The 144,179-nt window shown below is 36.2% G+C and overlaps 2 protein-coding genes across 4 annotated transcripts in view; one reads left to right on the top strand and one right to left on the bottom strand.

Annotated features, from left to right (window-relative positions):
* The window catches only part of LOC132557152 (uncharacterized), a 7,819-nt gene extending 2,493 nt beyond the window's left edge, over window positions 1–5,326 (top strand). The window contains exons 3-4 of the mRNA XM_060221644.1: window positions 1,893–2,022; window positions 3,350–5,326. Of these exons, the coding sequence (XP_060077627.1) occupies window positions 1,893–2,022; window positions 3,350–3,481 (262 nt within the window). The 3' untranslated portion in view covers window positions 3,482–5,326. The remainder of the gene's footprint in view (window positions 1–1,892; window positions 2,023–3,349) is intronic.
* Window positions 5,327–26,534: 21,208 nt separating this feature from the next.
* LOC132557160 (uncharacterized) lies at window positions 26,535–87,787 on the bottom strand. Of its 3 annotated transcripts, XM_060221651.1 has the most exons (9): window positions 87,599–87,787; window positions 53,873–53,929; window positions 38,021–38,156; window positions 37,365–37,625; window positions 35,754–35,960; window positions 33,404–33,501; window positions 31,088–31,139; window positions 27,492–27,659; window positions 26,535–27,053 (listed from the first exon to the last, which is right to left on the bottom strand). In XM_060221651.1, the coding sequence occupies exons 1-9, from the start codon at window positions 87,665–87,667 to the stop codon at window positions 26,890–26,892; spliced, it is 1,212 nt and encodes a 403-aa protein (XP_060077634.1). In that variant the 5' UTR covers window positions 87,668–87,787; the 3' UTR covers window positions 26,535–26,889. The 3 variants fall into 3 exon arrangements, with proteins under 3 accessions (XP_060077634.1, XP_060077635.1, XP_060077636.1); XM_060221652.1 differs by lacking the exon at window positions 53,873–53,929; XM_060221653.1 differs by lacking the exons at window positions 31,088–31,139; window positions 33,404–33,501.
* Between the last annotated feature and the right edge of the window lie 56,392 nt (window positions 87,788–144,179).

Genomic DNA, 144,179 nt, shown 5'->3' on the forward strand with positions numbered 1-144,179 from the left:
TCATCATCATCATATCGTCTGATTAAGGCAGGAAACAATTTATATAGATGTAGATTTAAACTGATATTCCCTGGTTAACAAAAAAAATTTAAGAATCTAACAATGTGCCAAACATTTGATTTTGTGTTTCTTTGAAGTTTATTTGGAATTTGAAATTTGTCATTCTAGTTTTACCGTCTTACCTTTTTAAGGAACCATTAATTTATGGACAATTTTAAGAAGGTGAAAATATAAACTTTTTTCTTTCAAGATTCTTATTCCAATGTTGACCACACCCACTTGTCTGTAATTACGATATTGTAGTGTTACATAGATCTTATTCCAATGTTGACCACACCCACTTGTCTGTAATCACAGTATTGTAGTGTTACATAGATCTTATTCCAATGTTGACCACACCCACTTGTCTGTAATCACAGTATTGTAGTGTTACATAGATCTTATTCCAATGTTGACCACACCCACTTGTCTGTAATTACGATATTGTAGTGTTACATAGGTCTTATTTCAATGTTGACCACACCCACTTCTCTGTAATTACGATATTGTAGTGTTACATAGGTCTAATTCCAATGTTGACCACACCCACTTGTCTGTAATCACAATATTGTAGTGTTACATAGGTCTTATTTCAATGTTGACCACACCCACTTGTCTGTAATCATATTGTAGTGTTACATAGGTATAATTCCAATGTTGACTACACCCACTTGTCTTTAAAATCAGTATTGTAGTGTTACATAGATCTTATTCCAATGTTGACCACACCCACTTGTCTGTAATTACGATATTGTAGTGTTACATAGATCTTATTCCAATGTTGACCACACCCACTTGTCTTTAATCACAGTATTGTAGTGTTACATAGATCTTATTCCAATGTTGACCACACCCACTTGTCTGTAATCACAGTATTGTAGTGTTACATAGATCTTATTCCAATGTTGACCACACCCACTTGTCTGTAATCACAGTATTGTAGTGTTACATAGATCTTATTCCAATGTTGACCACACACTTGTCTGTAATCACTTCTCTGTGTTACCACACCCATCATCTTATTCCAATATTGTAGTGTTACATAGATGTTTATTCCAATGTTGACCACACCCACTTGTCTGTAATCACAGTATTGTAGTGTTACATAGATCTTATTCCAATGTTGACCACACCCACTTGTCTGTAATCACAGTATTGTAGTGTTACATAGATCTTATTTCAATGTTGACCACACCCACTTGTCTGTAATCACAGTATTGTAGTGTTATATAGATCTTATTCCAATGTTGACCACACCCACTTGTCTGTAATCACAGTATTGTAGTGTTACATAGATCTTATTCCAATGTTGACCACACCCACTTGTCTGTAATTACGATATTGATATTGTAGTGTTACATAGATCTTATTTCAATGTTGACCACACCCACTTGTCTGTAATCACAGTATTGTAGTGTTACATAGGTCTTATTTCAATGTTGACCACACCCACTTGTCTGTAATCACAGTATTGTAGTGTTATATAGATCTTATTCCAATGTTGACCACACCCACTTGTCTGTAATCACAGTATTGTAGTGTTACATAGATCTTATTCCAATGTTGACCACACCCACTTGTCTGTAATCACAGTATTGTAGTGTTACATAGATCTTATTCCAATGTTGACCACACCCACTTGTCTGTAATTACGATATTGTAGTGTTACATAGATCTTATTCCAATGTTGACCACACCCACTTGTCTGTAATCACAATATTGTAGTGTTACATAGGTCTAATTCCAATGTTGACCACACCCACTTGTCTGTAATCACAATATTGTATTGTTACATAGGTTTCATTTAACTCTTTTTGCTGACTCGGTACAATCATTAATTTTCCTCTGTTTAGATGTGGTCAATGCTGGTACGAGGGCAAGTACAGTAAGGATTGTCCAGAGTGTGATGGCCATCACATGACCCGACCCTGTGCTATATGTGGAGGGGAATGTAACCAGGTCTGGAACCGGGATGTCAAGATTGTAAGTTTGACGTAAAGAGTAAAATTCAGAGTGATGTATGAGGTTAAAAATATAATTTATCATTGTTGTTATTTACTTTTCTTGACAGTGTACAATGTAATTAAGAAATTTTTGTTAAAAAAAAGTGGCGTAACCATTGGTCAACTTATCAATGCATTGCAAAAACTTTGCTCTCAGTAGCAATAGATTGATAGCATATTTTCAAGTAGATAACTATTGGACCAAGGATTTTTTTTAAAGAAAGTATGTTATGTCTCAGTTGTCACTTCTTTAAGTTCAAGAGGTTGGTTGCCATATTTTCCAGTTTATAAACCGCAACTTTTTTCCTCGGTTGGTTGGGCATGCAGATTATATCCCAATGCAGCTTATATGTAGCTGAAAAAAATCACCAGCATAAAAAAAAAAGAAGCTTATTGTCTGGATATCGGCTTTGGAATGGTCATTTTGACAATGGATATCACATGCACTATTGACCTGCGTGACCTCTCACCCTGATCATTTTGATTGCTGTAACATGTCATGCTTCTATAAAAAAATAAAAATTAGTGATTTAATGAAGATGATTTTAAGATTGAAATAAAATTAACATTCTTGTGGATTTTATTAATCATACCTTTTCATATGAATCACAACATTTTTTAAATGTTCATAGTCACTTTCAAAACCAAAGTGGAAGTTGACAATAGCCTGTTGCATCATGGGATCGATAGGTCATGAGGTCAAATTCTAGAACAATCACTATGTTTGTTTACAATAAGAATGGCTTCATGTAACTTACAAGAAATAATATGGGACTAGAAGAATTTTGTCAGCATTCAGGGGTCTTCACTTAAATTTAACATTACAGACACAGATGGAGATATTGTTAAGTAAACAGTACATAACATCAAGCCCTATTTCTGTGTATAGACAATCTTTGAAAGTTTCCAAGCCAAACAGGTTCAATAATTGCTATTTTATATTTTTGAAACACATCAATGAAATAAAGAATTATCTGTGCATAATTAATTCATTTCCAAACTTACATTAAATGTTTAACTGACAATCGTGATAAGATGGATTTCGCTGTCTGTTTTATCAGCAAACTTTGGTCAAGATACTGTTACATAAGAAAGGATACAGCTTGTATTCTGGTGCGTCTTATCTGTGGATCAAATTGAAAAAAATCGTAAAAATCAGCCTTACAACTTACACTCTGGTGTGGTTTATAGACTGGAAAATACAGTACTTATTTGTGCTAGGTAATTTTTTCCTAAGGTTCAGTTACTTTAAAGACTTTTTCTTACTATGCATTGGTAAATGTACTAAGAAACCATTTTGTTTTCAGTCACATTCTTTCCACAAGGCTCATTGGGATGGGAAGTGCATGCTTCCCATAGAAGCCCAGAATGCATACAAGAAACGAAATTCCTCACCAAGGTCACTGACGGAGGGCATGCAGGACTTGTCAACGAGATAACACAGTGGTGCCCTCTGTAGAAGTAAATCAGAGGTTTTCTGGAACAGGAGACTTAACTTTAAAAAATTGGAAACCTTTCACTTCTACAGTCCATCACTAATGAGATTTAGATATCTAGATGTACTTAACATTGTATTTTGGTTGAGTTCAATCAAAATCTAATGCGCTTTACAATACATGACCTATTTGTGCAGTTAATATCGCTTCATGATATGACTTATTTATGCATTTGAAATACTTACATACATACTTTGCACATTCACACATTAAATGATTTTTTTTTTAATTCCTAAGTATGATAAATTTGCTTTTTCTGCTCTGAATGTTTTATCAGTTAAGGTTCTCTATTACCAGGTAAATTTAAACCATCACTAATCTGGTTGTCACAAAATTCACCCTCATTCACCCAGCCACTCAGTTGTCCTGAAAATCAGCCACATTCACCAACCCTTCTCTTATCTAGTTGTCTAAATATGTAGTCTCATTCATGGAACCACTACTAATCTGGCTGTCTGAATATTCAGTCTCTTTCACCAAACTACCATTAATCTGGTTTTTCTGAACATTCAGTCTCTTTCACCTAGCCACAATTCATTGGGTTGTCCTAGTATTCAGCTTCGTTCACCACTAATCTTGTCGTCCCAATATTTAGCCTCATTTACCTAGCCACCACTTATCTGGAAGGTCTCAATATTTAATTGGGAAGAGTAATTTTGACACCTATGTCTGGACAAACTGTAAAATTAATTTCTCAAACTCTGCCTGTTCACTAGTATTTCAAATAATAAAATGTACACCTCTGTGTTAATGATGTCCATACTACAGGACCGATAAACAAGGAAATTTCTGACAAAACTCACGTTATACAGTTATTTGCAATTTGTAATCTACTGTAAGTTGGAATATTGTTAAATATGGCTATACACAACATTTTGACATTTTGTTCACCACTGGAAAATATCTAGTACAAAGTTTTACATTTCTTTGGAAAGCAGATTGTCAGATAATGAAATTACATTGTCAATGGAGAGTTATAGCCCTTTGTATAAGAAAGTTTGTCAATGTTAATCTCTTGATTATTTTGAGTGTTGGTCCTGCCTTGACATAGCACTCACACGTTGCTACAGAAATATATTAACTAATTCATTGACTCAACTGGTCAAAGTGTAACCTCCTGTTGTTTTTATTTGGTATGGAATAACAGAGAACACAAAACATATCATTAACAAGTAAACCATTGTCAGATTGATTTAACTGGAGCAATACTTGTGTACTCTGTTGGATTACATGTGTGTTTAAAATGAGACTTGATTACAAGTCCTGAACATGAATTTGAAGTGTTGCTAAACACAACTTTGTAACCAGGGTATGTATGTTTACTATTGTATGTTAAAATTTCTTATTGAACAAAATGTGGAATTCCAAAGTCTTGGGTTTGAATACTGGTGTGGCCATTTCATTTTCTTTTTTAATGCATCAATTAAGATCATTAGAGTACAGTAAATATCATGGCCTAATACCAAGTGTAAAAGACTTAATCTCATATATATATAACACTCATATATAAGCTTCCTTACCGATAGATACTGCTGACAGAATCATGGAAAAACTTTATATAGCATGATACTTTCATTTTCCATTTATGATGTATTGCATCAAATTGCATAATATATATGTATATTTCGCATAAATTGTTGACTTTTGTATCTCTAAGCTTGCATAGCTGAGGTAATTAACATTGTATATATTATATGTATATGGTAAAATGTTGTAATTTTTATTTTTTTATCAGTAGATTGAGTTCTTTATTTGTTGATGTGCTTTATGTCTCTAGCTTACCCCAACGATAACAAAATATTATATTCAGAATATATGATTTATCTTGCTTGTATGAAATCATTTCATGAAGTATATAGAACAGTCAAAGCAATATTCAACAGCTTTACCAGCCTGTCTAAAGACCACCTTTATACTAAGGTCACCTGTGTATAAAGGCCACTTTTCTCTGCTCCCTTGAGTGGCCTTTATAGACTAGTTCTTTATTCTGACAAGAATGACTGCTTTTGTTGATGCAACAAAACAGTTTTAACTCATCAAGCAAACTGGTGTCACAATTCTAAATGCAAAATTTCTAGTATGAATGTGATGGAACGGCAAATATTTGAATGGATTTTTTCCAGACTTAATAACTAGTGAAATAAGATCAGCAGAGGCGTCCTTATTTCATACAGGAGCAATTCTGTTCCAACATTTCAAATTTTCGCTGTTGAAGCAGCCTTAGGTAAAAGGAGAGCAGTTGTGTTCTCAGCAAATACCAAGAAGTTTTTTTCAACCTTCATCAGTTGATGAAAGTCTCATCTTTAGTCATTGTACAGTCATGTAATATTTTGATATTTTGCAATATAAGACCATGGCTGGCAATTAGTCTACCCATATTTATAACTATTCAGAAGACTTAAAAACCTGTATAAACCTATCGTCTAAATTTGAGCCAGAGTAATTTGTTGGCCCCTTGGGATTCTGAAATAAACCCACTCCATAACTTTGAGTCAAAAGTAGCCTTGGGTCCTGTAATAAACTCACTTCCTGAGTTTTAGTCAGAGGTAATGTGTTGGCCCTCTTGGGTCCTGTAATAAACTCACTTCCTGACTTTGAGTCAGAGGTAATGTGTTGGCCCACTGGGATCCAGTAATAAACCCACCCCATAACTTTGAATCCAAGGTAATGTGTTGGCTCCCTGGGATCCTGTAATAAACCCACCCCATAACTTTGAGTCAGAGGTAATGTGTTGGCTCCCTGGGATCCTGTAATAAACCCACCCCATAACTTTGAATTCAAGGTAATGTGTTGGCTCCCTGGGATCCTGTAATAAACTCACCCCATAACTTTGAGTCAGAGGTAATGTGTTGGCTCCCTGGGATCCTGTAATAAACCCCCCGCATAACTTTGAATTCAAGGTAATGTGTTGGCTCCCTGGGATCCTGTAATAAACCCACCCCATAACTTTGAGTCCAAGGTAATGTGTTGGCTCCCTGGGATCCTGTAATAAACCCACCCCATAACTTTGAGTCCAAGGTAATGTGTTGGCTCCGTGGGATCCTGTAATAAACCCACCCCATAACTTTGAGTCCAAGGTAATGTGTTGGCTCCCTGGGATCCTGTAATAAACCCACCCCATAACTTTGAGTCCAAGGTAATGTGTTGGCTCCCTGGGATCCTGTAATAAACCCACCCCATAACTTTGAGTCAGAGGTAATGTTTTGGTAGCTAGGGCTTTTGGCAGGGCAAACATTTTAAGACAATGAAGGGAGATAACTCTTGAAATTAAACCAAGAATCATAACTCTACAAATTGAAAATATTACATGAATTGCAGTATTTTCTGAAGGATCTGAGTGTATTCTTCATCTGTAAGTGCCAATACAAGCTGTATTTACTTGTAAGATTAGTGTAGTCTTTCTAATTTTCACTCTATGTTATCACATAACATGTGGTATGTATATGTATAGATAAATAGCAAAGAGAAGCTATGTAAGAACTCATCACATTCAATAAGATGGAATCAATTTTACCATGGAAAAAACATCTCTAGCATATAAATTATTTTTAAGGCAAACCTATGGAAGCAATAAACATTTCATGCATAATACTTGTCACAATATCCAGAATTCCTATTTATTAGTCAGAGCTATTTTCTATTGGTTGGGAACACATTTAAGATCTGTATGAAGAAAATGTGAAAACAGAAGTTCTTACAATACAACCAGTAGAAGATTGTAGTGTGATGTTACGATGACTACACAGTTTCCTTCATCAAACAGATTACTAGCGTGAAGCGTACTAACACTGACATACATAGTGTGTGAGATTATACGGAATCAACAACCTTTTCTTTACCATCTTGTATAATACATACGTCAGTGCTACTACGCTCCACATTAGTCATTTCTGTGATAAAGGTGACCGTGTAGTCATTGAAAAGTCACACTGAAATCTTCTACTGGTTGTGTTTAAAGAACTTTAATTCTATTGACATCACCAACCTGAAGAACATTTTCCAAAATAAATATGAAAACATCTTAACAGCTGTTACAGTAGACCTACCATATAGATATCAGTTACCATGGTTAAACCTATTATGTTCAAATCCTGCAGCATTTCATAGTTATTGTTATTATTATTCTCTAAATGGGTAGAGTAGACAAGTAAAATTTTGTATCAGGTTTAACTTTTAATAATGAGGAATATCTTCAACTTTTTCTGTATAGGACCAGTAAACTATATTTGCTATATTTCAGTAAATCTGGTTTTATTTATTTTACACCTGGTTGAAAAGTTTTGAATTTAGACACTATAGAATTGGCTTCTTTGCTGTGTCGCTCGAAGCTTTGTTGACAGTGATCCACTCCATCACAAATACAGTAGATAAATGTGTATGAGCGTTAAGAAACACACATTTGCCTTGAGTTTGATTTAACAATATTGACCTTGATTTTTCATCCTTGTACGTTGTAGGATGTTCGAAAAAATTTTTACCTTTATTCAGGTGATGGGACCAATTTCCCTGGCACAGCACAGAAAAGTGTGTCTAGTTTGGATTTACTATTGTAGTGATATTATGTGATGTGCTTATTACAAAGAGAAATACAGACTTTTGAAGATATTTTGGAATATAGACTTGTCCCACAGTTATTTATATCTGCAGTTTTTTTGCTGTATATGTCAATGAAGAAAACTTTTGTTTGATATTTTGGTTTAAATGTAATATATTGGTGTTTTGACAATCTGCCAAAAAATTCAGCTTAATAAATTTACATTTAAGTTTTGAGTTATTTTGTTTTTTTAGCTGACCTGCCAGAATGACAATTGGGTTTATGCCTTGAAGGGATGTCAGGTGTCTGCCCATTGTCCTGTTTTTCTTCAATTAGGCTTTCTTATGTGATTTGGTTTAGGGATATTCGGCCAGCAGCATCCTGAAATGAATCCTGTAAAAGTTTGTGTGAAATAAATTAACTTCTGTGTTTACATAGGTCTGATTTGTTTTTAAAAATCTCTAATGACTATTGCTGATTAATCAAAGGACCTAAAATTACAATGCTTTGATATTTAGCCCTTAGATGGCTAGCATGGAGTTCTCTGATGTTTACTGAAAGAAAAGGTCTTGATTGATGGAAATAATAATAATTAATAGAGGTCTGCTAAGTAGGGTCGTTTACATGTCTTGTGTTTACGAAAAACAGAATTTGTGTGAAAACCAATAAAACCCTCCAAATGATATAGTGAAACAAGGCCATCCCTCCAAATGATATAGTGTAACAAGGCCATCCCTCCAATTGATATAGTGAAGCAATGCCATCCCTCCTAATCATATAGTGTAACAATGCCATCCCTCCAAATGATATAGTGAAGCAAGGCCATCCCTCCAAATGATATAGTGAAGCAAGGCCATCCCTCCAAATGATATAGTGAAACAAGGCCATCCCTCCAAATGATATAGTGTAACAAGGCCATCCCTCCAATTGATATAGTGAAGCAAGGCCATCCCTCCAAATGATATAGTGAAACAAGGCCATCCCTCCAAATGATATAGTGAAACAAGGCCATCCCTCCAAATGATATACTGAAACAAGGCCATCCCTCCAAATGATATAGTGAAACAAGGCCATCCCTCCAAATGATATAGTGAAACAAGGCCATCCTTCCAAATGATATAGTGCAACAAGGCCTTCCCTCCAAATGATATAGTGAAACAAGGCCTTTCCTCCAAATGATATAATGAAACAAGGCCATTCTTCAAATTAAATAGTGAAACAAGGCCATCCCTACCAATGATATAGTGAAACAATGCCATCCTTCCAAATGATATCGTGAAACAAGGCCATCCTTCAAATGATATAGTGAAACAAGTCCATCCTCCAAATGATATAGTGAAACAAGTCCATCCTTCAAATGATATAGTGAAACCAGACCATTCTCCAAATGATATAGTGAAACAAGGCCTCCCCTCCAAATGATATATTGAAACAAAGCCATTCTTCAAATGATATAGTGAACCATCCTTCAAATGATATAGTGAAACAAGGCCATCCCTCCAAATGATATAGTGAAACAAGGCCATCCCTCCAAATGATATAGTAAAACAAGTCCATCCTTCAAATGATATAGTAAAACGAGGACATCCTCCAACTGATATAGTGAAACAAGGCCATTCCTCCAAATGTGAAACAAGGCCATCCCTCCAAATGATACAGTGAAACAAGGCCATCCTCCAAATGATATAGTGAAACAAGGCCATCCTCCAAATGATATAGTGAAACAAGGCCATCCTCCAAATGATATAGTGAAACAAGGCCATTCCTCCAAATGATAATACAGTGAAATAAAGCCAACCTCAAAATTATGATATAGTGAAACAAGTCCTTCCCTCCAAATGATATATTGGAAACAAGACCATCCTTCCAAATGATATAGTGAAACAAGGCTATCGTCCTAATGATATAGTGAAACAAGGCTATCGTCCTAATGATATAGTGAAACAAGGCCATCCTTCTTAAAATGATATTGTGAAACAAGACCATCCTTCAAATGATATAGTGAAACAAGGCCATTCCCTCCAAATGATGTAGTGAAACAAGGCCATGCCATCCTTCAAATGATATAGTGAAACAAGGCCTTCCTTCAAATGATATAGTGAAAAAAGACAATTGTTCAAATGATATAGTGAAACAAGGCTATCGTCCTAATGATATAGTGAAACAAGGCTATCGTCCTAATGATATAGTGAAACAATGCCATCCTTCCAAATGATATCGTGAAACAAGGCCATCCTTCAAATGATATAGTAAAACAAGTCCATCCTCCAAATGATATAGTGAAACAAGACCATCCTTCAAATGATATAGTGAAACAAGGCCTTTCCTCCAAATGATATAGTGAAACAAGGCCATCCCTCCAAATTATATAGTGAAACAAGGCCATCCTCCAAATGATATAGTGAAACAAGGCCATCCCTCTAAATGATATAGTGAAACAAGGCCATCCTGCCAAATGATAATATAATGAAACAAGGCTATCCCTCCAAATGATATAGTGAAACAATGCCATCCCTTTAAATAATATATCAAAACAAGGCCATTCCTCCAAATAATAATATAGTGAAATAAAGCCAGCCTCGAAAAGATGATGAAGTGAAACAAATCCTTCACTACAAATGATATAGTGAAGCAAGGCCACCCCTCCAAATGATATAGTGAAGCAAGGCCATCCTTCCAAATGATATAGTGCAACAAGGCCTTCCCTCCAAATGATATAGTGAAACAAGGCCATCCCTCCAAATGATATAGTGAAACAAGGCCATCCCTCCAAATGATATACTGAAACAAGGCCATCCCTCCAAATGATATAGTGAAACAAGGCCATCCCTCCAAATCATATAGCGAAGCAAGGCCATCCCTCCAAATGATATAGTGAAACAAGGCCATCCCTCCAAATGATATAGTAAACAAAGGCCATCCTCCAAATGATATAGTAAAACAAGTCCATCCTCCAAATGATATAGTGAAACAATTCAAATGATTTTAGGAAACAACGCCATCCCTCCAAATGATATAGTGAAACAAGTCCATCCTCCAAATGATATAGTGAAACAAGTCCATCCTTCAAATGATTTTAGGAAACAACGCCAATCTTTAAATGATATAGTGAAACAAGGCCATCCTCCAAATGATATAGTGAAACAAGGCCATCCTTCAAATGATATAGTGAAACAAGGCCATCCCTCCAAATGATTTAATGAAACAAGTCCATCCTCCAAATGATATAGTGAAACAAGGCCATCCTTCTAATGATTTTATGAAACAAGGCCATTCTTCAAATGATATAGTGAAACAAGGTCTTCCCTCCAAATGATATAGTGAAACAAGGCCATCCTAGTGAAAATGATATGATATAGTGAAACAAGGCCATCCTCCAAATGATATAGTGAAACAAGGCCATCCTCCAAATGATATAGTGAAACAAGGCCATTCTTTAAATGATATAGTGAAACAAGACCATCCTTCAAATGATATATTGAAACAACGCCATCCCTCCAATTGATATAGTGAAACAAGGCCATCCCTCCAAATGATATAGTGAAACAAGTCCATCCTCCAAATGATATAGTGAAACAAGCCATCCCTCAAAATGATATAGTGAAACAAGGCCTTCCTTCAAATGATATGGTGAAACAAGGTCATCCTCCAAATGATATAGTGAAACCAGGCTCTTCCCCAAATGATATAGTGAAACAAGGCCATTCCTCGAAATGATATAGTGAAACAAGGCCATTCCTCCACATGATGATAAAGTGAAACAAGTCCATCCTCCAAATGATATAGTGAAACAAGCCCATCCTCCAAATGATATAGTGAAACAAGCCCATCCTCCAAATGATATAGTGAAACAAGTCCATCCTTCAAATGATAGTGAAACAGGGCCATCCTTCTAAGGATTTAATGAAACAAGCCCATCCTCCAAATGATATAGTGAAACAAGGCCATCCTCCAAATGATATAGTGAAACAAGGCCATCCTCCAAATGATATAGTGAAACAAGGCCATCCTCCAAATGATATAGTGAAACAAGGCCATCCTCCAAATGATATAGTGAAACAAGGCCATTCCCTCAAATGATATAGTGAAACAAGGCCATTCCTCCAAATGATAAAGTGAAACTCCACATGATATAGTGAAACAAGCCCATCCTCCAAATGATATAGTGAAACAAGTCCATCCTTCAAATGATATAGTGAAACAAGGCCATTCCTCCACATGATATAGTGAAACAAGCCCATCCTCCAAATGATATAGTGAAACAAGCCCATCCTCCAAATGATATAGTGAAACAAGGCCATCCTCCAAATGATATAGTGAAACAAGTCCATCCTCCAAATGATATAGTGAAACAAGTCCATCCTCCAAATGATATAGTGAAACAAGGCCATTCCTCCACATGATGATAAAGTGAAACAAGTCCATCCTCCAAATGATATAGTGAAACAAGCCCATCCTCCAAATGATATAGTGAAACAAGGCCATTCCTCCAAATGATATAGTGAAACAAGGCCTTTCCTCCAAAAATGAAAAATGATATAGTGAAACAAGGCCATCCTCCAAATGATATAGTGAAACAAGGCCATCCTCCAAATGATAAAGTCAAACAAGACCATCCTTCTAATGATATAATGAAACAAGGCCTTTCCTCCAAATGATATAGTAAACAAAGGCCATCATCCAAATGATATAGTGAAACAAGTCCATCCTCCAAATGATATAGTGAAACAAGTCCATCCTCCAAATGATATAGTGAAACAAGGCCATCCCTCCAAATGATATAGTGAAACAAGGCCATCCCTCCAAATGATATAGTGTAACAAGGCCATCCTTCAAATGATATAGTAAAACAAGGACATCCTCCAACTGATATAGTGAAACAAGGCCATTCCTCCAAATGATATAGTGAAACAAGCCATCCTCCAAATGATATTGTGAAACAAGGCCATCCTTCCAAATGATATAGTGCAACAAGGCCATCCTCCAAATGATATAGTGAAACAAGGCCATCCTCCAAATGATATAGTGAAACAAGGCCTTCCTTCAAATGATATAATGAAACAAGGCCATTCTTCAAATGATATAGTGAAACAAGGCCTTCCCTCCAAATGATATAGTGAAACAAGGCCATTCCTCCAAATGATGATTAAGTGAAACAAGACCATCCTTCAAATGATATAGTGAAACAAGGCCTTTCCTCCAAATGATATAGTGAAACAAGGCCATCCCTCCAAATGATATAGTGAAACAAGGCCATCCTCCAAATAATATAGTGAAACAAGACCATCCTTCAAATGATATAGTGAAACAAGGCCATTCCTCCAAATGATGTAGTGAAACAAGGCCATTCCTCGAAATGATATAGTGAAACAAGTCCATCCTTCAAATGATATAGTAAAACGAGGACATCCTCCAACTGATATAGTGAAACAAGGCCATTCCTCCAAATGATGATAAAGTGAAACAAGACCATCCTTCAAATGATATAGTGAAACAAGGCCATCCTTCAAATGATATAGTGAAACAAGGCCTTTCCTCCAAATGATATAGTGAAGCAAGACCATTCCTCCAAATGATATAGTGAAACAAGGCCATCCTCCAAATGATATAGTGCCATCCTCCAAATGATATAGTGAAACAAGGCCATTCCTCCAAATGATATTGTGAAACAAGGCCATTCCTCGAAATGATATAGTGAAACAAGTCCATCCTCCAAATGATATAGTGAAACAAGCCATCCCTCAAAATGATATAGTGAAGCAAGGCCACCCCTCCAAATGATATAGTGAAGCAAGGCCATCCTTCCAAATGATATAGTGCAACAAGGCCTTCCCTCCAAATGATATAGTGAAACAAGGCCTTTCCTCCAAATGATATAATGAAACAAGGCCATTCTTCAAATGATATAGTCCAAATGATATAGTGAAACAAGGCCATCCTTCCAAATGATATAGTGAAACAAGGGCTTCGTTCAAATGATATAGTAAAACAAGTCCATCCTCCAAATGATATAGTGAAACAAGTCCTTCCCTCCAAATGATATAGTGAAACAAGGCTATTCTTTAAATGATATAGTGAAACAAGACCATCCTTCAAAGGATATAGTGAAACAAGCCATCCCTCAAAATGATATAGTGAAACAAGGCCTTCCTTCAAATGATATAGTGAAACAAGGCCATCCTCCAAATGATATAGTGAAAAAAGACAATCGTTCAAATGATATAATGAAACCAGGACATTCTTTAAATGATATAGTGAAACAATGCCATCCTCCAAATGATGATAGTGAAACAAGGCCATCCTTCCAAATGATATAGTGAAACAAGGCCATCCTCCAAATGATATAGTGAAACAAGGCCATCCTCCAAATGATATAGTGAAACAAGGCCATCCTCCAAATGATATAGTGAAACAAGGCCATCCTCCAAATGATATAGTGAAACAAGGCCATCCTCCAAAATGATAGTGAAACAAGGCCTTCAAATGATATAGTAAAACAAGTCCATCCCTCCACATGATATAGTGAAACAAGGCCATTCCTCCACATGATGATAAAGTGAAACAAGTCCATCCTCCAAATGATATAGTGAAAAAAGACAATCGTTCAAATGATATATTGAAACAAGTCCATCCTCCTAATGATATAGTGAAACAAGGCCATTCCTCCAAATGATGATATAGTGAAACAAGACCATCCTTCAAATGATATAGTGCTCCAATTGATATAGTGAAACAATGCCATCCCTCCAAATCATATAGTGTAACAATGCCATCCCTCCAAATGATGATAAAGTCAAACAAGACCATCCTTCAAATGATATAGTGAAACAAGGCCTTTCCTCCAAATGATATAGTGAAACAAGGCCATCCCTCCAAATGATATAGTAAAACAAGGCCATCCTCCAAATGATATAGTGAAACAAGTCCATCCTCCAAATGATATAGTGAAACAAGTCCATCCTCCAAATGATATAGTGAAACAAGACCATCCTTCCAAATGATATAGTGAAACAAGGCCATCCTCCAAATGATATAGTGAAACAAGGCCATCCTCCAAATGAAAAACTTAAAAAAGGCCATTCCTCCAAATGATATAGTGAAACAAGGCCATCCCTCTAAATGATATAGTAAAACAAGTCCATCCTCCAAATGATATAGTGAAACAAGACCATCCTCCAAATGATATAGTGTAACAGGGCCTTTCCTCCAAATGATATAGTGAAGCAAGACCATTCCTCCAAATGATATAGTGAAACAAGGCCATCCCTCCAAATGATATAGTGTAACAACGCCATCCCTCCAATTGATATAGTGAAGCAATGCCATCCTCCAAATGATATAGTGAAACAAATCCTCCAAATGATATAGTGGCCATCCTCCAAATGATATAATGAAACAAGTTCATCCTCCAAATGATATAGTGAAACAAGGCCATTCTTCAAATGATATAGTGAAACAAGGTCTTCCCTCCAAATGATATAGTGAAACAAGGCCTTTCCTCCAAATGATATAATGAAACAAGGCCATCCCTCCAAATGATATAGTAAAACAAGTCCATCCTTCAAATGATAAATTAAAACAAGGACATCCACCAAATGATATCGTGAAACAAGGCCATCCTTCAAATGATATAGTGAAACAAGCCATCCCTCCAAATGATATCGTGAAACAAGGCCATCCTTCAAATGATATAATTAAACAAGTCCATCCTCCAAATGATATAGTGAAACAAGGCCATCCTCCAATTGATATAGTGAAACAAGGCCATTCCTCCAAATGATGATAAAGTAAAACAAGACCATCCTTCAAATGATATAGTGAAACAAGGCCTTTCCTCCAAATGATATAGTGAAACAAGGCCATCCCTCCAAATGATACAGTGAAACAAGGCCATCCTTCGAAGTGATATACTGAAAAAAGGCCATCCCTCCAAATGATATAGTGAAACAAGGCCATCCCTCCAAATCATATACCGAAGCAAGGCCATCCCTCCAAATGATATAGTGAAACAAGGCCATCCCTCCAAATGATATAGTGTAACAAGGCCATCCCTCCAAATGATATAGTGAAACAAGGCCATCCCTCCAAATGATATAGTGTAACAAGGCCATCCCTCCAATTGATATAGTGAAGCAATGCCATCCCTCCTAATCATATAGTGTAACAATGCCATCCCTCCAAATGATGATAAAGTCAAACAAGGCCTCCTCTCCAAATGATATATTGAAACAAAGCCATTCTTCAAATGATATAGTTAAACAAGGCCATCCTTCAAAGGATATAGTGAAACAAGACCATCCTTCAAATGATATAGTGAAACAAGGCCATTCTTTAAATGATATAGTGAAACAAGACCATCCTTCAAATGATATAGTGAAACAAGGCCATTCCTCCAAATGATATAGTAAAACAATGCCATCCTTCCAAATGATATCGTGAAACAAGGCCATCCTTCAAATGATATAGTAAAACAAGGACATCCTCCAACTGATATAGTGAAACAAGGCCATTCCTCCAAATGATATAGTGAAACAAGGCCTTTCCTCCAAATGATGATAAAGTGAAACAAGGCCCTTCTTTAAATGATAAAGTGAAACAAGACCATCCTTCAAATGATATAGTGAAACAAGGCCTTTCCTCCAAATGATATAGTGAAACAAGGCCATTCCTCCAAATGATGATAAAGTGAAACAAGGCCCTTCTTTAAATGATATAGTGAAACAAGACCATCCTTCAAATGATATAGTGTAACAAGGTCATCCCTCCAATTGATATAGTGAAGCAAGACCATCCCTCCACATGATATAGTGAAACAATGCCATCCTTGAAATGATATTGTGAAACAAGGCCATTCCTCCACATGATGATCAAGTGAAACAAGTCCATCCTTCAAATGATATAGTAAAACAAGTCCATCCTTCAAATGATATAGTGAAACAAGGCCATTCCTCCACATGATGATAAAGTGAAACAAGTCCATCCTCCAAATGATATAGTGAAACAAGCCCATCCTCCAAATGATATAGTGAAACAAGCCCATCCTCCAAATGATATAGTGAAACAAGTCCATCCTTCAAATGATAGTGAAACAGGGCCATCCTTCTAAGGATTTAATGAAACAATGCCAATCTTTAAATGATATAGTGAAACAAGACCATCCTTCAATTCATAAAGTGAAACAAGGTCATCCTTTAAAGGATATAGTGAAAAAAGACCATCCTTGAAAATCATTTAATGAAACAAGTCCATCCTCCAAATGATATAGTGAAACAAGGCCATTCTTTAAATGATATAGTGAAACAAGACCATCCTTCAAATGATATAGTGAAACAAGGCCATTCCTCCAAATGATGTAGTGAAACAAGGCCATTCCTCGAAATGATATAGTGAAACAAGTCCATCCTCCAAATGATATAGTGAAACAAGCCCATCCTCCAAATGATATAGTGAAACAAGGCCTTTCCTCCAAATGATGATAAAGTGAAACAAGGCCATTCCTCCAAATGATATAGTAAAACAAGGCCATTCCTCCAAATGATATAGTGAAACAAGGCCATTCCTCGAAATGATATAGTGAAACAAGTCCATCCTCCAAATGATATAGTGAAACAATACCATCCCTCTAAATGATATATCAAAATAAGGACATTCTTCCAAATGATATAGTGAAACAAGACCATCCTCCAAATGATATAGTGTAACAGGGCCTTTCCTCCAAATGATATAGTGAAGCAAGACCATTCCTCCAAATGATATAATGTAACAATGCCATCCTTCCAAATGATATTGTGAAGCAAGGCCATCCCTCCAAATGATATAGTGAAGCAAGGCCATCCCTCCAAATGATATAGTGAAACAAGGCCATCCTTCAAAGGATATAGTGAAACAAGACCATCCTTCAAATGATATAGTGAAACAAGGCCATTCTTTAAATGATATAGTGAAACAAGGCTATTCTCCAAATGATATAGTGAAACAAGGCCATCCTTCAAAGGATATAGTGAAACAAGCCATCCCTCAAAATGATATAGTGAAACAAGGCCTTCCTTCAAATGATATAGTGAAAAAAGACAATCGTTCAAATGATATAGTGAAACCAGGCTCTTCCCCAAATGATATAGTGAAACAAGTCCATCCTTCAAAGGATATAGTGAAACAAGACCATCCTTCAAATGATTTAATGAAACAAGTCCATCCTCCAAATGATATAGTGAAACAAGGCCATTCTTAAAATTAAATAGTGAAACAAGTCCTTCCCTACAAATGATATAGTGAAACAAGGCCATTCCCTCAAATGATATAGTGAAACAAGGCCATTCCTCCAAATGATGATAAAGTGAAACAAGACCATCCTTCAAATGATATAGTGAAACAAGGCCTTTCCTCCAAATGATATAGTGAAACAAGGCCATCCTCCAAATGATATAGTGAAACAAGGCCATCCTCCAAATGATATAGTGAAACAAGGCCATCCCTCCAAATGATATAGTGAAACAAGGCCATCCCTCCAAATGATATAGTAAAACAAGGCCATCCTTCCAAATGATATAGTGAAACAAGGCCATCCCTCCAAATGATATAGTGAAACAAGGCCATCCCTCCAAATGATATAGTGAAGCAAGGCCATCCCTCCAAATGATATAGTGAAACAAGGCCATCCTCCAAATGATATAGTGAAACAAGTCCATCCTTCAAATGATATAGTGAAACAAGGCCATCCTTCAAATGATATAGTGAAACAAGGCCATCCTCCAAATGATATAGTGAAACAAGGCCATCCTCCAAATGATATAGTGAAACAAGGCCATCCTCCAAATGATATAGTGAAACAAGGCCATCCTCCAAATGATATAGTGAAACAAGGCCATCCTCCAAATGATATGTGAAACAAGGCCATCCTCCAAATGATATCGTGAAACAAGGCCATCCTCCAAATGATATAGTGAAACAAAGCCATTCTTCAAATGATATAGTGAAACAAGGCCATCCTTCAAATGATATAGTGAAACAAGGCCATCCTCCAAATGATATAGTGAAACAAGCCATCCCTCAAAATGATATAGTGAAACAAGGCCTTCCTTCAAATGATATAGTGAAACAAGGCCTCCCCTCCAAATGATATATTGAAACACAAACATCCTTCAAAGGATATAGTGGAACAAGACCATCCTTCAAATGATTTAATGAAACAAGTCCATCCTCCTAATGATATAGTGAAACAAGGCTATCCTCCAAATGATATAGTGAAACAAGGCCATCCCTCCAAATGATATAGTAAACAAAGGCCATCCTCCAAATGATATAGTAAAACAAGTCCATCCTCCAAATGATATAGTGAAACAAGTCCATCCTTCAAATGATAGAGTGAAACCAGACCATCCTCCAAATGGTATAGTGAAACAAGGCCTCCCCTCCAAATGATATATTGAAACAAAGCCATTCTTCAAATGATATAGTTAAACAAGGCCATCCTTCAAAGGATATAGTGAAACAAGACCATCCTTCAAATGATATAGTGAAACAAGGCCATTCCTCCAAATGATATAGTGAAACAAGGCCATTCCTCCAAATGATGATAAAGTGAAACAAGGCCATTCCTCCACATGATGATATAGTGAAACAAGTCCATCCTTCAAATGATATAGTAAAACAAGTCCATCCTACAAATGATATAGTGAAACAAGGCCATTCCTCCACATGATGATAAAGTGAAACAAGGCCATCCTTCAAATGATATAGTAAAACAAGGACATCCTCCAACTGATATAGTGAAACAAGGCCATTCCTCCAAATGATATAGCCATTCCTCCAAAGGATATAGAAACAAGGCCATCCTCCAAATGATATATGAAACAAAACAATGATCCAAATGATATAGTGAAACAAGGCTATCCCTCCAAATGATATAGTAAAAGAAGTCCATCCTTCAAATGATATAGTGAAACAAGGCCATATCCCAAAATGATAATGATATAGTGAAACAAGGCCATCCCCAAATGATATAGTGAAACAAGGCCATCCTCCAAATGATACAGTGAAACAAGGCCATCCTTCGAAGTGATATACTGAAACAAGGCCATCCCTCCAAATGATATATTGAAACAAAGCCATTCTTCAAATGATATAGTGAAACAAGGCCATCCTTCAAAGGATATAGTGAAACAAGACCATCCTTCAAATGATTTAATGAAACAAGTCCATCCTCCTAATGATATAGTGAAACAAGGCTATTCTTTAAAAAATATAGTGAAACAAGACCATCCTTCAAATGATATAGTGAAACAAGGCCATTCCTCCAAATGATATAGTGAAACAAGTCCATCCTCCAAATGATATAGTGAAACAAGCCCATCCTCCAAATGATATAGTGAAACAAGGCCATTCCTCCAAATGATATAGTGAAACAAGGACATCCTCCAACTGATATAGTGAAACAAGACCATCCTTCAAATGATTTAATGAAACAAGTCCATCCTCCAAATGATATAGTGAAACAAGGCTATTCTTTAAATGATATAGTGAAACAATGCCATCCCTCTAAATGATATATCAAAACAAGGCCATTCTTCCAAATGATATAGTGAAACATGTCCATACTCCAAATGATATAGTGAAACAATGCCATCCCTCTAAATGATATGTTGAAACAAAGCCATTCCTCCAAATGATAATATAGTGAAATAAAGCCAACCTCAAAATTATGATATAGTGAAACAAGTCCTTCCCTCCAAATGATATATTGATACAAATCCATTCTTCAAATGATATAGTGAAACAAGGCCATCCTTCAAAGGATATAGTGAAACCAGACCATTCTCCAAATGATATAGTGAAACAAGGCCTCCCCTCCAAATGATATATTGAAACAAAGCCATTCTTCAAATGATATAGTGAAACAAGGCCATCCTTCCAAATGATATCGTGAAACAAGGCCATCCTTCAAATGATATAGTGAAACAAGCCATCCCTCAAAATGATATAGTGAAACAAGGCCTTCCAAATGATATAGTGAAGCAAGGCCATCCCTCCAAATGATATAGTGTAACAATGCCATTCCTCCACATGATGATAAAGTGAAACAAGCCCATCCTCCAAATGATATAGTGAAACAAGCCCATCCTCCAAATGATATAGTGAAACAAGTCCATCCTTCAAATGATAGTGAAACAGGGCCATCCTTCTAAGGATTTAATGAAACAATGCCAATCTTTAAATGATATAGTGAAACAAGACCATCCTTCAAATGATATATTGAAACAACGCCATTCCTCCAAATGATATTGTGAAACAAGGCCATTCCTCGAAATGATATAGTGAAACAAGTCCATCCTCCAAATGATATAGTGAAACAATGCCATCCCTCTAAATGATATATCAAAACAAGGCCATTCTTCCAAATGATATAGTGAAACATGTCCATACTCCAAATGATATAGTGAAACAATGCCATCCCTCTAAATGATATAGTGAAACAAGACCATCCTTCAAATGATATAGTGAAACAAGGCCATCCCTCCAAATGATATAGTGAAACAAGGCTATCGTCCTAATGATATAGTGAAACAAGGCTATCGTCCTAATGATATAGTGAAACAAGGCCATCCTTCGAAGTGATATACTGAAAAAAGGCCATCCCTCCAAATGATATAGTGAAACAAGGCCATCCCTCCAAATCATGATATAGTGAAACAAATGATAGGTGAAACAAGGCCATTATTTTCAAACAAGGCCATCCTCCAAATGATATAGTGAAGCAAGGCCATCCCTCCAAATGATATAGTGAAACAAGGCCATCCCTCCAAATGATATAGTGTAACAAGGCCATCCCTCCAAATGATATAGTGAAACAAGGCCATCCCTCCAAATGATATCGTGTAACAATGCCATCCCTCCAAATGATGATAAATTGAAACAAAACCATCCTTCAAATGATATAGTGAAACAAGGCCTTTCCTCCAAATGATATAGTGAAACAAGGCCATCCAAATCTGGGAAAACATTGCATAAAGTCAAGGTCTTAGCTTGTTGCTCTTCATAGGATTTTACAAAAATGAGTCAAAGCAATTCATTCTGCTCTGTAAATTTTTTTAAAACACAATATTGATAGATGACCTCAGTTCTTAGTGACAAGGGTCATGGTCATAGCCAATAGGCACCTGAGCTAACATATCCATTAAGGAATCGCATGCTTAAAACATCTTTTAATCTACACTCTGGCTTAAATTGTCTTGGACGGTTTTGGACAAAAAGCTTATTTTCAAAGAGAAAAAGAAAACAAATTGCTTTAATCCCAAATTCAGAAACAATTGTGTAGATAAACAAGCAGAAATGGGGGGGAAATCCTATTTTCATAGTTTTTTAATTTACTATATTTCATGAGAAAATTATCCACATTTCCAATACTTGGGCACCAAATTTTGCCAAAGTCTACCAAACAGACATAAACTTTGCAAGGGAGATAATCTATCCAGTAAACCAATACAATCCAGGCTACCAAAGGCACTGGTCTGTAGGATTACAATCATTGCAACTCATAAATTAACAGCAACTGCACATTGTGAATAATATCATCATCTGTATATCAAATTGAAAAGTAGAATATATCAGAAACTTGTCGTTGTAAAAAAGTACTTTTTCCTTTCTGAATCCACTCATGCAAGTTGTTGGATCTGATATACATAACTACTTAATTTGACTCGTGCAACTGAAGCTTTGAAAATTTTAAATATTAATTTCTTGTAAAAATGTTCAAAACTTACCCTTTGTCTATAATCTATCACAGAAAGATCTGGATTTGACAAGACTTCACCTAGACTTGTTTTCCCCTTCAAAATCTGTATTTATACTTATTAATAGAAAATCTTTGGCAATGTTTGAAGGATTACAAGTTTTTAAAATGACACAGGAATTGTATTAATTTTAACATTAAAATTTCAGCTTTGCATTAAAATCTACTCTTTGTTTAATGTTAATTTGAAAAAAAAAAACACTTAAAAATATTTTAATTTATTTATATATGTTTATGTATAAATGTTTCGCTGCTTCCTCCCCTTTCTCCAATCAAACTGTTTACCTTCCCCGCCCCCTTAATATCTGATTTACCTTCTGGATACCAGTAATTTCAACGAAACATCAAAATCATTTATACTTTTCAAAGAATAAATCAAATAAAAAAATCAATTTTTTTTTTTTTTTTTCAAAATAATGAAATTTAAAAGATGTGTACATATTTGAAATTTTAAAATGTCTAATGCTTTAGGAAGGCAATGTCATGTTTTTTATCATTGTCATCTCTTCTATCATAAATTTGGCTACCTGTCCAGTGATTGGACAAGCCAATGGTGATTGGAGGAATGACCGCGATAAATGTACTAGACACACAAGAAGAAACATATGATAGACAAGACAACATACAATGTTAATAATAAATAGACAATTATAGGAAGACTTTGCCCACCCTTATCTGCCTCAATGGCACACCCCAATCAAAAGTCTGGGATGTTCCATTGGAATACATAAGGGATGACTATGAATAGAAATGTTCAAAACCTTTCTTCCAATAACTGCAATTGTACTGGCACAAATTGAAAGGGCTTATCCAATGAGACACGATTAATTGGTAAAGGGAAAAAGGTTTGGTACAACCATACTAAGATCCTGTGTCATATTCTCCATATTACAACCTTACAAAGACCCAAAATCAAAACCTGCGAAGTTTCAAATTATTTCAGATTTCATCTATTTGGAGAGATATGGACTAACTGATATTCTAGGTCTTATTTTGATAATAATAAAAAAACAAATTCAGTCATAAATGTTGAAATAACAAGATTTGGCATATTAATTAAAGTGCTTCACTGATCTAGTGGGCATCTTTAAGCCAGGATTATCACAAACATCTTAATAACATTTAAATACAGTGATTTACAATCTTAGATTTAAAAAAAAGGAAAAGAAAAACACTTTCAATTCTGCACAAAAACATGCCAACCAAAATCAAAGTTCAAATTTGAAACCTCATAATATTTTGCATTCTCACATTAATAAATCTCGCACCTTGTACCTCAGGTGAAGGAAAAAATGTTTTAAAACCGAAACATATGAGGATTATGCATGTATTTATATCTCCCTACCAGTGATAAGATGAGAATAATTATGTGATGTTACATAAATACAGAAGATAATCTGGTACACTCACTCATATAAGGCCTGGTCGTGGCACCAGTATATGTTCTTATTTATAATTATGCAAATTTAGTTTTAAGGTATTTACTTCTAAGACAAAAAGTAATTCTAGACGATACAAAACCTATCCTCAATGCCAAGAAATACTGCCAATGCAGGTGAGTAAAATTTAAATATTCTGATTTATCACCATAGCTTGCTGTATGCTTAGAACAGAGCATTCTCCCATTAAGATATAATGGGATCTCCTAACTACAGGGTTTATTCTGCAGTCTGCTCTGCTAAATAAGGCTTCCAGATGACAAAACGCCATTTTTAGAACTTTACCAACCTCCACTAATAGCATGAATACAAGATCTTTTGTTAATTTAAATTAAGGTTTAACTGATGAAGTTCTCACCCTGTTTAAAAGATTTTGGGTAGATACTATTAAGGTCAATGGAATGTTCAAAAACCAAATAAAATTATACGTGACCATGTGCCTTTAAAATGACATAATATTTAGTTAGTTTGTCTGATGATGATTGTAAATCATACAACACTATCAATAATGTAATGATATGAATGAGATGCAAAAAAAACTACAACAAACATGTTCTATGGTTTTTCTGTACTTGTGTTATCTAGTTAAGTATTTACATTTGGTAGCATGTCGGCACACGGGGTAGAAAATACACAGCCTCACATGTAGTTGAAACAGCAGATCTACAGGGTCCCAAATACTGTAAAATCATTCATATTCATGAGGAATTAATGTTTGTTGAATTTGTGGGTAATTTAAATCCACCAATTCATATATCCACGAAATGATAAACAGCTTAATGTGTCCACATGTGTTTCGCGAGCAAGATAAAATATCGAAGAAATCAAGTGCCAACAGAAATGTACATTTTGAAAACCAAGAAATTTGAGCCCCATGGAAACATATGATTTCACAGTACTCACAAAGTCCGGGAAATTATACATGATATTTACATATGTCATACAATTATTCTTATTGTTCATCTAAAATTTGCAAACAAAAAATCATTAACACCTTTAATTTCAAATTCAACTTGTAGTTTATTATCCTTTTTTTCCATATACTTTAAGCAATTAAAAAATAAATTTTGACCGAGATCACATACTGGACACCTTGTAGAAATTGTCAACGACGTAGAATTGATGAAATGTCAAATTTGGACCAAATTATGAATAAAGGTGGTGACAACACATTTTAGAGTACCAAACCGGGGCTGAACATTTAGAGATAATCTTGCAGCCCTAAAAGCCTGAAGGCCAAACTTGTCATAAACAAATTATTTGGACTTGTCTGATGATATTAAATTTGCCTGTTGATTTGCATGCAACCTCGTCCGTGAAGTGTATTTAACGTTTTACTTTATCTAGCACTCGCTTACCGACATAATTACATACAAACAAATTGTGACATGTAACATAATAGATAATCACTTCTTCCCTGAATCAAAATGACAAATGACAGGACACTTCAGCAAAAATTGTGTGGTTCAACAATTTCTACATACGACATGTAAAAATGATTTTTAGCCATTACCTGCTGAAAATGAGTAACTCAAACACACCCAACAGGTCACAAGGAAAATAGTTTTATCAAATTCCTCAACCTGAATCTTCACAAAAAAGTTTTTAATTCAATTTCATTTCAAATAAATACTAAACTGAAACATTATCAATCCATCCAGCTTTCTCTGTTTTCAATTTCATTTCAAAATCATTTCTAGAATACAGTGCTTTACAAAGAAAATACTAAAATAAATGCCGATTAATTCAGACTAAAAAAAAGTTAAGATTGTTCAATTATATTAATATCAAAATAATCAATGTTACATGATTAAATAGCTTTCTACTTGAAGTGCAAAGTACAAAAAAAGAGACCTTTTTGCACTTACATGTACACTTCAGATCCAATATGTGTGCAGTTAATGAATTATACTTCCACACAAAAACCTTATAACAAAATCTGATCAGAATGAATTATATACAGAGTTACTGCAGTGTTGACTTCAGTGCTTCACTGCTAAGTAACGATAAAATCATAAACAATATTGATTTTTTTTTTTTTTTTGTTCTTTCCGGTGGATGTGAAAGTATCTAAGACAATGAAAGAACAACATCTGTCAAATCAACATTTAACTCTAGCTGGCTGTTCATGAATATTGTACTAATAATAAATATACAAATAAAAAGGTGTCAAAAATTGATTATAGTATAAAAAATAAAATCTTGTTCGAACAAGTTCACCCACCCATCCCGCCCTCAAACTGTTCCCATGGACACCATTACCCACAGATACAATCACTAATTCAATGGGGACTTTTTCCCACATACAAACCATTGCTGTTCCTAAGAATTTTTCACAAAAGAGGCACAGCACCTTTTCCTATACACAAGAATGCCCTAACAGCAACATTTCAATGGGTTTCACTATTGCATTGAAACAGGAAAGATTTATATTTCTACGAAATTTTCTTAAAAGTCGATGTGAAAATTGAAATGCTATGTGCCAGGAACTCGGTGGTTCTTCTTGTCGTAGTATCCATTATTTTTTCATCTATTAATTCTGCCAAGCTAGAGATGTAAGCTAAGTTTCATCTCCTCATTAACGTTCTGCTCACGCATAAAATTCCTTCTCTGGTGCCTTCATGTAGGAATAGTTTGTGAATTTCTGTTCCTCCAGGGCGTAGCTGCCTTCGTCTTTCTTTCGCATGCGATACACAATGAACATCACCAGTAGTATGGCCCCAAGCAATCCGACAACTGCCCCAGCGATCACAGCTGTAAAGAGAACACAAGCACTGCACTTAATAAGAAAAAACTCATATTTAGCTACAATCTGTGGTCTTTTATGGCTAACCTAGCTGGACCAAATGTCTGTTGGACATGAATGTCTCCTACACAAACAAGATGACCAGGTGATCATGATCAGGTGGAGAAGTTGGTGGTTTATTGTGTAAATATTAACCCAATCTGTTGAGAAGTTCTCAAGATATGATACAGATTGAAATGCAGGGGAAAGGGATGAGGGTGATTTCCTTCCTGAGAACACTACACCTGTATATATCTAAATAATGACTGAGTGATAACTTAATGATTATCTCAATATCATCATATTTTCAATTCACATTTTCATTAACAACAAACAGCTTATTTTTACATGAAATCTGAAATTTTCGAAAAACAATGAACAAAATTTAAACATGAAAAGGAACTCACCTCCCATAACGAATGGTTTTGCCAAAAACTTCATTTCACTTTCGCCATCACGTGCAAGATTGCTGGAAGAGAGGTTGTCCTCATCTTCTGTCTCCACTGGTTCAAATGGTTCCAACTCTACATTTTTCTTTTTTGTAGTTGCCTCCTGCTCTGGGACATGTGTAGAAACTGCAACAGCAAATTCTTCCCAACATCAACGAAAGTGAGTTCTAAATTCAGTATGTGATTTTATACTTTCATTATGCTGATACAAAGAATAAAACAAAATTCAAATCAATTTTAATAACCAATAATCATACAGCTCTTTTTTGTATCTATTTCAAGATAATAAAATATTGGTATATTGCACGGATTATTGTTTGGTACTTTGGCTGGCAATTCAAATATCGCCAATACTACAACACAAAATTGACATTGCCTTAAAATTTACATTAAATAGGAGGTAATAAGGTAGATAACTCCCATAGAATAAACCAAGAAAGACAACTCTAACAGATTTAAAACTATTCTGAGGAATGAACATACATCACCAGTATGGGAAAAACATAAAAGGATTCAAACATTGATAGAAACAGGAGAGCTAAAGAGTACACATGCAAGTGTTAAGTAAAAAAATATGATAGAAAAAAAAACACAACATGCTAAAAAAGTACAAAATGCAAGGTCAAAGAATTCCATTTGACTGTAGTCTAATGACTACTGTTGCTAGGTATACTTTGGACTTTTCTATAAAATTCTGCTCATCAGCAAGGAGTTAGTGAGTATTCCTCAATTGACCAGAGCTTGTTGTCCCGGTACACCAGTGTGCTTGAATCATTGAATTTCCTTGACCTTTGAATATGCAGTGAATGACTGATGTGATTTGAATTCTACTTATTCTCTATAACCTAAGTCAGATTCTGAAACATGTTAGTTTATATAGCTATCACTCATGTGTCTCAGCAAGTTCTCAATTAATATAAACAATTACTCAATGAATACTTAAACAGGCATTTTTTGTGAATATTCAGGTCATTACACTCTTAATCAAACTATTTCTCACTGAACATTCAGACAGACTGTCAATGAATATTCTGCACAATGTCTTTCCTGAACAATGCAAGTCAAACATTGTAGTGCAGAAAAAATCAATACTCTCTTTAAGTAATAACCAATGTCATTCCAACACTTTACCTCCAACATTTCAGCAACTACTTGATGCCATCATCTTAATTTCTCCAAAATAGCTGTCATCTCTAATCCTAATCCTCAAAAACCACCATCTGTGGTCATTCAACCCCTCAAAAACATCTGTCATCCCTACCCCACCCTAATCCCTTTAGAACAGCCACCATGTGTGCTCATTTAACCCCCCCAAAAGATCTGTCATTCCTTCCCCACCCTAATACCTCTAGAACAGCTACCATGTGTGCTCGTTCAACCCCTCAAAAACAGCTGATATCCATGTACCACCTTAAACCCTCCAGAACAGCAATGATCTCTGCTTGTTCACCTCTTAAGAACAATAATTATCACTCCCCCACACCAACCCCTCCTGAACGCAAACAATCATCTTCACCTCTTCATCCCTCAACAACAGCAGTTATTCCCTTCCCAACCCCTCCAGGAGAGTAACCATCTTCACCTCTTCATCCCTCAACAACAGCAGTTATTCCCTTCCCAACCCCTCCAGGAGAGCAACCATCTTCACCTCTTCATCCCTCAACAACAGCAGTTATTCCCTTCCCAACCCCTCCAGGAGAGCAAACAATCATCTTCACCTCTTCATCCCTCAACAACAGCAGTTATTCCCTTCCCAACCCCTCCAGGAGAGCAACCATCTTCACCTCTTCATCCCTCAACAACAGCAGTTATTCCCTTCCCAACCCCTCCAGGAGAGCAACCATCTTCACCTCTTCATCCCTCAACAACAGCAGTTATTCCCTTCCCAACCCCTCCAGGAGAGCAACCATCTTCACCTCTTCATCCCTCAACAACAGCAGTTATTCCCTTCCCAACCCCTCCAGGAGAGCAACCATCTTCACCTCTTCATCCCTCAACAACAGCAGTTATTCCCTTCCCAACCCCTCCAGGAGAGTAACCATCTTCACCTCCAGGAGAGTAACCATCTTCACCTCTTCATCCCTCAACAACAGCAGTTATTCCCTTCCCAACCCCTCCAGGAGAGCAACCATCTTCACCTCTTCATCCCTCAACAACAGCAGTTATTCTCTTCCCAACCCCTCCAGGAGAGCAACCATCTTCACCTCTTCATCCCTCAACAACAGCAGTTATTCCCTTCCCAACCCCTCCAGGAGAGCAACCATCTTCACCTCTTCATCCCTCAACAACAGCAGTTATTCCCTTCCCAACCCCTCCAGGAGAGCAACCATCTTCACCTCTTCATCCCTCAACAACAGCAGTTATTCCCTTCCCAACCCCTCCAGGAGAGCAACCATCTTCACCTCTTCATCCCTCAACAACAGCAGTTATTCCCTTCCCAACCCCTCCAGGAGAGCAACCATCTTCACCTCTTCATCCCTCAACAACAGCAGTTATTCCCTTCCCAACCCCTCCAGGAGAGCAACCAACATCCCTCAACAACAGCAGAGAGCAACCATCTTCACCTCTTCATCCCTCAACAACAGCAGTTATTCCCTTCCCAACCCCTCCAGGAGAGCAACCATCTTCACCTCTTCATCCCTCAACAACAGCAGTTATTCCCTTCCCAACCCCTCCAGGAGAGCAACCATCTTCACCTCTTCATCCCTCAACAACAGCAGTTATTCCCTTCCCAACCCCTCCAGGAGAGCAACCATCTTCACCTCTTCATCCCTCAACAACAGCAGTTATTCCCTTCCCAACCCCTCCAGGAGAGCAACCATCTTCACCTCTTCATCCCTCAACAACAGCAGTTATTCCCTTCCCAACCCCTCCAGGAGAGCAACCATCTTCACCTCTTCATCCCTCAACAACAGCAGTTATTCCCCCAACCCCTCCAGGAGAGCAACCATCTTCACCTCTTCATCCCTCAGTTATTCCCTTCCCAACCCCTATCAACCAAATATTCCCTTCCCAACCCCTCCAGGAGAGCAACCATCTTCACCTCTTCATCCCTCAACAACAGCAGTTATTCCATTCCCAACCCCTCCAGGAGAGCAACCATCTTCACCTCTTCATCCCTCAACAACAGCAGTTATTCCCTTCCCAACCCCTCCAGGAGAGCAACCATCTTCACCTCTTCATCGCTCAACAACAGCAGTTATTCCCTTCCCAACCCCTCCAGGAGAGCAACCATCTTCACCTCTTCATCCCTCAACAACAGCAGTTATTCCCTTCCCAACCCCTCCAGGAGAGCAACCATCTTCACCTCTTCATCCCTCAACAACAGCAGTTATTCCCTTCCCAACCCCTCCAGGAGAGCAACCATCTTCACCTCTTCATCCCTCAACAACAACAGTTATTCCCTTCCCAACCCCTCCAGGAGAGCAACCATCTTCACCTCTTCATCCCTCAACAACAGCAGTTATTCCCTTCCCAACCCCTCCAGGAGAGCAACCATCTTCACCTCAGTCAGTCAGTCGCCCTCCCTGGAACGTTGATGTTGCTGTACTTACATTCAGTATCAATAAAGTCAATGCCAGGTGAGATGTCTGTTTCAGTATCGTACTGAAAAATAAAACATGAAACAATGAGCTTGTAATTAAAATAAACATGTATTGACAACTTGCTGGCTTTGTATAGCGAACTCACTGGTCATTCTCAATTTGTTTGAGGCTGCTGGCAATGCATGGACCATTTGCTGGATGTGCATAGTTTGTGTGAGCATGTTGATTATGTATAGGTGTGACCTTGCTGACATTGTATAGTGAGCTCAATAGATAAGTATAGTTTGTTTGAGCTTGTTGACATTGTACAGTGAGCTTAGTATATAAGTATTGATTGTATGAGCTTGTGGGCTATGTATAGTGAGCTCAGTGATATGAGATTTTTTGGCAAAGTAATTTTGCAGACTCCAATTGATACATTTAAGAATTAACTATTTTGTTTAGGTTATCCCCTGATAAACTATTTCGTTTAGGTTATCCCCTGATAAACTATTTCGTTTAGGTTATCCCCTGATAAACTATTTCGTTTAGGTTATCCCCTGATAGACTAAACAAAATAGAAAATCAATAGTAATATATTTTCAGCCTTTCTTAAATACAGTTCCACTTTTATAGATTCAAACATACACAATAAAGATGAAAACATTCAAAGAAGAAAAGAAAAGTACTAATATTTCAGATATATTCATTATCATAAATACAAAAATTCCATGTTTATTCAATTGAGATCTCATAAAATAAAACTTCAACAAGAGATCCCAGAGGGAGCTTGGCGCCCACCATTGTTTAATCTTTATATGCTCATTGGAAGTTGGATCTTTTCCCTTCTTTTCTCTTCTCTGTTTGTGCTCTTAATGATAAAACATTTGAATATTCCTTTGCAGAAATAGCAATGATAATCTTTACCTGCCAAATACAAACTGACCCCCTGGAAGCCATTTTGTTTCTTCTGATCAATCCCAAAATCAAATGAGCATAAGGAGAGACCAAAGGAACATACATATGAAATTTGAGAGACATCCATTCAGTTTTTCTTAAGAAATAGTAATTACAATCTTTACTAGGCAAAATCCAAAATGGCTGCCTGTCGGCCATTTTGTTTTTTCTGATTAGTCCTTAACTCCAACAGGCACAACTAGGGACAGAAGGAACCTATATATTAAATTTGTGAAAAAGATTATAGAATGGTTCTCAAGAAATAGTGATATAAACTTTCAATGTCAAAATCCAAGATGGCCACATTTCAGCCATTTTGTTTTTGTGATCAGTCTCAAATTCAAACAGGCACAACAAGGGACCAAGGAGAATCTACAAATGCAATTTGAGAAAGATCCAATTTCTACTTTTAAAGAAATAGCAATAACAAAAATAGTTTACAGATGGTCAGACTACGGACGCAGGGCGATTTGAAAAGCCCACCATCATTAGATGGGAGGCTAATACCAAAGGTGATAGGGACAATTACAACAGTTACAGTAAATATTCTCTAACCTTATCAGGCCACTTACAATTATCCATAGTTTGAACGCAGCTAATAAGAATATTATTTTCCCTTAGATAGCATGTTTTCCCATAGGTGGCGTGACTGTATTTGCAGGTGCAGTTTATAGTAATAATTAGAATTTTGCCATTTAGCAAGTGTAGAACAAAGGCAACACAAAGCTACATACTGTAAGGAAGGCAATTTTTGATATTTGATGGGGGATTGTTTCTTTAGGTATTCGGTCAGAGTAATGTAAGTTAGGGAACAGATAATGGTTGTGATAGTGAGGTTACTGATGATAATAATGGAATGTGTCGACATTAACCTATCACTAGATGTCAATAGATACATGTTAATTTATTATACAAGTGTCAAGGTTTTTAAACCAAAATTATGCAGCAGCTAAGACAACAGTAAATTATCAAAGGAGGTCTGTATCTAGACCCCATCGCTCCTAACAGCATCTTCCTTATTGTGACTATTTGTCACACATGGCTGAGGAAGTATCTTTCATTTCACTCTAAATTTAAATTCACTATTTCAGAAAGCAGGACATTACTTTGAGAAACTGGTCATGCCCAGTGTCATCAGAAAAGTTCTGACAGCTTTTCTTCATTCAATTCAGAAAAGCCAAATTGGTAGCACACCTACCCCAAACAATCTATCATCATAAAACAGAAAAAAAGAGGACAACTCCTCTAGACAGGATCAGGAAATGTTTGTGGAAATGATAAAATAAAGGAATGAAAATCCAGAATTTCCTGCTTATAGAATGGCTGCTGGTGTCACATTAGATCTGGTGACTTTATTAGGTTAAAGACAGTACAGAAGGGTGTACTTACTCCTTTTCCCGGTTTCTTCTTATCTTTGCCTGGCTTGGCTGGCTCAGCAGTGACTGGTGCCCGTGTCCCCTTAGTTGTCAAAGCCTTTTCTGTTGTTGCTACACAGGCACAAAATATCACCATTATTTTCCCCCAATGTAAAAACAAAATGTGACCTTCTTGGGTTTCTTTGACATCAAAACCCAGTTCAGAACCCCTACCAAATCTTGCCAAATGGAATACTCAAGATTTCTTTTTCCTTTTTAAAATTAAAACACTGAAAATCTCATACCAATATTGCTGATTTAGCCTGAAGAAAATTCCACCTAAAAACAGAGCATTACCAAATGAGACATTGGTAAAATTCCAGACGTGATGAAAAGATACCATTGAAGTTTATAGCTTTAGCAAAAACTGTCAAAAGAATCTACCAAAAACATCTACTCTACATATACAATTAATGATCAAACATGCAGCTGTAGACCCCTATAACATGATATGTACACATGATCACATGACTGATCACGTGACATGATCATGTGACCTGAAGTGATGGATGATGTGGAAACATGCAACACTAACAAGAAATTGTTAATTACTACAATAACAAGGGAATCAATGTCATGATTCGTACCGAGTCAACTCAGAGCGCAACAAATTTTGACGCAAAATAACTAAATAATCATTCACCATGTGCTTCTAAAAATGAAAACTGTGAATGATGATGTTGAATAAAGATTTGAGGCGACAGACAATGTTATACAATAAAAGAGCAGTTTATGTCTGCATTCAAGGTTAGAGCCATAACTATGTCTACATCGAGCAGGACACACGAGGACCAACAATAAAACAAGGTCTGCGTTTTTCCATACCTAAGCAACATTTTGATACCTGTATATTCTATCCTATTCTTTCTATTTTCTTTTCAGTTAATTTTGCTTATGACCTTTATCAGAAATGACATCTCTACATAGTTTTTTTAACATATTTTTTAATTTTTCTTGCACAAGTGAGTTATATTTTGTTTTCTGGCAAATGTGTCCATCATTTTTAATGAACACAATTTTCTGTCTAATTGTTTAATTCTACTTTGTTTTTTTCATACTTTGCTGTAACTGCAGCCTTTAATTGAAGAGTAAGTTTTTAAATTAAGTATGAGTAGGCAAAGTGTGTATATAAAAAGTCAATCTACGAGCCAAGTATAAACTTGCAAAATTCTACAATATTTCATAGGACTTGTCTCTGTCTCATCAAAGTAGCAGTGTATCTTTAATGTATTGCCTCCAAATTCATCCTTACTTTACCTGACCTAGGAATAGTATTACCCATCTTGTCACTAACAGATCAATAGTGCACACACAAACTCCTCAACTCACTTTCACTTTGAGACCTTTTTTTCCTCATTTTTTTCCCTTTAATTTATACATCATAAACTATTGCCTACATTCACATCCTTCAGTGATACCTTCATCTTCCTTACATTTATACTTTTGACATGAAATGGAAAAGAAAGATTCCAATCAATATTGCGGACAATTATGATACAGGAATATATCTTGATAATCACAATCCGATTCAGGGAACTTATGTGTACATCTCATAAACCATACAAAACTTGTAAATATTCATGATCTAATGATGAGATAAATGACATTCAAATAAATTTTTAATCAAAATGAGACATCATTTACTGTGAAAACTTGTTAAAAATTCAACTACCGGTGCAGCTTACAATATCTGTGCAGTGCTGATAAAAAGATGAACCATCTACATACAAAAAGATGATAGAAGATCAATCTACTGATAGCAGAACATATAAACAAGGTTTAGAAGATAAAACCATCCACCTCTAAAATGGGGACAGAACACTAAGCTATATTTATAAACGTGACAGGGTTTCTTCAGTCAGAACTCCTTCACAGGGAGCGTGACGAGTGATTACAAGGAAGCCCAAAGTTATGGGAGCCCTCCCAGACACATTTCTATCACTAACACAATAAGTACTAATATTTTCTTTTATCATCTATGGCTTCCCTAACTATATGGCTGTGATTCTACACACTTTCTGTAACTGTTTTTAATATACCTCAATATTTCATTCGATTCTAAGATTTGTAACATCTTGATTTGGGTGAAACATGTTTAATCCATGTTTATTCTTCCTTCCAGTTTGTCAAGTTTATTTACTTTCATATTTCCTAGTGAACAGTAACAGTATTTTGGAAACATTTGAAGAAACTTTATATTTCCTATTTGGTAAGATGTTTATAATAGAGTTAGCAGAGTATTCTTATAGTAGAAATCAACATCAACCCTAAAGAATTTGAAGTAGACAAACAACTACACAGGTAAGTGAGGGGGGGATGAATACCTTCACAGACAGGCGTGTGTGAGGCGTGTGAGGTGTGCACACGTGTGTTGAAAACCTCATCGCCCATACTGTCCACACACCAACAGTCTCCCTCGAAACACTGTATGTCTTCAAACTCTCCATCAATGGTACAGCGAGGTCGGTACGTCCCTAGGAAACCCCAGCTGTTTTTTAGCAGTAAATGTACACATCTTTTTAATGTTGAACCTGGGAAAATGAAATAACTTAATACAATATATCATCAAAATACTGGATAATCTTGTATATCCCCCCCCCCTCCAAAAAAAAAAAACTGACACACAAATTTATCACCATATTGATCCTTTACTATGCACAGTGGGCTAACACTTTACTCTTCCTCAAAGGAAGGGTGTGGATTTATTTCTGATATTTATGGTAAACTCTCCAATGTAAATCACCAGTGTCTGTAGTCATTTTCATTTAAGAGATCACCTGTCTACAGCAACCACTTGTCAGAAACTTGTAAAGTGTTGTCACTTACCTAAACTATAATCACACTCACATTTTAAACTGACAGTCTAAATAAACTACCTCATCTGTAACAGAATTACATATAATAGTGACCATGATAGACTATTTATGTAACTACCACCTGTCTATAAGGACCATCTGGCTATAACTGCTGCCTGCCTATAAGGACCAAATGAGTTTAACTTCCACTTACCTTTAAGAACCACCTTGTATACCTACCACATGTCTATAAGGACCACCTGCCTGTAAAGACCAAATAAACTTCCACCTATGTTTAAGAACCACCCTGTATACCTACCACCTGTCTATAAGGACCACATGAGTGTACCTTTCACCTGTGTATTAATACCACCTGTCTATAAGGACAACTGTGTATAACTGCCATGTCTGTAAGGATCATTTATGTATTACTACAACCTGTCTATAAGAATAAGCTGTGCAAAACTGCTGTATATCTTCTATATGGTTCACCTGAATGTATCGAACACCTGTCTATAAAGAACATGTTTATAACTACCATCTGCCTCTTATAGCGCAACTTGTCAATATCTGTTCAAAGCTGTAGAATGAAAGAATGAGGAAATAGGGAATGATATTTACAATAAAGTGGAATTTTTGTTCATTTCTGTTGGGGAAAACTGCTGCTAAAGGACAGCATGATAAACAATGATCTAGAGAGTAACAGCAATGAATAAGAACTGAAGGAAAAACAGACATAAACTGTTTAGATATGAAAAAGGAGAAAATGAAAGTGGATGGTAACTTACAACATCCTCTTTTTGATGTTGTAGGCATTTTATTGTCCACGAAAATAAAAAGAAATGTCAGGGATTTGGGATTAGATACACTGAAGATGTAAAAATGTCTGTGTTGGGCATTTCCATTACTCCAGATCTCTAACATTTCTCGTTACGACACAATTACATGTTCCATATCATAGTCTCTGTTTTCACTATATGTCACTTAGTGATTGGAGTGTACAGTAGCACTCCATAAATTCTTACAACACTAAAGGAAGAACAAGTTATAAATCTGGACAATCAAAAAGGCCTTTTGAGACACTGAAACTGAGAAAATTTAATCATGTAGCAAGAAAATGCTCTTGTTATGCATACTCACCAAACTGACAGTCAGGTGTCTTTGGTCCATGCATGGTAGTGCCCTCAACACGGTTACCATTGGGGAACACGCACCAGCATTCATCGATGCCAGGCTCTCCTCGACACTGTAGACGTTCATAAGCACCATCCAATGTACATCTTGGTACATAAGATTTTGTTATCCTGACGTAATCTGTATCTTTTACAGAATTTCGCAATCGTTCACATTCTGAAAGTGGTCTAGTAGACTGTGGCTGTGTTGTATCCTTCCCTAAGAAATCTGAAAATAACATTTATGACATATTCAGAGTCTTGACAAGTTTTTTTTTTTGTTGTCCCTACACCGTAGATCTGACCATTAGACCATTCAACCAGTGATTTCAAGGACAAACATGGCTACGTCAAATATTACAGGAAACAAATTATATCACAGAGAAGAAAACATAAGGTTTTCCTACATTTTTCTTGTACACAAGATCAGTATATACATTTCTTCTCATACGTGATTAGAGAAATCTTCATTGCTAACAAGTGCTGAATATTTCTGTCCTGTCTATTCCAGGACAGGTCAAGACGGGACCGGACAAACAGACAGGACGGGACGGGACGGGATTGGACAGGACGGGATGGGACAAACAGGTGTAAAACTATATGGCATCCCTATGTGTTTCATACCTTTATTCAAACCAGATCCTGATATTCCAATGTCTTCTTCATCAACATCATCATCTGCAGATCCTTCCAATAGGTCCTCGTCATCTGATACTATTACTCCATTTCCACTTCCATTATGTTCTAGTTCTGCACCATCCTACAACACATCATCCGACAATGTAAATGATGAAGTCAACATGTGATTTCATTAACCCTAACCTATACAAACACAATACTTACCCTATCTCAAATACAGACAATATTAACCCTAACCCAAAGAAAATATTAATGAGGTCAACACATAATTTTGTTAACCCATACACAGACAATCATTCCCCCAAAATTGATGTAATCAGTGAGTTAATCAACCCTATAACCTACACAATCATATTGTTTTGTCACTTGTACTCTTGCCTTTTGATCATATAGACACTGCTGTAAAGTTTCATTGAATCCAACCTTTTATTTTTCTAGAAAACTTTTATTTCAAGAACATGAAAATTTGTAGGATCCATCCATTGTGAAACCAATTTTCATAAGCAAAATGAAACTTTTGAGATCTATGCACACAAATATATCTGATAGTTTCAAACAGGATGGGCCTAATTTATTATCAAATAAACTCAAAAAAAATAAAAGGATAGACATTAGGGACTGGTTGCATATTGTCAATACACCAAATCACAGCTGGAAACAATAATAAAAAGATGACTCAGAAAACGTAGGAAATGCTTGTGCAAACAAAATAATATCCGGTTAGTTAGAGTAATTTCATCGCAACAGGATATCAGTGACTGGTGATGTCTAGAAGTCAACAAGTATTAAAGTATCTTGGTAAATACAATATGACACCCCTAAATATACCAATTATGTCTTATTCACAGGTGAACGATAATATGTGCGTCTATTATATAAACATTACAAAAGAAGTTGCCCATTAAATGGTTGCACTTGGGTAAATACACTATACTGCACCCATGTCTTATACACAAGTACAAAATACAAAAGAAAAAGAAAAAAACAATCAAGATAAGATCTGCAGTAAACCTATTCAGCTCCTTCTTAATCTTCCACCAGCCCCCTTTTCTATTTTCTAGGTTAAGCTCCAGGTAAAGTCATACAAAATGCTACATCATGTTGGTGTAATAGATCAAGGTTAGATACATAACAATTGGAGCAAACATCCGTCTTCTACTGAGACATCTCTACACCATCGACATCTCTACACCATCGACATTTCCTTACAATGCCCCAGATGAATACTATAATAGACACACCAATGTACCCTGAAATTCCCCAGATGAATACTATAATAGACACACCAATGTACCCTTAAATTCCCCAGATGAATACTATAATAGACACACCAATGTACCCTTAAATTCCCCAGATGAATACCATAATAGGCACACCAATGTACCCTTAAATTCCCCAGATGATTACTGTAATAAAAAACACCAATGTACCCTTAAATTCCCCAGATGAATACTATAATAGACACACAAAGTACCCTTAAATTCCCCAGATGAATACTATAATAGACACACCAATGTACCCTTAAATTCCCCAGATGATTACTGTAATAAAAAACACCAATGTACCCTGAAATTCCCCAGATGAATACTATAATAGACACACCAATGTACCCTTAAATTCCCCAGATGATTACTGTAATAAAAAACACCAATGTACCCTTAAATTCCCCAGATGAATACTATAATAGACACACCAATGTACCCTTAAATTCCCCAGATGTTAACCACAATAAATACACCAGTCTCATGAACATAAAATGGAAACCTTACAAAAGCATCTTCTAGAACCATGTTGGTAAATCCATACTGGTTGTATTTAAAGGCAATTTCATTCTCCACATTTTGAAATAACAAACTTTAATTGCCAGATTTATTAAAACTACTGAAGCCTTATCTATAATAGCACAGATAAGACTATTAGTTAAATGACAGACTTCATGTAACAATTACAGATAATATGATGTTTAACAAATCAATATCTCTATGCACAGGCCTGTTAGTGTGCTATCAAATTTATATATTTTATTTGTTTATTTATTTCATTTTATTTACTTTGTGTTTTTTTCATTTCATGTAAATGAAATATTACTGACAAATTTTGCTGCCAGTAATTAAATAAAGCTATTGGTTGATTGCATGACACATGTCCATCAATTTAAGACCCGTTTCTTAAAAACCAACAGTAAAGCCTGGCTGTGACTTCCCTACATCTTTACTATTGACCAAAACCTAGCCATTTCTAACCTGACACCAGCATATACAGTTGTTATTTGTTAATGATGAATATAAAACATACACAGGTCAATTGTTCAGCAAGGACTCTACATACAAACTACTTTTCTCTACTTTCTTCCCAGACTCCTTACTTCCCCATTCAGTACATCAGTTAAGACTAAATGACAGCCATAGCTAAAATTGAACATTTGGGGAAGCCAGGCGCACATCTTCTCTATCTTGTCCCAGGAGATGGGACATAAGAATAAAATAACTCCATCCAGACAGGGCTGCATGCTATCTGGTTACAGAGTTTACATATGGTTAATGTAAGTATAATATCAAAAATAAAAACCAGAAACTTTTCAACTCTTCCATATTCTTCACATGATCTATTTAGTTAACAGTGATACATAAACCTTTTGAGATGAACCAACCAGTCCAATCAACCAATTGGATTTAAAGCATATCCATCAACCAATTACAGTTGTGCAATAACCAATTGAATTCCTAGGACAGCGATCAACTATGCAGTCACTACCTGATACTGATGTATGCTGGGTAATGTTGTCACTACCTGATAATGATGTATGCTGGGTAATGTTGTCACTACCCAATACTGATGAAAGCTGGGTAATGTTGTCACTACCCAATACTGATGAAAGCTGGGTAATGTTGTCACTACCCGATACTGATGTATGCTGGGTAATGTTGTCACTACCCGATACTGATGTATGCTGGGTAATGTTGTTACTACCCGATACTGATGTATGCTGGGTAATATTGTCACTACTTGATATGAACAACTCAAAGAACTCGCATGTACAATGTCTAACAAACATCAACTTACTTCAATGACCATCTGCAAGGTATTGGTTCAGCGAAGTACACATGGCTAAATTACATCCACACCAAACATGGCTTGAAGCGAAAAATCAATGTCCATGAAGACAACTATTGCCTTTTAACACCTAGCAGGAGTTATATTAATTAAAGTTGATTTAATAATGCCACAGTAATCTGGACACAAGGTACAGAGAACAGTATAGGTGCTGGATTAACAAAGCTTCACTGGCCACCAGGGAAGCAAAGAAAGTCATTGGGAATTTTCAGTGACATTTTAGAAAACCTTTTACACTTAGTAAAGAGCTTATGGATGTTGAAATCTGTGGTTACTGACTCTATATACCCTTCAGATACAGTGTTAATACAGTGTACAATTCTAGCTTCCAGACCATCTATTTTTTCTTTTGTCTGATATAAAATCCTCCTTACTGTTTATGGCAGCAGGACATGAAATGTACATTTTTCACGACTTTATTTCTCTTACTCTTGACTTCTGTTTGCACATTACCTTTTTGAAATAAATTCAGTGTTTTTCTTAGTTTGGGAAATTGCCGTCTGGCAGAAATTGGGATTTTATTGTGAAAACTGATGGCTGAACTTGGGTCCTCATTTACTAGTAAAAAAGGACATCAAATTTGAAGATTTTGAAAATTCTATTGACTTTATTTAGATACTGGGAGTAAAAACAATGAAATTGGTTATTCAGAGACTACATAACTGTATCTAGTTTGTGATACTGGCAGGCAAAGCCCTGTCTCTTTCATGGTGCACATCATTATTTCAGCATGGGAATTAAAACCCTTCTCGATACATATCAGCTTTAGAATTACACACCCTGCATTAGCTAAAAGCTGGAAAATAAAGGAAAATCTCTGTCCTAGAGATCTCCTACTTAATTTCAATTCTTCTGCATCAAGTTGCAATGTGAAATTCAAATCTACAGTAGCTCACGTGGTACCAGCACCTTCATCTCAATCTCTAAATCTATATGATATCAAAAGATAATCATATGGCCACTTCTTCCTAAACACCTCTGGTTGGACTTAAATTTTTCTAGTGCTGATATGCAAATCTAAGGTTAGGTTATTGTCAAATGTTAAGTATAACTTTCATTCTATCTACTATCAATAAAACCTAAAAGTCAGGAATAACCAGGCATGTTCCACTCAGATAAGGATTGTGAAGGTCAACATATACTCGTCAAAGGTTATTTTGAAGATAAAACAAAATTAAAAAACAAAAAAAATAGAGAAAACCATAATATTTTTTAAATCTTCCACAATGTATCCTTCTTGCTGCAAGATTTCAGTAAGAACTGAAAAGTTCTTCCATCCAAATAATTAGCCAGTAATTTTAAGGGTTGTTCTTGTTAAATAATGATGATAAGGGCAGCTATAGATTGTGCAGAATAGACATGAATTATCCAGGGCAGCTATAGATTGTGTAGAATAAACATGGATTATCCAGGGCAGCTATAGATTGTGTAGAATAAACATGGATTATCCAGGGCAGATACAGATTGTGTAGAATAGACATGGATTATCCAGGGCAGATACAGATTGTGTAGAATAGACATGGATTATCCAGGGCAGCTACAGATTGTGTAGAATAGACATGGATTATCCAGGGCAGATACAGATTGTGCAGAATAGACATGGATTATCCAGGGCAGCTATAGATTGTGTAGAATAAACATGGATTATCCAGGGCAGCTATAGATTGTGTAGAATAGACATGGATTATCCAGGGCAGATACAGATTGTGCAGAATAGACATGGATTATCCAGGGCAGATACAGATTGTGTAGAATAGACATGGATTATCCAGGGCAGATACAGATTGTGTAGAATAGACATGGATTTTCCAGGGCAGATACAGTTTGTGTAGAATAAACATGGATTATCCAGGGCAGATACAGATTGTGTAGAATAAACATGGATCATCCAGGGCAGCTATAGATTGTGCAGAATAGACATGGATTATCCAGGGCAGCTATAGATTGTGCAGAATAGACATGGATTATCCAGGGCAGATACAGATTGTGTAGAATAGACATGGATTATCCAGGGCAGCTATAGATTGTGTAGAATAGACATGGATTATCCAGGGCAGCTATAGATTGTGTAGAATAGACATGGATTATCCAGGGCAGCTATAGATTGTGCAGAATAGACATGGATTATCCAGGGCAGCTATAGATTGTGCAGAATAGACATGGATTATCCAGGGCAGCTATAGATTGTGTAGAATAGACATGGATTATCCAGGGCAGATACAGATTGTGTAGAATAGACATGGATTATCCAGGGCAGATACAGATTGTGTAGAATAGACATGAATTATCCAGGGCAGCTATAGATTGTGCAGAATAAACATGGATTATCCAGGGCAGATACAGATTATGCAGAATAAACATGGATTATCCAGGGCAGATACAGATTATGCAGAATAAACATGGATTATCCAGGGCAGCTATAGATTGTGTAGAATAAACATGGATTATCCAGGGCAGATACAGATTGCACAGGAAAGATACATTTTGTTATGGGCAGATTTGGACTGTTTTGGGGTAGATATAGATTGTGCAGTATTGATATGGTTTTTACTGGAAAAATATAAACTACATAGGATAGATATATAGGATAACAATGAACAGGACATCATCGATTGTAAAGAGCAGTATCTAGATTATTCTAGGAAGATAATGAGTTGGAAGAAAAACAGACCAATATATTCACAGTATAAATACATCCTTATACATACTAAATGGAATGACATGCTAAATAACCCCACGTCTCAAACCTGTATAATATATTATCTTTGTAACTTGCATGACATCAAACAGACATAAATAAACAAATAATACTTTGATAAAGGAATTTCTTTTTTCAATTACTGTTTTTCTTTATAAAGGGACAGGTTTTACTTTTCAATTTATCATGCATCAAATGTAATATATAATTATATGACACCAAATGACTGTGGAAAGATCAGTTCACTTCATAAGTTGATCACATCTTGTCAATCCTTCAACATTCCAACCTTGTATAACCCTGAAATACCAACAGTCCTAACGACTGATTTTAACACTGATGGCTTCATGCCCTTTTTTTTTTTTTGGTTGACTTATTTTTTAACCTTGTGTTTTCAGGCCAGGTATGTTAAAATCCTGGCCCTTTGATCTTGTACACATCAAAAGTATGCAATACACACCTGTAAAGGTAATCAGTTGCCATAGTTACTAACAGCAACTTGTGCTATTGATGTGCCAGGGCCAAACATTCACAACCATAGTTAGCTAATAGGTAAACAACACAGGTTCTCAAAATCATTTATTTCATTACTTCTAAAAATAATTCAAACATTTTAGTTTATTTTTCTTAAAAAAAAATCATTTCAGATCCTAATAAATTACATCCTGAGTTTGAATTTCAGTATTTTTGAGATAACTTTAAGGTTTATAATATTGTTAAGTTAACTACACTTCAAATTTGAACACTAGGCCCAGACGTCTCGGTAACAAGAAAACTTCACCAGATGGCTGTTACGTTAGAGGATTCAAGCTATACAATGAAGTCTATATTTAATCGTAAAATGGAAATAGAGAGGACTTCGGTTTGTAAACAAAGTGATGATATATATATATATTGTAGTTGCTTATTTCAAAAATTAAGAGACAAACTGTTGATACACCAAAGGTTTGACAGGTAGTTAACTGAAAACTAACATTTCTTTCAATTCAGGTCACATTCCAGTTGCTAGTTTGGATCTTTTGGCCTAAAAACTCTGATTCAAAATATCACATATTCCAGTTGTCTTGCACAAAGCAGACAACCAAACTGATGAATCTGTAATAAAAACAAGACCTGTTATTCTTAGACGTTTTAACCATCTCTCTGTAGAAGCTTGACATATCTAGTAGGACACTGAATGTCCCCAGATATTACACACCATTACAATGTAAATACCTCGCTGTTCTGCTCAAATTTCCCACAACAAAATAAACATGATGAATCTTTCCGCTCGAATACTTTTAAAGTGTCTATGTACCGATATTTCTCTATATAGTGAATAACACAAACCTGCTTTTTTATTCATGGCAATTTGCCAAGTCAACTGACATACAAACCAACTTGGTGACAAACATTTGCCTGACCTTTGCTCATACAGCTAAGCGACAACTACTGTGTCTATTTTCCAGTTTCATTTAACCTTAAAAAACAGGTCGCAATGTAGTACTTTTCAATGGTTGAATGTCAAGGAGTTATTTGTCCTATACAACCAGTTTATACATTTTGATAATTCATATTTGAATGTTGAACATCTTTAAATAAAGTGTTTAAACTATTGCGTAGTTCATAAAGCATTTAAAATCAATTTTACTCCTGAAAAGTTGATTTAGGTTGACTATGGTACAGAACAAACTTGATTAACTACACTGAAACAATTGAAACCATATTCCATTCCTAGAGATGTGTTGAAGTTTATATGATATTGTGTTAGATATATGCAGATAGGTCTATATTATGATCTGAATGTAATATGTATAAAACTTCAAATTAAATTTAATTTATTCATTTAAGATAACAATTAAATTTAAAACAGAGGCTATGTGCAGGAAACAATATGCATCATGCATTATAGTTCATCCCATCTGCTTGTGAGTTTAGAAGACTTAACAGAAACCTACACCACAAGTTCTTTCCCACAGAATATATCAGACAGGATTTATAGCATTACAGAGAACAGAGCATAATGTTATTTAAACTATTGCATTTATAAGTCCATAGTAAAATGGGAAAGCACCTTGTAACCAATTACTGAAATTTCTTGGAGTCTTTCCAAAGCTTCAGCTATTACAGATACATTTATATAATACCTGGCTTCCTTGTAATGCTAGGCTTGCTCTGAACGCAGGAGGAAAATGTGTGTGATGCTCAGGTCTGAAGCTCAGCACACACAGCCTGCATTTCTGTTAACTAACCTCATCCGACAACCTCAAGATTGAAATGTGGTTATCGTGTGCACATTTGAATTGTCCAGAAGAAATCTGTTAAAGGTTGGGGTATGGGGATAAGTTACTGTTTTTCACTATGGCAACAAAATTTTCATGATGCTTTCCATGATATATATACATAGAGATTTGTAGACTGGTTATTTACTCAAGAGGGGTTTGTGATGGCCAAGAGGTTAGGGCATTCAAGGCCTACATGGGGCAGCTGCCAGGTACTGGCTGCAGGTCCGAGGTTTTTGTTTGGAACTCACACTTTCCTCTACCATCCAAACCTGGCATGTTCATGGATGACCCTGGCTGTTAACAGGACGTAAAGCCAGGACAAACTAATCTATTTACGCAGGACTAAACACTAACACAGGATCGAGTCAATAAGAACATGAGAGGTTAATCACAGAGTTAACAAGATGGTCCCAGGACAATGAGACTACAAAGAATAGTAACAGCAATATAGGACTGTTGAGGAACCAAAGTTTCTACTATTTTATCACCTCCAAGAGTTCAAGGATCACCACAGGCTGTGACTATTACTAACACAACATCAACAACACACCAAGGCAAACAAATAGCATCTCTGTCAAATATGAAACAGCTGACATTTCCACTATAAATATTTCTACATGTTAATTTTGATAACAGAACGAGTTGTCAATCAAATCTATCTGCCATAATGGCATGTATTCATTAATGTCTGTATGCTGGATCAAATTATCAACACTTCCAGCTCCCTGTATCTTCTTCTGGGTCTCATGTTAAAAACATAGATCTACTTTACTTAACCTTAAGTCAACGGGGCTAACAAAGCTTTTCATGCAATCAAAATTACTGGCTAAGTTGTTTCATAACAGAGCATTGAAGTAACAATTGTTCAGAATTCCCCTGACAGGGCTTCTCTAGCTCATTCTGCATGGTTCCACATTCCCTATCCATGCTGGTTAAATTTCCCAGAGAGCTGAGAAAAGGACAATTTTGTCCTATCATAGTTATGTCCTTGGGCAAGTCATTTTTTTTTCTAATTGCTCTGGGTGGCATATGATAGGACTCCTGCATGTTGTTCAGTGAGGTAGCAACCAGCTACTAAAAGATGACCTTACTCAAAATGACTTATGGGTTAAAAACAGCATTAGATATGCTTGGGCTTATCATCTGACATGAGCTTGTTGTCATATGCACGCAATCCAGTAATTTTTGAGTGGATAGGGACAGTTTGTTACATTATACTATTGTCAGCCCTACGGAACGCCAAATCAATTTTAAAGAAAATAGATTTCCTACACATTTTAAACTGTTTTTTTTTTTTTTTTTTCATTTTGAATTTGCACTCTTACACAGTTCAGTAGGGATTCAAAAGAGCAATACGCTGTATTTATCCTGCAACAGAACTATGGGGCAGGGGGCCAACAATCTCCAACAAGAGTTTATAACAAGACAAGGATTTAGCATTGAGAGTATTTCTACTAAAACTATTACCAAGCATCAGCAAGCTGTTTTTCGGTTTTTTTTTCTAATGGGAGAATAAACAAATTTTTCACTGCCTTTCATTAACGGGGATAGTCCTGAAGAAGGCCAAAAAGGCCCTGTATTCCAACATAAAGTTGCTAAAAACTGAAGCATTACTCCTCTGAATAAGAAGATATACGGTTTGATACAGCACATTTGTGTCCAGTATGTATGAATAATCAACAGTATGACAAGTGACTGTAATACATCCTACCCTGCTTAAGTTTCTCTTTAATCTATAGGAGCCCACACCTAGCCTAATTTGTACCTAATGGTCCCTGGGACACAGTAATTCACCATTAATTACTACTGGTACATTGGATACCAACACACCATTATTGTTCCTGACTAACCCTACATTACACAGGTATATATATGGTGTATAATGTTGATATAATGACTACTGACAGACCAGTATGGTGTGTTAAAACCATTCAACCAGACAAGACATCTGATGTTACCAAAATATAGGGGAACCTGTCCAGATCCACTACATGATTATACAAATTTAGCAAACCTGGCCAACATTCAGGTCCTCTGCTTTTTGTTTCTCTCATACTTTTCCATGCCTACCATATTTTTGTTTTATCACCTTGCAAACAGCCTTGCCAAAGGATGCAACCACCTTAGCAGAATTGGGTCCATTTTTCTAAGTTTTCTGGATAGTGAACAATCAACCACAGACCTCAGATCTTCACCTGAGTGAGTGAGAAATCAATGCCTCCGTCTACCTTCACCTGTGCTTACGCAGACCAACACTCCAACCCACAAGCTATTGCAGCCCCCGCCTACCTTCACTTGAAGTTACGTAGATCAACCCTCCAACAGAGTAGCTATCGAGGCCTCCGCCTACCATATACCTAAACCACAGTAAACACATGGATCTATCACATAAACTCTAACTAGGGAAGTTTGGAGTGTGACAGAATTTGTTACTATTCTACTGAAAATGAAAATTATGAAGGTGGAATTATTACCAGAAATTTTTTCTCTTGAGCATGAATCACTCTGTTGGTGAGATGAAAGGTATTATACATAGGGTAAAACCTGTAGGGAGATAGTTCTAATTTTTTGTACAGAAATGCCAAGACTATTTTATATAACTGCAATTTGTACTCATGTTCATCCTCATTAAATCTTATCTATTACAGAACAAATCCCTACAGCTATAATCAGACTTAAAATAAAAACACAGTTTAGAAAATATAGGAACTTTTTAACAAGCTAAATTTGTGTAAAGAAGGCAATCAATTATTTTAAAGCTTGCATATATAGTACTATCAGCTATCTACAGCTGTTAAGGATTGTGAAAAAAGACACATTTCAGAAATTCCTGGAATTTTTCACAGGCTAAATTTGTGTATAGAAGATAATCGATTATTTTTGTTACACCTATTACCAAGCCTTGTATACCTATGAAAACTGAGCCAAAATTGTCAATATTTAATGTCAAGTACCTTCAGGTAGGGGAGCAGTCAGGAGATGATACAAAAATCTATGCAACTGGATAGGCTTGCTTACATTATATGTATTCATGTCAACTCACTTGTAATCAATGCCCGTCAAATTAATATTTTCTTACATGGTACCTTGGTACCATGGTAAATTATACAGCAGAGCAAGAACAATAAATATAGAGGCTGCCCATCTACATTAGACAAGGTAGAATGTGCTTTCACTATACCACACACTTATAGTCACTACAAATAATGATACTTCGTACAGGTCATAATTAATGGCTGTCGAAATCATCAGACCACCATACATGATTCAGTAGAAGTAGGACTATAGGTAGATTGATGTTCAAAAAACATGCCAGTTTCCTTTATACTAGACCAGGTGGTAAAATTATTTGAAAAGCGTTATGTATGTTTCATGTGATAAGACAATTGTGTGGACTTTAATATCTATAGTGTTAGAACAATAACTTGAACTTTTATGTTTTGTGTGTTAGGACAGTTGTGCGAACTTTTAATGTTTTGTGAGTTAGGACAATTGTGTGAATGCTATTTTTATTTAAACCTTAAAATCATCCTGCATACAATTGCAAATGATGGTTCTAGATGATCTGTTTCAGTCACAAACACATGAAAGGCAGGTACTCGTAAAAAACTTAGTACCATCTCGTACGCTTCCTGTTTTTTTTTTTATGTTTTTTTTTTATCCTGCCATTTTTTTTTGTCCACATATAAGCCACACCAGTATATATAAGCCGCATGCCTGACTCACAAGGAAAACAGAAGCCGTTATAATCCAGAAAATAGGAAATAAAAGCTGCTTCATTATCTTCACTTAACTATTTGGTGAATATTTAGCTGGATTTATCACCTTGTTAACTTGTAGTAACTGATGAATGTCTACCATACTGAAAAACATAGGGGAGGTCCACCACATGCTATTGCAAAGGTAAAGTATCTTGCTACAGGAAGCCATAACAGCACAGCACAGAAAGCATTGTAATGTTGGCTTCCTGAGAAACACATACAATCTCAGGTAGGAATCAAATAACACATCTCAAGACATTTACACCAGGATTGAAATGTCTGAGCTGTCCATGCTTAAGTCTTCCTATAACAATAACTTTATTAGAAATACAGTCTTTTAATATATAGCATTCCTTTGAAAAAGGACAACCACAAAAATACATTTGTACCTTAAGCACAACATTAAACACATTGTATATAACTTTTTCAAGCTGTCAGTATGAGAACTTCAGCAGACATGGTTAATATCTACACATTTCAAGCAGTAGTAAATTATATTACAGTTGATTAATCCAGTGCCAAAATCTTTCCACTTGAAGATTAAATCTAAAAGTTTAACATATCCAGTTTGATGAATTGTCTGCCTGACCAGAATTATCATCAGACCTTATTTTATGGTGCCCCCTTTGTTGACGCTGATCACAGGTGGCATCAATAGTACCTAGTAAGCCTTGACAATGACACAGGATCACATTTCACCTCCCTATTCAACCCTTCTGTCTTCTCACTTGTCAAAGCATGGTCTCCACTACTAAGACATCAACTTAATATCATTAACAATTCAAGGTTATACATCGTTAAGGACACATACATTGAAAAAAATTGAAATTTTCAAAAAGTAGACATGTAAAATAGTATTAAACTGATAGTCCTTCATCCTAACATCAACACAAATCTTTATTATTCAGAGAGAAAGGTAAGTTGAAGTTATAAATGTGGATGAAGCCTACACAGATCACAGTGAGGGTCTTGACAGTGAAAACCTGATACAACAGTCAAGACTTCTAATCATGTAGTCTTTGATTCATTTATTCCAATCTGCCCTTGGAGGCCATAATAGAATGACAAAACAGCAGGTCTGATAATATCTAAAGATGTGAATGGGTAATTTACTATGAATAATGGGCTATTAAAGGCCATGAGTTATCTCCCTTGATGATTATTTGAAGATTATCTGGTACTACACTTCAATGAAAGATCACAAGGTGATTTCATTACTCTGTTGAATAAGGCCAGATTTAACTAACATCAAATATATAAAGAAATGAAATATGAAATTTAAGAATTTCTGAAGCCCAGCCCCTTTTACCCTTCTTTTAATTAACAGATTCTTTCTCAATTGAAAATAAGACTCCTTTCATCCTAAACCTATTAGAAAAAAAATCAACAAAGTTTGTCCCTTTTAACAATTTGAATATCATAAAGCTTACAACATTATCATAAATTAATAAATATCTCATTTGGCAAACACATGTATGAATCTTTTTTTATTAGAATGTGAAGCTTTCTTTCTTTATTACAGAATTGTGCCCCTTTTTCTTTCCCACTAATCACATATTCTGTATCTTCTTGTAATCTCTTTCAAATTTCTTCTGATTCTTTTACATAATTATGATACCATATCTGTAAACACATCTTTATGGAAGCTTCAGTCATGTATAAAATGTAAAAGACTAAGATAATTAATGAAACTTTTTCACCTTCCCATCAGAAGTAATCTGATCACTTTCTTGCGTCCAAAATAACAACCATGACGTAATTATATCATTATCAAAGCGGAGGAGTTTGATGGAGGAGGTAAAACTGGTTACTCTTCACTTTGAGCATGATTATAGAATTAAAATCCAACACAAAAATATGCAGTGAATGTTGTGGAGACAGGGATATTTACATGGTGCGAGAACAGAAACTAGATCTGCGAAGGAAGCTCCAACTATACATCAAAACCTTGGCACATAGGTCTAAGTAGAATTCCATTCGATGATTCTGCCATACTTCTTGTTTATCAAAAACTGTTTTTATAGACATGGACAGCACAAATCCATCTAACTTGATCAAAACACAAATATCAATTGGCCACTATACTACATCTATTATGGAGCCAATACTTCTCTATCTCAACTAATTAACACTTACATAACCCATCCCTGTTTCTATATTCAGTACTGAATTCAACTGACGCTAATTACATAACTTACTATTTTCTTCAACAAACCACACTTTATTTTGAGCGTTTACCAAAATTTATGGGAGCAGGGGGATTCTATCGGAGTCAGAATTTGACTACAATATTCATGTCTGATAAACAAAAATGTTCCAGTGATGGATTCTGGGTAAAACAATAAATCTTTGATACACAGGATGATAGTAATTATTCTTTCGGATGTGTAATCAACAAACACTGTATGACATTATGTGAGAAAATTGGAACAAACTTTTATTACAAAAACTCAATAAGCTGGCATCTGTTATATTACCATCCAGTTCAACTTTTCACTTTCACAGGGTAATTTTTTTCCCTTCTTCCCGTCTTAAGTCACAATCACAATACAGTAAATGCATAGATTGTAGCAGTAATTAGACTTTAGCACTTTTCACTGAAAACATTGTGCTCAATTATGACTACACTAGGTTTTTTTTTTGTGGATGAGCAAATTTATCTTTGTGCTAATATGTCAAAAAAAATTTATGCATTAAATTGATTGTGCCAAAATAATAACATTTACATTGATAAATCTGTAGAAGGGCTGGGTTGCTGTTTTGTTTTCCTCCTCTAGTGTAAAAGCAACATTATGTATTGAAATCTTATAATGTAAGCACTTAAAAAAGTTCCTATCTAACATCAATTATATTTTATATTACCTTGCAGTAAATATACATAAGGCAGACTTTAACTCAAGCAAATCAGTATATGGTATTGCATCTAATATTCACAGTGCTCTTGTAGAATATTAAAAAATATTCAACTGATTTTCAACGAGAACATTTTCCAATAGACGCAATATGTGTAAAAGAAAATGTCCACTTTCACTGAATTTCATCTTTCTCAAGATGATGTTGCTTAGGCGATGAATACTGAAAATCATATATATATATACACACAGAACAAACAATATTTATACTACTGAAGAAAAGACACCAAACAGAAAAAGTGTACATATTAGTAACAGAGAGTCGCATTCAGATATACAGGAGACTTACAGATAGACAACTTGGAGAATCAGATTTTTCAGCTATATATTAATTTTGTGCTTTTTCTAGAGGTTTAATTTTGATTTAAACTTGCAAGTTTTTAAGAGAATTAAATCACTTAAAAATTAAAATCATAGAAAATATTTTGTGATCTTTTTTTCTCAAAATTTAATAAATCCAGAAATCCCCCTCCTCTCAAAGTCTTTATAGAATCTGGAAAACAAAAATAGACTCAAGGTTTTTTCATTACTGGTAATAATGAATAACTGAAAGTGAAATGATAATTTGAAGAAAAAAAACTGATATTCTAAATTCTTTAGTTTTGTATAATGGTGATTAACGTACACCAACTCAATTTTATGTCAGCATCAAAAGACAAAAGGATCAAATTGGTGTTAATATTTGTTAACAAAAAAAAAGTTAGAAATCAACTAGTTAATAAAAAGCTTTATTTCAAAAAGTTGCAAGTTTGATTGAGAGTGGTTACAAATGGGAAAATTGTTATAAAGCAGAAGTTGGACCGAGAAGGTAAGAGGTTTAGATATCCTACAGGATGATAGGTACACCAATACAGATTTTCTGGGTCAAAAATTTCTTGAAAAAACCCTGGGTCTGATACGAATCATTGATACAAATCTGAAATAACCATAATGATACTTCATGATCTGCTTTTTGATTCATATTAGACACCACTCTTTCTCCGAGAGAAAAAAATTCTCAACCAAGAAAAATCTCAACCAAGTACCTATAATCCAGGGGAGATCACTCTAGGCACAGGAAGAGAAGACAATTTTTGCATTTTACTTACTGCTTTAGAGTCAATATCTATCAAGTCTCTCGTAAGATGTTCACCTCTCCGATTTTTCTGTAAAATATGAAATACAATAACTGCTATGATGCAAGGCCAATGCTACAAATGTCTACTACTTTCAACGCATGACACTGACCTAAAGTTCAATACTTTACAGTGACCTATGACCTTTGATATATGATGAAGTCCAATTAAACATGACAATGAATCACGCAGTCCAAAGCACAATCATGTGGGAAGTGAAAAACACACTTCAAATGGTTTGTGATTTCAAAACATCTATTCTCTTTTACTTTATATTGTTACACATGCTAGCCTGAGTCAGCAGTTAAATCAAGCATTCATTATATCCAAGTAAAATACCAGCTTTAGTTCTCTTTTTGTGAGTAAGCATCTGTATAAAAACAAAAATATATTGTTCGTTTAAATCTGTCAAATATATGAAACTAAAGAAAAAAATCATTGATACATTCCTTATAAAAACCAATTTTTTGCAATAATTAATCTTCCTTCTATCCACGTTCTGGACCAAGTATATCATGCAATGAACTAAATTCTATATTTAGAACACTCAAACATGCTGCATTGACTATTGCAGTTTTACCTGATAATCACCTCCATGTTGATCAATATACATATAATGGTCAATTGACATGACTTAAACATATAGACATAATAAACTTACTACCCTCTATAAGGACTTACTACCCTCTGTAAGGACTTACTGCTCTCTATAAGGACTTACTACCTTCAATAAGGACTTATACCCTCTATAAGGTCTTACTACCTCTATAAGGACTTATACCGTCTATAAGGACTTATACCTTCTATAAGGACTTACTACCCTCTACAAGGACTTACTAACCTCTATAATGACTTACTACCCTATATAATGACTTATACCCTCTATAATGACTTATACCCTCTATGACTTATACCCTCTATAATGACTTACTACCCTATATAATGACTTATACCCTCTATGACTTATACCCTCTATAATGACTTACTAACCTCTATAAGGACTTACTAACCTCTATAATGACTTACTACCCTCTATAATGACTTATACCCTCTATAACGACTTATACCCTCTATAAGGACTTATACCCTCTATAATGACTTATACCCTCTATAATGACTTATACCCTCCATAATGACTTATACCCTCCATAATGACTTATACCCTCCATAAGGACTTATACCATCCATAAGGACTTATACCCTCTATAATGACTTATACCCTTTATAATGACTTATACCCTCTATAATGACTTACTACCCTCTATAATGACTTATACCCTCTATAATGACTTATACCCTCTATAAGGACTTATACCCTCTATAAGGACTTATACCCTCTATAATGACTTATACCCTCTATAAGGACTTATACCCTCTATAAGGACTTATACCCTCTATAATGACTTATACCCTCTATAAGGACTTATACCCTCTATAAGGACTATTTACAAACTTGGTTCATTAATGGTTCTTATTTCTTTGCCAAGTAACATGCTTATTGAAGTCATGATACAAAGTAAAAAACCAAGGAGAAATGCCTCATGCAGTATTGTTGCAATTTTGTTGCTGGGTAACAGCATGTTCTATCTCTGATCCCCTATACTGTCCTGTAGTATTGCTAGTCAAAAAGTGAACCTTCTTTTCGTAAATAAAAATGGCTGATGCACTTTTCCAAGTTCCTATATACTCCAGGATATGATATCAGTGAGAAAATACAATTACAAAGTTGTCAGGTTTGTAGACGATGAAATCAGTGGAACGTGATTGAATGAAATGTCTGTGATCAATGTAATGCAAAATACAGACAGAACATTCAAGATTTTTACAGGAAAGATACTCAATGCTGAAAATTTTTTTCTGAATGATATACCTCTCATATCACAAAATCACCATAACTGATTAAGTACAATTGGTTCAATCAAGTACCATTCACTGAAAAAGATCTTGATGAAATTCAAGAGCACTTAGGTTAAATCATATTTTTTGCCCTCACAGAAAAAAACTCCATCTCTTTCACATAAAAATCAGAGGAAGAAAATTCACTAGTCTTCTGTATGATTTTCAATCTCCATTAAATGAAGCAACAAAAACTTAAAATTATTCAAGTTGAATCTTAATGGGAGAAATTGAAGAAATCCATTGAAAATGATAATACATCAAATCATATATATTTCACAAGCAATTCATTTTGGTGTTTATACCCGGGGAAAGTCAATCTCAAATTCAAATTCCTCATTGTTATTTGTACAAAAAATAACTGTGGATGGCATCCATGTCATGTTGATTCCGTTATCGATATCGGAGCTTTGTAGGATTCTTGTCTCTAATAGCTCATCATTCATGAATTTCAACCCATTTCTAGATCAGCATTTGTGACATTATGGAGATGTCAAACAAGTCTGAAGAGTAAAGTTCATGAAATACAGGATTCAGGAAATCACTGTGATTAACAGATGATTGCTAAACCTTTTTAACTTTGTAACCTTTCTGATGTAAAAAATACATCATATTCAAAACTGAAAATTAAAAATTTGAAGTTGGTAAATAATCATTAAAATAATGGAATGCTCACACCAGAAAATAATCATGAGACATTCTTAATACCATACTGATCTGGCAGTTCACCAATGTCTAGTTACCATTACTTGTATACCGTTATTCAGTAAAACCACCAATAAATCTTTATCTATTGTCATGTAATAAACCTAAGTCTAATGGTCTACTTGGGCTTACTGTAGGATAAATAGGGTAATAAGAAAAAGATTTAGAAGGGCGGCGTCATCAGGATAAATGCGGTATCTAGCACCCATGTTTTCAAGCATGAAATAACCACACTATAGCCAATATATAACACTTCTGCTGTACTCAGTGCTGAAAAACCAATATCCCAATATACAAGGCTGCTTGAAAGACTCATATAGTAATGACAAGAGGCCCTCTGTTTAACCCAACACAGGTATGACTTCATGTAGCTGAATTTCTGAACACTAAGATTGCTAAGAGGCTAAAACCATAAACACTTCATGTTCCTTATGGCTGTTTTGATGCTTAGCATGCTATTTACATTTTCTGAAGGGCTAGCCAGTTGTGGAGCATCAATCTGTTTTCACACATATTATATCTGGCAGCACTTCCTCCGACCAAACTCACAATTAACTAGTGTTTAACAGATTCCATCTGGAATATAATCTTATTTTTTCTTTCTAAACTTATTACATTACACTGTTGCAGTATTGTTAATTCAGCTAGTATTTGTTAGCGATCAATTGTTTTTAACACTTCTTCAGGTAAATTAACATTATTTTAATCCAAATTTTTGACAATTAAAAAAAAAAAACACTCAAATCAAGCAAAAATATTAAAATAGGGTTGTGATAGTTTCACCAAATACAATTTATATACACCACATCATCATACTATGTCTGGCTGGAAACTATGTGACACTCACAAGGTGATAAGGGCCCTCTCAAGAAGCCCTCATCCCCATCAGCACAATGACTCAAGTGGTGAAGTAGGAGTAAACACTACTTATACAATATCTATAATCCAGATTTCTATCACAGCAGTGTTGTGGTCTAAAGATTTTATGAATTTAACATTACATTTCATCACTATTTTTCCTAAATCCTGATTATGAAGACGGAAATCATCTACCACCTTGGAAGGGGCTGCTTCAAGTCAAGAAATTAAAACCACAAACAGGACCATAATGTGTTAAAAACATTCGTAGAGACAGAAATTAAGAATATTTCATTTGTCCAACCACCCTACCCTGCCCCATTTGTCCAACCGCCCTACCCTGCCCCATTTGTCCAACTGCCCTACCCTGCCCCATTTGTCCAACCACCCTACCCTGCCCCATTTGTCCAACCGCCCTACCCTGCCCCATTTGTCCAACCGCCCTACCCTGCCCCATTTGTCCAACCACCCTATCCTGCCCAATAAAAACCATAAAGATGACTAATGTTGTTTGGACCTAAAATCTGAATTCCATACAATAACAAGTCCATTCCTAATTAACCTACATGTTTTATGCTAAGGCTTGTGATTTTGAACTGAACATAAATATCTCCCAAGTCCTTCTGCAAGTCCTACAAGCCATGCATGAAAATATTGTGAAATCATCGGTACAGCATTGTCAGTGTCTCTGTTGAAGCCAGTACAACATTACAAGTGCCTCCGAGTATAGGGAAACCACTGGTGGATGTCTGGTGACCATTGATCAAAGATGAGACATTAGAAAAAGACAAAACAAATGTAATACATCAAATTTAATTCAAATTCAAAAATTGAACAATTGATTTCTAAAAACATTTTGAAGACATTAAATCTATCATGTGTTTTACCTTAATTTAAACAGCATCATATATAACAGAAGTAATTCACCATTACATGGGTTACCGTATTCACCCTGTTGAAAGACCTGGACAAACATGTTACCACTGACAAGTCAGGAGACAGGCTTAATACTGAAAAAAGCATACTATGATATTTTTGATGAGCAGCAACTGATATGAATTGGTTAATTACATTAGACACAGACTTGTTACTGGACAATGAAGTCATATTTGTTGTTCACTAAGCAGAAACATATCTGGGTGGAATAGAGTCAAATAAACATGATATTTGTTTCCCCCCTTATTTTCTCATTCTTAATCCATGTCTAATTCATGTGAAACTCTACGACTACTTTTATACAGACTTTCAGTAAATACAGCTGTAATACGATATTCCAATCCCAGATTAAAGAACTGGATTTTCAGTTACTTTGGGTTCCAATTTATTCTAGTGAAATATAGAACCAAGAATAATAGCCTTTAAACTATACTAGATACAAGTTTATTATAGCTTTAGGGTTACAGGGCAGATGAGATGGATTTATCCCAGGGTTTCTGTAAGTAAAATCACCAAGAAGCAATAGTATCAGAAACACTGTAGGTGTTCAAATGACTAACTCCTTTAATTAATACGCCTTGTGTGACATTTGATTTATTTGTGGAGTGAAAAATGTAATTAATATACAGTAAAATATTTCCTGAAATTCCCAAATGATTAGATCTTGTACTAGTAATTAAACTAATCTGTTATCTGGATCTAGGTTTTACTTGCAAACTAATACTGACAAAGGAGCCCATCATTAGAGAGTCCATGATGAGATAATAAGATTTAAGACATTAAGGGACCTGGAATTTGCAGTACACTATTTCTGTGTCCAATTAATGATAAGAGGAGTAGCATTCCACCATTTTACTGCCCTCGTTTACATGAAATAGATAGCATCATTTCCCCTGTAATCACACCATGCTAGATAATCAAGAAGGGGTTGTGAACCAGGTGCTTTCTGTGTGGAACTGATTACACAAATCTTTATCTTACAACATCAAACTCTACATGTACACCAACTCTATTAAAACCGCTAGAATATAATTCGTATCTATAACATCATGCTCTACATCAATACTAAAATATAATCTGTTTCTATAACATTACACTCTACATCAATACCAGAATAAAGTCTGTTTCAAAAAATCACTGTAAAAATATTACAATGTAGCCCATTAAACATCACAGGCTGCATCAATACTAAAATAGTCCTTTTCTAAAGCATCACTCTAAGCTTAAATACTAGAATATAGTCTGTTTCTTAAACATCAATACAGGAACAAGATTGTTTGCATGAGTGCATTCTGAATCTATTTTGTTTCTGAAACACCAGTCCCTTTCTCAGACATGTTTGGAAGGAAAGATGTTAAACTTCTATCACTAACAGTCTTTCCAGTTTTGAACTCCTTACTTTTTCAAGGAAAGGTCATCTTTACCAGTGGTTGGGTGATTGGACTGAATATGGTCCGTTTAATGATTCAGAAAGGTTAGGTCTTCCATATATTTATAGGCCTAGAAAGCAATTTGGCAAAACCTTTTATTCTTATATGTTCCAACTAAATTATACTAGATTTTATTGATTGTTTTTTTCGATCTAGAACTTGGTAAATCTGAGGTAGATATAGGGTTAACAAAGGTAAGCTAGTGCCTAATCGCATTACAAAGATAGTATCATTTCCCCAGGTGTAAAACAGTGGTTTTGATTCCAGAAGAACTGGGGTTGTCCTCTCACGCTTAATTACTGGTCATCCCTCCTCACAAAGTCTCACAATTACACCTTTCTTTTCTGTATAAAAAATGCATCATTTCTGCTTGTATTTAGGAAGACCCTGACATGTCTCCAGGAGTTCGAGGCTAATCCATGTCCTTGTCCTGGTGGAGACCCAATTACTGCATCAGTTATTCCGACATTTCTGTGGGATAACTAGTGGTTTGTCGACCAGGGTAGCTCTGCCTTCACTTAATCACAGTCTGAACAACCATTCCTTTTTCTGCCAAATCGCTTCCAGCCAACGTTCCCACCAGACAAACCTTTGGTCCAATTTAACAACAGTTTTCATCTGCACACACTGATCTCATATTTAAGCCAAGCATACATAAATATGCAATTGTAGTGTAAAGCCTGTCTTGTGTATTGTATCACATGTTTCTAGCAGTTGGACTATCTTCTTAATACAACAGTTTGTAAAAATGCCATCAAAATATCCTATCAAATCACAAATTTTCTGGTGGTTCCACAAACAAGACAGTTTTTAAAGGGAAGTGTATATTTTGGATTCTTCCCTGTATCTCCCATAGCAGCAGCAAGTAACATCATTATAAATATATATCGTCTCCACCAGTATATAACCCGTCTCATCCAAATACTACATACATTCTCACCAGTACACATTCTGTCTCATCCAAATACTACATACATTCTCACCAGTACACATTCTGTCTCATCAAAATACTACATACATTCTCACCAGTACACATTCTGTCTCATCAAAATACTACAGACATTCTCACCAGTACACATTCTGTCTCATCAAAATACTACATACATTCTCACCAGTACACATTCTGTCTCATCAAAATACTACATACATTCTCACCAGTACACATTCTGTCTCATCAAAATACTACATACATTCTCACCAGTACACATTCTGTCTCATCAAAATACTACAGACATTCTCACCAGTACACATTCTGTCTCATCAAAATACTACATACATTCTCACCAGTACACATTCTGTCTCATCAAAATACTACATACATTCTCACCAGTACACATTCTGTCTCATCCAAATACTACATACATTCTCACCAGTACACATTCTGTCTCATCAAAATACTACATACATTCTCACCAGTACACATTCTGTCTCATCCAAATACCACAGACATTTCCACCAGTATATGTTCTGTTTCATCCAAATACTACAGACATTTTCACCAGTATATGTTCTGTCTCATCAAAATACTACATACATTCTCACCAGTACACATTCTGTCTCATCAAAATACTACATACATTCTCACCAGTACACATTCTGTCTCATCAAAATACTACATACATTCTCACCAGTACACATTCTGTCTCATCAAAATACTACATACATTCTCACCAGTACACATTCTGTCTCATCAAAATACTACATACATTCTCACCAGTACACATTCTGTCTCATCAAAATACTACATACATTCTCACCAGTACACATTCTGTCTCATCAAAATACTACATACATTCTCAACAGTACACATTCTGTCTCATCAAAATACTACATACATTCTCACCAGTACACATTCTGTCTCATCAAAATACTACATACATTCTCACCAGTACACATTCTGTCTCATCCAAATACCACAGACATTTCCACCAGTATATGTTCTGTTTCATCCAAATACTAGACATTTTCACCAGTATATGTTCTGTCTCATCAAAATACTACATACATTCTCACCAGTACACATTCTGTCTCATCAAAATACTACATACATTCTCACCAGTACACATTCTGTCTCATCAAAATACTACATACATTCTCACCAGTACACATTCTGTCTCATCAAAATACTACATACATTCTCACCAGTACACATTCTGTCTCATCAAAATACTACATACATTCTCACCAGTACACATTCTGTCTCATCAAAATACTACATACATTCTCACCAGTACACATTCTGTCTCATCAAAATACTACATACATTCTCAACAGTACACATTCTGTCTCATCAAAATACTACATACATTCTCACCAGTACACATTCTGTCTCATCAAAATACTACATACATTCTCACCAGTACACATTCTGTCTCATCAAAATACTACATACATTCTCACCAGTACACATTCTGTCTCATCAAAATACTACATACATTCTCACCAGTACACATTCTGTCTCATCCAAATACCACAGACATTTCCACCAGTATATGTTCTGTTTCATCCAAATACTAGACATTTCCACCAGTATATGTTCTGTCTCATCCAAATACTAGACATTTCCACCAGTATATGTTCTGTCTCATCCAAATACTAGACATTTCCACCAGTATATGTTCTGTTTCATCCAAATACTAGACATTTCCACCAGTATATGTTCTGTCTCATCCAAATACTACAGACATTTCCACAAGTACACATTCTGTCTCATCAAAATACTACAGACATTTCCACCAGTATATGTTCTGTCTCATCCAAATACTAGACATTTCCACCAGTATATGTTCTGTCTCATCAAAATACTACAGACATTTCCACCAGTATATGTTCTGTCTCATCAAAATACTAGACATTTCCACCAGTATATGTTCTGTCTCATCCAAATACCACAGACATTTCCACCAGTATATGTTCTGTTTCATCCAAATACTAGACATTTCCACCAGTATATGTTCTGTCTCATCCAAATACCACAGACATTTCCACCAGTATATGTTCTGTTTCATCCAAATACTACAGACATTTCCACCAGTACATGTTCTGTTTCATCCAAATACTAGACATTTCCACCAGTATATGTTCTGTTTCATCCAAATACTACAGACATTTCCACCAGTATATGTTCTGTCTCATCAAAATACTACATACATTCTCACCAGTACACATTCTGTCTCATCAAAATACTAGACATTTCCACCAGTATATGTTCTGTTTCATCCAAATACTACAGACATTTCCACCAGTATATGTTCTGTTTCATCCAAATACTAGACATTTCCACCAGTACATGTTCTGTCTCATCCAAATACTAGACATTTCCACCAGTATATGTTCTGTCTCATCCAAATACTACAGACATTTCCACCAGTATATGTTCTGTCTCATCCAAATACCACAGACATTTCCACCAGTATATGTTCTGTCTCATCCAAATACTACAGACATTTCCACCAGTATATGTTCTGTTTCATCCAAATACTAGACATTTCCACCAGTATATGTTCTGTCTCATCCAAATACCACAGACATTTCCACCAGTATATGTTCTGTTTCATCCAAATACTAGACATTTCCACCAGTACATGTTCTGTCTCATCCAAATACTAGACATTTCCACCAGTATATGTTCTGTCTCATCCAAATACTACAGACATTTCCACCAGTATATGTTCTGTCTCATCCAAATACCACAGACATTTCCACCAGTATATGTTCTGTCTCATCCAAATACCACAGACATTTCCACCAGTATATGTTCTGTCTCATCCAAATACTAGACATTTCCACCAGTATATGTTCTGTCTCATCCAAATACTACAGACATTTCCACAAGTACACATTCTGTCTCATCCAAATACTAGACATTTCCACCAGTATATGTTCTGTCTCATCCAAATACTACAGACATTTCCACAAGTACACATTCTGTCTCATCAAAATACTACATACATTCTCACCAGTACACATTCTGTCTCATCCAAATACCACAGACATTTCCACCAGTACACATTCTGTCTCATCCAAATACTACAGACATTTCCACCAGTACACATTCTGTCTCATCCAAATACTAGACATTTCCACCAGTATATGTTCTGTCTCATCCAAATACAAAAGAAGTTTACACCATGGCATAGCTTGTTTCATTCGAGTACTACAGATGTTTCTATCAATTTACTGTCTGTTTCATTCTGGCATCAAATAAATTATAAACCTATGCAGAAATTTTTAACCAACCAATAACACAAATAACTTTTTTTTTCCATTTTTATTCCGTAAGAAAATTGTAGCGCTTGCAATACTGAAAATGTTGTTTGCATAGAGAAAACAACTGAATTATAATTTTTAGCATTATTTTCATAAGATGATTTGCACTGGTTTTTCATTTTAGTAGTATCCCTTAACAGAAGCTAATAAGATATGAAGCTCGGACTCCCTTCGTACCATCAAGCACTTTTCTGCCTAGTGATTCATAAAGACCCCACTTTATCAATTTGTAACAGCAAATTATGGTATTGTTCTGCCTCTGCTGTGAGCACCAACCCTATCAGATGTTAAGATACTAGTGAGTGTAGCACATTTCCCTGTTACATACTCACTATTCTATATATCAGTGCCAAGTACGGGTTATCTGTAGAAATAACTCTCCTAATCAAACTGGAGATTGGTTTGGACAATTTCACAAATCAACAGATCCTGGATCCTGCTAAGAGAAGTAACAAGAGGCTGTCATGGAACAGGAACAATATATATGGCCGTGTCAAGGTTACTGCTATCATATCCTTGATCTAAAGTAAGCATGTGTTTAATCATCTTATTGCTATAATGTAATAAATCACACTTTCTTTCCGGCATGAATCATCATGATTGACATTATTCTATTCATCTTTCTAAACATGATGATAGCAAAAATGTGAAACTGTGAGCCATTCGATACTATCAATATCTCTATTACCTACATTTGGTGTTGCCCTCAGCAAACTGTGAACCATTCGATACTATCAATATCTCTATTACCTACATTTGGTGTTGCCCTCAGCAAACTGTGAACCATTCAATACTATCAACATCTCTATTACCTACATTTGGTGTTACCCTCAGCAAACTGTGAACCATTCGATACTATCAATATCTCTATTACCTACATTTGGTGTTACCCTCAGCAAACTGTGAACCATTCGATACTATCAATATCTCTATTACCTACATTTGGTGTTACCCTCAGCAAACTGTGAACCATTCGATACTATCAACATCTCTATTACCTACATTAAGCATGGAATGTCAGATTGTATTTATTGTCAATATAATTGCAATGTGGGTGCCAGATAAATAAAAAAAATGTCGTCCATTAGGACATAAATGTATTAACATTTCAGATATCATAAATATCACCATATTGTTTTATCATCATGTTTGTTAAAATTAAATTAACATTAAAATTGCTTTCATCGCTATCATAACAGAAAAGCTTTTTGAAAATCATAATTTGATAAATAGTTGACTTAAAGCTATAATGATTGTTATCGAGGTGAAATGCAGAGTGTTGACAAGGCCAAGTGGAAAATGTTGACAACACGAAGTACAAAGTGTTGACATGGCCAAGTACAAAGTGTTGACAAGGCCAAGTACAAAGTGTTGACAAGGCCAAGTACAAAGTGTTGATAAGGCCAAGTACAAAGTGTTGACAAGGCCAAGTGGAAAGTGTTGACAACGTGAAGTACAAAGTGTTGACAAGGCCAAGTGGAAAATGTTGACGACACGAAGTACAAAGTGTTGACAAGGCCAAGTACAAAGTGTTGACAAGGCCAAGTACAAAGTGTTGACAAGGCCAAGTACAAAGTGTTGACAAGGCCAAGTAATGACATAACATTGGTCAACATGATGCCAAAATGACATGCATCCAGTATATAAAACCTTCTAATAGAGATTGAAAAAACACTAATATCATGACAAAAATAAGTTAATGATGTAACAGAACACTCAAGATGATCACCTTAATGCCTTCAGGTTACTGATATACACTACATTGTCAATATCTGTTTACACATTTATACCTGACAATAAGCCTGTGACATTAAATAAGCCCACCAACATCAAAATCTTTCAACGATTACAGAATTAGCCCACTTGCTACCTTTCCTCAATAGTTGTGTCACCCTCAAATTTTGATGCAAGCTATTACTAAGCTATAGTGACAGAATGATGATCAGATTAAATCCGTTATCTAATTGTCTAACCTCACATGTGTTACTGAACCTCTTCATAGTCGATCATAGGTACCTTAATATTTCCTTATGTTTTAGAAAAAATAAAAAATACATATTATATATCTTAGAAATGCCTATTGCCAGAGTATTCATTTTGATGCTTATTCTAAGTAAGTGAGGTATTTTATGTTAAAGTTAGAAAACAGGAAATATCACCACTTCAGAAAATGTATTCACTTTCTACGAATATTGAACTCAAAAGCAGTCCATTTTGCAATCAATTTGCTACATTGAAAACCATATCTAATTTTAATGCAAAATGAATTATGGATTTTAACTGATTTCCCATCAGTAACTAATGCATGTTACTTCTCAACTGTAAATTTTCATACTGCAAAAAAAAAAGGAAAAATTTTTCTTTTAAATCCCTAACGTATACATTCAAATTTATTCCGGTGTGCGTTGATCACACAAACATACTCCTTCTGTGTAAGATTACATTGTAGAACACAAATCTTCCTGCTGTTACATTAAACCTGGGCTCTCTGTGTGTTTAAACATGCAATCCTATAGACACCAGGTGAACTGTGACTAGATTTTTTGTCTTGGAAGAATTTACAAATTGCCTTAAGACCCAAATAACATTTACTGTGCAGTATTGCAAAACAGGCTGATCTCCATATGTATGTAATATAACCTCTAATATCCCAGCTACTTCCCACACACTCCCAGCATCCAGTCTTTTCTTTAACCTAGTAAAGGATTCTGCCATCTTTTTTTAAAGTAGAAAATCATGTACTATTCTATCCTTTTCAAATATGTTGATTATCTAGTTCCAGAAATTTCCTTTAGCAATGATTCTAGCAGTTCTGATTACTGAATGATAATACAGGCATCCAGCCCAGTTTTATATAATTTTGTGTCTTTTTGCATCTAGCTAACATGACAGCTGGATTGATATACACAGCAACAATGGCCTATTTCCAAAAACAATGACTAGATGCTTGATGCATGGACTACCAAATATGTGGTGGCAGAATTAAAAGGTTCAAATAAGAACAAAAGGAAGTGAACAATGACCCAAATAAAATGACTTTTTCCTAAGTTGATACAATGCCAATGGGAATGCAGGTCTAACTGTGAGGATGCCTTTGCATGCTGGACTAGTAACTGGTGGGCCATATATTGATGTTTTCACTGGAATCCAATACTCTTGACAACTGTGGGTACATGTGTTGGTGTGTTAGATTTAAAACACTGACAAGGGCTACACATACACAGAAACAGCCCTATAGAAAGAAACACTTCCAATTCCTCTCATCTTTACTCGCAGCATCAGTCTATTTTTATCAGCATCACATTTTTTCTCCTGATGTCCTTTGGCATCCATAATCTATCAACCTAACTTAACCTGTCTGCTTGCTTCTTAAATTGACTTCTTCCTTTTCCTAATGTGATAACAAAAGATGACTAGCATCTGCATTGCTTCTTAATCCAATGCATTTTGCATCAAGACATGTCCAAGACATACCGATGTTAAGTCCATCGAAAGATTACACAAGAGTGTTAGTGACCTTGAAATCCACAACCATAATTATCCTCTACAGATTACAAGAAAAGGTCAATTATATTCAAGAAAATGGTCAGCTAGACAGCAGAATATCTGTTGACAAGTGTTGACAACACACTGGATTGGCATGACTGATTTCTGAAATGGCAGTTACATCTAAATTAACATGACTGACTACTGCTCAGTGAAAAGGTCATTCCTTGTTAATTTGCACTTTATCAATGACACTCCAGATAAGTAAGAACTGGATTAATGACACTCCTGATTAGTGGGGACTGGATTAATGGCACCCCAGATTGGTGGGGACTGGATTAATGGCACTCCAGATTGGTGGGGACTGGATTAATGACACTCCAGATTGGTGGGGACTGGATTAATGACACCCCAGATTGGTGGGGACTGGATTAATGGCACTCCAGATTGGTGGGGACTCCAGATTGGTGGGGACTGGATTAATGGCACTCCAGATTGGTGGGGATTGGATAAATGACACTCCAGATTGGTGGGGACTGGATTAATGGCACTCCAGATTGGTGGGGACTGGATTAATGGCACTCCAGATTGGTGGGGACTGGATTAATGGCACTCCAGATTGGTGGGGATTGGATAAATGACACTCCAGATTGGTGGGGACTGGATTAATGGCACCCCAGATTGGTGGGGACTGGATTAATGGCACCCCAGATTGGTGGTGACTGGATTAATGGTGCTCCAGATTGGTGGGGACTGGATTAATGGCACCCCAGATTGGTGGGGACTGGATTAATGGCACCCCAGATTTAGAGGGGACTGGATTAATGGCACTTCAGATTAGTGGGGACTGGATTAATGGCACCCCAGATTTAGAGGGGACTGGATTAATGGCACTTCAGATTAGTGGGGACTGGATTAATGGCACTCCAGATTGGTGGTGACTGGATTAATGGCACCCCAGATTTAGAGGGGACTGGATTAATGGCACTTCAGATTAGTGGGGACTGGATTAATGGCACTCCAGATTGGTAGGGACTGGATTAATGGCACTCCAGATTGGTGGGGACTGGATTAATGGCTTTTCAGATTAGTGGGGACTGGATTAATGGCACCCCAGATTTAGAGGGGACTGGATTAATGGCACTTCATTATTAGTGGGAACTGGATTAATGACACTCCAGATTAGTGGGGACTGGATTAATGACATTCCAGAATAGTGGGGACTGGATTAATGACACACCTGTTTAGTGGCGACTGGATTAATGACACACCTGTTTAGTGGAGACTGGATTAATGACACTCCACGTTAATGTTTTCTCCTAGCTGTCTCGGTGATCAATCAACATATCAGTCGTGAGTCCCGTTCTCATAAAATTTTTATAGGACTCATAGTATTTCTTGAAATACTTAAAAAGCTTTATATTATGGGACCCATAGTTTTTAGCAATAACTCTGAAAAGGACTCACAAAAATAAATTGCAGATTGATCACAGTGTCTAAAAATAGGCATTTGAATTCTTCACACATTTAAAAAAGTCTCCTATATCATATACATATGATACCTTTAAACCATTTGCTTGATTGGGAATATGTACTTCTATAAAATCTAGGGCTAAGAGTTGACTGGTACTTACACAACCATTGCCACCTTTCAAGACAAGAACAATTTCAAACATGCAGGACCTATAACTCAATACGCAGAGCACTTACAAACAACATTTTGCAAATTCCATCCCACTGGAAACTCTTATGAAATATGGTGCTATACTTCCTAAAGACACTACTCTTAATTGGCTTGATCTAATTTGAAAGTGTTTTGTCTCTGGTTATGCATTTACCACTTACTTAGATATGAAATCGTCTACAGAAACCAATTGTGTCTATAAGATATACATGGGTAGAGTATTGATTAAAGACCTTCAGTCGTTGATGACATAAACATTGACAAGTCTAATCAATCTTTTGTACACAACAGTAGAGCAAGAAGTGAAACTCAGCATGATGAATAAACATAGAAAAGGTAAAAGCTGTCTACAAGCATTGTATGTGTTTCTAGCTGATGCAATATGGTCATTTGATTCCATCTGAAGCATATGTTTTCATGATTCTTCTCTTCCTACATATTTAGTAATAGTTAGCCATGTTGCCAATTTTTTGCCAATAATTAAACCTTAACTGCCAGGAAAGAAAAGATGGATAAGTAGTCTGAAAATGCTTTTAACATTTTCTAAAATTGTTTTTAATAAGGGTATAATAGGACTATTAGCTCTAAGAGTCCTGCCTTGAAAACGGTCAAAACAATATAGGGTGGACTTAAACATACAGTCAGATGCAAAAACATACAAAACATAAAAAATAGGTCATATCAATGAATACAACAAACATAAATGCTATAAAGGAAAGGCTGATAGATATCAAATCAATAGAAAATTTGTGTGAATGTTCAAAATCTATTTTATACTCATCATTATCATTTTTTGTGAAGGCAACTTAGTTGGGATGAGATAATTTTCTTGGCATTTTGAGGATACTGTAAATTATTCAAGGCAAAAAATGATATTTGAAAATGAGAAATGTTTTGTTTTATGAAGTGAAATAAATCATACTTGAATGATCAAACATCCTTTCCTGGGGGTATAACTCATCACATAATCTTCTAAGGTGAGGGGAGGTGATATGTCATAAGCATTGTAAGCCCTTAAATCTTAATTCCACAGGAAATGACTCCAACAGTGTGAAGAAATATTCAGTGATTAAGGAAATAGCTCCAATATTGTGAAGAAATTTTCAGAGATTAAGGAAATAGCTCCAATATTGTGAAGAAATATTCTCAGATTAAGGAAATAGCTCCAATATTGTGAAGAAATATCCACAGATTAATAACCCATAGGCAGATGTCTTACCTATCGTATTGTCACAAGAGTATTAATATTATTTAACCATCTGTGTAGCTGCCAAGTTACAAAGGTTACTTGCCCTTATCTTAGGGCCTGACCTACATGATAATCTATAACTCTAATTAAATCATGTGTATCTCATTACAAGCTTAATTATGAACTCACCCACATACTAAAACTGACCTTATTTTCACGCCCTTCGTTAATAATATCATCAACTTTACCAAAGTTTGACCAGTCCAATGAGACAGAAAATTTTTTCCACCATGGACTGGACAGGGAGTAATTGACAGCTGAGTATATTACAGGAAATAGTGGTAAAAAGATAAAATACAGGGACAGGTTCTAAGTCTTTGAGATCAATACATGTTGCTCCAACTTGGATTTTTAAATCCTTCCGTTTGATAAAATTGAAAGTTTGTTTCAAATCTAAATTCTAAGAATTTAACCGAAAGGTGGAAATACAAAGTTGCACTATATTAAAACTAACCATTAGATTGGACCTGTGTCGTTACTGAAGTTTTCTCAACGATGTATTTACAAACATGGGTTTCCAGCACACTTGATTTTAATAACCTTGGGTGTCTATTGGACATTTACTGTATTTTCCATAGCTGTTTTTCAAAGACATGAAAATAAGTCCAAATATTTTTAACAAATTACAAAAAATCGGATACTTAAAGTAAAATCTCTTACCAAAAGTACAAGTCTGACAGAAGTTGTCTGGGTCATTTACCATCATTAACACTTAAAGCATGTATGACAAGATAAAGCGCTCCCATCAGTAGATCAGCTGAAGTCCATTTTCTTCCGTCTATTGACAACAGGCCACTAGAGATTGTCGCCGGTATTTTTGAAGTTAATGTCCACATTTTTCGTCTGTATGTATACGGTTCAATCTCCTCTTGACTTTGTGTATTGCTTGAAAAATGTCAACCTTGCAAATGTAATTGATTGATATCTGAAAACAGCATTGTCCATGTTGACAATCTTCTACATGTGTATGTCAATTTTCATTTGCCAATTCCCCTTTTTTTAACCATGTTGACAAATAACTAAGAAAATTTACAGATGATATTCTAACTACAAAATTTAACGGTTTTTATAGAATATCTAAAATATAATTCACTTTTATGAAACTCATCAACCTTTTTCTTTTTAGGGGTTTATGTTCATATTTTGTTCTCATTTCTTCAATTGTTAGTTTAAAGATTCGACTAATGTATTTAAAAATTTTTTTTTTTTTTTTACAATCCGATGGTTTTAAATTAACTTATAGAAATAAACGAAAACATTAGAAAAGATTGACCATAATTTTGTAGAAGGTAAAACACAAAATAAGCTGTCAAAAAACTACCAAGTAATGTGTTCAAAAGTTCAAACATAACCTTCAAGGCATAAAAAAACTGGGAATAGTTAAATGTATTGTATTCTGATCCGTGACAAACAAGCCTTTCATAGAGCCAGATCATAAAAGTTTAATGTGAAAACGTTGACAGCTAGACATGGTCACAATGTTAACAATACATTGGAAATATCTACCAATCATACAAAGGAATTTCACCTTCAGGTGTACTTAATGTATTCATTTTTAAGGCCACAATTCAAAATACATCTGTTTGCCATCCAATAACATTAATCCTGATTTACATTCTACATACAATATTTATTGGGCAAGAAAGCCATACATATATTTTAAGAAGCCCAAACTGTTACACCATGAGGTGACACAGTTTTCAATTAATACTTTTTGCAGCATTTCCAAATTCAATTTATATCAAACTTGATTGCCAAGTTAACATAAGTGAATAAACTAATTAATAAAATCTCAGATTTGTCACAAACTAAACTTTAAGGGTTTCATGATCAGCTTTTATAAAATTTGAAGCTGATTTATCAAAGATAAAACAACTAATTATAACAATGTTTATCTACACTCACCAGTCATATCCAATATCATAAAAAACTGTATCATAGATTAAAGATTAAAATTTTTTTTAGAACTTTGCTAAAAAACTCTCATGTATAAGGTGATTTAGTTATGATATAACTGTATGGTTATTAATAAAATACCTTATTATCTAAACTTCATTGATTACACTCTTTCATTTTTTTTTTTTTTTTCGGTGGTTTCATTAACATTGAAACAAGGAAACGAACACTGAATAGATGTAAATATATCAAAACAAGTCCAAAAATTTAAATAATGTGACATTTCCATGACTACACTGTCATATTTATCAAACAAACTACCAATAAAGTATAAGTTCACTTATAATGTGGTCCACAAGTACAAGACGGTGATTAAATTTCATTTTGTATGACCAAATGGTGATAAGAATATCGTGGGAACAGGTCCACTTGGTGATATTTCATACATAAGTGGTTACAGTATATGTACTATTCCTTGAAAGTAAAGTTGATTAATATATTTTTCAGGTTATAAGCTGCAGCTTTCTTCCTCAGTGGTCAGAAGTGCGGCTTATATACTGATGCGAATTATATGTGGATGGAAAAAATCGGCAGAATGACAAAAAAAACACTGGTCTGATTCATCAGTTTCGGACCATTATGTATTTTGGAATGGCCATTTTGACAAGGCATATCATATGCACTATTGACCTGTATTACCTTGCAACCAGATAATTTTGATTGCTTTAACATATCAGGCTTCCAGAAAGAATAAAAAACAGAGATTTAAAGCAAGGATACCAGTACACGACCTGGGTATCAAATTTTTAATGAGTACCTGTCCAACATGTGTTTTTGACTGAAACAGATCTCTAGAACTGTCATTTGCAAACGTATAGAGGATGATTTTAAGATTAAAATAACATTCTCTGATGATATTGATGAATTGTCTTCGATTGTCTGTTATATCAACGAACATTGGTCAACATAATGGTTACCACATCATAAGAAAGGGAACAGCTTATTTATATTCTGATGTGTCTTTTATGTGAATCAAGTTGAAAAAAAAAATGCTAAAAACCAACCCTGCTGCTTATAATCGGTTGTGGTTTACAGCCTGAAAAAAAAACGGTATGCTACTATGGTCATTTGTCTAATGAAGGTGAGTGTTGTCTTCTTAACATCTAAAAATTCTCGAACTGGTTGTAATAAAAATCTATTCAGTACTATGTTTCACAATTAAGGAAACATGACATTTTATTACACCCTCATATCCTAAGCCCATGAATATCCCGTCATTACAACAGACATTTATATCAGGTCTATATGAATATATCTAGAAAGATCATGATCGTTAAATGTTACAATGTCCTTTTCAATTATTATTTCTGTATGTTTACCTGCATGAACTTCCATTAATTTTCAAGCTACCATAATTATCTGCCAATAAGCCCAGGTTGTTCGTAAATGTGGGTTGGTAAGTGGTTGTAACTTTTCAATTGTGATGCTTTGTCTCTATGACAAATGCTGGTGTTTTGGTAAAACCCAGTGTCTGGTAATAAGGCAAGCCATATCTTTTGCTGTTAGGTATTGCTTACAAATTCTGTCCTATTTCACATTAAATCCAACCTCTCACTCTGAATCAAACCTGATGTTTTGACTTCAAGGGCTTATTATAGAATAAAAATATTATACAACTCTACAGTAAATTAGGAGTTGTATGAAGTAACTATATCCATGCCTTGATACTTCAACTTGTGTTGTTGAGGTCATTTAGAAAATAGATATCTATAGGTATACTGAATGTGATCAAAACTGTTGCCAAATAAAGGTCAAATAGTACAGATGGTTATCAAATTTACATAAATTTTCAGATATATCCATTGGACAAGACTAGATAGTGATAATATAGTGAAAACAGATCAAATTGATGGTCATTGCTACATACATTAGGAATTGATGGTGTTTGCTACATACATTAGGAATTAATGGTGTTTCCTACATACATTAGGAACTGGTGGTGTTTGCTACATACATCAGGAATTGATGGTGTTTGCTACAAACATAAGGAATTGTTGGTGTTTGCTACATACATTAGGAATTGATGGTGTTTCCTACATACATTAGGAACTGGTGGTGTTTGCTACATACATTAGGAATTGATGGTGTTTTCTACATACATTAGGAATTGGTGGTGTTTGCTACATACATTAGGAATTGATGGTGTTTTCTACATACATTAGGAATTGGTGGTATTTGCTACATACATTAGGAATTGATGGTGTTTGCTACATACATTAGGAATTGATGGTGTTTGCTACATACATTAGGAATTGATGGTGTTTCCTACATACATTAGGAACTGGTGGTGTTTGCTACATACATCAGGAATTGATGGTGTTTGCTACAAACATAAGGAATTGTTGGTGTTTGCTACATACATTAGGAATTGATGGTGTTTGCTACATACATTAGGAACTGATGGTGTTTGCTACATACATTAGGAATTGGTGGTGTTTGCTACATACATTAGGAATTGGTGGTGTTTCCTACATACATTAGGAACTGGTGGTATTTGCTACATACATTAGGAACTGGTGGTGTTTGCTACATACATCAGGAATTGATGGTGTTTGCTACAAACATAAGGAATTGTTGGTGTTTTCTACATACATTAGGAATTGATGGTGTTTCCTACATACATTAGGAACTGGTGGCGTTTGCTACATACATTAGGAATTGGTGGTGTTTCCTACATACATTAGGAACTGGTGGTATTTGCTACATACATTAGGAATTGATGGTGTTTGCTACATACATTAGGAATTGATGGTGTTTCCTACATACATTAGGAACTGGTGGCGTTTGCTACATACATTAGGAATTGGTGGTGTTTCCTACATACATTAGGAACTGGTGGTATTTGCTACATACATTAGGAATTGATGGTGTTTGCTATATACATTAGGAATTGATGGTGTTTTCTACATACATTAGGAATTGATGGTGTTTTCTACATACATTAGGAATTGATGGTGTTTCCTACATACATTTGGAATTGATGGTGTTTGCTACATACATTAGGAATTGGTGGTGTTTTCTACATACATTAGGAATTGGTGGTGTTTCCTACATACATTAGGAATTGATGGTGTTTGCTACATACATTGGGAATTGATGGTGTTTCCTACATACATTAGGAATTGATGGTGAACTATTTTTACGGATGAGTTTGAACAGAGCTTGTTCACAATATGACAGACATTAATACATTAGAAACTAAGGAGGTCTATAAAGGTAACATACAATACAAGGCCTCGGCCCATTTGTGTTGTCTCTCCTCTTCTATGGGCCTAAATACTTAACAGACCTAACCCAAAACTAATACCTACATGTCTTTATCAGCTGAGGATATATAACCTTTCACATCAATATATTTGGCACAGGTCTAAGTCCAATTCATGGAGGAATTCTTTGTCCCTTATTTATGTATATACACACAGTACCATCTCTTACAATTAACTACAGATTGACAATATGATCCTTACAATGTTCTTGCTGTTCATACATGGACACATTTTGATTCTGTGCCCATTAACTACAACTTGACATTATCAAACCTCACTGTTGTAATCTATCATATTTACTATAAAAGTAAAAACATGTTATTCAGTGATGTTTCTCTCAGTGTGGCACTTCATACATTTAATATATATAATTTGGTTAGTCAGGTTTCATTATTATGTTCTGAATATCAAATCAACAAATTAAATCAAAGTATGTTTTAAATTAATTCCACTATAAAGCTACATTTGTATGGTTTCTGATCTACCAAAATTTTTCATTCATTTCTAATTATTTGCTATGCTTTATTCATAAAAATTTATTTATTTTTTTTAAAAAATATTTTTATACATTAATTTCCTGTAGTTTTCCATGTCAAAAGTTTTATTAAACTGTTCACCTACCTCTAGTTTTATCACTCAAACCTCTGATGTTTTTGTTAACATAGTGAGTGTTTATTAAGTCAAATACAGTCGCCCACATTTCTCTGTTAAATTCTATTCAAATTAACTTTATATACTTGAGGAATATTAGGTATTATAAATTCATAAAATGTTATCACTGTATACCAACAGAAACAATATCTCTATTTAGTAAAATGGTTTTTAACAATTGACAGCTGGTATTGAAAGTTAATATTGTAGTTCTTTTTCATAAACAGATTGAATGTTCCTCACAGATGTGTCTTTACGGTCATGCAAGCACATAAAAATAGTTTATTGTGTCAGTATAGCCTATCAGAGATATTACCTTGTCTGTGTATGAAGAAATGACTGGTTTCCTGTTGAATTCCAGGTGCATACCATTGGTGGTGACTGGTTCATGTGTGACTAATAATACAATAAAATATCTACTAATATCCATCCAAAATTACCCTCTCTTACGTCCAAAGGATTTCTTCACACGAATTATGAGAAATGTTTTTCCAGAGGTGGGGAACTTACATCATAGGTATTTATTTTGCTATGTATCATCAAAATATTGAGAATAAATTTGGCAGTAAATTCACATCAAAATAATTTCTTTAAAAAACTTCAGTTGCATCATCAAACTAAATGTATATTTATATATATCTATATACTTCCTGCCAAATTACAGATTAATGAAAATATATTTACCTTGGATGATCTTGATTTCTATTTAAGAATAGAACATGTCATCTTAAAAATATTGGAAATTTTTCTTGTATTTCCAGACAGGAAATTTTATACTAACGATAATTTTTTCTGCATTAAATGTTATGTTAATCATGTCACATCTCTCAGTTCTACTTTCAGTTTCAATCCTCTAGTTGTCATATCTCTTATCAATTAAATGAAAGTTACAATATTTTGAATGTATAAATTTTCAACTTTCTTTTTTTATTTCTTCCTAAGTATTTCAACATTCAGCAATTGATTTGAAGCCAAGAATGAAGATTCCCATGGGCTGTATCATATATTTTCAAAAATGAAATATTTCTTAAATGATATATCAAAGAGAGACTGACTAATCTAATTTCAAGTGAAGATCTGAAATGTGTGGTTTGATCTCTCCCAAGGCAGTTTTCACGAAGCTGATATCATGGCCCATCCCATACATATATGTGTTGTCCCTGTTGTGTCCTTTGGCCAGACATTTTACCTCAATTTTTATGGATGACATTTGATGGGTCTTCTGCATGATGCTCAATGAGGAAGTCACCTGCCACTACAAAAAGACAACCTCAAAAGGGAAATCACCCTGGCTATTCATCATTTACATCATCTAACAAAACTATCAAACAAATTAAAGTCAATCCCCTGAAGTTCGAAGTGGTAATAATTTGTGACCATTATACATTACAGATGGGGAAAGAGGTTCCATGTCGACATATGTTAATACCCTTGCATACATGAATACATCTTTTTTTCATCGTTACCATAGCAGAATTTTTAACTAAATGTTCTATGACTGATTGTCATTGGTATATTCTTTATGGAATTATAATAAAATTAGATCACAAGGAAAATATTTTCTTGAAAACATGACTGTAAAATAACTGCCCAGCTACCTTTTCCCTGGCTAGGTAATGTATCCAGTTAAATCCCCTTTCTTATGCTTAGTAATGTGTCCAAGTTAACAGTTATCTCCCCTTTCTCATGCTAAGTGATGTGTCCAACAGTTATCTCCCCTTTCTTATGCTTAGTGATGTGTCCAACAATTATATCCATAAATAAAATTAGGTCATATTTGGGATAATTATAGAACAGAAAACCGTGCTTGTGTCAAACACACTTGAATCGTACACAGTGGATAAGTTGAATGCTTTGTTTGGTCCCAATTTTCCTTTCCTTTATCTTAGTGAATTAAACATGAATGATTTTGAACATTTTAACAGTCGATTACTGTGTTTGTGTCAAATATATCTTGTGGTCCATCCCTTCTATATTCCATCAAAATTTCCTTTTTGAGTCGAATATTCAGACGTCCTCTTGTCTCTGGAAAAAATTTCCAGTTCTGGTCCAAATGACTGAGTGCGTTCGATCAGGAGTATCAATGTTGACGAGCTCTATTGTAATTTTTGATAGAACATTAATCCCGGCATTTATACAGGTGCACAGGTGAAACTTTGAATTTATAAAGAATTTGGCAACCAAATGTAAAACAAAAAACACTGTACTCTGCTTACTGTAAAGATTAATAAAAATACTAGCTTGTCATTGACACATTCATTTATGATTAAATACATTTTCTGGATAAACATAAATTATCTTATACTACAGTATACACTTTTAAAGTGCTGTTTGGGAATAGTTATGCTTCAGTGACATTGCTGCGGCCTTTACCTTTTCATTACAAGTAAAGTGCTATCGACGTTACTATTTATATAAGTTCATGAGTATGTATTCATTGAGTTTTATTTTGAAATATTGTTTACAGGACATTTTACTCTTAAGGATATCAATGTGATTACAAAATTTGTATTACTTTTCACGAAGTTATGCATATTGGAGTGGGTACATATGCATGCTGCAATGACAAGTGTTTCACATTAAAAATGTTGTTCTATATTTGTACTTTATAACTGTTAATTTAAATAAAAGATATAGTTCATATATAAAAAAGACAGGGCCATTTCTCGGGTTCCTAAAAAACACAAACCACTACAGGTAGGAAACATTGAACCACACACTTCAAATCTTCACCCATATGCCAATGCTCTGATGACCATTTCAAGCTATCACAGCCCCTAAGCTGGTATTGAAATATGATATATAAATACAGTGCATCAGTAAAACACAAAGAAGGCCCTCACGGCAAACATTTTGTCACTTCTTACGATCTTCATCTGGATAAGTTACAGGTGTGGACCTCAAAGTTACAAAGAAAGATATACAAAAAGGATATATTATAAGGTAGCGTACAGCAGTTAAGAAAAGATCACAGGATGGTTTTTATTCACTCGGCGTCAAGTTATATCCAAATTCACTCTAATTTCTTTTTTAGGTCAACGTGAACATTCAAAAGAGACCTATTATACAAATATATACTATGCTGTATTGAAATATCACAATTCCCTTCAGATACAGATTTTTGTAAGAATGCCAGCTGGATTACATATACCTGACCAAAATTAAATCCACAAGGTAAATACTTGATATTGTAAGAAAATTATCTGAATATGATTTTACTTTTTGAAACTCCCCTTTTTCTATTTGGAATAATCCTAACTCAAAATGAAGAATATTCCATCTGTCCTCAGAAGGGTATAATTTAATAACTCTTATATAACAAAAGTTGTCCATAGCAGCGATGAAAGACAAACCAATACTCAGCAAACTCATTATCATGAATTCTTTGTCCAGTGCAGTACCAATTTGCCTAATGCTTGGTCTAGCTCACTTACCTCAGCTCACTTAAGTGTTTAGATAAATTTATTCATGTTTTAATGCCTAAAAAACAAACCAATCACCTGAATTTGAATCAGCCCAGTCTGAATTCAGACGAAATGTTGTTTTAACTTCCCGGGGTTAATGCTTCCTTAATCTGCACATTTAAAATTCCATAGAGAATCTGCATTATAAAAATAGCTTTTGAGAGATTGAGGAGAAAATTTCTGTTCTTATTGTTTTGTAAATTGAAGTGAAAAATAAAATTTGTTGATGTCCAATTATTTTTCTATAAATTGACATAATACCATTATGTATGTATCATTATGGTAAGATCCCCCATGAATTTCCATATGAATCTGTCCAAGCAATCTTCAATTAAGAAACTCTTTCATAACAAAATTCAGTTACAAAAAAGAAGTAAATTTTCACTCAAATTGTAGGGAAATATTGTATAAAATGCCTTAGGTAAAGAAACTGACATAGACCCTGTCTTGGTATGACAAGTTCAATGCCAGAACTCAACACAATTTCTCCTATTCACAATACTTAAATAAGGTAAGACCAGGAAAATATGTTACGACATTAATAACTGTATACATATACAATGCAACTATTTTGAATCACAATACCCATGTGTGTATCGGCTTCAGTATCTGTTTTGATCAATACTTGTCTGATTGCAGTGTTTAGACTGCCTTATGCAAGTTGTGTGTAGTAGACATTATTTATGTGACCAGTTACTTCCCTCTAGCATCTTGATCCAAATACCAAACCCAACTACTTGGAGATATCGTGTGACAACACACAAATTCCAAAACTGACAATGTTGCCCTCAATCAGCCCTTTTATCTACTCATTTAGGCCTTCTTAAGTCATCTCTTGAAAAAAATGTTCATTTGGGAAGGAATTTTTGGGAGGAAACTATACATTTGGGAATTGACCATATTATAAAAATAAATTCAAATGGGTCCCATATTCTTAACCTCCATAAAAACCCTTGCTTATATATATACTTTTTGTTACAGATTTATGTCCCTTGTATCCATATCAATAATAAGGGCTACAGTATCTCAGTTAGTAGAGTTGGCCGATGCAATCTGAAAGATTTGAGGTCATTGGTTAAATACCCCCTATCCCTTGTGGTTTGTGTTCCTCAGAAAGCTGGTAAACAACCAGTGTGTGTTGATGTGTTATACTGACACTTCCTCTCGTATGTTGTCCAGTGAAATGGCTACTAGCTACTACAATGAGACCCTTCCTCAAAATGACCCATCTACTTACAGATGTGATTAGCCCAGCAAACAAACAATATCTCTCAAATCTTCTGCCCAATCACCCCAACTTCCTCAATCACCCCCAACTTCTATCACCCCCAACTTCCTCGATCACCCCCATCTCCTCATAATGTACAAAATACTGTACAAATCAGTATCACATATGTATACCACATCCATTATGTATCAAGCAGCAAATTGGCCTCTGATAAGTGACAGAGTTATTTATGTTATTATGATAATACCAACTTACACATGTCAGACAGTTCAGCTAGTCTAATGGTAGGCAGCTACTGATAAAGCATCTATATCAAAAAGGTGGACAACAAATAGCCTTAACCTATTTAAAGGTATGCACAACAAACACTGTTGTTTACATGTGATATTTTGTTGTTTTCAGGCAAGACAGCTCATCTTATCTAAAAGCATCAAAACTCATTTTATCTTAAAGTAGGCAACCTTATGTTACAAGTAAGACAGCTTATCATATCTAAAAGTAGGCAATCAACCTTATGTTACAAGTAAAACAGCTTATCATATCTAAAAGTAGGCAATCACGATAACTGTTATTTACAGATAGTAAGACATAGGACCTGTCTAAAATTAGACAACCACAAAGACCGTTGTTTCATCAAAGGTAAGACACTCTATCTGAAATTCAATTAAGACAGCCACAATTACAAGCCATAACATCATCTAATCATATTTTGATGTACATGTATACACTCCTGTTGTACAGATTAAACAGATTCAACCTTCCCAAAGGAATGCAGACAGCTTTTTTCATTTTGAGTACCATGTCTTACCCCTGTATCTAATTATATCGTCAGACAGAGTCTATATCTACTTGGTCTACAACCACAATTACAGCATCTTAAATATATACAGGCCTATCTTAAAGAGGGCATCAACACAAGTTCTCCACAAATTGGCCATGAACGACACCACCCATGTGAGAATTTGATTTCCCCTCCACATGTATACCACGTCTGATCTAAAAATAGTCTGCACTTGGATATTAACTCACCAGTATCCAACACCACTGATAAAAAGTTTTCAATAGGAAATGAAGCGGATATGTTGATGCAAAGGAATGTGAAAATTATTCTCAATACATGTATAATGTTTTACATGTTCATGTCAGGTGGTTTTTATGGGCGCAAATTAAACTTATCCTTCATTTATAGGTCTAGAATATATATGAAACAATTAAAATTATGATTTGGGAGGACTGTGATCTCCTACCATTTCTCATTCCTAAATTTCAAAACAGGAACATCACATACGGTACAGATATAAAACCAGCACGTTGATAAATTATGTGTTGTGAACAAAGAATCTATATCTTACTTGTAGTCCTCCTTTTTGATGTTCAGCTAACATGTACATTATGTCCGACAAAAGTCAGGGGATGGGCTTATTACAGGACAATGAAATGGCATTCATCAGAACTGAACAATATTAGAAATTAGTAAGCATCCAAAGGTAAAGTAAAGCTAAACGAACAACATTCTTGTCATTACTATCCCACTACAGGTCAGGGTATGTCCATAACATTCATGCAAAGAAAGCAACTTTAACTAATGCATGAACCAAAAACAATGGTAGTCATCTGAACAGTCTCACCTCCCTCTGTAACGTATGATCGAATAACAACTCCAGATTTTATCTGTAAGGGGGACACAGCTAGACCCCCTGCCCCCAGTTTACACTGCTGTTTTAGACAGCAGTATTGATCTAAATAGCAGGGTGCCTTCTTTGTTCTGTACAAAATACAATATCAACCTCTGTGATATAGTGTACAGCCACACTAGAACCTGTCTGGAATCATACAGGGAAAAAAATTCAATTCTGACATCATATACAGTCTTTATAACATTTACTTTGTCATGTTCTTACATGAAAAATATCGTAATATTAGCTGAATCATGACATTAAATGCTGATAGATCAACAAGTCCTACTGAGTTAACATTTTTATCCAAAATAAGCCCATGTACGATAATTAATATGCCCATTAATACCTACTGCTCCTTATTAGAATTACGACTAAATGTATTTCATTGTTCTGTAATAAGCCACCTTTTGACTAGATTTTAATGAGTGGTAATGCGTTGTCACCCTCATGGGCTTATTGTAGATTAACAATACCAAGTACTGCCACATGGCCCATTGCTCTGCAAAGCTACATTTCTCAAAGACAGGGAAAGCTTTAGAGTGAGTGATGTAAACCTCACGATCTCTTGTGCACGTATGTACAAATATGTCGCTTTACTTTTCAAAAACTACTGCATACAGCAATTCAACTTCAAAATTCCTAAATGATCCGTATTTCAAATAATGATTCATTCTCCTACATGAATTCTCTTAACATGTTCAACCAACCACAATTTAGCCTAAATTGGCCCATTATTTTACTGACCCAAATCAATCCCAGCAGGCAATTGCAATGAAATTGCCATTACATTGATAACATGGTGGATAGAATACATAGATCTACCCAAACCAGAATGAAATATTGGCAGTGTGTACATGAGAACTGCCACAGTAGCTACCAGGAATAAGCGAACATCTGTCATTCTGCAGTAGAAATACTAGCAACTGAAGGGCTCACTAATCTACAGCAAGATCAATAATTCAACAACTCTCAATGAACACAAAGAATCCTGTTTTTTTTCCTGGGTGGTACATCTATTTTCCATGTGAAAAGTGAGCAGGAGGATTCGATCTCAACGTTTGTTACTGACTAGAGATTAGATCACTTTTGAAGACATTAATGTGATTTTAACATGAATGAAACTTTGTTTGAATAAATTTTGAATATCAACATCTCTACTACAGGAAAGCATTGATTCTCTTTAACCAGTTACTATATAATGTAGTCACAATACAATAACAACAAGGATGGTAAGATTGATGATCTTACATTGTAACTCACATACATGTATGGTACTGCTGAGCATCTGTCTCATTTGACCTTGCACAAGATTTTAATCTATGTATCAATCAAGATTTAATGTGACTACAAGCAATCAATATACCGAATACTATTTAATTGGGGAATGACTCAGAACACTGTCCTTGCACGGCATGAGGAAGAGATAACTGAGGAAAATCCTATCTTTCAAAAATGTAAAAAGATATTACCGCAAGGTGAATGTATTCCTCATTTCATAAGCAGATTAAATGGGACCAGAAAGTGAAGTACTGATCACAGGATTATGATTAATATACACTTGTGGTGTTATGGGATAGATATAGAACACAAGTAATAATTCGTTCAATGCCCTGAAAAATTTAACTTGTTTTAAAATACTTCCTCTGTTTCCCAGCTAAATTCCACCACAGTATAAATATCTGGCAATAGGCCCATCAGTCCAGGCCTGGTAATAACCTATCCATTGTTAGTGCAATGTTGAATAAAACCATGAGTAACCCTACATTCCTGGGTTTTTCCTGACCCTCAAAAATCTTCATTTTGATTCCTTAAATTAACAATGAACCCCGTAAAAATTAATAAAGTACATATTGTGAGAACATAGACACCCTTGAGAGTAAACCCTGCATTCAATCATAAAATTTGAAGTTTCCTGATCCAAAATTTACTGAATTTCAGAGATATCACCACCAAAGTAAAAAGAACATGATAATATATTACACAGTTCTTGTCAAATGACATTACAAGTAGGGCTGATAATAAAAATATGTGTTTCTACCAACTCAATACCAGGAAAAAATGGGGTACATCACCGTAGAAATCTCAAAGAGCTTCACTAATCAAGGAAATAGTCCTTATAGTCCTTCATTGACAATAAAAAATATTGAGTGGGATGGTATGGTTTACCGAAACACAGGTATTTTTAGGCCTTAGAATGTTGTCTGATGTGCCATCAAATACAGAATTCAGATCAAAGGAGCTGTTGAACTAACAAAGCCACATGTAAATCCATATAAATATCTATTATTGGATACCAAAGGTAGGCTATAATCCTGGATGTGTGAAGCCATTTCCCACCTTACTCTACCTCTTGATATACCAGAGTACCATAATAAGCTAATTATACTCAAATGTACCTAAGCTTCCGCCACATTTAATCAGAGCAGAACCAATACCTGCCAAACGTAACAAAGACAGAACTCAATTGAGAAGCCACTCTCCTCACCGCGACCACTACCTACATAGAGCTAATATAAAACAGGTGTCTACAGCCAAGAAACAACATCCACCCAAGTTCCCACCTTGTTTGTACAATAAATAGTTTAAATTTACAAGACTTAATTGAGGCCACATCAATGATGCTTCTCTCCTAATGACTCTTTGATGGAACACACAGGTAAACTGAAAATGCTTCTGTATCACCTGTCCATCCAACCTACCCTCAAACTAACAAGACTGAGTTTTAAGTCAACATTCTAGCTCTCACTCCAATTCGATAAGACCTCACCTTTTTGACAGTCAACCATTGTACATCATGTGATAAAGCATGTAAATAACTTGGCACAACAACAAACAGGTATGTCTTACCTGTGACATTGTGCCTAAAATAGCCATAGGATACTTCCTAAATAACATTACCTGACCAGATACACAACGACTTATAAGGATACTCCCACTCATGTCAGAAATAATTAATTGAGGTATGCATAATTTCTGCAATCAACACAGGACACCTTGAGAAAGGTTGTGTAGTATAATGTAATTTAAAGAGTTGTAGAATATAAAACAAATCTAGCTCTACAAAGAGCAAGATCAAGAGCTCAATTACTTTCAGGAATAAGAGGAGTGTGATCCTGTATAAAGTTTAACAATAAAAAGAAATTGCAACGGAAAATTTCAAATTCACAAAGCTCCACAACTTTATTCTCAACCAGGATTACTCTAGAGAAAATGATATTACGTACAGTAATATGTGGATTTGTTCAATTCAAAAAGTTTGGCTTTGAACTTATTGGTGAATTAACAGCTTGATGAATTGAATGTTGTAATGATTAAAAAAAGCAAACAAAAAAACAAAACAAAACAAAAATAATAGCAAATGACAATGTTGATTCCGTTACAATAATTCACCATGTCATATATTTTCCAAGTCTTGATGATATGAACAATAATGGTTGAAAAATCTAATTTATAATAATAGTAAGTAATTATACCCACTGACACTTTCATTGTGCTATCTAAAATGAGACCTATTTTTAATTGTCACTTATTCATTAATAAAAATTATGATTTTGTTAAACTCTTCATTTAAAGTCAAATGATATAATCACAAGAGGAGATTAGAATAAGAAAGGGGATACAAGTTTTTTACTTTAAAGACTGTCCAGGTTTTTGGTCTGACATGAAGGCCTGGCCAAAGTTAATGTTTCATGTAGGCCTGGCCAATTATTACTGCTAACATGCCAGGAAATACTAGTGCGAGGACATGGATTTTTTCATTTTTCAAATAGCTTTCAATAAAGATTTATACAGGAATATTATATTTCCTTCAGAATAGGCATGTGAAAACAACAAAAATAGCCTCAAAGTAGGCTGGATATATGTTCTAAATGTACGAAAATTGTGCTTATTTATTCAAGTGTTTAACATGTTATTCAGTTGAGCAAATCTTCTGTAGCAGACATTGTATGTTTTGGATTAAAATGATACAACAATATGTATAATTGTCATGTCTTTTTAAACCATTTTTTTGGAAAATGGCTACACGGTCCACAGAAGGGATACCAAACACCTTATTTGTTTTGCTTTTTGTCGGTTTTATAATGTATTTTACAAGCTAACATTGTTTGTGGTTTAGTATTTAGAACATCACATTCGAAATTTCCATATGATCTTTAACAAAGTAGCATAACTTGTCATGTGTTCTCAATTTGTTACCTTCTTAAATTACTATCATGAAACTGATATATGTCACTTCTGTTAGATAGCACATAAATTAAAATTTGTTTCTTATCTTTAATCATATGATCACTTTTTATGTATCAAAAATAGATTTCGGATCAAAATCATATTATCTAACATTGATAATGGAGTATATGATAAATAGTACATATATAGATATTCAAGCTTATGATACTTTAATTTCTGAAGTGTCTATACAAATTATACTATATGATCCACGACAAAAAAGGACATATAAAATGGTCCTATATGAATCATCCCTACACGCTCACAAATCATCGTGTTCTCGTTGACCCCATCACATGTGTATATTTCAATATTATTGAGGCACGTTCGCCATTACAAAACTCTCAAAATTTATTCTTCAATGATAATGTAAATAAAGTGTTCTGAAAGAGAGCCATTAAACGGGGTGTCTGCTTCACCTGGGTGTATAAATAGGGCCATAGGCCTATTCTTATACCCACAGGGCAAGGGGAATACACAAATCTGTTTACATCGAGCTGATCTGGACATCTTCGTAAACAAACAAAAATCCATGTGTATTCAGAACAGGTATCGGGGTCGATTAATCATTTCACATATCTGGGACTTTTTGTTCTTGTGGTAAACATTAGATTAGAAGCGACCATTCATAGGTACTACGGAACAACGTGTTGGTGTATTCACATTCCCCCGAACAAGTATCACTGTAGGCCCTTGTATCTGTGTGTGCACTTACCTTGAAATTGGCGGTGCAGCTGCCCAACAAGAGCACTGCTACCGTCAGAAAGAGTAACTTCCAATTCATCACACCCCTGTACGCGCTCTGTCTGATTACAATACTCCAAACCAAACGAAATAAGATAAAATTAAGGGTCCAAACGAACTAGTAAACGATAACAGCACCACTAAATCCCACACTTCTATCTTTCCTGGCTTCCGGAACTACATTACTTCCATCACGAAAATATTAATCCGCCTTTGTAAGTAACCTGTTCATTTCATTTAGAACTGGTACAGGATTGATGGACTACCAGTCTCTCATTTGATATGGCATGTCTACCTCGTTCTTTTATCCCCTTTCTTGTAACGTAAAAATCTGGAAGTTAGTGAATAAATAATGATGGACTATTTTCATGCGTATTGTTTATTTTTGCAATTTTTACGTCACTTCCGTATCGGATACCCGAAGAATGCCATTCGTTAAAAGGCCCCTGAAGGTCTTGTCAATGTTCTTAATATCAAATTGATATTAAAAAATAATAAAGCATTTTTAACAACACAATCTTGCCATATAATTGATTTTTCTGACAAACTTCGCAAGAATTGACAATAAATCACGAAATCAATTAGTTTGTCGAACTGGAGCAGGTGACCGCCCCTGCAAACGCCTCTTGTGTACCCGTTATGCCCACATGGGTTTTTGACACCATAACGAAACAACAACAATATTGACCTATATGACGCTATTAGATTTCCTTTCTCGATGGCCAATTAGAAATAAGTACGTTTTAAACGATTCTTGGAAGTTAAAATAAAATCCCCAAAAATTACAATAGTCTATAAATGAATATATTTACTTTAACGAAAATATGTGTTCTTTCAGTTTCATTTTTCGATATTAAAATCACTATTTTGATACATAATGACGCTTGTATATACCATTGGTTATCAGTACTGAAATTTACGGTGTTATTATAGAAACTTACACGCATATTTGATTATGAAACGTGTATGGTAGTGCGTACACGTTTTACTGATACTTTGATATTTAGTTTCAGGAAATTTTAACTTGATATTGTCGAGATTTTTTCCCTATGTTTTTATATTATCGTATGATATGTGATGATAATTTGAATCTATATCTTTCCAGTGCACGTGTATTACACATTTAAACTAATTTGTACAACATAATACTTACCTTTAATCACTCTCATTGTGAGGTAATGGTACTGGTCATTACTCAGTTATAAATATTTTTTTGCAATGAAATATAATGGTTATGTACCTGATGTTTTTTGTCGGACGATGCAGCACATGAAAACGCACGTACTTTTCAGTTCGACCTTGGTTCGATTTCCCGATCGAACGTGAAAAGATAACTTGCCCGACCACGTAGGTTTTCCTATGATACTCCCACGGTAAAACCCAAAGCGCTAACATGAGTGATGATGATAAGCTATATATAATCTTGTTTTGCAATTTCTGTAAAATCAATAAAATTTTACATTCACATATAGAAAATTTCTCGAGTTACTTAAAGCCTAAAATACACACTGAACACAAAACACATACTCCCACATCCTTATTTCTATGACGTTTGGAAAGTTGATTAATATGGATGGTATTATTCCCCTTTTGTGAAACTTCATTTTCGCTGACTAAAACCAAGTCGAAACTTTTGACGCGATCAGAATGAAAAAAAAATGGTATACATTGTAGGTATTTGTACAGAGGGACCATAAAACGTGTTACAGTCTTGATGACTGGACTTATCTTGGTCTGTTTCACAGGGACCTGAAAATTGGTGGTTTTGGCGAGTTATATTAAAATTTATTAAAAATGACCACCTTATTCACTTAGAGTGTAACAAATTCCCAGATTCCCAAGGCGAAATATAGGTATGGATATCTAGCACTTTAACTGGCTGTGGATAGATCACTCGTGCACGGACTGTTCTTCCTGGTAAAGCTCTACTGATCAAATAGCTGATTTCAGCGCTTATTTCAATGTGCAAACGACGTTTTTATTACCCTAAATCATCTTAAATAGCTAATACATATGCTTATCAATATTACCAGAAAAATATAGAAATCGTCGTCTAACTAGATAAAAATGGGAATTTATTAATTCTTTTTCAGATGAAACGAAAATTTGTAAACGGCATTAATAAATGGTTAAGACGGGTGAAAATTCCACATTTTCTGTAATTTGAAACAACATTTCCGGGTGGATTTCATCTTCAGGTCTGATGTAATACTTGGAATTCAGCGTCCATATATCGTACATATGTATATGATATTTTATTCATTTCACAACAATTGCGAAATAAGTTACGCGCGAGGGTTTTCCTCGGGGAAGAAAGAAGGGTTTCCAGCGGAAACCAATATCGTCGATCGGGTGACCTCATATCTTTTCCACGTCCGCACGAGATATCTAAGTGCTTAACCATTGCAACACTCAGTCACTACGTTATTAGTAGAAACGACACCAACGTCGTCATATTTTAAAACTTTATTTTTTATCCATTGTTATATGTGAAATATGTTTTAAAATAAATTCATGTCTGTGTGCTCAGAGTTGACAGTAGAGAGAGAGAGAGAGAGAGAGGGGGGGGGGGAGTTTGTATCTAAAAGAGGTCAGAATATTTTTATTGAGTTTTCAACACACCAGACAGCGTTTGAAGAAATAACGAGTATTAGAGGCCGATTTTTCCTTAACAAAACACAAATTAGACGAAAAACTCGAAGTGACATCTCACGGATCCTATTCTTTTTACTTCGTCTGTTTTGTGATCCAATTCAAAATGGAATGAAACTAAGTTTATATCTACATCACGCATTGTATTACAAGCTTATTAGTGACATCATTCTCGATTTACATGTAAAAACAACCAGCTATGTTTCGAACATGTGACTGACCTGATACCACGGGCGTTTGTAAGGTGTTCAAGCTTGTCAAAAGGCGCGAAACACAACGATGACATGAGACTTATGATTTTGCAAAAGACACACAAGTGAATAGCACATTTTGATACAAAATAAAAGTTAGATACAGTAGAAAAAAATGGAAGTCAAGGAGGTGACTGTGGAAAAATAAAACTGATTTCTGAGATGGGGAGATGCACTAGCCCCCAAAATTAATTAATATTTAATTTTCATATATGTGATAATTTAAGAATAACGTCTAGGTACAAGTGTATATTCCGAACAGTGACACTATTCGAATGAATTGAAAAGTGGCACACAGGTTACGGCAAACGAAGTCTCTGAAAATCACGAAAACTAACTGTGTCTTCCAAAGAAAGATAACTCGGAATTTATAACAAGCCGCGCAATGATTTCATTCATCTTCAAGCTGTATAGCATCATAGGATAAAACCCGTTGTAAAAATTATGGAGTAGAAATTGGAGAAAACTACTCACGGCTTTTAACTTTTATTTTAAAAAAGGAATAGAAAATGAGAACAGCTATGACCGAGAGATTAATTAAGTGTTTTTGAGTACCTTACCTCTATATGTATGCACACGATACAATGGGAGACAAATATTATTTAATCCTGAAACAGCTGAAATGTGCGAACAGCGTGAAGTATTCACTCTTATACTGTTTGATATCGTAGGAGCCGACTAATGCGAGTATCTCATGCAAAATCTTGTGTTTCCCGGCTGAGGTTACTAGTACGCAGGAATGTCACGAGGAACCTGAGTAATTTTTCCACCGAGTTTTGTTACCGTGAGGAGACATTGAAGAAAGCAAAACAAAATGCTACTTTCCTTAAGGCTTAGCCATATTTCGACATTGTGAGGACGTAAATCATCGCCAAAATTATATTTAAAAAAACCGGGAAAACGTTATTTTGATTGCAGTAGTTACATTATAGAGATACTCGTATTTGCATTTCCTTTCTACTTCAACCATGAACAGTAAGACAATCCCACCCAACCTCTGAGGAATCACGCAACACTTTCAATGTCAAATGAATGTAAAGCGAGCGAGGACTTTGTTCGGGAACTCTTCAGAGTGATCGTCAAATTGCAGTGAAACCGGATGTGAGTACGTATATATTATAACAATAGTTCAAGTACCACTTATATAGACTAACCACAAACTTAAATAGCTATACAGATGTCGTGACTATCACGAGGCGTACTGCTTCAAGTGGTACAATGGCGAGGAAACGATCAAACCAACGAAACAAAACTTGAACAGACAAAGATGAGAAATGAAAAGAAGGCTGATGCAAAATATACAATTATGAAATATACTATCAACGGTGTAGATAACTGAGGGATATAATATCCACGGTGTAGATAGCTGAGGGATATATTATCCACGGTGTAGATAGCTGAGGGATATAATATCCACGGTGTAGATAGCTGAGGGATATAATATCCACGGTGTAGATAGCTGAGGGATATAATATCCACGGTGAAGATAGCTGAGGGATATAATATCCACGGTGTAGATAGCTGAGAAATATAATATCCACGGTGTAGATAGCTGAGGGATATAATATCCACGGTGTAGATAGCTGAGGGATATAATATCCACGGTGTAGATATCTGAGGGATATAATATCCACAGTGTAGATAGCTGAGGGATATAATATCCACGATGTAGATAGCTGAGAGATATAATATCCACGGTGTAGATAGCTGAGGGATATAATATCCACGGTGTAGATAACTGAGGGATATAATATCCACGGTGTAGATAGCTGAGGGATATAATATCCACGGTGTAGATAGCTGAGGGATATAATATCCACGGTGTAGATAACTGAGGGATATAATATCCACGGTGTAGATAGCTGAGGGATATAATATCCACGGTGTAGATATCTGAGGGATATAATATCCACAGTGTAGATAGCTGAGGGATATAATATCCACGGTGTAGATAGCTGAGGGATATAATATCCACGGTGTAGATAGCTGATTGATATAATATCCACGGTGTAGATAGCTGAGGGATATAATATCCACGGTGTAGATAGCTGATTGATATAATATCCACGGTGTAGATAGCTGAGGGATATAATATCCACGGTGTAGATAGCTGGGGGATATAATATCCACGGTGTAGATAGCTGAGGGATATAATATCCACGGTGTAGATAGCTGAGGGATATAATATGCACGGTGTAGATAGCTAAGGCATATAATATCCACGGTGTAGATATCTGAGGGATATAATATCCACGGTGTAGATAGCTGAGGGATATAATATCCACGGTGTAGATAGCTGAGGGATATAATATCCACGGTGTAGATAGCTGAGGGATATAATATCCACGGTGTAGATAGCTGAGGGATATAATATCCACGGTGTAGATAGCTGAGGGATATAATATCCACGGTGTAGATAGTTGAGGGATATAATATCCACGGTGCAGATAACTGAGGGATATAATATCCACGGTGTAGATAGCTGAGGGATATAATATCCACGGTGTAGATAGCTGAGGGATATAATATCCACGGTGTAGATAGCTGAGGGATATAATATCCACGGTGTAGATAGCTGAGGGATATAATATCCACGGTGTAGATAGCTGAGGGATATAATATCCACGGTGTAGATAGCTGAGGGATATAATATCCACGGTGTAGATAGCTCAGGGATATAATATCCAGATATCTGAGGGATATAATATCCACGGTGTAGATAGCTGAGGGATATAATATCCACGGTGTAGATAGCTGAGGGATATAATATCCACGGTGTAGATAGCTGAGGGATATAATATCCACGTGTAGATGTAGATATAATATCCAGTAGATAGCTGAGGGATATAATATCCACGGTGTAGATAGCTGATTGATATAATATCCACGGTGTAGATAGCTGAGGGATATAATATCGCCGGTGTAGATAGCTGAGGGATATAATATCCACGGTGTAGATAGCTGAGGGATATAATATCCACGGTGTAGATAGCTGAGGGATATAATATCCACGGTGTAGATAGCTGAGGGATATAATATCCACGGTGTAGATAGCTGATTGATATAATATCCACGGTGTAGATATCTGAGGGATATAATATCCACGGTGTAGATAGCTGAGGGATATAATATCCACGGTGTAGATAGCTGATTGATATAATATCCACGGTGTAGATAGCTGAGGGATATAATATCGCCGGTGTAGATAGCTGAGGGATATCTGAGGATATAATATCCACGGTGTAGATAGCTGAGGGATATAATATCCACGGTGTAGATATCTGAGGGATATAATATCCACGGTGTAGATTGCTGAGGGATATAATATCCACGGTGTAGATAGCTAAGGAATATAATATCCACGGTGTAGATAGCTGAGGGATATAATATCCACGGTGTAGATAGCTGAGGGATATAATATCCACGGTGTAGATAGCTGAGGGATATAATATCCACGGTGTAGATAGCTAAGGGATATAATATTCACGGTGTAGATAGCTAAGGCATATAATATTCACGGTGTAGATAGCTGAGGGATATAATATCCACGGTGTAGATAGCTGAGGGATATAATATCCACGGTGTAGATAGCTGAGGGATATAATATCCACGGTGTAGATAGTTGAGGGATATAATATCCACGGTGTAGATAGCTCAGGGATATAATATCCAGATAGCTGAGGGATATAATATCCACGGTGTAGATAACTGAGGGATATAATATCCACGGTGTAGATATCTGAGGGATATAATATCCACGGTGTTGATAGCTAAGGCATATAATATTCACGGTGTAGATAGCTAAGGCATATAATATTCACGGTGTAGATAGCTGAGGGATATAATATCCACGGTGTAGATAGCTGAGGGATATAATATCCACGGTGTAGATAGCTGAGGGATATAATATCCACGGTGTAGATAGCTGAGGGATATAATATCCACGGTGTAGATAGCTGAGGGATATAATATCCACGGTGTAGATAGCTAAGGCATATAATATTCACGGTGTAGATAGCTGAGGGATATAATATGCACGGTGTAGATATCTGAGGGATATAATATCCACGGTGTAGATAGCTGAGGGATATAATATGCACGGTGTAGATATCTAAGGCATATAATATTCACGGTGTAGATAGCTAAGGCATATAATATCCACGGTGTAGATAGCTGAGGGATATAATATTCACGGTGTAGATAGCTAAGGCATATAATATTCACGGTGTAGATAGCTGAGGGATATAATATCCACGGTGTAGATATCTAAGGGATATAATATTCACGGTGTAGATAGCTAAGGCATATAATATTCACGGTGTAGATAGCTGAGGGATATAATATGCACGGTGTAGATATCTGAGGGATATAATATCCACGGTGTAGATATCTGAGGGATATAATATCCACGGTGTTGATAGCTAAGGCATATAATATTCACGGTGTAGATAGCTGAGGGATATAATATCCACGGTGTAGATATCTAAGGGATATAATATTCACGGTGTAGATAGCTAAGGCATATAATATTCACGGTGTAGATAGCTGAGAGATATAATATCCACGGTGTAGATAGCTGAGGGATATAATATGCACGGTGTAGATATCTGAGGGATATAATATCCACGGTGAAGATAACTGAGGGATATAATATCCACGGTGTAGCTGTGTAGATATCTGAGGGATATGATATCCACGGTGTAGATAGCTGAGAGATTTGATATCCCTGGTGTAGATATCTGAGGGATATAATATCCACGGTGTAGATATCTGATTGATATAATATCCACGGTGTAGATAGCTGAGGCATATAATATTCACGGTGAAGATAGCTGTGGGATATAATATCCACGGTGTAGCTGTGTAGATATCTGAGGGATATGATATCCACGGTGTAGATAGTTGAGAGATTTGATATCCCTGGTGTAGATATCTGAGGGATATAATATCCACGGTGTAGATATCTGATTGATATAATATCCACGGTGTAGATAGCTGAGGCATATAATATTCATGGTGAAAAATAAGAAGATAACAACAGCTCATTACAACAGGAGACGAGTTGGTAGAGCAACTGGACACGGTTCAGTTACGAAAGGTAGGATGGTTGCATTACAATTAAATGCGCTATAAATGTAACATAAAGCGACGTGTTCTGAAAGGCATGCACATACAATGTTATTTAATTTTTTTCTTTCGGCTTCATGTCATTTTTATTTGTTGAATCCATCGACATTTGTCACAATTTTACGATATGCCTTTTAGCTATGTATATACATTGAACTAGTAAACATATAGCTTTTCTTATGTCGTCATGTTGCTCTGCTAACGATGGAGGGATTCCAACGGTCTGATAGTGCTTTAAAACAGGATAATTAATGAGAACAAATCAGGGACTTTCAAAAACGTACACCAAACACAGAAACTGACAATGTATTAACCAGAGTAATTATTTCTTACATCGGTTTATTTGCCTAGAATTATATAAACGCGATGATGAGTATTTTGATGTATGTAAAACATTTTATGATGAAATAAATACCTGTTTTAGACAAACTGAATGACTATTTACACATTTTCTTTAGAAATGCATAATGAAGCATTACAGCAATAAACTTGATTTTGGACGTAGTGATTGTGATATTTGCCGCGATACAGAATTACCTTTGTGAGGCGACCAATGTGGTGACAGGTGTGCGGGAACATTGAAGTCTGAGTAATCATTTTAAGGGAATGAAACATAGAGTCATCTGTGACATGTATATCCTTTTAAAATATCTCACGCACGTGTCATTACGAAACTTTTCACGTGCGACAAGACGAAAAAAGGCAGCTACGGAAAATAAACACCCACGCACGTACGTTTGAAAAGCCGTACTTTGTGTGAACTAACAAGAATATCATCTTTCAGGATACAAATGAGGAAGTGTTATCGGAGACAATTTTACAACGTTTTTATTGTATAAATGCCAACAAGATTGCTGAAAGCACACACATAAAATATTGTGAGGGTCTTCGTTAATTTACACTGATAATAAAAATTACAAAACAGATTGGTAAAAGCTGATGTACTATCCCACTTCAATAAAAGGAAAAGTTGTTAATAAACCATCTTGAAGAATTTTTTAAAGCCAGAATTCCCTGCAAGGCCTCTGGAGATTAGTTTTTATGGAACAATAGCTATCGATATTCATTGTGTTTATTCCATTTATATAATCTGTCCATTTGTTTGAGATGTGATGAGAATAAAATTGCAGATTAGATGTATATTGTCGAATGGTACTGAATCTCGAGGATAGATTTTCCTTATTAATACAACATAATGTCTTTCTATTGTAATTCTGATTTTTAATGATAGTTAATATATGAAAATGTCAATTTTCAATGTACGGTGTATATGTATCAATATTTGTAATGTGAAATTGAGAATTTGTTTTACATGCTAAATAGATGGAAAAGCTAGGAAATAAATGATATTTGAAGTACACCATGTTATCTTGTAGTTTCTGTGACATAGAGCTTGGAAAGTAGTCAACTGGGCCAGTAACACTTCATAAGTAGTCACCTGTCCTAGTCACTCTTCATCAGTAGTCACCTGGCCTACTCACACTTCATAAATAGTCACCTTGCCGAGTCACACTTCATAAGTAGTCACCTGGCCTACTCACACTTCATAAGTAGTCACCTGGCCTAGTCACATTTCCGTAGTAGTCACCTTGTCTAGTCACTCTTCATCAGTAGTCAACTGGCATAGTCACATTTCATATGTAGTCACCTAGCCAACTCACACTTCATAAGGAGTCACCAGGCCTACTCACACTTCATAAAGAGTCACCTGGCCTACTCACACTTCATAAGTAGTCACCTAGCCAACTCACACTTCATAAGGAGTCACCTAGCCAACTCACACTTCATAAAGAGTCACCTGGCCTAGTCACATTTCCGTAGTAGTCACCTTGTCTAGTCACTCTTCATCAGTAGTCAATTGGCCTAGGCACACTTCATAAATAGTCACCTGGCCTAGTCACACTTCATAAGGAGTCACCAGGCCTAGTCACACTTCATAAGTAATCAATTGGCCTGCTCACATTTCATACGTAGTCACCTGGCCTAGTCACACTTCATACGTAGTCAACTGGCATAGTCACACTTCATATGTAGTCACCTAGCCAACTCACACTTCATAAGGAGTCACCTGGCCTACTCACACTTCATAAGTAGTAAATTGGCCTACTCACATTTCATAAGTAGTCACCTGGCCTAGTCACACTTCATACGTAGTCCACTGGCATAGTCACACTTCATATGTAGTCACCTAGCCAACTCACACTTCATAAGGAGTCACCTGGCCTACTCACACTTCATAAGTAGTAAATTGGCCTACTCACATTTCATAAGTAGTCACCTGGCCTAGGCACACTTCATACGTAGTCAACTGGCATAGTCACACTTCATATGTTGTCACCTAGCCAACTCACACTTCATAAGGAGTCACCTGGCCTACTCACACTTCATAAGTAGTCACCTGGCCTACTCACACTTCATAAGTAGTCACCTGGCCTAGTCACACTTCATATGTAGTCACCTGGCCTAGTCACACTTCATAAGTAGTCACCTGACCTAGTCACTCTTGATCCGTAGTCAATTGGCCTAGTCACACTTCATATGTAGTCACCTGGCCAACTCACACTTCATAAAGAGTCACCTGTCCTACTCACACTTCATAAGTAGTCACATGGCCTAGTCACACTTCATAAGTATTCACCTGGCCTAGTCACATAAATAGTCACCTGGCCTAGTCACAAAAGTAATCACCTAGCCAATTCACACTTCTTAAAGAGTCACCTGTCCTAGTCACTCTTCATCAGTAGTCAATTGGCCTAGTCACACTTCATAAATAGTCACCTTGCCGAGTCACACTTCATAAGGAGTCACCTGGCCTACTCACACTTCATAAGTAGTCACCTGGCCTAGTCACACTTCCGTAGTAGTCACCTGACCTCGTCACACTTCATCAGTAGCCACCTGGCCTACTCATATTTCATACGTAGTCACCTGGCATAGTCACACTTCATAAGTAGTCACCTGGCCTAGTCACATTTCCGTAGTAGTCACCTTGTCTAGTCACTCTTCATCAGTAGTCAACTGGCATAGTCACATTTCATATGTAGTCACCTAGCCAACTCACACTTCATAAGGAGTCACCAGGCCTACTCACACTTCATAAAGAGTCACCTGGCCTACTCACACTTCATAAGTAGTCACCTAGCCAACTCACACTTCATAAGGAGTCACCTAGCCAACTCACACTTCATAAAGAGTCACCTGGCCTAGTCACATTTCCGTAGTAGTCACCTTGTCTAGTCACTCTTCATCAGTAGTCAATTGGCCTAGGCACACTTCATAAATAGTCACCTGGCCTAGTCACACTTCATAAGGAGTCACCAGGCCTAGTCACACTTCATAAGTAATCAATTGGCCTGCTCACATTTCATACGTAGTCACCTGGCCTAGTCACACTTCATACGTAGTCAACTGGCATAGTCACACTTCATATGTAGTCACCTAGCCAACTCACACTTCATAAGGAGTCACCTGGCCTACTCACACTTCATAAGTAGTAAATTGGCCTACTCACATTTCATAAGTAGTCACCTGGCCTAGGCACACTTCATACGTAGTCAACTGCATAGTCACACTTCATATGTTGTCACCTAGCCAACTCACACTTCATAAGGAGTCACCTGGCCTACTCACACTTCATAAGTAGTCACCTGGCCTACTCACACTTCATAAGTAGTCACCTGGCCTAGTCACACTTCATATGTAGTCACCTGGCCTAGTCACACTTCATAAGTAGTCACCTGACCTAGTCACTCTTGATCCGTAGTCAATTGGCCTAGTCACACTTCATATGTAGTCACCTGGCCAACTCACACTTCATAAAGAGTCACCTGTCCTACTCACACTTCATAAGTAGTCACATGGCCTAGTCACACTTCATAAGTATTCACCTGGCCTAGTCACATAAATAGTCACCTGGCCTAGTCACAAAAGTAATCACCTGGCCTAGTCACACTTCATACGTAGTCAACTGGCCTAGTCACACTTCATACGTAGTCACCTAGCCAATTCACACTTCTTAAAGAGTCACCTGTCCTAGTCACTCTTCATCAGTAGTCAATTGGCCTAGTCACACTTCATAAATAGTCACCTTGCCGAGTCACACTTCATAAGGAGTCACCTGGCCTACTCACACTTCATAAGTAGTCACCTGGCCTAGTCACACTTCCGTAGTAGTCACCTGACCTCGTCACACTTCATCAGTAGCCACCTGGCCTACTCATATTTCATACGTAGTCACCTGGCATAGTCACACTTCCTTAGTAGTCACCTGACCTAGTCACACTTCCTTAGTAGTCATCTGGCCCAATCACACCACACCAGTGGTTTCCTAGCCAAGTTATAATATACCAATTGATACATTGCCAAGTCACATCACAACAGTAATCATCAGCCAAGTCACAATATACCAGTGATCATCCGGCTCTGCCACCAACGTATATTAGATCCACTTCAGGAAACATGATGTCGTACGACATAGTTTAGCGATATCTGATTGAAGTTTTTCGTTGAAAGTATTCAGTTTTCAGTCCATAAGAATCGCGTTTTAGAAATGAATAACAGAGTCGGCGTTAATTCGCCGAGACCAGTTCGGTGGCAGTTTCGGTCAATTCATTAGTGTGGCGTTCAACGTGTCTCTGCTGACCAACAATCACTAGGCCAAAAGATCAATAAAGAGATGACCACGAGGGATTATAGAAAGCATTGTAGCCTTAAAACCGAATCCGGTTATGTCGGTTAGCTGGGGAACAGATTGTGTTCATCCATAAAACACATCCAAATTAGAATACATGTATTTCTCGTCACTCATTATGTAAATAAGTATATAAATAAACTGACGTATCAATAGTTATATAGTTGAATATAAAAAGAAAAATTTTAAAAGATAACAAGTCTTTGAGTGTATTTTCTAATCCAGGAAAGCACACAAAACGTTTTTTTAATACAGCGTGAACCATATCCGTATTGGTCTTTATTGACCTCCCTGACAGGAGAGCTCCAACGTTCACATCAACAGTTGGCCAATTACGATATAGATTGACATTAAATCACCGATGAGGTCTCAAAAGATTGTCTATATAACCGAAAAACCAATGAAACACTTTTCTCTGGTGAATTGTGAAACGTTATTTCCTGATGATGGAAAAGTCGTGCAGATGTGGCAGTTTGCCAACAAACAAGGAATATTTTAGTACATGGAGTTACAGGTAGAGAATTGTCTATCTGTTTTCGCGGAGATTTTATCTCTTATTGGTAATTTTACGTATAGATCAATTTTCTTTATGATTTATTTATTTATTGTGTTTTGTTCCCCCCCCTTCCGCCCTTTCAAAATTAAAAATAGATTTGAGACTTTGCAGTATTAAGGTATAACCGTGTACTGACCGTGGGGCCTGCGAGATGCTGAGAAAGGGGGCCATCACTTCATATTCTCGGCCATGATTATTTGACTAATGGGACGTGAGAATACAAGTTTCGGAAGTATAAAGGTAAGTTAAAATTAACCAGTGGTTTTTCAGAATTTCAATTGTTGCCACATAAAATGGCACAGCGTTTTATGAAAAATTAACACTCAAAATATATCAATTTGACCCGTCTTAGCAAATACAGCTGTGAAATGATGAAGAATGTTTTCGATTTTGTTAATTTTATACTTGAAAGTTTTTTTTGCTAACATTGGTTGTATCTAGCCATCATATAGACAACTGTAGCCTGTTAGATATGAACCTGTTCTGAACTGTTTAGGAAGTGATTAATAAACATTAGAGAAGATACACTAGGGATTGTACATCACACACATTATAACACAAATTTAGAGTTGGATAAAGTACACTCAAACAATGAATTAAACTGCATCATACAGCTGTTTCGTCCTCCTTGTATTCGTCAGTGATGATAAGGGCCTAAAATTTGAAGCGTGGAAGGCGAATGAGGAAAATCCCAAGTGATCGAAAGAAAAGGCTTGACAGGAAGGTGAGCTAGCCCCATAATTAGATAAATTGCGAAATTTTCATATATCAGACAACGTCAAGTACATGTGTATGAATTAAAACGTGGCGTGCAGGTTACGGCGAACTGCTGGGACTCCAAGTCCCCTAACAGTGTCTACCACCTGCTATCTGATTACAAAAACTTATCTAAACTTTCACAAAGGTGTGCCTTTAAAACCGTACGGCAGGTATTATTGTTTGTTGACGGTTACACCAACCAATGCTGATTTCACCCTGTATGATTTGTATCTGGTAAGTGATTTAACAGTAATTGAAGGGAAATGAAAAAGACCGCAGTAATCTGAATTCGAAATGGACTGATTGTCTGGCTGACTAGTCTATACCGGGTAACAGGAGGGGGAGGCTGGCGTCGTCGAACCTGTCTATCCAGCTGGTCCCACAAGTGCTCAATATGGGGATAGGTCGTGGCTGTATGGCGGACAGTCCAGTGAGTGGATATCGTTGATAGTGAGGAAATCGCGGCAGATCCTCGCTACCGCAACCAGTGGTAATCTAAGTCCATATGAGATTCCTCCCCACACCATAACCGATTTACCCCTAAACGTTTCCATCTCTACTATGTAGCAGTCGGTAAAACGTTCTTTACGACGTCGGTATACACGACGTCGACTATCTGCCAAAAAAAATGTTGAACCGGGACTCACCAGTAAACGAGATTCGCCTCCACTGCCTCAATGGGAATATTCTGGGGACAGGTGCCGCTACCCAAGCCATACGACGCTGGCGATGAGCAGCGGTAAGGGGTTACAAACGGGTTTCCTTACAGTTTTTGCATGGACAGGACGGTTATGAGTACCTATGGTATGAAGGGCAGATTCAGTGGTCGTAAAATGCCGATTGCGCAAATGCGCGAAACGAATAAACCTGTCCTGCCGTTGTGACGTCACGCATGGCCGCAAAGACCTAGGTCTGGCCGCAACCCACCCAGCTTCACTTAGACGTCTAACAAGACGTTCTATAGCGCAAATATGGACACCGAAATGTCTGGCAACCTGTGTTTGCCTTTGACCTTGCATAATCATCGCAATGGCCTGACCCCTCTGAACTTCCGTTAGCCGTGCCATCGTTTAATGCTATCAGAATTTAATCAAAATATCGGAAAATGATGTGTCTCTATGAAGACTACCGAATGGTATGACGAGTAGTGTAACCAAATGTCACAACACTGCTGTGCATGAGATTTTTTCGTTTCATGCTTTCCCCGGAAGACATCGTCACGCAATACAATAATGCAACATTCGATGCAGGACCACGTGCACTGTAACCTAGAAAGTTGCTTGACTAATTTTCATTGTTTTGTAACAACGCGTTCGCAATATATATTACAAATAATGTCATCTCGCGTTTCTTTATCCCTTGAGTATTTTTAGTTTGGGTAGCCAGGAAAATAACAAAACACAATCACATCGAGTTTCGTCTGGTTTTTCTGATAAGCATTGCGTTACACGTTAAAATACCAAAATAGTTCCATATAAAGAAGAACGGTTTCGTACAAGGCAGATGTCTGTCATCATGTCCACAAGTACTTGTGGACTCGAATCCAATGGCACTTAAAAAAAAACAAACCACACAACAGCCTTATAAAAACTAAAGGTCGGCAGCTTCTCGGTTGAATTCTGTAGGTTACCGCCTACCCCTCGGAAGAGTTTCTGTTCTTTCTCAAAAACGCAAAATATTCTCGCTACAGACCTACCGTTGTCGTTAATTGAAAAATTATTTTCCTCCGCAGCTAGCCAAGATTTATGGCTTAATATGCACGCATCGCTCGGAATGTTATATCCAAGCACGGATTAGGCTATCTTTAATTCGGCCATGCACTTTAGCTTTACGGAAGTTGTCATACAGCGCTACCCGCGGCAGGCTCCGCTGAGAAGGACAGATGATTAGAGGAATTCCGGTTGTATTAGAGGTAAGTAAAAACCAGAAACGTATCGATAATATAAGGGATTTCGCGGAATTTTCACATTAATGATTCCATTCAGAACATCTCGTCGCCTCGAAGATGACCTGGAATCGATCGAGGTGTTTCGGTTGTATCGATTCGTTGTCGACCTTTTAGTTTTTATAAAGTTTTTGTTTGGTTTGTTATTTTTAAGTGCTATTGAAATTTAATCCACAGGTACCTGTGATCATGTCATAAAGATAAGTCGCACTCATCACATAATGTATATATATATACGACGGTATATATGGGTAGATCACTAACGATAATGACACACAAAGAAAAGTAACTCCCGATAAATTGCTGGCATTACCTGCTTCTCCCCATCCCTCCCCCCCCCTTGTAAAATGCATCTTTATTCCCTGACCTATCGACGACGGATGCGACAAAAATGGTTGAGACGTTAGATTTCACCATTTACTCTTACTGGTCTAAGAAAAATGAAAAACTTTCAATCCGATCTAATTGTTAAGCAAAGTCTCACGACGAAATAACAATAAGATTCTGACTGTTATAGAACATGATTAAACTCCCTGCACAACAACAGTATCAATAGCATCAATGTAATCAACTCTCAGTGATATCCGGGTATCGTTTGCTGATAGAGATGTGCGCATGCGCAAAGTAGAGACGGGTATTTTTCGATGCGCGAAATTCGTGCAGCATAGACGTGTTTGAAAATAGCTAGCAAGGAATGTCAAATTACTGTAAACGAACAGAATATATATTGCTTGACGGTGATGTTGAACAGAACGACAGTCCTGGCGAAATTTCCGCGGAGGACGTTGTGTCGTTAGTTAACACAAGTTAGAAAGAAAAACATTTGAAATGCACGGAGAGTTTATCGTGGAAAACTCGACACGTTCGGTGTCAGCATGCCAAGAGACGAAAGTCACGTTTGTCAACAATTTCGTGTTCATGAGGAGGACATAAAATCAATTTGAATAATTTAACAAGGAGAGAATCAACGGTCTGATGGTAATTGAAAGGACTCAACCACAGTCATGGGATTTTGACGCTACTGAAAAAAGATCATCTCAGCACAGACGAAAAAGCTCACCTATTGGAGAGGAAATACGTTTTAGAAATTGCTGACAAGTATGGATGGAATTCTGTCAATGAGCATTTCGATCATCCTTTGGTTATCGATAAGGCTGAGGCACCTAAGCTCCCTTCGGTCATCGGCAGGACAGCTAAATGAAACGAGTTGAAGAAAAACCTTACGGCAGGCGAGACAAACGTACCGCACCCAGGTCTACAAGTTTCAACGGCAACAATTATTTTGTGGCTTTGAGAAAAGTTTTGGACAAGGAAGGCCAATCAACAGCTCGTACAGGGGATTCGCACGGGGCAACGTCTGCTTCTACTGCCGGCAGCGAGATCATTACGTCAGGCAATGTCCAATCGCCAACGTTCAGTCTGATAGGGCAGGATTACCCAGCTTTACAGCGACACAACAATGAGGCTTATTTGAGGGAGACGGTTCGCACTGAGACAAGTCAGCTGAACAAGTTGAGTATACTCAATGCTCTGGTTGTGAGTATAAAAGGCAAAACTATAAAAGTAGACTTAAGAACAGTGTCAACTATTGGGAGGATGACTTAATCAGGTCAAGGAAAACCAATAACTAGCTAATAATACACAAACTTGCTTATCATTTGCTAACTAAGATGTTTGAGCAAACCAAAACGGTACTTGTCATAGTGAAACCTTTGTTAAGCATGGTATATTGTCGCATCTTGTACGGTCAACGATTTTATACAAAAACAATGTATTGACATGGTTCAATGAACTATCAGTAACAAAAATGTTGCGTTAATGCGTTTTCAGCGGATATGCTGACGTGGTAAAAAAACTTTACTACGAAAAAAGCACGAGATCATGAATTTTCCCAAAAGCCGCCATCAATTGAGACGCCATGACTGAAATACCTGGAAACTGAACGTCCAAAAATCGAGATTAAAATTGCATATTTTTCACGTTTTCCGTTTTCCATCTTCATCCTCACTACGTTTTACTGTAGCCCTTGGGTACAAACATTTACTCTCTCATGATATATTTTCTACTTTTATTTCGTAAAGCAGTGTTTTTAATCGGTTTCAAATATTGCATTACTACACTTATAAACAAAAAAATAATTGGAAAATTAATCTTTATTTCCATTTTATGAAAAACAATATTTGAGGATAAAATTGATATCATATATTATACTGTCATAAAGCAAACGACATGGCCAAATAGATAAAAAGAAAACAATTAAATTCATTATGGCTTCATTGATACGTGAAACAATGTTATTTACAGGATTTTATATTACATTAAAATTTTATTTCACAAAACTCCATCTAGTTTTTGTGCAAAGAAATTTCTAAATTGTAATATTTAAAATTACTCATAAATGCAAACGCCATGATGAATTTTCGACAGGGAAACCATATCATTTAAAAATTATTGAAAAATAGAAACATGTGAGTGCTATTGTAGACATGGATTTACTCGCTGTTGTGGAGACGACTCATTTTTTTTATCAAGAAAACTATATAGTAAACAAAATGCAGATGTTGTAAATGAGATGACAGCAGACGCTAGTTTCGGATGATATTTGTAGGATTTCAGCTACGGCAGGAACACACATAAACATTTTAAACATAGACACAACTGTTACAAAGGTGATAGCTATTTAAAATCCTTAGATGCTGTTCAGTGGGGATAATGATACCGATCTAGTTTAACATCATCATTGCTGGCAGAGCTTTGTGGTATTTTGGACTTGTCTGGCAATTTATGTAGAAATTGAAATGTTATTATATCAGTTTCCTCAAACATATCTTTCTGTCCCCCCAATTTTTTCATTTGAACTTTTTAAAAAAGGGATAGATATCTTCTTTTTACTGAATAAAAAATTCACACAGAATTTTATTTGTTTAATTTTACAATTCCATTTGTCGTGCTCGCGTTAAAAAATCCGAAAATCCCCTTTCTTACACCGTCTGATTCATTCCCGTGGCGTTGGAAGCTGAGGGGCGCAGCAGTTACCCACTCACTTTTTGAAAACTTCCTTCGCCACTGCATTACAGAAAAGAATCAAGTGATGCCTAGGAACTGGCACGTGCATTATGATGCTAAAGCAATAAGCATAGCTACAAAATGTTTTTTATATTTTGTGTCTACACTTGAAAGTAATTTACAACACATTCATGAACAACAGTTGTAGAATGCATCAATGCTCTTTTTCCTCACTGTGCAGAGAGTTTCCAAAATCACAGAAAACATTTTTTTGGGGAAAGAATTCACTGTGTTTGTTTAGAGTTTGATAATGACACTGTCTCCAAAAATGTGGATTTTATTGCGAAAAAGTTACCAGACCAACCACATCTTGAGTCTTCGTCATCCGATCCATATTGTATTTAGCCGTCACGTGGCTTTAATGGCAAACTCTTGTTCTTATGATGCCATTGAGCAAGTGTTCATCACATCATTGAGACAACATGCCAGAGGCGTTCTTGGAAAATTGTGTAATATGATGAATCTCAATGTATGACATCACCTAGAGTTCAGCAGGAGTAAGGTTTTAGATCTCAATCAAGCAAAAAAATATGGAAAATTTTAATTCAGGTAGGTTTAGGTTATATTGAGATGTATATGGGCAACATTAAAACGTTTGTGAGGAGTTTTCTGAAAGAAAAAAAGTCCGTCCAATGGCCACAGACCACCACAAAGCTAGCCAGACGCTGAACATTATTTTTGTTTGCAGATGAACTTATTTTCAAATATTGTAAATCTTGTAAACGTCAGGAGATCAGTTCATGGGTTGATGGGTGTTATTCATAGTGCAAACACGCAACCAATTATTCAGCATATAAAATGTCTTGTGCTAATTATAACATAATTCGACAAAATACTTTACTTCAGCTAGATATTACTCTAACTGAAAAAAACTATATGGAAACGACACTTACTCTAAACAGAAAAATGAACAAATATTCTTAACCGTGCAAAATTATATCAAGCTCAGTAAACGTTTTACCTAATGTTTTTGGTCCTTTAGTTCTTATTACCAAACTGCACATCATGTATTGTTTCATAGATCTGAAAGCTTTGTAAGGTAACCTTTTTTTACATACCAATGAATTAAGGCGCCACTCCTTAAGTTAGAAATTGCACTTTGTAATTCTATCCACCACATGTGCGTTAGTTTATAGATATTATTGTTATGTGTAAATATTACTTTTTCGTCCAATGTCGATGTTAGGTGTTCCAGTTCCGATTTATATTTGTCTTTGTATGTACATGGGAAAGGAACTAATATAAGCTTTAAGCTTGTTTTCCCATCCCATAAGATTAAATGTACCTGTCTGTATTGAAATGCTAATTATTGAATGAAATATTGTTTAAACTAAACTAAAACTAAGACAAATGTTCGTATCACGTAAATCAAGGGAGGCCACTCTTGCGGACTTAAACATAATGAAAATACGCAAAGAAGAGCAGCCACCATAAAGACGGAGCAAATTCCGATTTATATCTTGAAGTGACAGAACAGGCAGAAAATTTCGGTTTCGGATTAAACCCTCTTCGTATTAAACGTCAAAGAGACATCCATTTCTGACGTCATCAAAACAAATGTAAAAACGGAAAAGAGGGTAAGTTAGTATTACGAGCATCGAACACGCCTTCATAGTATTTTAGAATTTTTCAAATCACTGATTTCCACACAGTCTCCCATCAACCTACCAAATGAATGAATGGCGCTTATTATACAGCTTAGAGAAAAGTTGTCCTCGTTGGTTTCGTTGTAGGAACAAATAGAGGTAAGTTTTTGATCTAGGGGAGTCTCCAGTTTCCTTGATTTCCAATGTCGTTGAGTATTTTACATTGTACTCTGGGCATATGACCCCTTACCTTTTCACGTCCGTTCCGAGAATCGATCCCCGGACGGCTCGGTGAAAGGCAAATGCGTTACCACTGCGCCACCTGACCACCAGAACTAGTCAGATTCAAGTGAACGAACTGTGTACTTCTTTCGTTTTAAATACAATTCTTAATCAGTCGCAGAGCTTTACAAGAATTGGTCATGTCAGAGTACGTCTTTCGCGTTTTTGTTTGTTTGTTTTTTTTTTAATACAAGGCTTAATTAGTTGAAGAGCTTAATCAAGGAAATAGTTGACGTTTAATACGAAGAGGATTTAATCCGAAAACGAAATTTTCTGCCTGTTCTGTCACTTCAAGATATAAATCAGTATTTGCTCCATGTTTGTAGTGGCGGCTCGTCTTTTGCAATTTTCATTATGTATAAGTCCGCAAGAGTGACCTCCCTTGATTCTTAATATACGACCTTTAGGATTAGTTTTGTTTTATAAACTCGATTTAATTTTCATGACACTTGTATTGGCCAGTAAGAGTAAAACAGAAGGGTGATCATTTTTATCCATTGAACAAAAAATATATTATTTCTGAAGATCTTACCTTAATTGTTTTCATCCAAAGTTTTTACTGTTTGCAAGAGTGGTTTCCCTTGGTCTTTGCGAGTCTGTATCAGTCAGTATCAAAATAGGTTTTTGTCTATTTTTCCTCTTCAATTTCGTATCTTAATTCAAAACAATTTACAACAAACACCACCATGTAACAACCAACGAAAAAGTTGATGACTGCCTTGAATACCAATTTTCCTAACTCAATAGAAAGTTCGGGTGAACGAGACCAAATAACTGATTTTTCTCAATTTTAAAAATAAAATAAATATCTTATTTTCTTTCATTTCACAACTTTATAAGCTTTGTCGAAATTTATAGTATCATTTATAGGCCAAATATAAATTGACAATGAAAAAATGTAAAAATAAGAAGATGAAATTTACGGTTTAGAGATAAAATATCTTAGACTGACTGAACTGTGTAGGAACTAGCGATTTTCATAGGACCTTTCTATTAATAAAGGTGAATAATAGTTAGTAGATAACTCGACCTCCTTTCACTACTGGTGCCGTCAATATCAGCTCTGTGTTATCGAAATTGACCGCCATTACATGTCTCTCGCGAACCGTCGTTTTAAACTTTTTCAGAAGGCGTTATCTCACCGGATTAGCGGCCATTTTCAACAGGAGTTGGAATGAAACTGTAGTTGCTGGGAAAAGCGGGTGAACTTGCTAACGACCGCCAATTACTCCGACCAATGTCTGTTAGAATCTTTCCATCAATGTCCGATTTACAAGTTTCCAATGGTTTAAATAATACAAAACATTGATTGACCGCCGACCTATGCATGGGTCGCTTAAAATTCCGATATTAGTGAGAAACTTTCAGACTGATGTACATCGTGTCAGTGTTCTGTATGTAGTTCATCACTCTGTGCAGGCAGACACAGTCGATTTGGTATCAGATGGTGGACATTTCAAACAGCCCCGCGTCTATGACAATCTATTTCTTGAGAAGTACAGGATGAATCATTCTGATATTTTTATTTTGGGAGTTCCACATTGGTCCTAGCTAAATGTTTTAGATACAATGTCCACTTTGGATCAATTCAAAAAACAAAATGACTCACAGGCGGCCATCATGGGTTTGACGGTTAAATATTTGTATCACTCTTATTTCATGTTATGATCAGCAAATAAGAGAAGAGAAGAAAACAAGAGGTCTTTATGGCCTGTATCGCTCACATGGATCTTAAAGCTCAGCAATGTTATACATGCTATATGTTGGGTATTTCAAACACAAAGATGTATTTCCAAATTAAAGCTCAGTCACTTAACCTCTGTGATAGGGCAAGACCAATTGGTAAATTCTTATATCATTTTCTTTGTATTCACATTAAGCGTTTATATGGTTATTGGGTTGGTATCTCAACTATATCAGAAATATGACCCAGAAAAATGTCCTTTGAGGTGTGCCACACCAAAGGGCCAATTCTTACACAACAAATGTGTTTATCTCTTGATGCCAAGCTATTCTATATATATTTCCGTTTCAAAGATACCACCCAGAAATTAAGTCCACACAGGTTGGCCCACACCCAAGGGCTAGTTCGTACATTGTGAATGTGTTTATCTTTTGATGCCCAACATTGCAATATATGGTTAAGGGGTGAGGATTTCAACTGAAACTGAGTCCCAAGGAGTGGGGCCAGACCCCAGGGCCAATTCCTACACCATTATTGTGTTTTTCTCTTTATGCACAGCAATGCTATACATGGTTATGGGATGGGAGATCTACACTATTTTCACACACATTTTCCCTATTGAGCCCCTCCCCTCATAACCTGGGGGTGGGAGAGGGGGGTCTGGAGGGGGGATACCGAGATCCACCATTCAAATAAAACTGATCCCCCTTCACCAAAACATGATTCACGCCAAATTTAGGATTTTAAAGGTCTTGCAAAATTTCTCCTTTTGGGCCCCGCCCCTAACGCCCCTTGTTGGTGGTAGGGGGCATCAAACAGTTCTGCGTGTCAAGGTCAAGCTTCCTCTGAGATCTCTTGATTGTATTCCTAGTTAAGCATCGTTTTGAACATTGTGAGGCACTAGAATGATTATTATTCGTGTAATGTACTGAGTAATTTGACAAACGAGATAATATGCCCTATATAAGTACTGTATATCAGTGTTCTCTCCGGGTCAGCTTTTAGCCTGTGCTATATATAACGCACAACCATGTCATTAATATTTAGAAAGAACCTATTTTAATACCAACACATGTTTAAAATAATCGAACGATTTCCAACAACCACATATTCCAGCATATTTTGAAAATGACACATATGTGATGAGAACATGTTTTTTGTAATGTGGCCATTTCCCAACATTCTCAGTGAGTGGATGTCTCTATCTTGCGTTTGTTAGTGGAAAACTTATCAACAAATGACATAAAGAAAGACACAAACAATTGAATTATTTTCATTTGTTTTAATCATAGTAAAAGAATAAGTAAAATATAGAAACAAATTTGTTCAAGGTCACCATAACGAATGTCATAATAGCGAATGCCTTTAAAGTAAATGTCAATATAACGAATGCCAATATTATAGTGGATGTCATTATAACAAATGTATTAGTGAAGATATCGAATATCACTATAATTGGTATAATTATAACGCACACCATTACAGTAAATGTCATTAAAAAGAATGTCATTATTGTGAATGTCATTATTGTGAATGTCACAATAATTAATGTCACTATCGTGAATGTCCTCCATATGATTCATGATAATAATACAAAATATTGTAAAACCGAGGTCTAAGAGAATAAAAAGATGTCCACATTCACTCGCACATGTCATCGAAAGATCTCACATTCTATCAACATAAATCTTATTTCATTTCAATGTTGAATTACATAATCAATTAAGCAAAAGTACAAAGGAAAATGGATATTAAAACAAGTAAGGATACTAAATCTGTCTCCACCTAGTGACTCATTAATAACAGACATGATAAATGTTCAGACTTTCATGGAACAGAAAGATAAATAGTACAATTACTGATATTGCACACGGTTCAGAACGAAATAAGAAATGGGGGATAATCATAACAATGTGTGGTTGGTCTGGATTCGCACCTCAGGCCAAACATTTCTTTAAAACATCACATTTTAAAAAATTGTCTATTGTTTACGAATTGAGAAATGGAAAAAAGAAGCAACACTATATTTTTCCGTCGTTTGAAGTATTAAGGGCGTGTAGACGGCTTTATATGTAAATTTTATACAAGATTTAAAGAAACTTGATATTTTGTCACTCTGTTCATCTGATTATTCAATTTGAAATTTAAATATCAAACTATGAGTTTTTGTTTACTAGTCTCCTTTCCTGTTTTGTCAAATATTACAAAACAAATCATTTTGAAATTTATTTTCTTTAAAAGTTGACTGATTATATCCCTTCAAAACTGATAATCATACGTTTTACACATCAGATTGGCTACAAAAATACCGGCGACAACATATTAACAAGTCCCGTGTGGTTTGCTGCAATTCTAAAAAGGACACTTACAAGGCCGGAAGTGGGATGATGGTTCTAAACACCGGATTTTCTCATATTCCGGATATATCAAAAATTTTAATACTAGTCGTATATTACTTGAAGATGAAAAAATGGTGCTAATAATTTCTTTTTTTAAAGCTGTCAACTCTACACGTTTTACTTCGCCAAAATAACAAAATAGCGAAATTGAGATCAAATGTGTCTGATAAATAAAACATGACTGGAGTGTCATGAAGGTATCTTACTTTTTAAGTGTTGTCGGAATTCAGCCCGACTTTAGGTGTTTAGGATTCCGAAAGTTACAGTTATGATATCTAGATCAATAATATGTTTGTAATTTGTTATAATTCCTATCGTTCTGTAATACTAAGCGTTTGCCTGACTATGATCTAAACTCAAAAACAATGGAAAAATATTCTTTAATGGCATTTATCTAATCTATTTTAGCAACATATCTTGCATCCAATTTCACTAGTAACGTCATCCTACCATATAGTACACATAATTCTCAAAAAAATCGGCGTCCTTCATGTCAACTGACATTTCAAAATTGAAAACATGAGATAACACCGACAACAACAAAACTGTCATAACAAAAGAACGGTCACGAAACCTATTAATAGAAACAATGGTAACAAAGAAATATGCAAATTAAAATTCAAACACGATGTTCATGCATATTTCGTGTATACAACTGATTTCTATAATTGCATATAATGTATAAACGCACTGAACAATGGACTCGACACAGTAGTATTTACAGAAACTGTTAAACTTCCATAATTTTAGCGCTATTCTAACTTGACCACTTTAAGGATCCTATATACGTAAATTTGACCAGAACAATTAATCTTTGTATATATTTATAGTAAAAGTGAACTAATCTGAGAAATACTTGCCTTGGTATTGATATAAAACTTTTGTAAATATATTATTATCTTACGGATGTGATCGTGAATTAAAATGGCCATCAATATTCTAATCTTCGCAACCCCAAAATTTCGATCTCGATATATAAATCTTCAACATGTTTAATAATAAGTGTACATTTCCTTTGTATAATGAGTTTGTTTATGATAATAAAAAGAAATTGGCAATAACTGCTGTTTGTTCCGGAAGCCAGAAACACACATCAGGCCGTACTCCCACATCTCATACCTTCATAGGTGTTAAATTAATCAAAAGACATGTTAATTATTTGGTCACAGCATTACAAGACGAAAATGTTCAGCTTTTAGAAGCTAACAATGAGATAATACTACTTCACGTTACTGCTGCATAATAGTTTATTTCGCCGGATAAATTTACAAAGCACCCCCCTCCCTTTCAGAGTAGGTTCATACGATTAAAATAATCGTGAAATTAACGAGGATCAGAAGGGGGGAAATATGCGAGTCTGTGAATTCTTGAACTTACTGTCTCATTAAAAAAATTCCAGAACGGGGAAAAACGCATGATTGATATTATGCCATGAAAACGTTTTCGGACAGATTAAACAGAAATTAAATTTGGACCATCTCGTAAAATCCTTACAAACTAATAATAAAACGGGAACAACACGCTGACAAAGTAAACGAAATAAGAGTTTAATGAAATATATATAAAAATGATTTTCTCAAGTGTCACCAGTACCAAAGTTGTATGAATATATGTGATATTAAGGTCAATACACGCTTAAATTACATCGATATCAATTTTTATTTAAAAAAAATCATTCCAGTTAATGTAAACGTATGTTGAATTTCAAATATAATGTACATTCAATGATATACAACACAAGGCAAAGCAAGATTGTCATTTAATCATGTTAGGTCTACATATGTCTTTAAAAATGAGGAGGTCAGAACTGAAAACTACGTGATATTAACAGAAGTCGTCTATATCTGCAATGTGATACTAACAGGAATTGTTTATATCTGTAACTTATACGCTATTAGCCAAGGAAATGAGATAGTAACGGACATTGTCTATCTAATTGAAGTGTCCGTGTATTAACATGTGATAGTAAGGGGTTTTGTCTACATCAGTATATGTGATCTAAACAATGTGATTTAAACGGAAGGTCTACGTATGTCATGTATACGCTATTAATCACGTGAACGTGATGTGATATTAACGGAAATTGCCATGCTAAGTGACGTGGTTTAGACGATGTGATATTAAAGGAGGGTGCCAATCTTTGGTACTTACACACAATAAGCTTTATGTAAATGGTATTTCAACGGGACTTTTTTTTTCTAACGTATTGGCATATATAATGTACACATTATATCCACATGTGATATTAACAGAATGTGTCTATATTAGGGATATCAATAAAAATGTCTACATTTCTATCATACTTTTCTCGCGAGAGCACATTTCTCACGAGTTTACCGGTCATGTAAACGTAAAATAACGTACAAATTAAAAGATGGATTTTTCTCTTGAACATGAATATCTAACGGTATTAAGTTAAAACAATTAGTATCTCAGTCTATAAGACATTGTAAAATGACGTCACTTTTGCACTAAAAATTCACCAAGTTTCCCCTCAGGCGCCAGTATATATGCAATATTCGTAGCAAGGCATGCATACTGAATTAAAATGCATCAGTACAGACAGTTGTCACGTGACGTCGTGTCCTGTGCCGTGACATATGTAATAGTAATCAACGCTTAGCGTGGCGCGGAAGCGGCTATTTCTGAAAGAATAAAAAAAAGCGTTAAGTTAATGAGAAAATGTAACAGTTATAAAGCTGGTCTAATGAATCTCTCATTTCTAGAAAAAAAATCGTGTTGTGATGAATCCGATCTGCTATATAAAATGTATAATGCAGGCCTCTTTCTGTCTGTCAGGACGACATCGTCTTATATTGTACCATTGTAGGTAAAAATAGTGTCAGTCATAATAAAAGAAATCCTTTGCGAACTAAGACACAACTTCAGACTGATAAATGTGGACATCATCTCCAAGGAGACTTCGAAATTTTCGAGCAAGACCAGGATACAACTGTGGAGGGACCATCCCGTAGGAAGGTTTTATCTACCAATAATCAGTCTTTACACATTTAAAATTTACTTAAATTCCAAATTCATTTCAGCTTTCGGAATTCGAGCCTTCTTGTTCTGGTAGAACGTTAAAGCTCGTGTCTGCTGTATTGAAAGAATGTCCTGTTATCTGACTCTCTATTTCTACCAGAGTTGTCGTTCCTCACGCTCGCAATGCATTCTGAAGATAAGAGGGAGAATGGGGACAATACTGTTGAAATTTCGACAAAACTTGAAAAAAACTAACTTAACATATTCGTCCTGAGTACAACATCGTACGACATTCACAAAACAAATAAACTACTGGTAAGAACAAAAGTACGAAACACAGAGGTGGTAAAACTCGTGTTATTGAGAACCTGACTAAGTACGAAACACAGAGGTGGTAAAACTCGTGTTATTGAGAACCTGACTAAGTACGAAACACAGAGGTGGTAAAACTCGTGTTATTGAGAACCTGACTAAGTACGAAACACAGAGGTGGTAAAACTCGTGTTATTGAGAACCTGACTAAGTACGAAACACAGAGGTGGTAAAACTCGTGTTATTGAGAACCTGACTAAGTACGAAACACAGAGGTGGTAAAACTCGTGTTATTGAGAACCTGACTAAGTACGAAACACAGAGGTGGTAAAACTCGTGTTATTGAGAACCTGACTAAGTACGAAACACAGAGGTGGTAAAACTCGTGTTATTGAGAACCTGACTAAGTACGAAACACAGAGGTGGTAAAACTCGTGTTATTGAGAACCTGACTACGAAACACAGAGGTGGTAAAACTCGTGTTATTGAGAACCTGACTAAGTACGAAACACAGAGGTGGTAAAACTCGTGTTATTGAGAACCTGACTAAGTACGAAACACAGAGGAGAAACACAGAGGTGGTAAAACTCGTGTTATTGAGAACCTGAATAAGTACGAAACACTGAGGTGGTAAAACTCGTGTTATTGAGAACCTGACTACGAAACACAGAGTAAAACTCGTGTTATTGAGAACCTGACTAAGTACGAAACACAGAGGTGGTAAAACTCGTGTTATTGAGAACCTGACTAAGTACGAAACACAGAGGTGGTAAAACTCGTGTTATTGAGAATCTGACTAAGTACGAAACACAGAGGTGGTAAAACTCGTGTTATTGAGAACCTGACTAAGTACGAAACACAGAGGTGGTAAAACTCGTGTTATTGAGAACCTGACTAAGTACGAAACACAGAGGTGGTAAAACTCGTGTTATTGAGAACCTGACTAAGTACGAAACACAGAGGTGTTAAATCTCGTGTTATTGAGAACCTGACTAAGTACGAAACACAGAGGTGGTAAAACTCGTGTTATTGAGAACCTGACTAAGTACGAAACACAGAGGTGGTAAAACTCGTGTTATTGAGAACCTGACTAAGTACGAAACACAGAGGTGGTAAAACTCGTGTTATTGAGAACCTGACTAAGTACGAAACACAGAGGTGGTAAAACTCGTGTAATTGAGAACCTGACTAAGTACGAAACACAGAGGTGTTAAAACTCGTGTAATTGAGAACCTGACTAAGTACGAAACACAGAGGTGGTAAAACTCGTGTTATTGAGAACCTGACTAAGTACGAAACACAGAGGTGGTAAAACTCGTGTTACTGAGAACCTGACTAAGTACGAAACACAGAGGTGGTAAAACTCGTGTTACTGAGAACCTGACTAAGTACGAAACACAGAGGTGGTAAAACTCGTGTTATTGAGAACCTGACTAAGTACGAAACACAGAGGTGGTAAAACTCGTGTTATTGAGAACCTGACTAAGAACGAAACACAGAGATTGTAAAATTCGTGTTACTGAGAACCTGACTAAGAACGAAACACAGAGATGGTAAAATTCGTGTTATTGAAAACCCGAGTAAGTACGAAATATAGAGGCTTTTTAGTATATACTTACACTAGACCTGTACGCTTGGAATGCTTGGCGTCCATACTGTCGTTGTACTAAAATCGTCAGTTAGAGGTGGGTCTCCCACTGTCAATAGAAACAAAAGACTTCTGTAAATAACCCAAAACATTTCAAGCAGGAAAGACTTGCACAATTTTACCCGATGAAAAAGAGAGGAATTTTTTAACATGACTTTAAGAAATAAATTTCTGAAACTTTCTGGTTTGGCATTGGAGAAGTTTGTAACAAAAGCCTTTTAAAAGTATATTGTAAAGTCTATCATGAAAACCCCAACCCCAATCAGACAATAGAGTTGCATTATTTTATCCTTTTACAGGTTGAACGGAATAAAACTATTCGACAAAACTAGTTACAATTTTGAAGTGTGCGCCTTGTCCATGTTCATCGAATCCTAAGACATTGACTGGTGTCTAATAACAGGAAAATGAGAAACGGACCGGTCCGTGCTGTCGTGTTCATGGCCTTGAGAAAGATTTTTACCCAAATTACTCTGGATTTCATGCGACAGTATTCCCGCAGGTTGTTCAGTGAGGTTGCCAACAGTTAATACATATAATCCCTACCTAAAATAACACTTGCTGTTCAAAGGGTGATAAACCCAACAAACGTATACACGAGATGAAACAATACGTAAACTTGCCCATTAGTATTAATACTCCAAAAGGTCTCACATGATTATCCTTTTGGGGCCCCTATTAAACAACAATAATCGTTATTCTAGTAGTGCAATGATGATAGTACCTGACGGTGCCACAGTTAATAAAAACTAACGCATTAGAACAAAATTACCCAAACAGTGCCCCAGTAAACGAAACATCTTCCAGTCTAAAATAAATTCTACTAATACATTCGGACATAATTACCCCAACAGTGCCCCAGTAAACGAAACATCTTCCAGTCTAAAATAAATTCTACTGATGCATTCGGACATAATTACCCCAACAGTGCCCCAGTAAACGAAACATCTTCCAGTCTAAAATAAATCCTACTAATACATTCGTACATAATTACCCCAACAGTGCCCCAGTACACAAAACATCATCCTTATGGTGCCCTAGCGGTTTGTATTGTCAACAGGGACATGGTTGTAGGAATGTCCATCTTTTCCAATTTATTTGATGGTCGTTCAGTCACATTAGTACCTTTTCCATTCCTGTTCCAGCATCTAATCAGCATGATTGGAGTGGTTGTTTTTTTTACTAATTGAGGGTTTTGGGACGGAGGTGTTTATTTTTCTTTTCTTTTTTTTTTTCCTCTCAAGTTTTTGCTTCTTCCGACGTTCTGTCTAAGGCAGCATCCCACTGTTCTCTTGACATCAGTTGAAATAATTGGATTAGGTAATTAGTATTACGCGATTCCTTACCCAGCCATTCTGGCCAACCAGAGTTACTTCCCTTTGTCTTTGTTTCCCTCCCTCGGTTGGTATATACATATCGATAAACTTGTCGACCAAGAAAGAATGTCCCAAACGAAAGTTATCAGGTATAGCCTGTGTATTCTGAAAATATATATCATGATCCACAAGGTATCATTTTAGCCAGATTTCAAACAACAGGTGTTCGTTGTATTGACCAGTTTCCCTCTGTTGCCTTACTCCACCACATCCTGAAGATATAGGTGTATCTACACATCTATCCATAACATTGCATGCTAGACGATCGTTTCTACCAGTAAAGGACTTTCCCTTAAGACATCAGGCAGTCTCTCATCAATAAAATCCTTATCGTAGAAAATAATCTTTTTCATGGTAGGTATAACACTACGACGCCACCTTGGCTTTCAGACGAGGAAGTTCTCACTCGCAGCCAACAATGTCTCTAGGGAACACAGCCCCGAGTGTTAGGTTTGATTTCAAATTGCAGAGAGATTTATTCGTCTGTTTTTGTGCAGGTACTGTATATCCGATTAATCTTTTTAATTTCAAGTTCCTTAAACCCTTGAAATTCTGCTGCAATGTGACATGGGCAAAATGTCACATTGCAATGACTTTGTAAATAGAAAATGGTAAACAGATATAAACGTCACCATCGTTGTTATGTTGCATAAAAAATGATGAAGTTATTTCATTGTGAGATTACGTAGAAAATATAATCACTTTTTTCTGACATTTTGAAATGTCACGTGACTTCACAGAATTGCACTCTGGGAGATATTGATGTAATACAATGCACAGGCAGAATTTTATCGATAAAAGGTAAAATTATGTTGGCGTGTTTCGCAATAAATCTTTACTGCATATGATATTTCCAGCGCATGATGTTGAGGTTAAAGAACAGCTAGTATTATATAGCATGTAACAATAGTGCGTCAAGTTGTTTTTCTCTGTTAAACTTGTTTCAGTACCATGGGAACGAACATTAAACAGCGAAGGACAGCTGCCCTAATCGTAGTGTACTTCAAGTTACTGTCGAAACCAGAAAAATCAAATCAGCTTATAAAAACCAAGATCGATGAACTTGTTTTCTGGTGCAAATGAGAATGTCATTGTTTAAGGGCTCCGGATGAAATGTCAATGATTACTACGAAAGTACGGATTAATTGAAATGAGATTAAAAATTAGCGGATCATGCTTTTCTTAACCTTTACGGCACATCCGCTCTGTTTCTCAGATTGTTATAGGTCATGCTGCAGTTGGAATTATTTTTCCCTAAACAATATTTATTTGAAAGTGACGTTGTAACATACACGTTTGGCAAAAGGTAATGTCAGATTGCTTGTCCTTTTTTGTATAAAGTTGAAATAGGGACGACCTTAACCAATCTGCATTATCTATACATCTAAAACTGCAGAAGTTCACCATAAACGGCATCGTGGTTTGCATATCTCACGGGTCATTAGTAACCTATTTTCTCTCGTTAGTATTCAAGTTTGTATCTGACCTGCTTTCTGTAGTAAATGTTTTAATCGCATGTGACCTACATTCTCTGGTAAATGTTTTAATCGCATGTGACCTATTTTCTCTGGTAAATGCTTTTAATCGCATGTGACCTACATTCTCTGGTAAATGTTTTAATCGTATGTGACCTACTTTCTCTGGTAAATGTTTTTAATCGCATGTGACCTACATTCTCTGGTAAATGTTTTTAATCGTATGTGACCTACATTCTCTGGTAAATGTTTTTAATCGCATGTGACCTACATTCTCTGGTAAATGTTTTTAATCGCATGTGACCTACATTCTCTGGTAAATGTTTTTTTATCGTATGTGACCTACATTCTCTGGTAAATGTTTTTTTATCGTATGTGACCTACTCTGTGTTATAAATATCTCAGATATATGTAATCTATTTTCTCTTGCAAATCAATCTGATTCTAAACGGATTTGGAAATGTTTTTTTACAACCAAAGATATCGCACAATGGTATAATATTACATGTATCCTGCTGTATACGTGTACACAAAATAGACATGATTGTGATAAAATCGAAGTTTCTATTTGTAGGTAAATATTCTACGATATTGATGATCAATTCATCATACAGGAATAAGTGGAAATATTATGCTTATTATTAGCAAATAGCGCCATCTTTATGACGATACAGTAGAACTGACATCATCGAAAATGTACATTTTTAACTTGATTAACTTACTATTTCCAAAAAATGAAACGCCGAGTCAATATCTCAAAATATCAACCTGCAAGGACCAAACAATGAGGATGTATAGAACAGAATATATGTATAACGAATGAGATAGTAATATAGTCATTAGTTAGGCAAGCAGTTGTATAACCACAGTTCGGCATCAACAGTCTCCTTTTCCAGTGGGTGTCTCCTACAGAGTTACACTTAATACGGATCGATACGGCATGTCCATGAAACAGGGACACAATGCGATACACAGCATTTCATGCAACACATGGTTTTAGCAGTGGAAGCTTTGATCAAACTCCGTGTTAGACTTGTACGAAAGAGTCTTCAGTTAGAATTGTACAACAGAAACAAAAGGCATACATGGCCCGCAAATAATTCCTTAATATGACATTCCTTTTTTCATAAATTTCCATGCACTTCAATTTAGCCGACCACTAATTAAACAACATGACATTTGCAGTTTTCGAACGTTGTAAACCTGAATTGGAGGGCGATCTATTTGTCTTAACTTGCTGTAATAAAGAGGAACCCTCGTGTTTTAATGTTTGTTTGTTTGATATTTATGTGTATCTTTTTTTTATTGCCACTACCATTTTGTGATTGACAAAGGTTTCCAATGGTCCAGGTATAACCATTTAGGAGTTTGATCTAAATATCAGACAGAAGCCAGCTTGATATTGAATCTAATGAAACACAATTATAGTCCGGAAAATATTCGATAATAAATCAACAACACTTAGACATACAATACAAAACCTTTAGAATTCACAAATACGTGCTCACGCAATGGAACCCTTTCCGTCAGCAATTGAACAATAACATTACATGAAAACCCACCTACTACACACCAAGCTGCTCTCCGAATGATGTTGCTTTTCAGTCCCATAGAGAATTACTTTAAGGATTTGACCTGTGTAACCCGGAAGTATTAATTAACGTCACTTCCTGCTATGCCCCACGTGCATTTTTTGAATTTAGCTTCTTGTACTACTCATGGTTCTTTTGAGGAAAAGAAGGACTCAGACGTTTGTTTCTGTCATCGCTTCTCCAGGCTACATCATCTGTCAAGTTTAGTTTAGTAAATCTTGTTGTTGCCTAGAATATGTGATTAAAAATGTATGTACAAACAGACATACAGATCGTGATACTGTAACACCTGCTATAGAAAGCACAATGACACTTATTGAATGGTAGGAACCAGTGTTCATGACATGCACACAATGAAACCGTAAAACTCGGTCTCAGTATCGACGTTATATCGCAGGGCTGTGCAACACATGTGTATACACGATTTAGCTTATTTGTGAAATCAGCTGCAAATTTTGTATTTTGAACATTCATTTTCATTTAGATTGCCAGAACAGCGGTTTTATGACCTATAGATGTACCCACGATAGAAGTCTCCACAGAGAGAAGATTTCCATGTCACTTCAGATATTTCTTATATCGTTCTGAATGTAAAAGTCGTCACGTTCCGATTAGATGGATATTCTGTCTTTTGATTGGATCATTACATATATCAATATAAACATGAAACGGTAGAGGTATTTAAGATAGGTTCACTGATTTCTCGCTATATGCGAAATTCTCGAATATAAGATAGATATAAGGAAAAAACAGTCTATTTCATTAGTTCGGTGATTTTTTAGTTCCTAAAGAGAATCACTTTAAGGATTTGGCCTCTATGACCCGTTAGTATTAGTCCACGTTATTTTCTGTCATGCACTCAAACACACAAACAAAATGAGAAAATCCTTATAATTTATTATTATCGGTACCTATATATATGTGTGTGTGTTGTTTATCGCTTTATTGTCAGACATTTTCTGGACTATTCCGTGTTGTGATTCATTAGGCACAAGCTGGCTTCTTTGTGATAACAGTATAGCTAGGGCAATTTTCTAAATGGTAAAATAGACAATATTACAGCTCAGCCTTATTTTGACCCTCGTCTATCACAATATCGTTCTTTTAGTAAATGACAATAACACACGTGAAAATAGCAAACAAGCATTATAAAAAGGCAATATCATTAACGTTATTGCCGTCTCATCAATACCACTGTAAAGTGACGTTGACTAACACTATCCTCAACCTCTTTGCACTGACGCCAGATGTCGCCCCAAGATCGATATCATTAAATATTTGATACAGGAATACGTTTATGTCTTTATCTGATCCCGACTGACGTAAATCTTAGAATCGATCACCAAGCTACAAATAACGTACAGCCACAAAAAAAAAAAAAAAAAAAACAAGCACCACTTTACAATATAAGCTGACGAATCAGCGGTCTCCAAATATAAACAAACCAATCAGCGGTCTCCATATATAAACAAACCAATCAACGGTCTCCAAATATAAACAAACCAATCAACGGTCTCCAAATATTTACAAATCAATCAGCGGTCTCCAAATATAAACAAACCAATCAGCGGTCTCCAAATATAAACAAACCAATCAGCGGTCTCTACATATAAACAAACCAATCAGCAATCTCCAAATATAAACAAACCAATCAGCGGTCTCCAAATATAAACAAACCAATCAGCAATCTCTAAATATAAACAAACCTATCAACGGTCTCCAAATATCAACAAACCAATCAGCAGTCTCCATATATAAACAAACCAAAATCAACGGTCTCCAAATATCAACAAGCCAATCAGCGGTCTCCAAATATAAACAAACCAAAATCAACGGTCTCCAAATATCAACAAGCCAATCAGCGGTCTCCAAATATAAACAAACCAATCAGCGGTCTCCAAATATCAACAAATCAATCAGCAGTCTCCAAATATCAACAAGCCAATCAGCGGTCTCCAAATATAAACAAACCAATCAGCGGTCTCCAAATATCAACAAATCAATCAGCGGTCTCCAAATATCAACAAGCCAATCAGCGGTCTCCAAATATAAACAAACCAATCAGCGGTCTCCAAATATAAACAAACCAATCAGCGGTCTCCAAATATAAACAAACCAATCAACGGTCTCCAAATATAAACAAACCAATCAGCGGTCTCCAAATATAAACAAACCAATCAGCGGTCTCCAAATATAAACAAACCAATCAGCGGTCTCCAAATATAAACAAACCAATCAGCGGTCTCTCTATATAAGCAAACCAATCAGCAGTCTCCAAATATAAACAAACCAATCAGCGGTCTCCAAATATAAACAAATCAATCAGCGGTCTCCAAATATCAACAAGCCAATCAGCGGTCTCCAAATATAAACAAACCAATCATGCGTAGACCGACACAAACGGTGATATTAATCTGATTTTAACCGTTTCTTTCAAAATTACCACGTTTTGTCTTCAGAATTAACTTAACACATAAAAAAGGTTGTTATCCTCGTAAGAAATAAAAATCTAGCAGAATCTGAAGGTGAGAACAATAAATAAGCAATCCAGATTGATTTCATTGTCGGAAAGCAATCAGTTTCTCAATCATGTCAAAAATGGCCTCATTGCAGATATTTCTACCACAGCAAACTTAAAACGTACCTCACTGCTATGTTCACCGCACCTCCCGATAAAAGAAGAAATGGTTTAAAAAAAGAAAAGAAAAAAAAACTTATTCGATTGATGTTTGTTGATTAACATGTATGTTTTGTTTATTTTAATGTTTATATACCATCTTAGAAATACAACAACAACTGTCTATTAGTGAATCTGAACTCAAGTAAGTCAAATTATTTAAAGTTACTTAAATTAATAAAATGTCCAGTTTCCACTGCAGAATGGTGTTATCCTATCATCAGTTATTATAATGTCAGAGCAGTATTCTATATGAAAAATGATAGGTCATCAACATGAATATTCCCCGCTAGCAACCCTCTTTCTGCAATTTGACATATTCGAGATTTTCCGGCTTATTTCGATACACGTATCGTTCACATTCGGCAACCCTCGACTGATTCCGGTACCCTGCTTTGATATCCGGTATTAATGTCAGTAGTCGAGATGTGACGATCATGTTTATAAAATCAGCAATGGTGATATTACTGCCCGTATACACTTTAGTCAGTCTGATACCCAAATAGTGATGATTGAACACACGTTTAAAGTTTTCATACCAAATATAAAGCTGATCGTTTTGCTTTAACATTAGTACCCCTGTATTTCCGGGTCATCAATGGCTTTGTTGTTATAGTTTGGCGTAGATGTCCTCACGTGAAGATCCGTGGTGCTTGGTTCGTCGATTCGTTTAACATTTCTATGAAGACTGAGAAACAGACCGGTGTGTATTGTCGTGTTTGTGTCCTTGGACAAGGCGCTTTATCCTAATTGTACTGACTGACATGCGACGGGCCTCTTGCATGTTGCTTAGTGAAGCATGCACCATGTTGACACTAGCTGTTCAGGGGATGATATACCCAGCGTTGTTTTATTCATCATTGATGCCGAAATCTCGCGTCAAGTGTGTAATAACCATTCTCGGTCCCTATCGGCTGTCAAGCTTATCGCTATACCATCAGTACTGACAGAGTGAAAACAAAGGGCAGTAACTCTGGGAGAACAAAATGGTAATATCATGTGTGATGATGTCACTGTACTTTATCGCTAAGTTGTTAAACATTATCGATCTGTTGGTTCATTACGTGAAATATGTCCACGGGGTACAATTTGGCGCCAGCCGTTAACATTGAGATTATGGTAATATGTAGTTGTGGAGAGGAAGATGGCCGACTGCAGTATAGTGACAGCATTAGCAGTTACTATAGTAGGTTCTGTCTGTTCGTTCCAATCGGCCTCTCTCTATCTCAACCCCCGTCTCTATCTCTCTCTTACACTACCACATTCTCCCTGTCTCTGCCAGTACTGTAACCGGGGACTGTAGCGTGTCGGACACACGTGACTACACAACCACCTTCTCCCTGTCTCTACTAGTACTGTAACCGGGGACTGTAGCGTGCCGGACACACGTGACTACACAACCACCTTCTCCCTGTCTCTACTAGTACTGTAACCGGGGACTGTAGCGTGCCGGACACACGTGACTACACAACCACCTTCTCCCTGTCTCTACTAGTACTGTAACCGGGGACTGTACCGTGCCGGACACACGTGACTACACAACCACCTTCTCCCTGTCTCTACTAGTACTGTAACCGGGGACTGTAGCGTGCCGGACACACGTGACTACACAACCACCTTCTCCCTGTCTCTACTAGTACTGTAACCGGGGACTGTAGCGTGCCGGACACACGTGACTACACAACCACCTTCTCCCTGTCTCTACTAGTACTGTAACCGGGGACTGTAGCGTGCCGGACACACGTGACTACACAACCACCTTCTCCCTGTCTCTACTAGTACTGTAACCGGGGACTGTACCGTGCCGGACACACGTGACTACACAACCACCTTCTCCCTGTCTCTACTAGTACTGTAACCGGGGACTGTAGCGTGCCGGACACACGTGACTACACAACCACCTTCTCCCTGTCTCTACTAGTACTGTAACCGGGGACTGTACGGTGCCGGACACACGTGACTACACAACCACCTTCTCCCTGTCTCTACTAGTACTGTAACCGGGGACTGTAGCGTGCCGGATACACGTGACTACACAACCACCTTCTCCCTGTCTCTACTAGTACTGTAACCGGGGACTGTAGCGTGCCGGACACACGTGACTACACAACCACCTTTTCCCTGTCTCTACTAGTACTGTAACCGGGGACTGTACGGTGCCGGACACACGTGACTACACAACCACCTTCTCCCTGTCTCTACTAGTGCTGTAACCAGGGACTGTAGCGTGCCGTACACATGCAATTACACCACTGTAACCAGTGTCTGTACCGTGACGGACACACGTGACTATACCACTGTGAATATTGACTGTAGTGTGCCGGACACACGGGACTACACCACTGTGACCATTGACTGTAGCGTGCCGGACACGCGTGACTACACCACTGTAACCAGTGGCTGTAACGTGCCGAACATGCATTAATGTTCCTTCTGATAACGTATTCCTTCACTATATCTAAATATTTCATGTTAATACCGGGATTAAAAGCAATAAAGAGAACGATCAATCACCCCACATATCACTGTACGTATGTAACACTACACCAGTGATATATCATTAGAGTGAACGCCAATCTAATTACAATCAGACTATACCAGAGACTTGTACAAGTACTACAGTTCCTTGTAAAGTCGACTGTGTAGCAATAGGTGACACATGTGACAATCGTTTCCCTGAGATACAGATATACAGGAGAATAAACTTGACAGCTGTGAAACGAGCAAAGCGAGCGCAGCTAACTAACACGGATATAAGATAACCCGAAAGCGACTCGCAAATTATACATTAAGCGATAAAATGGTTTAGTAATAATTTTATTCTTCACTGACTTAAGCGGCATCAAGGCAAGGATAAAGAATCGGCCATCATATACCGGAAGGTACAATATAAACTAGAGCAATGAAACATTCATATGATCCGGATTTGATCATGACAACTCTTCCGACTTTGACAAAATACTGAATAGATTTATAACTCCTGATACTAGAACTTTCGGGGAAATAATAAATACAAATGTTCTGTTTCGGAATTCTCGCAGTCCGATTGGTACGAGCGAAATATGTAATTTGTCAGAACGTCTTGCTCTTAAGGTCCGGCCAGAAGCTAGTGGAGATGAACCTCTGATTCCAACCTTTTAAGTATGATTTCAAATAAATTTGATCAGAAACCTTGGCAATCTGTTTTATAATTTTGACCTCAAACCAATCGGATGTCAGCCACTGAAGCTTAACTAGTCGACAACAAGTCGTTTATGCTTCACTAGTCTGTTGTCTATTTTGACCCGTCCCCCAACAGCAAGCGAGCTTGTCGTTTATGCTTCACTAGTCTGTTGTCTATTTTGACCCGTCCCCCAACAGCAAGCGAGCAAGTCGTTTATGCTTTACTAGTCGACTGTCTATTATGACCCGTCCCCCAACAGCAAGCGAGCTTGTCGTTTATGCTTCACTAGTCTGTTGTCTATTTTGACCCGTCCCCCAACAGCAAGCGAGCAAGTCGTTTATGCTTTACTAGTCGACTGTCTATTATGACCCGTCCCCCAACAGCAAGCGAGCAAGTCGTTTATGCTTCACTAGTCTGTTGTCTATTTTGACCCGTCCCCCAGCAGCAAGCGAGCAAGTCGTTTATGCTTCACTAGTCGACTGTCTATTTTGACCCGTCCCCCAACAGCACGCGGGCAAGTCGTTAATGCTTCACTAGTCGACTGTCTATTTTGACCCGTCCCCCCAACAGCAAGCGAGCAAGTCGTTAATGCTTCACTAGTCGACTGTCTATTTTGACCCGTCCCCCCAACAGCAAGCGAGCAAGTCGTTTATGCTTCACTAGTCTGTTGTCTATTTTGACCCGTCCCCCAGCAGCAAGCGAGCAAGTCGTTTATGCTTCACTAGTCGACTGTCTATTTTGACCCGTCCCCCAACAGCACGCGGGCAAGTCGTTAATGCTTCACTAGTCGACTGTCTATTTTGACCCGTCCCCCCAACAGCAAGCGAGCAAGTCGTTTATGCTTCACTAGTTGGTTGTCTATTTTGACCCGTCCCCCAACAGCAAGCGAGCAAGTCGTTTATGCTTTACTAGTCGACTGTCTATTTTGACCCGTCCCTCAACAGCAAGCGAGCAAGTCTCTCAAGCTTCACTAGTCGGTTGACTATTTTGACTTGTCCCCCAACAGCAAGCGAGCTTGTCGTTTATGCTTCAGTAGTAATTTGGGCCCGCCCTCGGTTCAGTCATACTAAGATGAACATATGACGATTCCTCGATGTTCCTCTTAATCATATCAGCCATTTTTTTCTTCTTCTTTTTAGACTGATTGGAATTCATGTACACTGCGACCTCTTTTGAGCTCCACCTTCTAGTCCCGCGGGGTTGATTTGGAGTCAGCAAGCTATTGAATACACACTATTGCTAAATTAGAGAAATGAATCAAAATTTATTCACGTTTATGCAAAATGGACGACGAATGATAAACCACGATCTGAAAGGATCATTGTAACAGAAAACACTTCGTGTCAGGTGACCTTAAACATGTTATTAGTTATTTTAATTGATTATTAAAAAAAACATTCTGCCAATGTCAAGGCCATGCGAAAAATAACACGTGTGACTAATCTTTAATAGTTTTACCTCGCCGCTATTCTTGGAAAATACAATTGTCATTTTTATTTAGTTCGTAAATGACACCATCGCTGCTAGGGGAAACGTCCGCTCAATTGCCATCGATTGGCTGCGAGAGTTCTCGCTATCGGCTACTTTAGCCTGTCAATAGTATGTTCCTGACGAAGTGTTTGATACAAGCGTTTATATGACCTGTATTTGATGTTGATGAATCTCGTCTGCTTACAGCCCCAGGCGACAGAGATTTTCGGTGAATTTAATTGTGTTGATCACCGAGATCGTTTCTGTGCTGGACGTTTCTGGTTTTGTTCGGAGTTACTGGTAGTGTCTGTTATCTACGTTAATTAAGACGGATTGAATTCTCTCTTCTAGGCAGTCTTCGTAACCGCATTTGGTTTGAAGATGGATAGCCTTTGATTCTATTGTCTGCCGATACTGTTCGCGATTTTTTTTGTAATGCAATATACAAGAGGTTAGCGAATACAACTGCAACACGTTTGAAAACCCCTTTTACATATATTAATTATTGAAATAAAATCATAGCTGCGTGATATCCAGAAATTAAATCAATTCTCAGGCCTGTCACCTAACGTTTTGTTTGTAAACTATGATTGTCATTCATCATCATTGAGTAGGAAGGAAGTCAGAAGACCGTGAATGACTTATTTATTGTGTTTCCTGACTCTGCTAATTGTTAATTTCATTCTAAAAAAATTGTAATTGAACATCAGAATAACAACATCGGTTTTTATGCACGTGCATGATGATTTCGAGAGAGAACATGATAATGCCAAAATTCCGGATCAGATGTAAAATTGGTTGGTTTGTTTGTTGCTGGGTTTATCGACCTGTGAACAGTCATTTCGAGGTGGGTATCCTTGAAGTACTTGGTGGATGCCTCACTAGACAACATATGGGAGGCCCACCGCATGTCATACAGGCTAGAACGCAGCCAGGTCAGACCGAGCTAAACATTTGTTTAGTCCTTTATACTCAATTGTGTTTTTCAAAATTGTGGCCATTTCGGATATATTGGATTTCGGACTTAACCGGAAAACAAGGGCCTGAATCGCACAACTGTTCTACAGCTTAATTATACAGAAGACTGCCAGTTAGTAAATACATGCAAACTACCATATACACTAATAACAGCTACCATATACACTGATAACAACTACCATATACACTGATAACAGCTACCATATACACTGATAACAACTACCATATACACTGATAACTACTACCATATACACTGATAACAGCTACCATATACACTGATAACAGCTACCATATACACTGATAACAGCTACCATATACACTGATAACAGCTACCATATACACTGATAACAACTACCATATACACTGATAACTACTACCATATACACTGATAACTACTACCATATACACTGATAACAGCTACCATATACACTGATAACAGCTACCATATACACTGATAACTACTACCATATACACTGATAACAGCTACCATATACATTGATAACAGCTACCATATACACTGATACACTGATAACAGCTACCATATACACTGATAACTACTACCATATACACTGATAACAGCTACCATATACACTGATAACAGCTACCATATACAATGATAACATCTAACATATACACTAATAACAGCTACCATATACACTGATAACATCTACCATATACACTAATAACAGCTACCATATACACTGATAACAGCTACCATATACAATGATAACATCTAACATATACACTAATAAGAGCTACCATATACACTGATAACATCTACCATATACACTAATAACAGCTACCATATACAATGATAACAGCTACCATATACACTGATAACAGCTACCATATACACTAATAACAGCTACCATGTACACTGATAACATCTAACATATACACTTATAACAGCTACCATATACACTGATAACTACTACTATATACACTGATAACAGCTACCATATACACTGATAACAGCTACCATATACACTTATAACAACTACCATATACACTGATAACAGCTACCATATACACTTATAACAACTACCATATACACTAATAACAGCTACCATATACACTGATAACATCTAACATATACACTTATAACAACTACCATATACACTAATAACAGCTACCATATACACTGATAACATCTAACATATACACTAATAACAGCTACCATATACACTGATAACAGCTACCATATACACTAACTACCATATACACTGATAACAGCTACCATATACACTAACTACCATATACATTGATAACAGCTACTATATACACTGATAACAGCTACCATATACACTGATAACAACTACCATATACACTAATAACAACTAACATATACACTGATAACAGCTACCATATACACTAACTACCATATACACTGATAACAGCTACCATATACATTGATAACAACTACCATTTACAATAATAACAGCTACCATATACACTGATAACAACTACCATATACACTGATAACAGCTACCATATACACTAACTACCATATACACTAATAACAGCTACCATATACACTGATAACATCTACCATATACACTAATAACAACTAACATATACACTGATAACAGCTACCATATACACTGACTACCATATACACTGATAACAACTACCATATACATTGATAACAACTACCATTTACATTAACAACAGCTACCATATACACTGACTACCATATACACTGATAACAACTACCATATACATTGATAACAACTACCATTTACAATAATAACAGCTACCATATACACTGACTACCATATACACTGATAACAACTACCATATACATTGATAACAACTACCATTTACAATAATAACAGCTACCATATACACTGATAAAAGCTACCATATACACTGATAAAAGCTACCATATACAATAATAACAGCTACCATATACACTGATAACAACTACCATATACATTGATAACAACTACCATTTACATTAACAACAGCTACCATATACACTGACTACCATATACACTGATAACAACTACCATATACATTGATAACAACTACCATTTACAATAATAACAGCTACCATATACACTGATAAAAGCTACCATATACAATAATAACAGCTACCATATACACTGATAACAGCTACCATATACATTGATAACTACTACCATATACACTGATAAAAGCTACCATATACATTGATAACAGCTACCATATACACTGATAGCAGCTACCATACCATACCCTAGAAGTTTTTCCAACATTTATTAATCACTCTTGTTGGCCCGAATGAAGCCCTGGACGGCTCGGTGAAAGGCGAGTGCGTTACCACTGCGCCACCCGACCACCCAGAGACACCAAATGCAGCTCACGTATATATCAAATAGATTTTTTTATATATATTTCTTGCATGTAATAACAAAGACATGGTAAAATCAATTAAACGTCTTGGCACGTGGCCTCTCAGCGACGGATTTCCCTGTGTGGTAATACAATCTATGATGGAACCCATCAAGCTTTTAAAACAATATCCGGTGAACGCTGCCATCGGCCTTTTTTTCTATCTGTCTATACATACACGGCAGTATCTACAAGGAATAGATATGTCTTCATTTTCCGAGTAACATATACTAGTAGTGAATATATAATAAATTATTGATGTGAAATTGATTGTTTTAAACTTAGTCATCGCATCTGGGACAAGGTCAGACTCGCATCAAAATATAACAATGTTTAAACGGATACAGAAAACCTGCACGCGCGTTCATATAGAAGAGACGTTAAACGAAAACAATAATGGTTTGGTCTGATGGGAGAAGATTTAAAACAAGCCATATTTAGGTAAAAGGAACATCTTTCGAATTCAAACTGAACAAGACGTAGATGAATATATAGGATATCAATTATGACGGTAAAGTTCTGCTGAAACAAACCACATTGGTTTCCCGAAATTTTTACCAAGTCCAAAATGGCGTGATCAATGCATTATATTAAATGGAAAGCTAGCATCTAATCTCGATTTACCTTTGCTGATTGAAAATAGACGCCCTTGTAATGTTGCATGACATCTGACTGGCAAGCTTCATTTTCACACTGATCTTCATGTCTTTATTGATAAGCAAATGTCGCACCGCAATATTGACGCAAATAACAAACGCTTGTTAAAACTTGATTTCAGGGCATCGATATAACAAAAGATAAAACGTGTTTCAAACCAGACACCGAGATGAACTGATGTGTGCCACCGAAATACCAGATAAAAGAAGCACTTTAAGCAACATTTTCATCGCCCGATAATTAAAGATGATTCTACCACCCAACTCCGGGAATCCATTGGTAATATAAAAACTAATCGTCATCTTCCCTTAATTAAGTTCAAATCTTAGTAATGGGAAGGGCTTCTCGATAATTTATAGAATGAGAGCAATGATTTAATCATCTGCAATACAAACACTTTCACTGGCCAATTTTTCATGTTATCACAATACATAAGAATAATGTCATTTTTGTAACGTCACATTTGATAGGCCAACGTGAACTTGCCACGTGCGCGGAACAGTGGCCCGGTAAGTGATATATAATCCTTGCCAAAGATTCACGGGGAAAATTTCGGAGATCTTGAACTTTCCGTGCGTTTATGTGTAATTAAATTGAAGCCGATGTAAAATGTTGTAAATTTCAGCTATGTTTACCAACGGACTTAATTTCTACGATTTAACGTTAATCAAAGTCAGTTATGTATTACCGCCTCATGAACAGCCAACAGTTTTATCAGCAGCGACCCTACCCGGATTTGAATCCGGAATCCGGGATACCAGTAAAGCTATCTGCTCGCTGCCGATCAACCAGTCCAGTTCTGCTACATTCCCATATCGTCCTTCTTTGTTCCTGAAGACCACTATTTAGATTTGTATACAACATAGGCTCGGGTATCCCCTTGTCAAATATTAACCTACTTTAAATAAACTTTGGTCATATGCATATAGCAAGTAATGTAAATGAAAAACAAAAAACCAACATGCCAACAAAATAATAATATTTCAATGGAAAAAATTGAAAATTTGGGTTTTCTCCTAATAATAAGATGAGAAAAAAGACAAATAAAAGATTTTTACCGCTAACACTGACATTCATGGTCATTCAATGTAGTCGTGTCGTGAATCTGTATTGACAGACAGTCGACATCGCCCTCAAAGACCAAGTGGGACAAAAAATCAACAACAAGATTCTGTCACCGATGGAATTTGTAGAGTCATGTGATCACTTATCTGTTAACAGGGAAGAGATGTAAACACCCTTGATCGTTATGCCTGACTGTTAATCTGTCAACGATAAAAGCAGTTTAAATGTTCAATGGGCTTGCATTGTGTATACATAATGGCATTCTGTTGTGTCTAAAAGTCTGTGCACCAGTGATTGGTCACGAATTATACAATTTTGAATCGCCTAGTTGTAAACACAAGCATGACAAAAGAGATTAATCACACATCAAAGATATGCATTGTAAAATGAGCTGCGCAAATCGATACTTCCGTGTTCTGTTTAGAACTGAAGCAAACTGTGAAGCACTGACTGAGTGCTTCAGTAACATAACGTCATCTCAATGTTTGAATCTTAATATAGCCTCACGTAACATCGAAACGACACTGATCCAGTGGAATTTGAGTCTGGAATATGATTGCATGTGGTGGTGCTTTGATTTGGATCTAATACAATATAAACTCTTTTCTCTATTATCTGCCTATGCTTTGGTTTAGAAATATTCTTTATTCTGTAGCATAGGTGTTTGTTTTAGAAATATTATTTTTTCTGTAGCCTAGGTTTTTGGTTTAGAAACATTCTCTGTTCTGTAGCCTAGGTTTTTGGTTTAGAAATATTATCTTTTCTGTAGCCTAGGTTTTTGGTTTAGAAATATTATCTTTTCTGTAGCCTAGGTTTTTGGTTTAGAAATATCATCTTTTCTGTAGCCTAGGTTTTTGGTTTAGCAATATTCTCTGTTCTGTAGCCTAGGTTTTTGGTTTAGAAATATTCTCTGTTCTGTAGCCTAGGTTTTTGGTTTAGAAATATTATCTTTTCTGTAGCCTAGGTTTTTGGTTTAGAAATATTATCTTTTCTGTAGCCTAGGTTTTTGGTTTAGAAATATTATCTTTTCTGTAGCCTAGGTTTTTGGTTTAGAAATATTATCTTTTCTGTAGCCTAGGTTTTCGGTTTAGAAATATTCTCAGTTCTGTAGCCTAGAAATATTCTCAGTTCTGTAGCCTAGGTTTTTGGTTTAGAAATATTATCTTTTCTGTAGCCTAGGTTTTTGGTTTAGAAATATTCTCTGTTCTGTAGTCTAGGTTTTTGGTTTAGAAATATTATCGGTTCTGTAGTCTAGGTTTTTGGTTTAGAAATATTATCTGTTCTGTAGTCTAGGTTTTTGGTTTAGAAATATTATCTATTCTCCGCTTATTATTTTATTATATTTTTTTTATTTCCAAATATTATCAATTCCCTTGCCTAATTTTGGTTAAAAAATCAAAATAATAACTACTTAATGCGGCTTACAAGCCAGGTTTTGTTTTAAAATAGAAGATAAGAGTAATTATCAAGAAACATGCTCAAATACATAGATAGCACTATGAATAAACACGGCTGTACAATTTTTCTGATTCACTTGCAATTGTGTTTTCACATGAGTGTAATTGTTTGAGTCTGGATAACATTTCTTTATAATGACAACGGATTTGAAAATTCGAAAACCCTACTTCTTCATATAACGATCCCCCATAATTACCTCCCTTAGTTACACTCTTTTTCACTCTATCAGTATCTATGGTATAGCGATAAACTTGACAGCCGACTGAGGACAACAATGATTGTTTTAGTGATGAAATGTTCATAAATCATACACTATTATTTATATATTTTTGTTTTCATTAAGAAATACTTTTCTAGTATGGATTCATTCGATTAATACAATACGCTTAGACAATTCATTGCATGGAGAACCAGCTTGAAAACAAACAAACTGAGGTGCATGGCTGCCAATGCGTGATGGTCGTGGAGCCAAGCAGTTGTCTCGTCACTTACATGCGACATCTAACACGATCAATTAGGAAACAATTAGAAAAGATAACAGAGTGCAAAGTCAGTCATCTGTCATTCAGGACGACATTGAGTGCAGAATCCCTAACACGTCGGAGAGGTAGCGGTTTTTTTAATGGTGTCCCGATTTATTTCATTACGATTCACTTGTTTGACCTCTAGATAATCACTTGCTGAAGACTTAAAATACTAAAACATTTTGACGTATGAATGAAATTCACAAATTCTGCAATTAGTTGATTAATTGACATCTTTTCATTTGTGACGTCACAAAAGGCTTCACGTCATCACTGTTTGTTGACTGCGTACATATAATCCATGGGACGTCTAAAAACAAATATCCATGATAAATAACGCTTATTTTATGACTTTGAATTATCTGTGTTATCCTAGTAAATGCGCTTTTACATTCATATGAAACAAAGTTGTAAACATATTTCCGCCATTCGATGCCTTATATTTTGATTTTGAAGGCAAAATATCCGATATCCGTAGCGATGTATCCGTACCCCTCCCCCCTTCCCACCCTCACTTAACACCCGTGCATCTAACATACTTCCCACATGTATGTAAAAAATACATATTATTGTCCATGATAATAGGCAATACTGGTAATGTGTATACAACTCCACCTGCTGCCGCGTTATAATATCCGGTAATTACACGCTGGAATCTCTACATCCTTCCTTGGATATCAATAACTGGCAGATTTTCTATATTACCGACGAAAATAAGCGTAAACACATGTTTACATTATATGAAAGTTTCTCAGTCATTGCCATGACAACGGCAGTAAAAGGTTTATTGTGTGCGCACCTAAAACTACTTCCGATACACCAGGGAGGTGACACGTGACGCTTTAATCACGCCAAACTTATCGTGCGAACACAGTCGTCTATAAATTGGTCTGGTTGAGTTTCTTCCCGGTTTAATTTGTGTCCTGGAAGCGTACATCGAACAAACCTATTTTAGCGTAGGTTACTTTCTTCCTATATTGATGGATTTACGTGGAATGAGCTGACTTTGTTGTCGCCACACATTGTATTTAAAGCAAACGATGATAAAATAATCTTTTGAATGCCAATAGAGATGGTCACTGCAATCCCCCCATAGAGATGGTCACTGAAAACCCTCCATAGAGATGGTCACTGCAATCCCCCCATAGAGATGGTCACTGAAAACCCTCCATAGAGATGGTCACTGCAATCCCCCATAGAGATGGTCACTGCAATCCCCTCCATAGAGATGGTCACTGCAATCCCCCCATAGAGATGGTCACTGCAATCCCCTCCATAGAGATGGTCACTGCAATCCCCCCCATAGAGATGGTCACTACAATCCCCCCATAGAGATGGTCACTGCAATCCCCCCATAGAGATGGTCACTGCAATCCCCTCCATAGAGATGGTCACTGCAATTCCCTCCATAGAGATATTCACTGCAATCCCCTCCATAGAGATGGTCACTGCAATCCCCCCATAGAGATGGTCACTGCAATCCCCTCCATAGAGATGGTCACTGCAATCCCCTCAATCCCCCTTCATAGAGATGGTCACTGCAATCTCCCCCATAGAGATGGTCACTGCAATCCCCCCATAGAGATGGTCACTGAAAACCCTCCATAGAGATGGTCACTGCAATCCCTCTCCATAAAGATGGTCACTGCAATCCCCTCCATAGAGATGGTCACTGCAATCCCCCATAGAGATGGTCACTGCAATCCCCTCCATAGAGATGGTCACTGCAATCCCTGCAATCCCCTCCATAGAGATGGTCACTGCAATCCCCTCCCTCACATATCCTTTAAATCAATTTGTCCTTTTCCAAGCACTCTCATACACTTAGCTCCAATTGTCAAATGTAACCAAATGAATGAACACAAGTATTTTAACAACTATTTCGTTCCAAAGGGTTGGTTAAAATCAACCCAGAATGTGCTGTTTTTCGGATATTCTGAAATACATCCTTCATTCTGGTAACTATAAATAAAAGAGACGTTGTTATATAATCCAGTGTTAATGTTGGTGACCACTGTCACATTCATCCATGTGAAGCATATTATATGACAGACGAACAATATACGAGATGGTAACAAACCTGCAGGATTTTTCGACTGTATTATAACCCATGTAAACTAACATGAAAGAAAGTGTGACGAAATGGCGATCAGTGTAAAATGAAAACAGGTTGAATTGGTGATCTTTCATACGTACTATCACATGAGATCAAAATGGTCATCTCAAAATGTGTTTCAGTCCCAGGTGGTCATCTCAAAATGTGTTTCAGTCCCAGGTGGTCATCTCAAAATGTGTTTCAATTTTAGTGATAATCTCAAAAGTCAAAGTGTGGTCAACCCAAATGTATTGCGTTTGAAATATGCATCAAATAGTGACCATATGGAAATGTGGTGTTATCAAAGTGAAATGGCTCTAAACGTTTGTCGTTAGAATGGTGCTTATCTCGAAATGTGTTTCAGCTCACTTTGTGCCAGGGTACACACGGTGTAAATCTTTTTTACAGTCAATGCTTTAGACGACTTTTCACAGTTCACACATTCATAAACTACACCAATATATATACAATATACATACATTATATTATTTCATAGTTGGTAGTGCCTCATTTGCCCTTTTCGTTTTGTTTCGTGTCTACTTCGTTCCGCTAGTTTTGTTTCATTTCGTTTCGCTCGTTTTGTTTCATGTCTGTTTCGTTCTTATCTGTAGGCAATGCTTTAACATTTCTTCCTGTCACACACCTTGTATAACCTATGCGATAGTAACCGTCACAGTTGACAAATATCCTTAGTAGATGGTCAGGAGTAAACCCATAGTTTCCCGGACATCCTGACTTAACTGTGCTGTCGTGTTCGAGTGACTCCAAAAATTAACCATGGAATGCGACAAAATTTCGTCAAACCAGTTTTTAAATCTGATAGTAGCTTGTTTAAAGAAGTAGATTACATCATGTAGAAACTCCTTCGAAATGGAGGCGATTTTCGACATGTTAGTAGAACAATTATGCAGACATTTAAACATGACAGCAAATATCAAACGTCTGGTTGCTGTTGTTGGTCTTCAAGATTATCATATTTTCTTCGTTGGTGCCCCGATTCTGTGAGGAATAGCGTCTACAGATGGAGACTACAAACGACGAGGTGAGTAATATTTGATTAGTTGTTTCTATCAGCTGTAATGTTAATAAAATTCTGCTGCAATTTTAAAACATGAAAATGTTTGTGGAAGTTGAAATATGATACTTGTTTTCTTGTATGCCGTCGAGATCTCACGGTATGCTTAGCTCCAACGCAAGACGCGCGCAGTCGTGGTGGATTTCTCCTACATTAAAACGTGTTATTATGCTGTATTCCATTATCAATATAACAAGTCAACAACCTCTCCCTTCTCTCTTAAGAAAGTGTGTATCAAATAACGTTACAGATACATTCTCCATGAGAAGTACACCCAGTTTTACGAGGATTCCCCGCCATACTATGCATGTCTTACATAAAGGTCAACGCAGTCAGATAATTAAAACTACCAGGATTTAACTCTCGCACATGCACAGCAACAAATATATATCTCCTGAAACCCCTCCAGAAATCAAAACATGTCACTGTGACGTAATCTGGGGCCTGTAGTCAAGGCACCGCCTTCTGTAATTACATGAATCTGACAGATGTGGGTAGACGTAGCGTGGTAAATCAGTTTTCAGATTCGATCTTGTGAGCAAAATGGAACATTTCAGTCTTATCAAATCAATGTCTCTATAAGCATAGTCTCAGAACATAATAAAATGCTTTGCTGGAACGTAGAGAGACAACCAAACACGTAACACAGCTCTTTAGTAGCTCACACAAGGGGAGCGTTCGCTTAGGGATATCATTGTACTTTCATGCATGCCTCCACCTGGCCCTCTTATGTCCATCACGAACACAAACAAGGAGTACAAAAAAGTGATGCGGTGTGATTCGTTCCCGTTGTCTGTCGTGGCCGTTTCACCTATATAACAAACGATTGATTGTGTGAAGAATGAACTATTTCTTTCGTGCCCATTTTACTTATATAAAAAACAAGTAGCCCAGTGAGTTGTACCGTCAGAAACGATATCGCCATTCAATTGTCTATACCTGAAGAATTTATTTTGTGAACGAAGTCAATTAAACTGTTTTCAAAATCGTTTAACTTGAACTTCCTTACATCATAATCCGTTTGACGAGAACATTAAACGAGATCTGTGTTGAAGTAGAGGACGCTATCTCCTTCGGAACAACTGGTTTTATTCTCATTGCACAAGGCTCCCCATATAAACCTTTCTTTTCCCCTTAATAATTCATCTGCCTTGGTTTCAATGCTGCCGTCTCCCAGCCTGATGTTCGAATCCCTTATAGGTCAATTTACGTATTCTTTCAGATATTTGTTTTATCCCTATTGTCGGCTATAGAGGCGATGAACTTGAAAACTAATGCTAGTTTTTTTTTTTTTTTTTTTATTCAAATATTCAAATATGTTAAAATATATAATATTACACGCATCACTGTTTGGACCAGAGACACCGGCGCACGAAGATCCCTAGAACACTAAAGACACAGCAAAGATATCTTAATCATTCTAACTGCAATGTCTTAAAACCGAGGCGGAGACTTCTATCGAAATACTAAAACAGTCCTTACTTTATGTTTTATGTATAAATACATTAAAACATGAAATAAAAGAACGAGAGATACCTACAGTGAAGGATCACTATGGTAAGCAATATTGTGATACTTCTAACATCACCACAAATAAAAAAAAAACAAACAAACAAACAGTTCTATAAAAACTCTATGTCTAGTTATGACGAGACTTATCTCTCCCAAGCTGAAGCAAGTTTTCATGAATATAATCAATATAGTTACATTCGTTTATAGTCTGCCAAAACTTCAAAATATTACATAATATTGCGTGCATGCTGGTTCCACGCTCAGTATCCCACATCACATCACGTGACTGTTGTCACACGAGATTTGGATTCGACAGGTTAAAAACCGTTGATAGCGTCTTGATGAAGGAAAGACGCACGTATTTTATATATGTAAAGATTACAGACAATATAACGAGCCAATGTCTATCGAACACGACAGCACAGTAAGTAAAACCAAAACAAGACGAAACAAGAATCGACTTGTCGACAAAATCAAAATTCATCCTCGAATTAATTAAACGAATGCGTGAGTAAACAGACAACATATTTCCTTGAAGGATAAGGGGTCTTCTTCATCAACGTAGACAACCGCCAGGAAAATCTCGGTAAATCTATGTCAGTAATTATCACGTTTTCAAATGAGAACAAGATATTTATAATAACGAAACCACTAGGTATGATAACGAGTATCGGATATTTGAATTTCATAACGCACGAGAGCCTATGTTGTTTGCAACTGATATCTTAATGACGCCCCCACACAGTAAGTACCGGGAAGGGGGTTGGGTGAGGGGGTGGGGAGGGGGGCAGGAGAGTTATTATCTAGAATTGGTTTAATCATTCTAACCATATAATACAGCTCAGTAGAAAGCTGTCTCTGTTTGGTTACTTTGTCGATAACTTAAGATCGAAGTAAACGGATGATGTAGAAGAGTTTGTCGTGCCCTTGATTTCAAATAAGGACACGGTCAATTAATTCTTGGTATTCAGAGACAAGACATAATTTCAAAGGAGCATTTGATATCAAACAAATGCAATAACAAATTTAACCAATAATAGGGATTCTTTTGTATAGGGGCGAAAGTACATTACCATAGCAATGTGGGCGGGCATTATCGTAAATGAAGTAATGTGCACAAATATTACCACAGCAACTTTGAAGGACATTACCATAGCAATATGAATGAGCATTACCAGAGCAACATGAATGCGCATTACCATAGCAACGTCAGCTATATGATGTTTTCTAGGAATAGAAATAAACTTTACCCACCAAGCAGCACTGGGAGATGAAACACTAAATTTTTTCGAAGATTGTACTTGACACGAGAAAGTGAAATGTGAGGACAGCTGTGTGGCCGTTCGATAAACCACGGCTACTTTCTTCCCCATTACGTATGGCAGATGGCTATTTTCAAGAATTATGGAGAGGCAATCAACATTTGGATTGATTTTGTCACCGACATTTACATATTTATCAATGTTCTGCACGTGACGCCGATATTCGCATATAAAACTGTCAGTAGTAAATAGCGACATCATTTTAAGGTCGATATGCTCATCCCTAAAACGGTCGAATGTGAGGTATTTAGGAACAGAAACAGGACAGTTTCTCCTGTCCCATTTAATAGAACTCGTGTCTCTACGGCTTTACTAATCCAATCACTAACCACATTGTACTATGAAGTGGTGCCTTAATAGTCTGCGACCTTATCGCCATCGCCAAGTTAGCATGCTAATGGGTAAAGCTGGCATTTCCCAGGAAGGAGAAAGTTTCGTAATTACAGGTTACGGGAGGTCTGAGGTAGAGAAATCAACAGGCTATGTAAATCTATTATTGATAGAGTAGAACAAAGCAAAATCGTTCCTCTGTAGATTTGAAAAAGAAAAAAAAACTGTTGTTTCTGTGTTACTGTGAGATTTGCAGTTTGAGGCCATTGTAAAACTGAAGATTATGAACGGCGAGCCTTACGACGACAAGGGCTTTGAAAAGAAAACCTACCTCGGTCTGAAGCAACAATACCAACGTACACTTTTCTGTGTGTTGTTCCTCATGTATCTCTCAAGGATTTTGTCCCTCATGGTTCTTAATCTGTGTCAGTTAATTGCAAACACTGTCAAGCGTTCTTATGATATGAACAGATCGTCAACAGTCGGTATATTAAGTTGCCTAAGTTTGTTTGATGAAGAAAACACTGAAGAATGCTCTTTATCGTTATGTGTATTTAATATAATTTCTCTCACAGTGTTATGCAGTCAAATACGTCAAATGTTTATGAATTATAGAATTTTTTTCTATAGATAGTATTTCTTTCAACTTTAGGCAGTCATCATATCAATTTTTCGAGTTTTAAGTTTAACTTATCTAGTAATTTATGATGCAGCTGTTGCTTCTCCTCTGTAGCCTCACATTAAAAGTCAACGAAGCCAATTTACATAATTAACGCGAGCAATTCAATTAGATACAACCAACTGTAGCCGTGTTATTGTAATGCACGAAAATAGTATCGACCGCCGCTGCAGACAGCACCACACCATACACAGTAACCGGAAGTGAGATTGATATGGGAATCAGCTGTCACCAATAGACCGGCACGTCAATATTATGATAAAGAAAAGGAAATAAAAAGATTAAAATAATTATTCAGCATTGTTATTATAAAAGCTCCCATTGCGTTCATAGTATGATAAATGCAAAGTAGTTTTATTGCTGTTGCAAACGCCATATTGATGTAGACTACTGTTTTATTTTGTAAACATGTATTAATATTGGACACTTTAACACAACTGACGAAGGAAGATATTTTTTACTCGTGCCCTGTCCAGGCCTTGTATCCACGATCTACGGTACCAAATTACCACGTCCAGAAATTCAAACTGCCTACCATCGCACCACCACGCCATCGAAAAAAAAAATGCTTGGAAGTGATAGAGAGCTGGAAATTCTCGACGTCATATGAATATGCATATGTCAATATAAATTGTACAATGTACAAAATATAAATGCATTTACAAAATGCATCATGTTTCTGATTTGAATTACCTGTGGTAATTGTACCGGAGTATATATATATCAGATATATATATAGTCGGCTATCTGTCTACAAAGACCCTTGTTCCCCGTGAAATACAACTTTAAGTA

This window comes from Ylistrum balloti, unplaced genomic scaffold, assembly GCF_031769215.1.
Source record: "Ylistrum balloti isolate Yb309-2 unplaced genomic scaffold, AGI_CSIRO_Ybal_v1 Utg370634, whole genome shotgun sequence".
Lineage (NCBI taxonomy): Eukaryota > Metazoa > Mollusca > Bivalvia > Pectinida > Pectinidae > Ylistrum > Ylistrum balloti.

Coding starts and splice junctions, on each gene's coding strand:
- LOC132557160 (XM_060221651.1), bottom strand. CDS start 87,667: ATGAATTGGAAGTTACTCTTTCTGACGGTAGCAGTGCTCTTGTTGGGC. Junction 27,660..31,087: donor TGACTTTATTGATACTGAAT/GTAAGTACAGCA, acceptor TTGCTGTTGCAG/TTTCTACACATGTCCCAGAG. Junction 27,054..27,491: donor AAAACCATTCGTTATGGGAG/GTGAGTTCCTTT, acceptor TTCTCTTTACAG/CTGTGATCGCTGGGGCAGTT.